The sequence below is a fragment of the Hypomesus nipponensis genome, chromosome 4 (assembly GCF_054491055.1).
Source record: "Hypomesus nipponensis isolate SF chromosome 4, ASM5449105v1, whole genome shotgun sequence".
NCBI classification, from domain to species: Eukaryota; Metazoa; Chordata; class Actinopteri; order Osmeriformes; family Osmeridae; genus Hypomesus; species Hypomesus nipponensis.
In genome coordinates, this window is record NC_140364.1 from 15,970,001 (window position 1) to 16,077,500 (window position 107,500).

The following is a 107,500-nucleotide window of genomic DNA, read 5'->3' on the forward strand; positions in this document are numbered from 1 at the left end:
GAAGGCTGCAGTCTTAACTTTAAGTGCTGCATAATGACACTGTACGCTGTGCTCACTCCCTCGCCCAGGCTGAGCTGGATGCAGAGGAGGGCGAGGCAGCGTTAATCATCCAGATTCAAACTGTTTCGTCAGCACTTTCTGGTTCCAAAGAGGCTTTTTGAAATTGGCTAATTTAGTCTTGAAACGATTAACCACTGCATCAACAAGCTCCCTCTGTCCCCCCTCCCTCTAGCTCCCTCTGTCCCCCCTCCCTCTAGCTCCCTCTGTCCCCCCTCCCTCTAGCTCTGTCTGTCCCCCCTCCCTCTAGCTCCCTCTGTCCCCCCTCCCTCTAGCTCCCTCTGTCCCCCCTCCCTCTAGCTCTGTCTGTCCCCCCTCCCTCTAGCTCCCTCTGTCCCCCCTCCCTCTAGCTCCCTCTGTCCCCCCTCCCTCTAGCTCCCTCTGTCCCCCCTCCCTCTAGCTCCCTCTGTCCCCCCTCCCTCTAGCTCTGTCTGTCCCCCCTCCCTCTAGCTCCCTCTGTCCCCCCTCCCTCTAGCTCCCTCTGTCCCCCCTCCCTCTAGCTCCCTCTGTCCCCCCTCCCTCTAGCTCTGTCTGTCCCCCCTCCCTCTAGCTCCCTCTGTCCCCCCTCCCTCTAGCTCTGTCTGTCCCCCCTCTCTCTAGCTCCCTCTGTCCCCCCTCCCTCTAGCTCCCTCTGTCCCCCCTCCCTCTAGCTCTGTCTGTCCCCCCTCTCTCTAGCTCCCTCTGTCCCCCCTCCCTCTAGCTCCCTCTGTCCCCCCTCCCTCTAGCTCTGTCTGTCCCCCCTCCCTCTAGCTCCCTCTGTCCCCCCTCCCTCTAGCTCTGTCTGTCCCCCCTCCCTCTAGCTCCCTCTGTCCCCCCTCCCTCTAGCTCCCTCTGTCCCCCCTCCCTCTAGCTCTGTCTGTCCCCCCTCCCTCTAGCTCCCTCTGTCCCCCCTCCCTCTAGCTCCCTCTGTCCCCCCTCCCTCTAGCTCCCTCTGTCCCCCCTCCCTCTAGCTCCCTCTGTCCCCCCTCCCTCTAGCTCTGTCTGTCCCCCCTCCCTCTAGCTCCCTCTGTCCCCCCTCCCTCTAGCTCCCTCTGTCCCCCCTCCCTCTAGCTCCCTCTGTCCCCCCTCCCTCTAGCTCTGTCTGTCCCCCCTCCCTCTAGCTCCCTCTGTCCCCCCTCCCTCTAGCTCTGTCTGTCCCCCCTCTCTCTAGCTCCCTCTGTCCCCCCTCCCTCTAGCTCCCTCTGTCCCCCCTCCCTCTAGCTCTGTCTGTCCCCCCTCCCTCTAGCTCCCTCTGTCCCCCCTCCCTCTAGCTCCCTCTGTCCCCCCTCCCTCTAGCTCTGTCTGTCCCCCCTCCCTCTAGCTCCCTCTGTCCCCCCTCCCTCTAGCTCCCTCTGTCCCCCCTCCCTCTAGCTCTGTCTGTCCCCCCTCCCTCTAGCTCCCTCTGTCCCCCCTCCCTCTAGCTCCCTCTGTCCCCCCTCCCTCTAGCTCTGTCTGTCCCCCCTCCCTCTAGCTCCCTCTGTCCCCCCTCCCTCTAGCTCCCTCTGTCCCCCCTCCCTCTAGCTCTGTCTGTCCCCCCTCCCTCTAGCTCCCTCTGTCCCCCCTCCCTCTAGCTCCCTCTGTCCCCCCTCCCTCTAGCTCTGTCTGTTCCCCCTCCCAAACTGCGTATATATTGTAGAAGTGATCCGTTTGAGTTGGACTGCGTGTGCGACTTCAAAGATGATCATCCAGTGATTTTGATCACAGATGTCTCCCTCCCTCCCCCCTCCCCCGCTCCCTCCCCCGCTCCCTCCCCCTCTCCTTCCCTCCCCCTGCAGGCGCACCCTCCCCCCTGGCCTCCCCCCTGGCCTCCCCCCTCCAGAGCCCCGCCCTGAGGGAGCTGCAGAGTCCAGGAGACTCGGCCATCACAGACCTCTCCCCCAACACAGACTCCTGCCTGCTGTCCAGCACAGAGCCCTCCACCAGGACCGACGCCCGGCCGGGCACCCCGGGCACTAGCACCAGCCCGCAGCCCAGGAAAGGTAGGACTGATCAGGGCATCGGGGATTGGGAGGTGGTAAAAAGGAACTTTATGGAATAGGATTTTCCCAGATTATTCCTGACTCTAAACGAGTCAGGCTTGTAGGAGCCCTGGGAATTCCTTTGATGATGTACATGGAAAGACAGAGAGAGAGAGAGAGAGAGAGATACACAGAGAGACACAGAGAGACAGAGAGAGAGACAGAGAGAGAGTCAGAGAGAGACAGAGAGACAGAGAGAGAGAGATGCAGTGAAGAAATGAGAGAGGAGGGTGAAGATGGTTGCCATGGTGACCATCCCTGCTGTTCTGGTTTTCTTGGCTGGACAGAGAAAGAGAGACTCAAAGAGAGAGAGAGACACAGAGAGAGACAGAGACACAGAGAGAGACAGAGACACAGAGAGAGACAGAGACACAGAGACACAGAGACGCAGAGAGAGAGAGACACAGAGAGACAGACACAGAGAGACAGAGAGACAGAGAGACAAAGAGAGAGAGAGAGACAGAGAGACAGACACAGAGAGACAGAGACACAGAGAGAGAGAGACACAGAGAGAGAGAGACACAGAGAGACAGAGACACAGAGAGACAGAGACACAAAGAGAGAGACACAGAGAGACAGAGACACAGAGAGACAGAGACACAGAGAGACAGAGACACAAAGAGAGAGAGAGAGACAGAGAGACAGAGACACAGAGAGACAGAGACACAGAGAGAGAGAGACACAGAGAGAGAGAGACACAGAGAGACAGAGACACAGAGAGACAGAGACACAAAGAGAGAGACACAGAGAGACAGAGACACAGAGAGACAGAGACACAGAGAGAGAGAGAGACAGAGAGAGAGAGAGACACAGAGAGACAGAGACACAAAGAGAGAGAGAGAGACAGAGAGACAGAGACACAGAGAGACAGAGACACAGAGAGAGAGAGACACAGAGAGACAGAGACACAGAGAGAGAGAAAAAGAGAAATTCAATTGAATTTGTCATGTTTGATTGATATTGTATTATCCGGTAACATCAATAGTATACTGACATCAAAAGTAACGATATGAATATTGTTTTGTGTTTTAATATTGTGTTCTGTGGTTCCACCGTTGCTTTGGCAATATGAACATTTGTTTCTTAATGCCAATAAAGCCAATTGAATTGAATTGAGAGAGAGAGAGAGGTGTTCATATTGTTCATCAAGCAGTTCTCCATGAGAGGACCATGACAGGGAAAACAAGCCTCTCTCTTCTGTCCTTACACTGAGGACTCCATACTCCTGTTTTTGCAATCAACTGGCTTTTCTCTATCTTTACACAAAGTTGAATGTACACATAATGTTCAGATAATGTCCAGATAATGTTCAGATAATGTTGTGTTGGATGCAGGATGACATGTTGTTAACTGACCCTCGAACACCTGCTCTCTGAACCCAGATGGGATGAACTCTGAGCAGAGACAGAAGCTGGCCAAGGAGCGGAGAGAGGAGCGCGCCAAGTATATAGGTGAGACCTGGGGGGGGCCCTGGGAGGAACCTGGGGGGAACCTGAGGGGAACCTGGGAGGGGACCTGAGGGGGGAACCTGGGAGGGGACCTGGGAGGAACCTGAGGGGGGCAAGCCCAACACATGTAGGTACTTGTGCTGTCTCACGAGGTATGAAAGGCGGATGATTCCACACCAAGCTGTGTTTGGAGGCCCTGAGTGTGTCGTTCACACAGGCCCCAGCTAGCCAGAGATGAGACTGGACGTAGCGCTCAGTAACTGACCTCTAACCTCTGACATGATGGATGTTGACCTTGTTGTTGTCTTTCCCTATGCTGCTTCAGACCAGCAGACCCAGCTGCAAGGTAAGACAGGCAGCATGTAGTCTGACCAGTCATCCCCTCATAGCTCCTGCTCGTCACGGTGTCATTGCTTCTGGGATCGTTTCTTTTCCTCCCTTTATTCAGTTTTGCTGTATGCATCCCTGACACATCCCTGACATTCTTGTAAAAACATTGATCAGATTGGATTGGTTTATTCCTCATGATGTTGTATGGATGTTGATTGAGCAGAGTACCATACGGGCGGGGGAGCGTGATCTTCAGAGTTGTTCCTCTGTCCTGCCACGTCCCCGTCACTCCATCATCTATCATGTCCACAGATCCTCCCTCAGAATGTCATTGGGGTTTATTTATTCCTAGATTCTTGATCTAACTCTGCTGATGTGTTTGAACAGCCTGGTGCCTCGGTCAGACTGGGCTCAGACTCCCAACCTTGCCCAGCTGAGAGGCTCCACATCTCACTAAGACTCAGAGCGTAAAGAATTGCCCGTTATTTCCATGAAGCCAGCCGTGTCTTTCAGACAGATTACATGTAATGACTTCTTTCATGAGTGCTATTAAAGTGTCCAGTCTACAGTCTCCTCCTGATAGCAGCTCATCTGTCCAGCTGTTCCCTCCAGATTAGCCTGCTGGAACTCTCTGTAGGGACTGTGTCCATACTGTGTGTTTTTGTTGTTTTTGTACATTCACAAACTTATGGACAACCTATGTCTCCCTCTATTCTCTCTCTGCTCCCTCCCTCCCCCTGCGTAGCGGCTAAGAAGGCCCAGTGGCTGGAGAAGGAGGAGCGGGCTCGCCGCCTGAGGGACAGCCAGCTGGAGGAGCGCAGGAGGAGGCTGGAGGAGCAGAGGCTGAAGACAGAGAGACGCCGGGCGCTCCTGGAGGAGAAGCAGCAGCAGAAACTAGAGAAAAACAAGGTGAGGACTCACTCTGAAGAGTCACTCTGAGGACTCACTCTGAAGAGTCACACTGAAGAGTCACTCTGAAGAGTCACTGTGAAGACTTACTGTGAGGACTCACTGAGGACTCACTCTGAGGACTCACTCTGAGGACTCACTCTGAGGACTCACTCTGAGGACTCACTCTGAGGACTCACTGTGAAGACTCACTGTGAGGACTCACTCTGAGGACTCACTCTGAGGACTCACTGTGAAGACTCACTGTGAAGACTCACTGTGAGGACTCACTCTGAGGACTCACTCCGAGGACTCACTCCGAGGACTCACTCCGAGGACTCACTCCGAGGACTCACTCCGAGGACTCACTCTGAGGACTCACTCTGAGGATCGTGTTAATGACTGAAGTTCCAGGACGATCATTTCCATTTAGAATCAAAGACGATGAACTCAAAGTGTGTTTGTGTGTTTCTCCACTGTAGAAGCGCTATGAACAGGCCATCCAGAGGTCCACCAAGAAGACATGGGCAGAGATCCGACAGCAGAGATGGTCCTGGGCCGGAGGCCTGAACCAGACCTCCCGCAGGGAAAGTGAGTCTGGAACCATAACCTCCTAGAACCACTTGGTTAGATACATCTAGAACCACATAGAGCCACTTGGATAGAACCATCTAGAACCACATATGGATAGACCGGGAACACTGACCTGCTAGTCAGACGGTTGACACTGTATTGCTAGACAAGGTGTTTACTGGACTGGAGTTTGGGGTTGTCAGGTGGGAAAGTATTTTAAAACCACATTCACCTTCCCGAATAACAGTTTTATGTTTGACTTTAAACATGAATGATCCTGGAGCACTTGAACACGACAAGACTAAATCTGAATTTGATCATTCGACGGTCAGGTTTGGACCCTGTGGTCCGAGGAGCAGGGTGATGGTGACTGAGAAGGTGGTGTGTCAGGTGGCTGAGCGGTTAGGGAATCGGGCTAGTAATCTGAAGGTCGCCAGTTCGATTCCCGGGCCACACCAAATGACGTTGTGTCCTTGGGCAAGGCACTTCACCCTACTTGCCTCGGGGGAATGTCCCTGTACTTACTTACTTGTAAGTCGCTCTGGATAAGAGCGTCTGCTAAATGACTAAATGTAAATGTAAATGAGAACACTGGTGTTTTCATTAGAGCTGGGGTGTAAACAGGGAGGTGTTGAGTGTGTCACAGAGCTGAGAGCTCCTCTCTCTCCTGAGGTCAGCACCCTAGTGAGACGTGCAGGGGTCGTGACCTTGAGCCCTCAGTCTATCACTTCATCTGACACCAAATCATTTTTACTGCATTGAACAACGTACACATCAAAACACAATTGATTAAAACCCTCCCTCCTCCCAAGCCCGTTCTGCCCTGTCAGTTGTCACTTTCCATTTTCAGTCGAACAACCAGAGGGAAGGGCTGAAGCGCTCAGTCGAGGAGAGAAAAGTTGTTTTCTTCACTCTGTTTCCGAGGCTTGACAGCTGTTCGACGTTCACAAGGTCACACCCTCATCATACCTACTGTGGGTGGACCATGCATCCTGAAACTGTTCAACTGTTAAATGAAACGATGAAAACAACAGTTCAGATCTCTCCTTCATTCTGAACCTGTGCATGTCTAAATGCACCAGAGCTTTCCTAGTGTCATCTTGATGTTCTGTAACAGGGCTAAGAGTTCACTTCGAGCACAACGTGCGTGGTGTGAGGTGAGTGAGGTGAGATATGTGCCATGTGTCTCCCAGCAGTCACACAGACACTACGGTGGCCTAGAGGGGCCAATCCTGTCACCTCGGCAGAGGGCGCCAACCCTAACCCCAGCCTCTGACCTCCCTGGTCCTCGGCCCCCGCCCCGCCTCCTAGTGAACGGTTGTTGTGTGCCTTCTCTCTGGTGCAGGCCGCTGTTCAGCCTCCACAGTCAACCTTCCGAGACAGCTGGAGCCTGTCATTAACAGCAGGCTGTCCAAGTCGTCCGCCACGCTGTGGAACTCCCCCAGTAGAAGTAAGGAGCCGGCGCCTCAGTCCTCCAGGCCTCCCCACCTCCTGTTGCCCCGCCAGCCCCTCCTCACACCCCCACACCTGGTGTTTGGTTGACTTTGTAGCTGTTGTTCCTGGTGGCCTGCCTGCCTGCCTGTGCTTGGTGACCAGTCATTCACACCCCTCCTCTCACCCTCCTGGTCCTGTTGCATTGTGGGGTTTGTTTTGGTTGTTCTTGGTGTTGGTTGACCCCCTCTCTGCATTTTGACCTGCCCTGCCATCTCTCTCTCTCATGTGTCGTTATGGTTTTACATACTGTTTGTACAGATACATGTGTTGGTTTCTGAGTTATGTCACTTCCTGTTCCCAGACCCTCTCTTCTTGGTTGTGTTCAGTTGTCTTCTTTACTATGATTTTGGTGAGATGCTAACGGTAACAACGTGTTCTCCATCTGAGCCAGCTAACAAGACTCTTCTCTGCATGGACAGATCATAATATTTAAATCTACATATTACCCTCAGCGACATTCAAAGATATCCTGCTTGTCACAGAAGCTGCAGAATATTCTTGTCATCTGTTCTTTGCGGTGTTGGATTTCTCTAACATCATCTTCACCCACACTGCAGCTTTCAGAAACTGCTAACTCAGATCCAGTTCTTCAAATGTAGCATTTCATTCCCAGATGTAGCATCTGAACTTCTGCTAGTGAACAGCAGGTGTGCAGAGTGGGTGTGCAGAGTGGGTGTGCAGAGTGGGTGTGCAGAGTGGGTGTGCAGAGTGGGTGTGCAGAGTGGGTGTGCAGAGTGGGTGTGCAGTGCAGATCGTATTATTTGAAACCCAGGCAGTCTGGAAGCCATTACTTGTCCTTGGGACATGTGCCCTCTAATAGCTATATCTACTGTATAGATAGAGGATTCCATCCAGCAGGTGAGCAGCCAATCAGAGCAGCCCAGTAGGTGAGGAGCCAATCAGGCATCAACACTGCCTGTGTCTTGCCGCATTGAAGGAGAAAAAAAAAAAATCACTGTTGCTTAGCAACAGTGGGGTTCTCGGTTTATCAGCTGTAAAACAATTGGTGAAAAATGATCTGGTCAGGATGCAGGGAAGGGAGGTGGATACTTCTGGCTGTCTGGAGATCACAACCCAGATCACGGCCCGGTCGACCCAGTCTGTGATCCACACTGATACTTCCAATCTGTGCATTCCACAGTAAGGTAGATGCCCTCCCAGGAGAGTCATCTACAGCTGTTAAACATCACGCTTCTCATACCCTTCTGTCGTGGCTGCAGCTTACGTATGTGTGTGTGTGTGATGATGTTCTGTGTTTTACAAGGTGTTTGTGTGTTTGTGTGTGTGTGTGTGTGGTCAGTGAGCGTGGTGTGTGCTCTGCAGAGCGCAGGTACCAGGAGACTGAGACATGTTAGCTGTGTTCATACAGTACGCTACAGACTGGGTTAGTGTTCATGACGTCCCTGTGATGGAGGTGAACCATGCTTGTGTGTCCAGATTGCTACGAGCTGAAGGGAGACCAGAGAGCACAGAGAGAAGAGCATCTATTCAGCTCAGTTAGAAAGGAAAGTTGTTATCAGAATGTCCTGAGTACAAATCTTCTTTGAATAGTTTGAGACAGGTTTAGGCAGGATGTCAGGGAGAGATGCACTTCCTGGGACCCCTCTGTTGATTGGCTGATGTAACACATGTTGTGTTCTCCATCTTGTACAGCTCATCTCCGCTCACTGTCTCAGCTCAGGGTGCGTCATCTGATGATGTCATCTGATGATGTCATCTGATGATGTCATCTGATGATGTCGTAACAGTCAACGTCACAGGCCCACCATGTGACCCTGACCTCAGTCTGTTAGTTACATAGAATGAGCCTCACTCAAAGCAACCCCAGTAAACAAACAAACAAACAAACATGACTCATTGTGCAGTCTGACCTCTCCTGCCTCTGCATGGCTGGAAGGGAAAAGGTGAAAACTGTTCTGCAGTGCTGCAGGGTTGGTGTCTGGGACTGGGCAGTGTGAGCGTGTGTGTGTGTGTGAGCATGTGTGTGTGCGTGTGTGTGTGTGTGTGTGTGAGCGTCCTGGCTGTGACAGTGTCTCTCTCCCAGCCCGCAGCCTGCGTCTGAGCCCGTGGGAGAGCAGGATTGTGGAGCGCCTCATGACCCCCACGCTGTCCTTCCTGGCTCGCAGCCGCAGTGCCGCCACCCTGCTGAACACCAGCGACTCCAGTAAGACCCCAGAGCTGTCTCTCTGTCTGTCTGTCTGTCTCTCTCTCTGTCTGTCTGTCTGTCTGTCTGTCTGTCTGTCTCTCTCTCTCTTTCTCTCTCTCTCTCTCTCTGTCTCTCTCTCTCTGTCTCTCTCTCTCTCTCTCTCTCTCTCTCTGTTTGTCTCTCTCTCTGTCTCTCTCTCTTTCTGTCTCTCACCCTCTCTGTATCGCTCACTCTCTTTGTCTGTCTCTCCATCACTCTCTCTCGCTCTCTATCTCTGTCACTCTGTTTTTTCTCTCTCCCCCTGTCTCTCTTTATCACGGTTGTGTATAGCTCAGTGGTACAGGACAGCCTCCTGACTGCCGATCAAGAGGTCTCCAGTTCAAATCCTCCTCTGTATGTTGGATAAAAGTGTCTTGTAGCTGAGCCTATGATGCTAGTGTGACTGTGTGTCAGAGTCCCAGCAGTGCTCTCGGTCTGCCTCGGCCAGCCCCCTGACCCCCTGCTCCCACCTGCATCCCCGCCCCCCAGACCGCCACGCCCCCCCTGAGCGCTGGAGGGTCTCTGCCAGCACGCCCGACATCACCCAGCGCCCTCGTCGTCGCAACTCTGCTCCAGTAGGCTAACAGAGCTCACGCCACCACACGCAACTCAGACACGCCCTCACACACACACACACATGCACAGGCACTCATACATTCAGACACGCACACCAACACACACAAACTCAAATGATCCTGCCTTCCTCCTCTCTCCTTCCTCAGTTTCCTATTTGTCATACTCTGGTGATTTTGTTCTCGTAGCTGGAGAAGAAGAATAAAGAGAAGAAAGACAAGGAGAGGGAGAATGAGAAAGAGAAGAACGCTCTCTCCAAGGAGAAGGTGCTGAAGCAGAAGCCGCCCTCTTCCTCCAGATCCAGGCCAGAGGCCAGGTACCTTGAACCACCCTGAACCACACCCTGAACCACACCCTGAACCACACCCTGAACCACACCCTGCACCACCCTGCACCACCCTGAACCACACCCTGCACCACACCCTGCACCACCCTGAACCACACCCTGAACCACACCCTGCACCACCCTGAACCACACCCTGAACCACACCCTGCACCACAGCCCCAGACAAACATTACATCAGACGATGTATCAGAAGTGCAGAGTTCTAACAGTGTGGTGTGTCTCACTGCACAACCCTTCTTTCTCATCCTCCACAACTCTCTTTCTCTCTCTCTCTCTCTCTCTCTCTCTCTCTCTCTCTCTCTCTCTCTCTCTCTCTCTCTCTCTCTCTCTCTTGTTTTCTCTCATGTCTGGCTCAGTGTTCCTAAACCCAAGAAAAGACCCCCATCGCCTGGGGCCCCCAAAAGCAGGCCCCTGTCTCCCTGCCCCCCTGTGGCCCCCAGGACCCCCTCCACAGGCACCAAGACCCGCCCCAAACGCGCCTCTACCCCCGCCAGGATACCGGCACAGACCGTCACCACCGTTGCTGTGGAAACAAACAGAAAGCCACGTCACCTCGACAGCCCCGGAGACACAAAAGGTATGTGTGTTTACCATGGTAACCGTATCCAAGCCCTCAAGAAGTGGAAGCGATTGGCCTATGTCCAGTCATGTTGTTTTTTTACCTAATGTAAATATCACATACAGACAAAGCTCTGTACATGACTGGATCAATCCTTCCAGATTGTTACTCTGATCCCAGAGTCTAGCGGTCCTGTAGTTGTAATCTCTTGTCACTCTAGTCTCTCAGGAGAGCTGAGAAGCTGTATTGAGGTGCTGGTTAGAAGCAGCAGAGCAGAGCAGCGCTTCATGTGTCTCCCTGAAACTGAACTCTCCTGTTCCCAGCAGGCTCCAGTGCTGTTCCTGCCGTCTTGGTCTCTGCCCCACCCACCCCCCCGTCCCTGACTGTCCCAGTCACAGTTAGCCCCTCCTCCCCAGAGCCGACTGCCTCGACTGCCCCAGCTAGCCCCGTTACCCCTGTGGTTACAGCAGTTCCAGTTGAACTACCTGCCCCTTCACCTGCCCCTGCCCAGCCCTCCAAGACTCCTTCACCTGCCCCTGCCCAGCCCTCCAAGACCCCTTCACCTGCCCCTGCCCAGCCCTCCAAGACCCCTTCATCTGCCCCTGCCCAGCCCTTTAAGCCCTCTGCCCCTGCCCCTGCCCAGCCCTCTAAGACCCCTTCCCCTACACCTGCACCTTCCTCCAGGCCCTCAGCCCCTGCCCCTGCCCAGGCCTCCAGGCCCTCAGCCCCTGCCCCTGCCCAGGCCTCCAGGCCCTCTGCTGGCACCAACGACCCAGAGGAGGCGGCCCGTGCGCTGGCAGAGAAGCGTCGTGTTGCCCGGGAGCAGAGGGAGAGAGAGGAGCAGGAACGCCAGGAGCAAGAACTGAGGAACAGGTCAGCTGCCCCGAACACGGTTAAAACAGAGGGGGATTTGAACCTGGGACCTCTCGGTCTGCAGTCCAATTGCTCTAACCACAGAGCAACACATATGTTGGGCCTGCAAATCAAGAGGTTGCAGGTTCAGAACCCCCCCGGTACATTTGTTGGAAAAGTCTCCTCGACATGAACCCAGTGTTGATTGTTTGTTGTAAACATGTGAGCAGACGCGTCCTGACCTCCTGTGGGAGTGGGAGCGGCCTAGCAGGGTGACAGTGTGCAGGGCCCAGCAGGGTGACAGTGTGCAGGGCCTAGCAGGGTGACAGTGTGCAGGGCCCAGCAGGGTGACAGTGTGCAGGGCCCAGCAGGGTGACAGTGTGTGTGTGCAGGGCCCAGCAGGGTGACAGTGTGGGTGCTTTGTGTGCAGGGCCCAGCGGGAGGAGGGCAAGGCTCGAGAGGCCGAGGAGAGGAGGCGCAGGGAGGAGGAGGCGCGGGTGATGGTGGAGGAGCAGAGAGCCAGGGACCAGGCCCAGCGGCTGCAGGAGGAGAGGGAGGCGCAGGGCAGAGCTCAGCAGGAGCAGGAGGAGAACGACAGGCTGCAGAAACAGGTGAGGGAGCGACACCTGGCAACACCTGGCCCAACCAGGAAGTGATGACAGACGATGACAGATGAGACATACCAGTCAAGACCAATAACTAAAATCCAGACCATGTGCTGCCCCTGTGTGGTGAGATTGAGAACTGACCGTGCTGCACTGAGGCGTTGACTCGTACAGTGGGACCATGATTCCCTCACTTACCTCTCGTCACTATCTTCTACGTGGCTAAAATGTTTATAACTGCTCAGTGTTTTGAAGCACTAAAGACAGTGTTTCTCTGTCTCCTCCAGAGAGACGAGGCAGAGGGGAAGGCTCGCCAGGAGGCAGAACAACAGCGTCTGGAGAGAGAGAAGCACTTCCAGAGAGAAGAACAAGAACGCCTGGAGAGGAAGAAGGTGAGGAGGGGAAGGACAGGGGGAGGAGAGGGAGAGGAGGGGGAGGGGAGAGGGAGGAGAGGGAGAGGAGGGGGAGGGGAGAGGGAGGAGAGGGAGAGGAGGGGGAGGGGAGAGGGAGGAGAGGGAGAGGAGGGGGAGGGGAGAGGGAGAGGAGGGGGAGGACAGAGGGAGGAGAGGGAGGGGAGAGAGAGGAGAGGGAGGGGAGAGGGAGGAGAGGGAGGGGAGAGGGAGGAGAGGGAGAGGAGGGGGAGGAGGGGGAGGAGAGGGAGAGGAGGGGGAGGACAGAGGGAGGAGAGGGAGAGGAGGGGGAGGGGAGAGAGAGGAGAGGGAGGGGAGAGGGAGGAGAGGGAGAGGAGGGGGAGGGGAGAGAGAGGAGAGGGAGGGGAGGGGATATTTTTCTTGTTTGTTTATAAAATAATCTTGTTAATACTTCATTCATTGAAAGCACCTCAGTCCATAACTGCCCTCCTCCCTCATCCACAGCGCCTGGAGGAGATCATGAAGAGGACTCGCAAGAGCGACGCAGGAGAAAAGGCAAGATCCCTTTTGATCCATGGAGAACCATCTCCATTTTGTACCGTTGAATAACAATATGTTGTTCTTTTTCTTTCAGAAGGACACAAAGTCGTCATCTCAGCTCAATGGCAAGGACAGCAGTTCAGACACAGAGATCAATCAAGGTACAGTAATAAACTTAATTTCCTGAACACTAGACTACTGTAGTTTACTCTTCATAAATTATAAAGAAAAGATAATGGAATCATCTTTTCACCTGTGATCTGTTCCAGCACCAGGAAGCCAGAAGAGCCCTTCAGAATTATTGGATAGCAGTCCGGCAGACATAAACCAATCACAAGGAGTGTCTGGCCCTGTGCTGAATGGTGTTCAACCTATCAAACAACAGAACGGCCTGTCATCCAATGGAGAAGCAGCTGACTTTGAGGATATCATTCAGCTGTCCAATCACAGCGGGAAGAGCATGTTGGGGTCAGCTGACCAGCAGAGTGACCCAATCCTTGCGCTGGAGGGAGAGGAGCCCTTCCTGAGGAAGACCAGCCCCATGAAGCCTCAGCATGTTGCAGGTAACCATGCCCACAGCCTCACATTACAGAATAAACACATGATAGTGTTAATATCATGGATTTGTGGTAGACTAGCCTGACTGACTTTGTAGGTTTAAGTTAACCTAGTGTTGAAAAACATGTATATGATTACACATTTGAAGTTTATCTTCTCAAATGTTTATGCTCAATAAACCAATGCTGATCATGCCCTTGTTCTTTGTCTCTCCCCTTTTCTTTATTTTGTTTTGTTTGTGTGGCCACAGAGGTCCTGTGAGTTCCCAGGCAGTAGGGCGACCCTGGTGGAGCCTAACCCTAACCCTGGTGGAGCCTAACCCTAACCCTGGTGGAGCCTAACCCTAACCCTGCAGCAGTCTGCTCAGGAGGATGTGTGCCAAACAAACACACAAAGATCCACACAACACAAGGCCATGAGGAGGAGGAAAAACACACAAACATCCACACACACACACAAGGAGGAGGGGACAAACATCCACACCACACAAGGTCATGAGGAGGAGAGAAAACAGAAATAAAAATAAACTCATTACAAAATGAAGAAAAAATTTGCTAACTAATGTAAACATTTTCATTCTTCTTTACTGCCTCTTATAGTCCAAGATTTGTTCAAATGTCACATGCAGATTTTGGTGCACCTTAAATGACTGACAATACAAGGCCTGAAAATACACAGTATTACATCATGGTTGTTATTATTATTATTGTTGACGTTATAATATTACTATTGTTATCTTAAATTGAACAAAGTGTGTGTGTTGGTTCTTTTTGTCTTGAATCATTGAGCTTATTTAATGTGTGGAACATTGTAAGGAGGAGCCACAAATACTGTATGTAAATGTGTATGATCTTGGCTCTGTGGATTAAAGCTTTATGAAAGAGATGTCTGCTTTTCTGTTAGTCAAGCAGGATTTTACCGTTTGAGGAAACAAACGGTAAAAAAACGGTCTTTTTACGTGAGCTCGAACAAAGCCAAGAACAAGTTATTTTCTTGACGTCCCTGACGCACCAGAGTCATTTAGCTGAAAGGTGATGCACCACCCATGGATACCTGTTATCTGGTTTACTTATATTATTCTTGATGTGTCAAACAGATTGCCAACTGCTCATTCAAGTATAAAAAATGCAGTAGCCACATGGTGGCCACTCTGAAGCAGAAGCCAGAACAGCAACACCTGCTAGCTGGAAGAGGAGCTCGTATTTGTTTTACTGTTGCTATGGGTACATTTCACTGTTGCTATGGGTACATTGCCAAAGAGCCTTGACTAATCCCAATCTGACCCTTCAAAGTTACACAACCTATAACTGTCCACAGTTCTGTTGAAGTTTCGCTTAGTGATGAATGACTCGTCAGCCTTCCCTCTTTTGCCTACAGCAGTTTAGATTTGATCCTCGTTCCTGGCAGGTCACTGTATTTGCATGAGGATGTATTTTGCCTAACTGTGTTTGATATGAAAACATGCCCACAGTTCACACCTTCTAATACCCTGCTTCCCAACCTACTAGATCTACTATCTACTTGATCTCTATCATGATCTAATGAACAAAACATTAACAGTAAACACACATAATTAATCATTCACTTTTGAAGCTTTCTGGTACTAATCTTATTATGTTCTTATGATCATCCTCTTTGTAACTGTTCTGTACAGCCTACTCCAGCAAGACCTTGTGTTTTTTCACCAACTACGAAACAGCTATAAAACCAGGAAACGTGACGTCGCAGTTCAGTGTGCTTCCTGCTCTCTCACACGTTCAGCTACAGGTCTTGAGGTAAAATCTTTCATTATTTTCAACTTAATGCATCATTTCTGTAACAATTTGAATCCTAGATGAATCTGCTGTAGTAGTTTGACTTTATAATGTTATAATTATTACATGTTTCTCAAAGACAGTTTTAGCAGATTGAAAGTAGGAATATATGCAACTGTCTTTGTAAATTCAACACAGGAGGAAATAGCCTCACAGATTGTTGTACATACAATAGTTCTCAGGGACATGCTGAAGGTAAGATGTAGATATCTGATTCATGCAGATACCTTTACTGAGAACAAAATCATGATTTACGTTTATTCATTTAGCAGACGCTTTTATCCAAAGCGACTTCCAAGAGAGAGCTTTACAAAAGTGCATAGGTCACTGATCATAACAACGAGATAGCCCCCAAAACATTGCAGGAAGCCAAAACATGAAGCATACATTGTGAAAAGCAAATAAGTGCCAATGGGAAGAAAAATAAGAGCATGTAGTTAAACAAGTTACAATTAAACAACATGAACCTCAAAAAGTGCAAGAGTGTACATGTTGAAAAGCAAGCAACAATAACATAATTCACAGTAAGTACAAGAAGTTAAATCAGTTACAACTAACCAACAACAGTAACAAGTCCCTCAATAAGAGTCATTGTGTTCCTGGAGGAAATTAATGTCAGGTCCAGCAAATCATTCCTAAGTACCGTTGTACTCCTGGAACAAGTGCGACTTAAGCCTTTTCTTGAAGGTAGGGAGACAGTCAGTATCTCTGATGGAGGTGGGGAGGTGATTCCACCATTGGGGGGCCAGACAGGAGAAGAGTTTGGTTTGGGAGTGGGTGCTCTTGAGCGGTGGGACCACCAGATGGTTGTCAGAAGAAGACGGTAGGTGGCGTGTGGGGTTGTAAGGCTGGAGGAGAGACTTGATGTAGTTGGGTGCAGTCCCGTTCACCGCTCAGAAGCTTGATGTTTACATCAAGACACATTATGTGACCCGGAAGAATCAACATCACCTTCGCTGTCGCTGCCAGGCTTACTTAGAGTAGCTCCCTGCTCCCTGAGCAGAGAAGACCTGTGTTTGGACTGAAGAGAGGTTATCTGAGGAGTCCTGTGTTTGGACTGAAGAGAGGTTATCTGAGGAGTCCTGTGTTTGGACTGAAGAGAGGTTATCTGAGGAGTCCTGTGTTTGGACTGAAGAGAGGTTATCTGAGGAGTCCTGTGTTTGGACTGAAGAGAGGTTATCTGAGGAGTCCTGTGTTTGGACTGAAGAGAAAGGTTGTATAAGGAGGCCTCTTGAAGGCTGGGGGGGGCTTTACAACCAGAACAGCAACATGTTCCTGTCCTGACATGACACCTTTCGGTGTGTACACAGTTGTGGAACATGGCTGCTCTGTGTTGGTTCTATCCTCTCCAGCTTTACCTTGTCTGTGCGATTGGCTTTTTGGTGTGCTTGGTTTTGCTTTTTGTCAGTGGAACACAAGTCCAGACTAAATAGATAATGGCAAGATTTGGCATTGTACAGCTCTGCATGTAATGAAATCAGGACAGTATCCTGGCAGTATAACCCATTTAGACGACCAGGGACAAATGTAAGTCTGAGTTGCTCAAAGTATCATTAAGCTAGAGGTCAAATAGGGGTGAATTTGAGACAGAGGCAACCGATGACAGACTGTCTTGGTAAAATCATATGGAAGACAAGAGGTATTGGATGTCTTCTCTCAGCCGGATGTAATGGCTGGATAACATATTATATTGTGCCTTATTTATTCGTTATGTCAGACGGGTGGTAGTCATTTGGCAGCTTCAAGTCTTCCAAGACGTGTTTCTACAGTAGAACACAACAAGGGATCGGTCTCAATTTTACAGCAATAAGAAGTATGTCGCTATGCTACACTACATTGTAATTGGCTACATGTCTTACAGGAAGCTTTTTGACGCTCAACGAGGAAGATATCTCGTGCCATAGGACGCTGGTGGGGGGATGTTTCCTGGTTGTTTTTTAATCTGTATAACTCGAGACAACAATAATCTCAGTATGCATGCACCACGTTTTTTTACAATGCCGGTGTTGTATCACCCGATGCATGACTCTCTGGATTGTTGTATCACGCGATGCATGACTCTCTGGATTGTTGTATCACCCGATGCATGACTCTCTGGATTGGCACCCCCTCGCGGGAGCGCGCGCGATTCAAAGAGTGAAGGATTTCGTCTTGATATCGCATCCAAAAGAAGGGGAGACAGAAGTCTCACATTATACCGTCTTTGTTGTTGAATTCAAGAGAAGGATGTCTGTTATCTGTGTAAATATCAGATGCTATTTTCAACACAAAATCCTTAAAATTCGTCATTCAAACGGTATACGCGAACCAACATTCTTGCTCCACGACATCGCATTCTGAGGAAATATACCCCAGTATGATCATGATTATTGCTACACAAAATGTATTTTGTGTTGCAGGTTCAAAGTATTTCACATGGCATAGCTCTTCATACTAATGTATAGGTTCAAAGGCATGCGATTTTAATGCAGTTAGCCTGTGCGTAGGCTGGGTTACTCAGACAGGTCGAAAACAACAGCCTTCTGATGCAGAATCAGCTGTCCTGAAAAGGGACCAAAGGTTCACATGCCTAGCCTACAAAAGACAAGTACTAAAAACAATGTATCAACCATGTATCAACATCAAAAGAACCATCGAATCCTTTTTTAAGATAGGAAATATTATTCTTATTGTTTAAGTCAATGAAATAAATGAAAAAATAAAACATAATAATCCCTCATCTTCCATGGACTATTCTGTTTTCAGACCTGTCCACCCTATACATACACATGCATTGGTATTCAATTGATGCTATTAAATGTACATAATGCTGGCGTAGAAGGATAGAAACGTATGCGGGGGGAGAGCATTTCATGGCAGGTTTTCCATTAGATGTAAGTGCAATGCACCCCCTGTTAACCCTGACTAGGAAAGTGTCACAGGCCTGAAACTTACTGTGGTTACTCATACTAGTGCCCTCAGTGTACAGTAAGAATCATTTGATGCTGGGATATACAGAACAGACAATAGAGGGGGGGTGCATCTCACGACAGGCTTGTTGTATTCCTTCTTGTCATGAAATGCACCCCCCGCTAACCCTGACTAGGAAAGTGTCACAGGCCTAAAACTTACTGTGCTTACTCATGCTAGTGCCCTCAGTGTACAGTAAGAATCATTTGATGCTGGGATATACAGAACAGACAATAGAGGGGGGGTGCATCTCACGACAGGCTTGTTGTATTCCTTCTTGTCATGAAATGCACCCCCCGCTAACCCTGACTAGGAAAGTGTCACAGGCCTGAAACTTACTGTGCTTACTCATACTAGTGCCCTCAGTGTACAGTAAGAATCATTTGATGCTGGGATATACAGAACAGACAATAGAGGGGGGGGTGCATCTCACGACAGGCTTGTTTCATTCCTTCTTGTCACGAAATGCACCCCCCGCTAACCCTGACTAGGAAAGTGTTACATGCCTGAAACTTACTGTGCTTACTCATACTAGTGCCCTCAGTGTACAGTAAGAATCATTTGATGCTGGGATATACAGAACTGCCTTGACATAAAGAAGTACTTTGTGAAGATGTACCTCAATAAACATTAGTAACAAAGAAAATAACACAAAAGGAGTCACGTATTTATCATACACTAGATTGTATTGGTTATGCATATAACTACAACAGGACAGTGGTTGTCCTGTCAGCTCATTTGTACTGTTTCCCAAGATCAAAATACCTACCAGCAGGTAATATGGGACTGCAACAGCATTGCAAATAATAAAAGGTTTATATTATTTAATTGTATTCAAAATCTTTAATTTTATAGTGTCTATTATTCACAGAGTGTGTGCATTGCACAAGATGGGGCTAGTATGAGTAAGCCCAGTAAGTTTCAGGCATGTAACACTTTCCTAGTCAGGGTTAGCTGAGGGTGCATTAAGCCTGTCGTGAGATGCACCCCCCCTCTATTGTCTATTCTGTATATCCCAGCATCAAATGATTCTTACTGTACACTGAGGGCACTAGCATGAGTAAGCACAGTAAGTTTCAGGCCTGTGACACTTTCCTAGTCAGGGTTAGCGGGGGGTGCATTTCATGACAAGAAGGAATACAACAAGCCTGTCGTGAGATGCACCCCCCCTCTATTGTCTGTTCTGTATATCCCAGCATCAAATGATTCTTACTGTACACTGAGGGCACTAGCATGAGTAAGCACAGTAAGTTTCAGGCCTGTGACACTTTCCTAGTCAGGGTTAGCGGGGGGTGCATTTCATGACAAGAAGGAATACAACAAGCCTGTCGTGAGATGCACCCCCCCTCTATTGTCTGTTCTGTATATCCCAGCATCAAATGATTCTTACTGTACACTGAGGGCACTAGCATGAGTAAGCACAGTAAGTTTCAGGCCTGTGACACTTTCCTAGTCAGGGTTAGCGGGGGGTGCATTTCATGACAAGAAGGAATACAACAAGCCTGTCGTGAGATGCACCCCCCCTCTATTGTCTGTTCTGTATATCCCAGCATCAAATGATTCTTACTGTACACTGAGGGCACTAGCATGAGTAAGCACAGTAAGTTTCAGGCCTGTGACACTTTCCTAGTCAGGGTTAACAGGGGGTTCATTGCACTTACATCTAATGGAAAACCTGCCATGAAATGTTCTCCCCCCGCATACGTTTCTATCCTTCTACGCCAGCATTATGTACATTTAATAGCATCAATTGAATACCAATACATGTGTATGTATAGGGTGGACAGGTCTGAAAACAGAATAGTCCATGGTAGGTTCAATAAGAATAATATTTCCTATCTTAAAAAAGGATTTGATGGTTCTTTTGATGTTGATACATAGTTGATACATTGTTTTTAGTACTTGTCTTTTGTAGGCTAGGCATGTGAACCTTTTGTCCCTTTTCAGGACAGCTGATAGCCTATTCTGGATCAGAAGGTTGTTCTTTTCGACCTGTATGAGTAACCCACCAACTGCATTAAAATCGCATGCCTTTGAACCTATACATTAGTATGAAGAGCTATACCATGTGATATACTTTGAACCTGCTACACAAAATACATTTTGTGTAGCAATAATCATGATCATACTGGGGTATATTTCCTCAGAATGCGATGTCGTGGAGCAAGAATGTTGGTTCGCGTTCGTTACTATACCGTTTGAATGACGAATTTTAAGGGTTTTGTGTTGAAAATAGCATCTGATATTTACACAGATAACAGACATCCTTCTCCTGAATTCAACAACAAAGACGGTTTAATGTGAGACTTCTGTCTCCCCTTCTTTTGGATGCGATATCAAGACGAAATCCTTCACTCTTTGAATCGCGCGCGCTCCCGCGAGGGGGTGCCAATCCAGAGAGTCATGCATCGGGTGATACAACACCGGACAAGTTATCCCTTATTTGTCAGCATGAGAAATGGTTGAAACGCGCTAGTGTTGCGTGAGAAATGTCTGAAGCGCGTGTCACACGATGAATTGAGTGAGACTTGAGAGCCCTGGATAAGTTTAGGACTACTCTGCCTTTAGGTCCCCCCCCCCCCCCCTTTGATGTTGAGCCATATCTTGGTCCAACACCAAATAATAAACGGTGCGTTCTAGGTTGTTCTGCAGACCAACAAAGTGGTGGTTATGAGCTTATTTAAAAGCTTAGTGAGGATGATGGTGATGAGGATCGTATCTCTGTCACAAACTGTGTCAATAGCCAATAGCAGGCTTTAGTAATTAATGGTCGGCTTACTTTGAGAACCCTGCAAACGTAAAAAAAAATCTAGATATAGGGTACTAATGTTATTTTTGGTATGTATCTTTGACCAAGTTGACGACGAAGGAGATACACAGGGAAATACAGGAAGGAAATGTGAACCTCCCTTTGCTGCGTAGTCAGAAGCTCCTTAGTGGCGACACTTGCACAACCAAACCGAGACTCAGCCAGGCGCTATTTAGTAGCCTAGCTAGCCAGCGTGAATATCGTGAACAGGTACAATATCAACAAACAACAAATATGTATACATCTTACATATGTACCGGTAGTTTGCCTAGATATCAGACATTATCCAACGTTATATTTCATTCGGTCAGATACTGAAGACAGTTTGCTTCGTCGAGGAGTACCTTAGGTTTTCTCGCCGTAGCAACCATCTTGCAGAGGAGCTTAGCTTCTCAGTTAGCTGCTAACAGTAGTACTTGTAGTTTACTAAAGCGGTAATCAGTCAGTCAGGAAGTTAGTTGTCTACGTGAGAGCAGTGCCTGATAAAGGTAAGTGAAAATGCCCATGAAATATGCCTGACATGTGAACTCAGGAAATGTGTTGAAAGCCAACTAGCAGCTAGCAAGGGTACCTCAAAGCAGTAGAATACTTAGCTAGTAGCTAGCTAAGATTAAGCTCATCCAACCTTGCCAGGCTAACCACCTAGCCAGATAGCAACTAACAGAGCTAAATAGCTTGCTCGGAAACGAAACTAGCTAGTAAAGCTATATAGTCTTCCAGACTTTCCAATTCCACAACATTAAGGAATGGAATTTCCTTGTAAAATATCTTACTCAGCTAGTATATAATTATCACATTGCTTATTACTATAAGCATAATCATGTGCCAGTTGTAATACCATGTGCTGTGTGAATCAGACGATGCAGTCAATAGAATAGGTGGTTCTCCTTCTGGTTATAACCAGGCCTAGACTATGGCGTTCAGGCAGGTTAGTCTGCTTGTTTTTGCCAATGTCAGTCAGTCCCTACACAGTACGAGACAAGATATCAAAGTAGGTCTTGACTCTGAATCTGGTTCAGCTTGTTCTACGAACTTATATGTAGCAGAACAGCCTGTAAAATCAGACCTTTTTGATCATCACATTGTGATCTATTGTATCACTATTTTGACGGAGAAACTAGACAGGCGACTAAACCTGCGACTAGTATTGTCATGGAGTGCCATTGTTCATTAAGGCCAGTGTGTGTGAGTGGTTTTCCTAATAAGAGGTTGCTTGCGTCTTCGTTTGACGACACGTTCGCGCTCTGCTTTACCCAGCTCGGTTAACGTCACAGTAAGGAAGCAGGTCTACATAAACGACTTTGCATGTGAACCTAAATGCACTGTGGCACTGTGCAGTAATTACCATTCAGAGCGAGCCCGCACTTCGGACTGTGCTTCTGCACAGCCTTGGGAATGACAACAAGAACATCAGGGATGATTCACTACAAACAATGAGTGGCTAATTATTAACCTACTCAGCAGAATCAACAGAGACAACGCCTGCTCGTTGTACTAGTTATGTGGGCTTCCATAGAGTTAAAATAAAATAATATTTGATTGGTGTTGTGAAGAACATGTCACATATTGCAGGCTATGTGGGGCTAAGTTCAGTGTTGTCAGGCTGGGATAGGCCGAGATGTTTTTACAGCCAAGTTCCTGTTTTAGTAATGAAGTAGAAAACCTGGTGGTTGATCTCAGAACTTAACTTTAGTGTCCACTGTCAGTGTCTTGCACAATTCTAACTTGTACGCAGGCTAATAATATTTTCTCAGTGGCCTGGAATCTTAAAAAAATGTCAGTATGAAATGGATACCGAGTTTGAACTGACAGCCTACAGTGGGTTAAAGTATCTATATGCAGCTTTCTCTCATTCCTGCAGATAACACACCTCATGCATGCTTTAGACCGCCTACCCACTGACTTAACACAACGATAATGCTAGCCTACACATGCTTCCAAACATCCATCTCATGCATGTGTTGATTCAGTGTACCCCTATGAAACAGCGGTGGTCTCCAGTTTCTGATCTGTGGGTAGATGAATGTGTTTCTGATTTCAGCTCCAAGGTTTTGACAGAGCGCTGGTGGAAAATGAAGCAGAGATCCACAGTTTAATAATACGCTCCAAGAAATGTGTGGAGGCTTGTCATTGTATTGTATGGTGCACCATGGGTTATTGTATTGTATGGTGCACCATGGGTTATCATTGTATTGTATGGTGCACCATGGGTTATCATTATATTGTATGGTGCACCATGGGTTATCATTATATTGTATGGTGCACCATGGGTTATCATTATATTGTATGGTGCACCATGGGTTATCATTATATTGTATGGTGCACCATGGGTTATCATTATATTGTATGGTGCACCATGGGTTATCATTGTATTGTATGGTGCACCATGGGTTATCATTGTATTGTATGGTGCACCATGGGTTATTGTATTGTATGGTGCACCATGGGTTATCATTATATTGTATGGTGCACCATGGGTTATCATTATATTGTATGGTGCACCATGGGTTATCATTGTATTGTATGGTGCACCATGGGTTATCATTATATTGTATGGTGCACCATGGGTTATCATTATATTGTATGGTGCACCATGGGTTATCATTATATTGTATGGTGCACCATGGGTTATCACACTTGATCGTCTTCATGTCTCTTGTGGGATGCCTGTGAGCCTGTCTAGCAGACAGATACTAACACAGCCCTCCTTGTGTCCTCCAACAGCCGTGTTCCTCGGAGAACCTTGAGATCTCAGAGATGTCTAAGGCCCCGGGTTCCCCTCCTCGCTCACGCTCTCGCTCCTACTCCCGCTCTCGCTCCAGGACTCGCTCTCGGTCCCGCTCCCGGAAACACCGCTACAGGTAGGACCCCGCAGACTCCTTTTCTTCCTCCTCTTCCTGAATCAGGAATCCTGATTCCATCTTCTTGTACATTCTTTATGAATGTGATACATTGTTGGAAGTTTAGAAATGACCTGAAGAATCTGTTTCTATCAAATCAAAATCTTGAAGTCGGATGTTGGATTGTAAAATGCTACCTCATCCATTAGGAAGAGGTCATGGCAACAGCATCACCTTCTAACCCAGATCCTCTCCCAGTTCCAGGTCTCGCTCTCGCTCCCGGTCCCACTCCCCTTCCCACGGCAGGAACTACCCCACCAGGGACTACCAGAACAACCGGGGCTTCCGGGGCTACAACCGGGGCTTCCGCCGGCCGTACTACTACCGTGGACGCACGCGTGGATACTACCCCCGGGGGCGCTACCAGCGAGGTGGCGGCAACTACGGCTACAGAGCCAACAACTGGCAGGGGGGCGGGAACTGGCACCACCACGACCAGGATCACCACCCTCACAGCCCCAGGAGGGGGCGCTCTCGCTCCCGCACGCCCAGGAAGCGCTCTGCCAGCCGCAGTCGCTCCCGCTACTCTGACCGCTCCTCCTCTGGACGCTCCCGCCGCTCTCGCCACAGCAGCTACTCCTCACGCTCCTCCTCCCCTGCGCGCCGTTCCCGTGCTGGGAAACCCGCCTCCAAGGAGGCCAAGGACAAGGCCCCGGGAGAGGGGCCGGGGGCCGGGGGGCCGGGCGGGGACACCAGCCACCAGGAGAAACCGTCCGGAGGCAAGTGGAAGGGTGTGAGAGAGTACGACGCCAGCCCCAAACACACAGGAGCCCAGAGTCGGCAGGCTGCTGGAGACAAGCAGGGGCCAGCAGAGGGCAGCGGGGGGGCTAACAGCGGGGGGGCTAACAGCGGGGGGGCTAACAGCGGGGGGGCTAACAGCGGGGGGGCTCTGTGGAGGACAGTCAGCAGCCCCCCTCCCTCTAAGAGCCCCCCTAAGACGGGCACTGCTGCCTTCGGAGGGTTTGGCTTCTTCTCTAAGGACGATGCCAAGCCTGCTGGAGATAAGACTGCCATTTCATCTGCTTTCAAAAAGTAGGTTTCCCTCCCTGATTCCTCAATGCGTTTCTTTTTTCTTTTGAAATGGCATCTTCTCAGTGTGTGATTTATAATTGTTCTTTTAAATGTGTTTAGTCTGTGTCCAGCAACAAGGAACACAGAAGAAGAAACAGTAAAAATACAAATACAATTTTGAAAAAGTCGGCCTCCACAATGCATTAAAAAGAAGTTGTATGAAATCAGACTAATTTAAGAGGTGGTGGTTATTAAGTAAGTATAGCGATGGTAATACAAGTCATGTGATCAGTCATGTGAAGTCATGTCTTTCATGGGCGTCTGTAAGTGCGTTGGATTCAGAACGTGCCGAGATTCTCTTCTGATTGAGCTGTTTTGCATTCTCCCATGTTGTATTCCATCAGTAACCATGATTGTGATAGAGACAGTTTGAGCTGAACATGAGTGGTGCTGTGGTCCACCTGTGGTTAAAGGCTGCTCCTTTGTGTGGCTGTGCAGGTTCCTGGCAGAGAGTCAGAAGAAGCAGGTGAGTGAGCGGGAGGATGGGGAGGACGGAGAGCACAGCTCGTCTGACGAGCAGGATGCACAAGCCCCCACCAGCGCCCTCTACAGCAGCCTGGCAGCACTGCCAGACCCCAAGGAGGACAACAGCCTGCCTTTCTTTGACGTGGAGGAGGAGCAGTTCCTCCGGTCCCAGGGCCTGAAGGACAGGGAGGCGGAGAGCGAGCAGACCAAGACCAAAGCCCCGCTGACAGCCCGAGACATCTTTGGGAAGTGGGAGGACGAGGCTCCGTACCACAAGCAGAAGAGCCGCAGGGAGGTGGAGGACGTGGAGGAGGACCTGGAGCACATGGAGAACGAGCTGTACCGCAGCCGCAAGCTGGCCAAGAAGGAGGAGAAGGCCAAGAAGAAGAAGGAGAAACAGGAGAAGAGGAGTCCCACGCTGTCCCCGGTGGTTCCTCGAGGTGTGGACAGCAGGGAGAGAGACAAGCCTCTGTTCCCCAGCGCCCGCCAGGAGCCCCCTGCCCCACGGCCCTCTGGGAAGAGGGACCACTTTGAACAGAAAGTAAACTCCTTTGATGAAATGCCCAGGTTTGTGTGTCCATCCCCTAACATGACACCAATACAGCTGAGACTAAACAACCTCCCACCACAGCTTCTGAACACGTGTGGCCGGTGTGTGTGTGTGTGATCTTGTCTCTCTCTGTCCAGTTTTTCAGGTGTGTTGAAGGATAGCCGCCTGCCCCGTGACCTTTTGCCCTCTAAGAGAGACCAGGAGTTCCGCTCCATCTTCGAGCACCTCCAGCAGGCTCAGCTGCGACGCAGCCCCTCAGAGCTGTTTGCCCAGCACATCGTCACTATCGTGCACTACATCAAAGGTGAGGCGCTTCATGGTGTCTGTTCTGTCATGCTGCTGACACAGAGGGGGCCTTTGAATCGTTGCCCACTTCGAGGCCTCATAAATAAGAAAAGGATCATCAGCATCCACTGAGGAGTCAGTCCTGTAAGCAGGAGAGCAGGCTGCTGAGTTGACTGCGTGTGTGTTTGCAGCTCAACACTTCCGCTCGTCAGGCATGACGCTGAGCGAGCGCTTTGCCATGTACCAAAGAAAAGCTGCAGAGACTGAAATGATGAAGCCAAGAAGGAGTCCAGAGATCCACAGGTAAACCCTGCCCCCCCTCACACCCTGCCCCCCCTCACACCCTGCCCCCCTCACACCCTGCCCCCCCTCACACCCTGCCCCCCCTCACACCCTGCCCCCCCTCACACCCTGCCCCCCTCACACCCTGCCCCCCCTCACACCCTGCCCCCCCTCACACCCTGCCCCCCCTCACACCCTGCCCCCCTCACACCCTGCCCCCCCCTCACACCCTGCCCCCCCTCACACCCTGCCCCCCCTCACACCCTGCCCCCCTCACACCCTGCCCCCCTCACACCCTGCCCCCCCTCACACCCTGCCCCCCTCACACCCTCCCCCCCTCACACCCTGCCCCCCTCACACCCTGCCCCCCTCACACCCTGCCCCCCCTCACACCCTGCCCCCCCTCACACCCTGCCCCCCTCACACCCTGCCCCCCTCACACGCAGCCCAGAGATCTACAGGTACACCCTGCCCTCACACACACCCTGCCCCCCCTCACTCCCTCACACGCAGCCCAGAGATCTACAGGTACACCCTGCCCTCACACACACCCAGCCAGAACCAGTTACTGGGGATGGCATGTTCAGACAGCCTGTTCATAGACCCAGACAGACGTCTATGTGCGTGGGTGTGTCTCCTGACTGTTGCTGTGTTCCCCAGGAGGATCGACGTCTCCCCCAGTGCCTTTAAGAGGCACTCTCAGCTGTTTGAGGAGATGGAGGAGACCTGCTACAAGGTGACCGGCCTTTTTCACATTTGAAGTGTTTGGAGAGAAGCGAGAAACGTTGAGATGATCCGAAGCAGCAGGTTTCAGCTGTCTGCCTTTCTTTTAAAGGAGAATCATAAGTCTAAATCAAAAGGTCCAGTTGTGTATTGTTGTACCAAGAGAGCACCCAAGCCTGTGAGATGAGATATGGTTATTGAGAGGGTGTATACGTACCCAAGCAAAGGCTAAGAGGAGGGGCTTAACATCCTGTATCCAAGCCTCTCAAAGGACTCTTGTCAATGCCATTGTAAGTATTTCTCCTCCAGCAAAATGTATTCCAGTATTGTAGAATGTTCTGATGGTGGAGTGTGAATGAGTGTGTGTGCATGCTGTGTCTCAAGACTAAAGCCAGTCCACCTGCACTCTCGGTTAAACTAGCTTGTGTACCACTGATCTGAGACAGTGTGTGGTGCAGATGGACTGAACACACTTAAGCTCAAGTCATGTGGTGCAGATGGACTGAACACACTTAAGCTCAAGTCATGTGGTGCAGATGGACTGAACACACTTAAGCTCAAGTCATGTGGTGCAGATGGACTGAACACACTTAAGCTCAAGTCTAAACTCAGCAAAAACAAGTTCCCAGATCTGTCATGTTTGATGAGTTTTCTGAGTGTTGAATGTGAAGAAGGGTGAGCCCCCCCAGTAGATGGGGTTCAGGTGTGTGTGTGTGTGTGTGTGTGTGTGAGCTGTTCCTCCCCTGCATGCTGTGGTCTCTGCTGTAGCTTGTGTGTGTGAGAGCTGTTCCTCCGCTGGCATGAACTTGTGGGCCCCGCAGTCCTGGTGCAGAGGAATCAGCCAACTGTAACACGTTACCTAGACAATCAGGTCAACACCACTGATACAGCCAACCGTAACACGTTACCTAGACGATCAGGTCAACACCACTGATACAGCCAACCGTAACACGTTACCTAGACGATCAGGTCAACACCACTGATACAGCCAACCGTAACACGTTACCTAGACGATCAGGTCAACACCACTGATACAGCCAACCGTAACACGTTACCTAGACGATCAGGTCAACACCACTGATACAGCCAACCGTAACACGTTACCTAGACGATCAGGTCAACACCACTGATACAGCCAACCGTAACACGTTACCTAGACGATCAGGTCAACACCACTGATACAGCCAACCGTAACACGTTACCTAGACGATTAGGTCAACACCACTGATACAGCCAACCGTAACACGTTACCTAGACGATCAGGTCAACACCACTGATACAGCCAACCGTAACACGTTACCTAGACGATCAGGTCAACACCACTGATACAGCCAACCGTAACACGTTACCTAGACGATCAGGTCAACACCACTGATACAGCCAACCGTAACACGTTACCTCGACGATCAGGTCAACACCACTGATACAGACAACCGTAACACGTTACCTCGACGATCAGGTCAACACCGATCAGGTCAACACCACTGATACAGCCAACCGTAACACGTTACCTCGACGATCAGGTCAACACCACTGATACAGCCAACCGTAACACGTTACCTCGACGATCAGGTCAACACCACTGATACAGCCAACCGTAACACGTTACCTAGACGATCAGGTCAACACCGATCAGGTCAACACCACTGATACAGCCAACCGTAACACGTTACCTCGACGATCAGGTCAACACCACTGATACAGCCAACCGTAACACGTTACCTAGACGATCAGGTCAACACCACTGATACAGCCAACCGTAACATGTTACCTAGACGATCAGGTCAACACCGATCAGGTCAACACCACTGATACAGCCAACCGTAACACGTTACCGAGACGATACTTTTGCTCTCCACCACAGTGCGGGTCCTTCTTCCTACGCTGTGTGAGCTGTGTGTTCCATGTGTGAAGTTATCAAGCATTCTGACAGTCTGGAAGCAGAAGGCCTGTACTAACCCCCAGGACTCTGCTATGTCTCTGCAGGATCAAAGTAAGAAACCCAAAGGAGATGTAATGGACCTGCGCCTGGATATTGAGCGCCGTAAAAGGTTCTCAGCCAAGGAATACAAGCAGGAGGGAGACAAGGGCTCCGGGGGGTCCCATGGGCCCAGCCCTGAGAAGTCCTCCGACAAGGCAGCCAAGCACCACAAGAAGTCCAAGTATGTGGATGTGCTGTGTTCCCTGTGTGTCTCACCTGCCTTCTCACCCAGCTGACCTGTGGTTTGCCGCCTGTGTTCCCTGTGTGTCTCACCTGCTCTCTGTCCTTCACAGGAAGAGCAAGAAGAGACGTGAGCGCTCTCCCTCCTCCTCTTCCTCCTCTTCCTCTCCAGCCTTCAGGGGGAAGGCCTTCATGGCGGAGGGGCTGGAGCACATGGAAGGGTTCAGCAAGCATCGCTTCAGCCCACGGGACTACCCAGGGCCCTCAGGGCCACTGGAGCGGGGGCCGGGGCCCAGGGGGCCGGGGGACAGGGGGCCGGGGGACAGGGGACCCATGGACAGGAGCCCGAGGGACTATGAAATGGACAGGGGTCGAGGACGTGGGTTTGTAAGTGTCCCTTCTCTGCTCTTCTCCTGTGTGGTTACAGGGCTCCCATCTGGCCTGTACATCTCACTGCTCTGCTCTCTCCCTTCACCCTAACTGCTGTAGAGAACATGATGATGATGATGATGATGATACTGTATAATACTTATATCATGCACAACAGGATCTATGAAGGTAAAATAACAAAATCCTTGAACACTCCTTGAATCGCTGAACACAACCTAATTCCCAAACTACCTCTAATTTCTCTGTTTTCTTTTACCTTTTATTTATCTATTTTCAAAGTTATCTAGATTTGTGCTCTCCTGTTGAGCCAGGTTAGGCTTCTGATTGGCTGTGGTTTCAGTTCCCCAGGGTGAGGGGCAGGGGCTGGAGCAGGGGTGGTTACCCTGGAAACAACAGCAGCAACGGTCAGGCCCCCCCCCCAGCGCCCCGCTCCGGCCCCCCGAGGAGGAATGGGACCCAGAGTACACGCCCAAGAGCAGGAAGTACTACTTTGTGAGTTCCTGCTCCGGCTTGCAACATGGTCACACTTCCCCCCAAAACATTTGCTGTCTTTCCCCCCTCTCATCTGTTCCTTTCTCTTTTTGTTGTCTCTCCTCTGTTTGTCTCTCCTCTGTTTGTCTCTCCTCTGTTTGTCTCTCCTCTGTTTGTCTCTCCTCTGTTTGTCTCTCCTCTGTTTGTCTCTCCTCTGTTTGTCTCTCCTCTGTTTGTCTCTCCTCTGTTTGTCTCTCCTCTGTTTGTCTCTCCTCTGTTTGTCTCTCCTCTGTTTGTCTCTCCTCTGTTTGTCTCTCCTCTGTTTGTCTCTCCTCTGTTTGTCTCTTCTCTGTGTGTGTCTCTTCTCTGTGTGTGTGTGTGTGTCTCTTCTCTGTGTGTGTGTGTGTGTGTCAGCATGATGACCGTGACGGGGAGAAGTCGTGGCTGGAGGGTCGGGGGCGTGGCCGGGGGGCCTTCCCCCGCAGCAGGGGGCGCTTCGTCTACAGGAAGGGAGGCAGCAGCCCCAAGTGGACCCACGACCTGTACCAGGCCCCAGAGGCCGGGGCCGGGGCTGTGGACGAGGACTGCCCTGAGGCCCACCTCAAGGACGACAAGCCCCAAGACTCCGACCCCAAACTGTAGCTCCTCCGCCTTGGTCTGGAGAGGCAGGAGAGGCTGTCTGGTAGAGTCGGCCAGAGGCCCAGCATCAGAATGTTGTGTGTCCCCCACAAGACAAGGGTAGTGAGGATTTACAGAAATAAGTCATATCATTTTTTGAGCCGATTTCACAGTATGGGTCAAACAAGAACTGACTCATTGAATTGAGTTAAAAGCAAAACGTTTATGATGTTTTTATGTTAATTACCAGTCTTAGTTCCTGGGTGTGTTTTTTTTAAATGTAAAGACAGTTTGTTAGTCATACTGGACTTGATGTTTTTGGAGTTGATCTTCAAGGGGCCTGGTTGAGGATTACTATATTCAGTTCAAGGACAGCTTCCATCTCCCGAAGAGTCTCACGCTGTTGTGCCTTAGAATCCATCGTTGTTGTTCCTGCTCCATGGCCACGTTTCACTAGACATGATGTTTTACTCTACTCACTTCACCATGACCTGTGACCCCAGACCCTCCCCAGGGACAGCCAGAGCCTTCCCAGGCTCTGACAGTTACTGCTCTGTGTGCTTCAACATGTTCTAGGGGTTCTCACACATCCAAACATTGTTTTACCACTAACACTGTATTTCTTATCAAGATCATCGATGATGTTTAACTGTGTGTAAGACGTTCTCTTGTCCAGATAGTTGATGTTTTTTCTTTCTTTTTTTTTTTACACCAGCAAATGCAAACAAAAATATATTTGTGTTTGTGCCTCCTGTCAAATTATTTTAAGAATATTTCATTTAGATTTAAAAGCAAATATAATTACAGCGGGACATAAATAAGACATGTAAAAACTAAATTATTGCCGTCTTTGCATCTTGGGAGTGGAACTGTTTCAAAATAAAAGGAAATTGTCGATTGAGTTCAACTGTAATATTCCAGACTGTGTACCTGAAGTTGAATCTACTGTTTAAATAAAGGTTAGAGTCTAAAGTCAGTCTAGTGTGGATGATGGAGACAGACTAACCAACAGGGGGCGCTGGTGTCATGCAGCTTCCTGACCAACAGGGGGCGCTGGTGTCATGCAGCTTCCTGACCAACAGGGAGCGCTGGTGTCGTGCAGCTTCCTGACCAACAGGGGGCGCTGGTGTCGTGCAGCTTCCTGACCAACAGGGGGCGCTGGTGTCATGCAGCTTCCTGACCAACAGGGGGCGCTGGTGTCATGCAGCTTCCTGACCAACAATAGCATCACTTTCTGTTCTTTGAGATGAAACATGTTCTCTTTAATTTTCAATAAATCTTATCCAATTTACTTTAAGTAATCATTGTTTATGAATGTGTCTGCCTTCCACCAGTGTGATAAGTCATACGTTTCCAATTCAATCGGTGGGTTGAGTGAATACCCTGCAAAGTCATTTCAATAATTCAGTTACATGTGCAGTTTGATACAGCAGTACTACAATCATAATAAAGGTGGAGGTTAATCCAGTGTAAAAGAGCCCTTCCCCTTAGTCAGCTGCTCTGCTGTAACTCCCCCAGTATCCTGCTCTGCACACTGCAGGAAGTGGACACTACCGTGAGAATTCATCTGAATTATTTTTGTTTAAATCTTTGTGTGTAATTAAGAAGCATCAACTAGGATAAAAGAATCTGGGTGCTTGTTGTTTTGATTGGCTCTGGCCAGGGAGTCTGGTTCCATTAACTAACAAGAACACGCAACTCAACTTTAGCAGCCTGAAGTTGCGTAACTGGAACACTGGCCTGCTTTCTTTAGCCCCACAACAAGGCCCTGAGGCAGTGAGGCCCTGAGGCAGTGAGGCAGTGAGGCCCTGAGGCAGTGAGGCCCTGAGGCAGTGACATCTACTGGCGTTACACTTATCCAGTCACAAAAACAACCAAGCATTTTATTTACTATCAGAAGGAATAGTTGAACCAGTAAAAAGACGTATCCCATGGGGCAAAGTTTACCCAGAATGCTGTGCTAGGAAAACACTGCCTTGGTAAGATCTACAGCAGGAGCAACCCTGCAGTATCTGATGTGGAACAGGAGCCTATTCCAGCCTCACCAGAGCCCTGAGCAGAGGCTAGCCTCACCGGAGCCCTGAGCAGAGGCCAGCCTCACCGGAGCCCTGAGCAGAGGCCAGCCTCCCCTCACCGGAGCCCTGAGCAGAGGCCAGCCTCCCCTCACCGGAGCCCTGAGCAGAGGCCAGCCTCACCGGAGCCCTGAGCAGAGGCCAGCCTCACCGGAGCCCTGAGCAGAGGCCAGCCTCCCCTCACTGGAGCCCTGAGCAGAGGCCAGCCTCCCCTCACCGGAGCCCTGAGCAGAGGCCAGCCTCCCCTCACCGGAGCCCTGAGCAGAGACCAGCCTCCCCTCACTGGAGCCCTGAGCAGAGGCCAGCCTCACTGGAGCTGGAACAGAGGGGCTTATGGGACTGTGGAACGGGAACACAGGAAGTGACAGGGTCAGAGAAGACGGCTGACAGGAAGTGACAGGGTGACAGGGTCAGAGAAGACGGCTGACAAGAGCCAAAGAATGTTGGGGTTGTGTGGGAAACTTGCTAATATTAGTCTTGCTGACTGATGTTGGGACTGTGGGAGAAGGATGACAAGTAAAGTATTCAGGATTCAAATACTTAATATACAAGGACACAGCATTCTTTTACATCATGTTTAAATAGAAATATGGATGATTATGCAGAATTACAAAATGCATAATTTTGTGGTATATGAAGAAACAGGACAGCCATACATAATATTATCTCTGACTGCACAGCTTTACGGCTCAGAGAAGTGAGCTTATCACATGAAGCTTGTCCTCTGCAGTCTCTGATACTATTGGTTAGGACCAGGGAAGTCTCACGTGATTGGTCAGGACCAGGGAAGTCTCACGTGATTGGTCAGGACCAGGGAAGTGTCCTAGTGGTAGTGTACTCGGCCTACGGTCCCTGTTCCTGTGACCAGGATGTCTGGCTGTCCGTTCCTCCAGATATCCCTGATGATGCGCTCCCTCTCCTCCAGGCGGCGAGCCTTCTCCAGCTCCTCCGCAGACGCGAACACGTTCACGCTCCTCACCGTGCCTGTGTGGTTGCGCTCAGTCAGAGGGCTGACCAGGACTTTGGAGACGTCTTCCTCCTCACTGCTGTCCCCCTCAGAGCTCTCATCCTCCCGTCTCTCCTTCAGCTGACTCCGGTGGGCCGGGGGCGGTGTGCGGGCGCGCTGGCAGGTCTTGCAGGCGATGCCGGCCACCAGGAGACAGAGGGCCAGGAGCAGGCCAGAACACACACCCATCATGAAGTAGAGGGCGAAGGTTTCTGGGTTGGCTGGGAGGGAATAGATGGGTGATGGGTTCATTCAGTAGTTCATAACTCACTCACAAGGTCAGGAGGTCAAAGTTACCTGCTTGAACGTCCAACATAATGAGTGAGAAAAGGAAACTGCCTCTTTAAGACACATTTTAGTTCAAAGGGCCGGAAAAGGGGACCTTCACGTGATATTTAAGGGGCTCACAAACCTACACAACAGAACTGAGGTTACACAGACCTCACACCTCTCAGAGGAGATCTGAAAACACTGGGGTTGACAAAGATTTTCTTCCTTTCTTGAGCTATTTGTCTCTGACTAAACCAGCCAGACAGCCACAGCCACAGCCAAGTTACCTTTGATGTGAGCGAAGGTGGCCATGCTGTTGCTAAGGAGCTCCATGTCTTTCCTGATTGGTTCCATTTTTACTTCTGGTCCTCACATCTCCTGATCTGCAGTCTGAGGTCCTGAAGCCAAAACACAAGAAGAAACGTAAACATGAAACTTTCTGGTCTCAGTGCTCTGAACTGGAGAATTGTTTTGACTCTTGGGTAGGAAATAGCAACATTAAATGATATAACGTGTTGTTAGCCATTTTGTATAAACAAACGTTTTGGGGTTTAATTGGAGCAAATTAAATGTAGCAGTTTCCTTCCTGAGCAGCAAGAGAAGCAGCATGGAGTCATGCTGGTTTAAACCAGCACTATCAGGAGATACAGACTCCCTCTATCAACACCCTCTTCCCATCCAACGTCTATAAAGCCGAACAATGGATTTTTGGTGTTTCAAAACCCATTGACACTGTATGACTATGTTTAGCTTGTGTTCTGCTCCTCTCTCTTGCCAACCGTCTCTGGAGGAGGGGATCCCTCTCTGAATTGCTCCTCCCAAGGTTTCTTCCATTTTTTCTCCCGTTGGGAGTTTTTCTGGGAGTTTTTCCTTGTCTTCCTTGAGGGTTTAGGTTGGTTGAGGGGCAGTTCTATGGGCGTATGTGAAGCCCTCTGTGACATGCTTGCGTGTAAAAAGGGCTATACAAATACATTTGATTTGATTTGATTCCTGTAGGGAAATACAGACACACTCTCCCGAATGATTTTAAACACAATCACAACCAAGAAGAGGGAAGTTCTCCAAAGCAAAGTGAAGCAACATGCCAGTGGCTAGGGAAGACATGTGGCGTTTTACACAACTACAGTCAACAGATCCAGGGGCAGACAGCTTTAACACCTCCTGTTTCCAGACAAGTCCCAATAACTCCTGGAATTAACTGTGGACATGCACAGGCCGGCAGCTGTAGCTGTTTATGTGCCCAATAAAAGGTCCTCTCTTTCAACCCTACACACTTCCTGCTTCCATAGTTCAATTAAGATTCAAATGATGAAATTTGCAATTTAAACAGAATCCAGGAGTAATATTCAGGTCAATTGTGCTTTAGCCATATAAGTAACCCAAAAAACTGAGTAACTTTGAGGAAAATGATTGTGGTGAAAAAGTAAACCAAACACACTCAAACACAACATAAAGTAGCATGGGGTGATTAATAACATACGTGTGACAAGCAAGCAGAGCCCTGTGATCTTGGAACCATGTGAGTGTAGCTGTGAGGCTTTACACTCTCTTCCTGCTACTGTGCCCATAAAGTCTGTGACATCTTAAAGTATATAGACACTGCCCTCACAGCTGCTACTAAAAAGCAGTGTGTTATCCTCTTGGCTCCCAGAAAACTCGACTTTCTTATTATTTTCTTATTTGGTCAAAGCTAATGTCTGGTAAATGTCTAACATTATTTCAAAAATCAACAGTCTCTTCACAGTAATTAAGTCAATCATAAGATACGCACATGTAAATAACAGTGACAGTGACAGCTCATTGGCAGACAACAACTCACCTGGTCTTGGGTAAAGTACAGCCGTGGTCAATCCATAGCTCCAATAATAGTTGCTTATATTGTTGTCAATCTGCACCTGTGAGGCTCTCCAGTTCAGGCTCAGGCAGACAGCTCAGCTGGTGGATGATCTGGCAGCTGAGGAGACGGACCTTCTGAGGAAAGTCCAACCCTCACCCTCCCTCCTCTGCTGTGGAGCATCATGGGTAACTACCCCCCCCCCCCCCCCCTCAGGGAGGGCCTGAGCCAGAGGGAGCGGTGTCATGGTTCAGCTGGAAGGGGGTTTCCTGAGAGACGGGAGGGGACAGCAGTCTACAGTAAGCTCTCATCATCTGCAGGAGCCCAGGAATGACTAACTCAAAACACGGATAAATCTCAAAATGTTCAGACTTTAGAGTCCACTAACACTGTGTTTGCTTCTGTTTGGAGCTCAGCCCTCTGTGTGTGTGTGTGTGTGTGTGTGAGTGTGTGTGTGTGTGCATCTGCTGACCTTAGCCGTGCCACAGTGAGGTCTGTTCAGTGTTAAGCCAGGAGGGTGTAACAGGAAATAGCTTGCTGGCTGCTGTGGGGACGATTGTGGGTGCAGAGGGACTGGGGATTAAACAGGTTTTTGTCCATTTCCATCTCATGTTTTTGAGGAATTCATTTAACAATATTTCCAAAGCAGGATTTAGTCCGAGTGGTTCAAACACCATTAGACTGCAGCAAGTGCTGGGTGAGAACAGTTGTGTCAATATGAAAGTCTGAGGGCATTCTGTGTGAGTGGAGCCCTTGTTTTTTATTATTTCAAGCCTCTTTTAGGACCAAATATGGCATTTTGACTGCCTCTGTAAAGTTCTATTCTGAGATCTCGGAGTGTTGATGTGGCACTCAGGCTGGTGTTTTCAGAAGCAGCTATTATGTGGTTGTTGTTGTCATTCAGAGCTGACGTGCAGAGTTGGTTGTGGAGAGAATCTCCAAACACCAGCCTAGTCCAGTCCTCAGGCCCAGACAACGAAGGAACACCACATTCCTGAGATCCTGACCCAGGCCACAGTCCTGCAGGCCCACTAGCACCAGCTGCAATCCCTCTCATAGCGGGGCAAGCTGGTCAGGGAGGGACTGGGGTTACCGCTAACCCTAACCCTAACCCGCCCTCCAGTTGTTTTCACTGCCTGTGTTATGTCAGGGTTATCTTTTCTCTGACAACACAATAACACACATCCCATGACACTGACAAACACACACACACACACACATCCCATGACACTGACACACACACATCCCATGACACATGCATGTTTCACCCTTTCGCAACTGAGAACAAACTCTCTCTTTTGTTTATTCATACTCGTTATGCTTAACCTTCATCGGCTTCTAGAAGTTCCTTTATCCATTTGGAGGCGTCAAGAGGCAGGTGTGAAAGCTGTTAGGGCTCAGCTGGGGAAACGCCCCTGCAGCACACTGGAGTTGATAAATGAGTCCTGTTTTCCCTGGATGGTGGGCAGTGACCAGCCTGGTTGTGTGGCAACTGGATGGTGGGCAGTGACCAGCCTGGTTGTGTAGACACTGGATGGTGGGCAGTGACCAGCCTGGTTGTGCAGACACTGGATGGTGGGCAGTGACCAGCCTGGTTGTGTAGACACTGGATGGTGGGCAGTGACCAGCCTGGTTGTGTAGACACTGGGAAGTCTCCAGACCCACAGAGCAGTACGCTCCCTTAGGCCATCTGCCTTTTCCATGTTCACGACCACTGATGGAAACATCACTCTATGGTTAGAGCCCCACCCCCTCTTTTATGCATGTGGAATGTTCACACACACACACACACACACACACACACACACACATCTTAAATATGGGAAGAGAGAGGGAGAGGACAGAGTTAGTGTCTCTAGAGAGGGAGACGGGGGAGAGACAGAGGGAACAGTTTGTCTCTACATGGGAGAGAGACAGAGGGAACAGTTTGTCTCTCTCTACATGGGGGAGAGACAGAGGGAACAGTTTGTCTCTCTCTCTACATGGGGGAGAGGCAGAGGGAACAGTTTGTCTCTGGTCAACACTTTATTGGCTGCTGCTCATCTATTCACAACACAAAAAAAAGTTACAAAATAAAAAGCTTTATTGTAAATATGAATGCAGTTCTCTATATCTTGAAGACAACTCAAAGAGGACAACTTGTCCCCGTTTCTGTTTTGCAACATTTAACAGTCTAAATTAACTTCTCCCTTAGCTTAGTTTTAAAGCTACAAAAAACAAGTATTGCCTTACAGCATATAGCTGGACAGTTCACTGAGCAGTCAAGTTACTTCTTAGTTTTGGCATACTCCTTTCTCCCTCCTTTCTCCCCAGCAAAGTTGCGAACACGGTGTATGCGTGCCAGCTGCGATTGTATAGTCTCCACAATGTTCACGTCGTCCGGTATATGTACGTAGCGGATATTGCGGCCCGTGACGAAAAGGTCCGCCAACTGACTCTGCCTCCCACGGCGATCCCGGTAAAGTACCTCTTCCAAGCGGACGTTCATAAAGGCGTCCACGTTTATGACCCGTCCCCGGGCAGTGCTCTCGTCCCTCAGGTCCACCGTGGTGACGTGTCCGTGGAGACCCTGGAGGAGAATCACCAGGCTGTTCTCTGTGATGGTGCGCTCGCGGATGGAGTGGGTAACCTCCATTGGTTTCAAAGATTATAGGATCCAGCCACTGAAAATGGCTATGCCATCGACGTAAATAATTAGGATTAAAAAGGGTAGCATTTGACCACGAACATCATTTATAACTAAATCTCTTTGACCTCTCCCACAAGCCTAGCCTAAATGTTTTACAAGTACATCCAGACAAATATTGCTGGTACAGCGAACATCTAGTAACGCTAGTGCTTTATCTGACAAGTACAACCAGTCTGCTAGCTAGTTTTTCTTGTCACTTGTCAGCCTGAATGTTTAAAAGGAAATCATTAACATAGTCAGTTATTACATGAAACGGACGTGTCTTACGAAACTCACATTAGTTCAGATGCATTTATTTGCTTGAGTTTGAAACATTCTTCACAAGTTCAGTTTTGTCAACACGGGATTGAAACCTTCCGGCGTGGTGCACTCTGATGACGTCTTATGTGTGCACCGCTATTGCCCCCTAGTGTCTCCTGAGGTCTGCTGGACCCAAGTCTCCGCCTTTTAACAGTTAAAAATAGTAAAAAAATAAAACAGAAAAAATATTTGCTACCTTCGACAGCTTTTGTTTATTTGACAAAATGATCAGACGTTATGCCACAATCTTGACATTTACAAATATTTATTGATTGTTATAAATATGTGTACGGTTATGATGGAAAGTGCAATAACTATTAAAATATAATGCTCATAATCTTCTATGGAAAACAATAAAATGCCTGTAAATTCGAATAAAATCGAACTCCTATTTACACACTAGAGACAGTACCAGGATGGGCGACATGCAGGTTGATCTTCAGGTGATTTAAGTGCCAAGAAGTTGCATCTTGACATGGCAGTGCCAGAATGACCCAATCAGGAGCCTGATATGACCATCCTTGATCCACTCTCTGGGCACATGTGAGTGGCCATGACCCTGTCCCAGTCATAACCCTGATGAAACAGCTCCACAGGAGTCACAGTTCATCCATCATGGCGAGCAGGGCATCTCCTTTACTGCTGGGGCCCTCTGATTGGCTGCCCTCTTCCGCAAACTCCTCTGCTATCCGAGCCAGCTCTGTGTTGGTCTGCACGTCCTGAAACACATCCAGGAGGACAAGGACTACCAACACAGCTGTACCACACTGGGCCCACGCACATACACCACATACACAGTCCCAAAGAAGCACAGGGAATCCTACCTGGCTTGCTTGAATACTAATCACTTCAAATAACGAGTCGACGCACTCTCCTGAAGCTGAGCTGTCAAAAGGAAACATGTTGAATGATCCCAAGCATGTACCAACGTGCAGCATGACTCAGACAGGAGGACTAAACGCCCCCAGGTGAGGTCTCACTCACGCCTGCTCCTCTTCTTGGTCGGAGAACAGGTTGACCCGGAAGCAGATCTCAGAGGGACCCAGACTCTCCACCTCCATCCCTCCCATCAGATGGGCCAGCAAGTTCAGCTCCTCCTTGGCCAGGGGGTTCGGGGCCGAGCTGTCCTGGAGCACAACAACGTAACCACACCGAGTTAGGGGACACCGCATATTATTGTGTGACACAGCACATTACAGTGTGCTAATTGTACATTGTTCCACCTGAGGGTAGATGACTGGAGAGTCACTGGGGTATTGTACAGTAAGTGGTGAAGGGAGTAAGAATGTGCAGCATGCTGACTTGATCAGAGTTGTACCTTCAGAGAGGAGCTCTTGGATGTGGGAGTGTCATCTGGCTGGGTCACACTGTACCTGAGGACACAACAGGGCTCGACACACTCTAACAGCATGATGGGATCTGCTTCGCTTTCTCTGCTCGGTTCCTCTAGTATCTGAATGTTTCCAGTTTTCACATGTGATTTCCATTTCAATGTCTGGATTCTGTGGTTCACTACGTTTTACACACTGGAAACCATGATGTAACTATAGAAACTGGATTATCATTAATTAACATAAATTCTGATCACGGTTTTACATTTGTGATATATTCCCATAAAAAATGTTTGACTGTTTGTTATTGCGATGCTGTGATGAAGTACTTACATATTGGTGCCTAGTCTGATGACTCTATTTCCAAAAAGCTCAAAAGAGCCCTCTTGTGGGGGATTTGTGTAACTGCCACCCGTAGGGAATTCCCATCGTCTCATCTCTTTCCCTTTGCTGTTGAACACCCTGACAGAGGGCGAGATAAAACACATCAACCATGCTTGAACAGCTAGTTCTGCATGTCACTTCCTCTACGCCCAGGAAGGGCTCTACTCTCTTTAGGAAGCAGCTAATCATGTCAAAGCTGATTTTCTAACTGACAGTTGAAACATCTTTCACACTTCCTGCAACAGATCTTGTGTAGCTGTCAGGAAGAGGATTACCTGATGAACCCTGGGACCTCTGACCCCTGGGGCACCGGGCCGGTGGTCGGGAGGGCAAAATGTCCGTTGGGATTCTGCACTTTATTATTGAGGAAAAGTGACACCTGCAGAAAGAATATTGTTACATAATTCATATTCATACAGACACTAAACATTAGATTTTCCCCATTCAACAAACACTTACACGGACATGCATGTCTTGAAAGAATATGAGCAGTGTTTGCCTGAGGAGTTGAAATTCACTCTCGGACAGAGGGGTGTACACCTGTAATAACAAGTTAGAAGGAAGAGTTTCAAGCTGAATGCTGAAGGACACCATCATAGTAAGTAACTTCATTTAAACTTTTTCCTGCCATAACTGTGTCCCTATGTTAACTACCTCGATGATCTTTCGATGTGTCTCGTCCACTTGGTTTGCAATGATGGGGGTGTCTTTCACAAACTCTCTCAAAGCGTCTATGTGGTTGTATGAGATGAGCAGCAGGTCTCTGGGTCGAGGGCAGAGCAGTATCTGGTACTTGAAAGCCATCACCATCAACTCGTAAAGCTGGATGGGGAACCACGCAAGGCACAGGTATCCATGGTGACAGTTAACAATGACACGCTGAACGTCAAAGCTTCTAGACAACAACCTGCACTCATGTCCAACAACACTGGCACTCCTGCACTATTTAAGTTTGAGTACATTTGTTTTACTCAAACTGCAACCAGTTCCTTCTTTTAGTCATGGAGTTACTTGATGCAAGTCTAGGTTGTACAACAGCAGCAGTCTTGTGTCTAACCTCATCAGACACTCTGATGTCACTTCACTGTACACACTAACAAAACACTGGTCTCTGTTCAAACTGGCCGAGTACTCAGTGCTGGTACACATTGCAAGGGTGCCCTTCTAGTGGAACTAGAGGACCAGTCTATACGGTGGTTAGAGGAGCAGTCTATACGGTGGTTAGAGGAGCAGTCTATACGGTGGTTAGAGGAGCAGTCTATACGGTGGTTAGAAGAGCAGTCTATACGGTGGTTAGAGAAGCAGTCTATACGGTGGTTAGAGGGTTAGTCTATACGGTAGTTAGAGGAGCAGTCTATACGGTGGTTAGAAGACCAGTCTATACAGTGGTTAGAGGACCAGTCTATACGGTGGTTAGAAGACCAGTCTATACGGTGGTTACAGGAGCAGTCTATACGGTGGTTAGAGGAGCAGTCTATACGGTGGTTAGAGGAGCAGTCTATACGGTGGTTAGAGGAGCAGTCTATACGGTGGTTACAGGAGCAGTCTATACGGTGGTTAGAGGAGCAGTCTATACGGTGGTTAGAGGCTCTGCTATAGACTACTGCGTACCCTGTCCATGCTGGCTGGGTTGAGCCTCATGATGGAAGCGTGGGCCAGCCGTGTTAGCACGGTTCTCAAAGCCCTGTGAGAGTAGACCTCCTGAGGCATGAGAAGTTCCTCCATAAATCCTTTATTAAACATGGTGCCAATGATGTCATTAATAACTGAGGGTGTAAAAGGGTAGAGAAAGAAGAAAAATATGATCTTGATGGAAAATGGCCCCAAAAGCATACAATAGTGAAGAGTTTATGCTGAACTTGGGCATGTGTAGCAGAATTTTTTTTTAACTCAAAGCAATTTCTATTATCCAGTTGCTAGTATCCTTCTAAAGAACATTTAAGAAATATGAAATAACTCAATAGGTTCTCATAATACGAAGGTTTGATTATATATATATAAATATATATATATATGGCCTAGATAAGTATATATAGACACTGTATCTACACACGTGATACCTCTTTTTCGGTCGTCCTCTGACCACACACCTTCAACCCAGTGGTTTGTCAAAGATAGAGAAAACAAATAGATAGAAGATTATTTAGTTGTCAAGTGGCTAATAACCCACTAGCTGTCCTTAGCCGTGTCAGCTGTAGCACTACTTGTCTCTATTATTAGCTTGCTACGTTTAGCTGCTGTCTGTTATGTGAGCTAGTTAGATTACCTTTGTGTGTGTTATCATCACTTGTGTTTTGTGCTCGGAGGCGTTGGTCAAGAATATAAAGCATTTCTCCACCGAGATTGATGAAAAGCAGAGGAAGTGTCTTCATAGACATTTTTAAGGTCTAAGGCTGGATTAGCTAACCAGCTAGGTAGCTTTGCTAACCAACAGGTGTTGAAATGAGATGGCAACTACTAATTGGCTTAACTACAAGGTTCGCCGGCTACTGACAAAGCCAGTTGCTGTCATTCTTGTTTCACTCATAAGTACCAAATACATAAATGGTCATCTGTGACAGTTACAGGTTCTAAATTGTTTTAATTGTGATTTCTTTTTTGTTTCTTGCTGTTCTGAACTCGTCTTCAGCGTTTAACAGGTAGGCCTACGGTTTGCAAATATCTGATACGTCTGGATGTCACGTGCTACAGCATAGTACAGCCAATCACAAGCGGCAGAACTTTCTACTCCATTCTGTAACATGAACAGAATAGAGCTGGCTAATTAACTTTTGATATGATAAATTAACTTTAACACGGCTAAATTTAAGGGTGGTCAATCCACTGAGACTACTTACTATGTTACTTATGCTTCAAATATGTTTTCATTACATATAATGTAATGTAGATACTTGTAAGTAAATCATTAAATTAACCTATTGTACTAATTGGTTTGTGGACCAATGTATTCTTAATTCATCTAAATGTTTCACATCTACATCAATTACTTTGCACTTGGTAATGTTTTTGAGCTGGTTGTTGAATGAAAATGTGGCGTATTTCCATAGTCCAGTTTCCACTCAGCAGTTGTATCTTCTGCTTCAGTCGGACAAGTGAAATTATACAAATGAAGGACAATCTATCGTGTGTGTACTTTTGCAAACTGACAACCCAGTTACGGTTTACTCTCCAAGATACTACTGCAACATAGAAAGTATTGCAGTTCAGTGTGAGCTCTTGGACCAAAAGGACAATTGGATGCATAAACAAGTAAGGAAAATGGTTGAAAACAATCTAATATCTGACTACTTCATGTGCTGTTTACTTTTGTGTGTTGGCTTCTGAAAACCATTGCTGATCACATAACTTAACTAAGGTTTGTGTGTTCATGTTTTTTTTAATGGAGAGTATGTGCTCTTTACAGTAAAGGAACTGTCAAAAAACAAAACAATGGGATTTACTGGAAATAAACTGACCTGGAAGGTCTCTGTGTACCTCTTTTCAGTATGCCTGTAAGTATGACATTTACTTCAATAACTAATCTTGATCATCATTTCTCCACAGTTTTCAAATTCCATGATTACATGTAATTCTTGGACTTTTTAAAATCATGTGGTCATCTTTCTTTTCAGAATTTTAACATCACATTCCGTTTTTGGGTCAGGCTTTAGTGACAGTCCAACAGTTGATGAGAAGTCCTATCAGCTGAGCTGGATGACATCTGTACCTGATGCAACACCCCTCTCTGCCATTTCAATACCAGGAACTCACGAAAGTCTAACTCGTTATGGTGGATCACTCATACAATGTCAAACTTTATCCTTGGAAAACCAACTGAAAGCAGGTCTGCGATACTTCGATATTCATGTGGGGATCTGGATTCAAATCCAGCAAACTGTGGATGTCAGGGATGGTCACATAAAACACCAAAAGTTCCGTGATGCCTTGGAAACCACAAGAGCCTTCTTGGATGAAAATAGCAGCGAGACAGTGCTTTTTAGGGTCACACTAGAAGGCTTCTTTAAGAAGACAACTGGTAAATTGGTTATGAAATTGCTTGAAGAATTTCAAGATAGATTATGGACAAAAACAATAGTCCCCCAGATTGGGGAGGTAAGAGGGAAGATTGTGTTCATACAGAGCAAGAATTTCAATGTCGGAACCCTTAACCACAATACATATTTTAAAGGTGATAATAAGTTCAAAAACATACCTAACAAGATGAAAAAGATTAAAAAACATTTGGAGGAAGCAGCGGAAATCTGTTCACACACTTTAGTACTGACCGAATCAACGGCCACTGCTTTTTTCAAAGGCCCTAAATCGGTAGCCAAAGAGGTAAACAACCAGCTGAATACTCTCATCATGGAGCGCAAGAAAGGATCTGAAAAACCTGCCTGCCTAGGAGTGGTCAGTATGGACTTCCCAAGTTCTGAACTGATCAGGAATATTATTAATACAAAGCCTTGCTTGTGCCACAGGACAAAAAATAAAGACCCTTTAGAGCCCGCAGAGCCTGAACTGGAACCTGAACCGGGACCTGAACCTCAACCAGAACCTGAACCTCAACCGGAACCTGAACCTCAACCGGAACCAGAACCTGAACCTCAACCCGAACCTGAACCTCAACCAGAACCTGAACCTCAACCGGAACCTGAACCTCAACCTGAACCAGAACCTCAACCCGAACCCGAACCAGAACCTCAACCCAAACCAGAACCAGAACCTCAACCCGAACCTGAACCTCAACCGGAACCTGAACCTGAACCAGAACCTCAACCAGAACCTGAACCTCAACCTCAACCCGAACCAGAACCTGAACCTCAACCCGAACTTCAACCAGAACCTCAACCTCAACCTCAACCAGAACCTCAACCCGAACCGGAACCTCAACCTCAACCCGAACCTAAACCTCAACCCGAACCAGAACCTCAACCTGAACCAGAACCTCAACCCAAACCTGAACCTGAACCCGAACCTGAACCTCAACCCGAACCTGAACCAGAACCTCAACCTGAACCAGAACCTCAACCCGAACCTGAACCTCAACCAGAACCTGAACCTCAACCCGAACTTCAACCAGAACCTGAACCTGAACCTGAACCAGAACCTCAACCCGAACCGGAACCTCAACCTCAACCCGAACCTGAACCTCAACCCGAACCAGAACCTCAACCAGAACCAGAACCTCAACCCGAACCTGAACCTGAACCCGAACCTGAACCTCAACCCGAACCTGAACCAGAACCTCAACCTGAACCAGAACCTCAACCCGAACCTGAACCTCAACCTGAACCAGAACCTCAACCCGAACCTCAACCTCAACCTGAACCAGAACCTCAACCTGAACCAGAACCTCAACCCGAACCTGAACCTCAACCTGAACCAGAACCTCAACCCGAACCTGAACCTCAACCTCAACCCGAACCTGAACCTCAACCAGAACCTGAACCTCAACCTAAACCCAAACCCAAACCCAAACCTCAACCTGAACCAGAACCTGAACCAGAACCTGAACCTCAACCAGAACCAGAACCTGAACCTCAACCCGAACCTCAACCCGAACCAGAACCTGAACCTCAACCCGAACCTCAACCAGAACCTGAACCTCAACCTGAACCTCAACCAGAACCTGAACCTCAACCCGAACCAGAACCTGAACCGGAACCTCAACCCGAACCAGAACCTGAACCTCAACCCGAACCTCAACCAGAACCTGAACCTCAACCAGAACCTGAACCTCAACCCGAACCAGAACCTGAACCGGAACCTCAACCCACTCTAGTAGAACCTGCACCTCCAGCCAAACCAAAAAAGAAGCCTTGTCATAAAAAGCATAACAAAATAAAATGAAAGTTCTTAATCAAGAAGCACATTTTAAATAAGACATATTTTAGTTGTACATGTACAAATAAAACTACAAAAATAACACCCTGTCCCTCCCCGTATGTGTTGGATGTCGGTTTTGCACATTTTAAATCATCAAAATGCATAACTGTCCCACTTTACCTGATGTCCCATATTACCTGAACTCACCCTACTCAATTATATCTGATTGTCAGAGTGCTTGCTAGTTGTGTAACATGTATTTCTCAGTATCTAACACAAATCTGGAAACCTGCTTGACAAAAAAACAAGTAGCCCGTCCAATCTGATGGTAGGGTAAATAAGACAGCAATATAGCTAAGGAATAACCTGTTCTGGTTATTAAAAGTCACGTTTCTAACTTCGCCTGAAGTTCCAGACCAGGCCTATTTTTTCCCCGGAAATCCCTATCACTGTCGTGTGCATATAGCCGATATAACTGATAATAACTATTTAACATTATGTTATATGACACAATAGGAATGGTTGCAGGTTCAGGTGACCTCTTTTTAGAATGTGCTTACTGTGGCGCAGATGGGCACTTTGTCTTCTTTGATCACTCAAGTAAATTTAGCAGTGAAAGCAAACCGTTTGTCTGCCGTGGTATTGTTAAACATGTTTGATAAGCGCGAAAAATATATTTGAGCAATGCAAGTGTGTCGCGAAGGGGAAAGGTTTGGGAAAGGCAGACCTCGAGGTAAATCTGTGACGTCAGAAAGGGTTGTGTGTACTGTTGTCGTAGTCTTTGGCGTGGCAGCTTGGCAGGCAGTAGCCTATGCATAAGGTCGGCCAAGTGAGAGAGGGAGTTGCCCCGTGCAGTTTTATTTTAACATTCTTCTATCAGTCGTATGAGAAGACAAGAACAACCAGCCGCCAGAGTTTGATTAAACGACCGCTGGATAGTTTCGCGTAAATAGGCTAGTCAGTAAGTTAATACAGATAGATTGAGAGCTAAAAACCTGGTGGTGTCTGGAATTTTAACAGTTGGTTAAAGTAGAAGGCAAGGTTTCTACAATGTCCGAGGGTGAAATGGCTACATCACGCACATGTAAGTATTGTGTCTTTTTTTCGTTGCCGTCGTTTTCTGATAATGCCTTAATAAATATCGTATAAGTAAATATATGTATCTTTACTCAGATATTTATCGTATCTCTTCCAGAGTTGTAGCCTGGACTTCTGCATGTTCACATTAATTCTACGGAGTGACGTTTTAAGCCACTATTACAAGAACCTAAATTCGAAAATGAAATTGAAATAATTAAGGCTACTACTTAGTAACATAGTATAGGCTACATTTACTGACGACATATTTGATAGTTGACTTTGATTAGTACTGATTTATTTTTAGTTCATAAACCAGCCGAACAGCGATCCTGGACTGAGTCAAAGGAAGTTCAATGTTTTTATCCTTAACAGGAGACAGGATGCTGCTTCCCAGAGGAGGGTTATATGAATGTTGATGTCAGCATCCACAGAGACAACACAGCTCCATGGGCCTCTCTACCTGTCCGGAACCCCACCCATTGTATCCGAGAGAGAATGAAACCCAATGAGAACGGCCTCGCCAACGCCCCCACGGACATACAGCCCCCGACAGACTCTATAGAAGCCCAGCTAGACTTCTTCCGCAAGCTAGGCTACTCCCCGGCACAGGTGTGCTCCGTTCTTCTGAAGCTTGGCGCTAACCCGGACACCAACATGATCCTCGGTGAGCTTGTACAGAGCGGAGCCAGCCCAGACAGGAGTGAGCGACTCCTGACACTGACTGGCCCTCCATCTCAGGCGAACAGCCCAGCCAAGACCCCCAGCAGCCGGCCAGCCAGCCCGGCCAGCCTGGCTTCCATCCACAAGGAGCCCTGCGAGAAGGGAGATGCCCTACGACCTATTGTAATAGACGGCAGCAACGTAGCCATGAGGTGAGGTCAGACGGAGCGCTCAGGCGAATGTAGTTTGAGTTTTACTTGAGTATGGATGTTTGAAAGGCTGACCTAAGGAAGGTCATCGTTATGTGTTTTATTATGGATGGGGAGTTGGCAAGTCAGAGGTCGTGCGTTCGAGCCCAGCAATCGGGCGAACGACGCATTGTAGTGACGGAGCGTGGCCACGTCCGTTAAATACCGTCACATGTGTTTGTATAACATGGCGAATAAAACTTATTAGGATTCTATTGAGTTGTGAAATCATCTTAAAGCAACAAACCATTGTTTTGAACCTATATCTAAATTTTTGTAAAAGTTATAAACCATTTTTTAAAACTCACTTGAAATTCTAGGCCTATATGTAACTCATGTCAGCCTGTGTTCTCCTGCTGCAGAACATATTACACAATCAGTTATTCTGTTTGAAAGATAGTCATTGTGTTTGATTTGAAAATACGAAGCTCAATAGATTTATAATGCATCAGAGATGGGCTCCTTGTCTAACCTATTTATTGTTGCATGCATATGTACTTAATACAATACATATTGAGCTATCAAAACATAGCTAAAATATGTGTATCCAGATCTTTGATGTAAGTCATCTCATACATGAAGGAAAAGGAGGTGTTGTACTGGTCACCTGTGTTGGGGAATGCTTATTCTAAGGCTCCATCCTGGTACAGCTCTATTGATGCTGTTGTAAATCATTTTCAGACATGAAGCTGTTCTGCCTGAAGCTTGTCTCAACACACACCCAAACAGTTTGCCTTGTTTCCATCTGAGCTGAATAAGCATGCCAGAGCAGGCATGTGTTGACATCACTGCTCAGATATGCAAATCTTAACACATGCAAATCACTGTCTCTCCTTAATTCCTTAAGGGGAGCTGAAGTGCTGATAGACAAAGGACTTACACAGTAACAGGCCAGGCTGCATTTCACGGCTCCTTATGTTTAAAATAATGCCTTGTTGATTCTGGCAACCAGGAATGTTTTCATTAAATGCTTTTGTGAAATGGAACATGTTGCTCCCCAGCACAGTTTGTGTGGCTGACGGTTCACAGTAGAGCTACTGATGTTCATGACAGGGCCAGAAATACTTCTGCTAAACTTTGCATTTGAGCTATTTTGGATAGGACCCTGTTACTGGTATCTGGATAAGCGACGAAAATCGATTGTCAATAATAATGTAAAGAATAAGCATCGCAAATGTGGCAATATGTAGAGCTAAGTGCCACCTCAGAAACTGTGATTTACCTGAAGCTTATTTCTCCCTTACCTAATCTGCCCCAGTGAAGTCTACAGCCTACAGTGAAGTCATCAACGTTGGAAAGGTAAATGCCGTGACGCCTGATTAACTATCTCTTTGGTTTTCCCTGTTCCTCTTAGCCATGGGAACAAGGAAGTGTTCTCTTGTCTGGGGATCCAGCTGGCGGTGAACTTCTTCCTGTTCAGAGGCCACTCTGACATCAAGGTGTTTGTTCCTTCATGGAGGAAGGAACAGCCCAGGCCAGATGTTCCCATCACAGGTAGGCTGAATACACCTGCTTCCTCCTGCTAACTGCATACTTTACCACACATACACCTGCATTGGACCGCACCTTCATAGACTTGTTATACTTCCTGGTCTGAATGATGGCAATATCATTTTTATAGAAGCGTTTGTTAGTGTGCGCTGTTTCACTGCTCACATGCTGTTGGTCGCTATTATACTATAGAAATATATTTAGTGTAAAAAGTTCATTTGGGGTGAGGCTTTGTCTTATCGCGTTTGTCAGGAAGCCATCAGTTTTGTGAAAGTGTGCAGTCAAATCAGCTTTTGCAGTGGTGCAGTCTTAATGTGCTGTGAAACCCCTGTTCAGAAGTTAGCAGTTGGGCCAACGAGGGAAATACCCCACACAGTTTTGCCTTCCGAGTAGCAATCTGTGAAAACCTAATCACCTTTTATTACGCTGATAACATTTTGGGACTTTTATTATAATATTTGTAACTTCCTGTAATATCAAGAGAACATTTATTATGTGTAGTCAGAACATCCCACATCTGGGATCCCAACTGGTGAATGTTGTTAGTTAGTTAGTTAGTTAGTTAGGGTTGTTATAGTTTTTAGATCAATAGTTGTAACACTGGTTAGCTGAGACAGCACTGCTGTATTTGAAGGTCACATGGATCCTTTTGTACCTCTTTGTGGCCAGTCAAGTCAAACATCCTGTAGGAGATGTAGATTGGTAGACAGATGTAACCCTGCGTGTGTTTTTGGCGTGTAGATCAATCAATCCTGCGAGAGCTGGAGAGGAAAAAGATCGTGGTGTTCACGCCGTCGCGGCGCGTCGCCGGGAAACGGGTGGTCTGCTACGATGATCGCTTCATCATCAGACTGGCCTACGAGTCCGACGGCATCATAGTGTCCAACGACACGTACCGCGACCTGCAGGGGGAGAAACAGGAGTGGAAGCACTTTATAGAGGAACGCCTGCTGATGTTCTCCTTCGTCAACGACAAGTAAATAATACCACGCCCTCCATATTCTGCTTCATCTTACAGAAACACACAGTCGACAGATGTATAACCTCTGAATACAATGATACAGAGAAACAACTAACCATCATAAAGCAGTCCAGTCCTTTTAAACAAACTGGATTAGCCACAGATGCCTGTGCAGTATGAACAAGAGAACATTTCCTTGTTCCCATGGCTAAGAGGAACAGGGAAAACCAAAGAGATAGTTAATCAGGCGTCACAGCATTTACCTTTCTAACGTCAATGACTTCACTGTACCTGGGTCAGATTGGGTGTGCAGTATGGTGATGGAAGTCTCTGCTCTCCTCATGCAGGTTCATGCCCCCTGACGACCCTCTGGGACGCCATGGCCCCACTCTGGACAACTTCCTCAGGAAAGTTCCTGTGTTGGCACGGAAACAGCAGTGTCCCTATGGTGAGCTCACACTCATTCACAAAATAATGCTTTCATGGATCAATCTAGTGAACTGATATTTTGTTTTATAAATTGTTAAATCCGAACATTCTTAGATATAATTGATGTTTAAGGAAAATTCATTGGTATGATGCAAAACATTCCAGATATTTATATGTATTTCAATATAGAGTCAGGTGGCTGAGCGGTTAGGGAATCGGGCTAGCAATCAGAAAGTTGCAGGTTCGATTCCCAGCTGTGCAAAATTACGTTGTGTCCTTGGGCAAGGCACTTCACCTTACTTGCCTCAGGGAATGTCCCCGTACTTACTGTACTCTGGATAAGAGCCTCTGCTAATTGGCTAAATGTAAATGTAAATATGTTATCTCTAATACGTATTGGCCTACACCTAAGCCTCAATAGATGTATCTGATAGCGATGCAAAACAAGCTAATCTGACACATTTTTATTCCTCTAGGGAAAAAATGCACTTACGGTATAAAGTGTAAATTCTACCACCCAGAGCGAGCTAACCAGTCCAGACAGTCTCTGGCTGACGAGCTGAGAGAGAAGGCCAGGGTGTCCTCCCCCTCCCCTGGGCAGACGACTTTAGGGCCTGGGCCGGGCGCTGCGCCGTCTCTGGAGGAGGGCTTTACCCTGGAACAGAGTCCAGACTCCTTCAAGAAAGGCCACACCAATGAAAATGTGGTTCTTGTGAAAGGAAACCATCGCTCCAACAGGAAACCTGGTTCTAGGAGAGAGAGATCCGGCCCGCAGGCCCAGGCTGAGCTGGACGCCGGCGGCCCCCAGGACTGTCTGGACTCTGGGCTGGGCTCCTTCGAGAGCCAGGTGTCCTGGGAGCACGGCGAGCGCAGTGGGGCTGGCTACCGGAGCCTGCGGTCCTGTTCCAGTGGAAGGCAGCCCTACCGCTTCCCAACCAGCCCAGCCTGCAGCTGCTGCTGCCCTGTCATCCTGGGGAGCAGTGCAGCGTTCCAGCCCCACATCCAGCCGTACCAAAGCAGGGGACCTGCTGCTCCGTACAGCCCAGATGTGACCTACTGTCCCCCTCAGCACACCCCTTACAAGGCCCCCGTGTATCCAGGTGGCATGCACACATACAGCCACCCAAACAACTTTCAGCTCAACACCCCCCCACTGCAGGCCTATTGGTCTGACCCGTATGGTGCCTACCCCCGAGCTATTGGCGGCTCTGTTGGGGAGCAAGCAGCCTGGGGGCCTCCCCACAACAGCCAGCCCAGTCTTGCAAGGGAGGACCGAGGCTGGGGGGCACACACTAACCCCCCCAGCAAGGATAGGATGGCTGTCAAGAAGAAGCTTCTGGCCATTTTTAACGGACATCTTGTGAACAAAGTCATGGACATGTTCCCTCAGTTGATGGACCCTCAGAAGCTAGCTGCTGAGATCCTCTCCCTGCAGTCTCAGGGCCTGTGACAGCTGAGATCCTCTCCCTTCCTGCAGTCTCAGGGCCTAACCCTCTCCCTTCCTGCAGTCTTTCTGCTGTAACAGAGTCCGCGAGAACTACAGAAATCCAGCTTTCTTTCACTTGAAAGAATTATGGCTTTAAAGACAACAGGATATTAAAATAATCTTCTTGCCAAACTTTTTTTGGACCAGGAACTAGTTTAAAAACTGCCTTAATGAAATGTAAAATCTGTGGCAGTGGATTGTTGATGCAAATTGTGTCCTTTTCTACATGTTTATTGAAAACATTGTGTAATTATGGTTATTAGTATTATTGAAATTCTTAGCAAAGGTCACCAAGGTTGCCTTTGTTGAAACATTTAATAATGTGGTGTTTAATTGGCACTGTGTGCCTTTCCAAAACTCATTACCTGTTCAGGTATGATCCAGTAAAAGCCCAGAGGGTTGGAAGGGCTCACTTAGAACTTTATTAAAGCATGAAATGTGTTTTAAGCACTTAAAATGTTTCGTCAAGGTTGGAATTCTAAACAACTTGTTTAGTGGCGAGTACATGTTGTTTGAAGTACAGCTACACGTTCTACAATAGGTGAAAGCTTGCCTTGCTTCCTAGTCAGTGCAGAAATACAGTTTGGGTTGTGTGGTAGAGTTGTGGTGTCTAACCTAAGTTTTTACTTATTTTTTTTCACTGTTGTTGTTAAATAATATACTGCAAAACCACAGTATTGTGTTGGTTTATGATGGTAACTCTTGGAAGTCGCTTTGGATAAAAGCGTCTGCTAAATGAATAAATGTAAATGTAATGAAAATATGTAATAGTTCTTATTGATGTTGTCAAAAACATTTGCTCAGTAGGACCCAACTAACTGTGCCAGCGGTTCATGGCTTAAGTTATACCTACAAAATGTTACCAGCATAAATGAACAGTACCCACACAGCACCAGTACAGATCTGTGTCGACCTGTACACCTGGGCAGACCGCCACACACTTATGCAAACACAAAACATCTCTACCATTGACTGATTTAACAAGATATGGTGGTTTATTGGAGAAGTATGTTAATTGCACGCCTGAAGGAAAACTCTTTCCTAGAATGAGTCCTTTTACTTCTTTCTAGGACATGATTCCCCTCGGGTGTGTGACAGGCATGAGTCTGTCAGGTAAGTCTACGAGCTCTGCTAAGCTCTATGGTGCAGAGGCTACATTTATTTCTATTTAACACATGTGACGTTGTTTTCTCATGTTGTTTTTAATTTGTAACTTGTATAACTGCATGCTCTTATGGGTCTTCCCTTTGACACTTGTTTAGTTTTTCACAATGTATGCTTCATGTTTTGGCTGCTTGCAGTGTTTGGGACTACCTTGTTGTTATGACCAATGACTTATGCTCTTTTGTAAAGCTCTCTCTTGGAAGTCGCTTTGGATAAAAGCGTCTGCTAAATGCATAAATGTAATGTAATTTTAAAGCTCCTTAACACTAAAAAATCTGCCGAAAAAGGTTTTAAGTGTCCTGAGACCAGGCGTTACACTCACTGGTTTATATGAATGTTCCGTTTACAAAATGTTAGATATAAAAATAAGACCAAAACAAATAAAGTGATTAAAAAAAGTTTTTCTTTTAGAATAAAATATTTTGGAATAACCGACTACGGTACCCAGAAGCCATTGCTGCTCTCTTCCTCTGCACGCAGCCTCAGATTGAAGCTATTACCTATGACACCGACAGATGTTGTTATCACTGTAGCACTAGCTAGGTAGCTAGCTGTTCAAGTGTAATGTTGCCAGCTAGCTGAACTGTTCATGCTGCAGTTATGTAGATACGAGTGATACTTTATCTTGTGACACATAAGGTAATCCGTCCATGATTTGGTCGTTGCAAACCACTTTTGCGGTATTTGCAAACACGAAAATAGGACTTCAGCTAAGCTAGTAGCTAACTAGCTACCTAACTAGCTTCTTTGGAACCAACAGCAAGCAACAAAATCAAGAAAACAATGTGGCAGAGTGTCGGTCTCACAGTGCTGGTCATTGTGGCAACTCTTGTATGCGCAGTCCTCTTCATGTTGTTTGGTAAGTTCGAGGAATAATGTTGACAACGTGCTACTTTTAGTGGCTGATATGATTAAAGACGTGATAATAGCTATTTTGATGGCTTGCTAATTCTGAAATTAATACGATTCTAAGAGTAGCTAGTAGCAAGTAGGTAGCCATCTAAGTAAACGACAAGGAGGAGCCCGTTGGACTAGTACCTAACTCACAAGCAACATTCATTTGCGGTCAGTCATATGTTAGTTTCCATGTCAGTTAGTTACTTCCCTGGTGTATGAACGTAAAAATAGCAAGATACTGCCAGGTTACACAACTGGGACCGCTTGTTACCCACATGCCACTACGCGGAGGTCTCCTGTAGCTCAGGTCCGCAAAGCAACGTTAGAGGCCTAGATGAGTTGTGAGTACTTTTTTTAAGTTTATAACATCGCAATGCAGGTTTGGACACATCAACAGTCGCGCCTGACGTAGCCCTATCAACTGATTACTGTAGTACTGTAGTACCAATGACCAACATCATAGTCAGAGCTTGGTAATAAGCACAGGTTTGTATTTCAACACCAGCCTCTATTTTTGTCCAGTTCAAAGGGAGGAGCCAGAGACAAAATTTTCAATTTTCATTCTGTGGGAGAGTTGAAGGATTTCTTATGTGCTTATGTTAGTTACAATCGGTACATCAGCTATTATTTGCTGATAATATTCACTATTATTCATGTGCTGATGTGTTCCTGCTGTAATCTTTATGTGTAACCAGTATATAAACACCAGATGTTACCAGTAGTTAGGCCTTAACATAAGCATGTAGGAATAAATGGATTTCTCTCACATCTTAGCACATCTGACTTCAAACCCACATTTCACAAAAATGTTACATTTTATTAATTTGGCAAATGCTTTTATCCAAAGGGCCATACAGTGCGTACAGTGCGTACAGCAGGTCATAATGGACCAGAAGGGCGCAGTTCTAACAGAGGTTGATTTTCTAGCTGGCAGATTCTCACACCACACACCAACCTGGCTGTAGTGATTGCTGCCCAGTCTGTGATTATGATACAGTTGTCTAAGATACACTTTTCACATCGTTAACTAATCATGTTTCTCTCCCCCTCCCTCTCTTCTTGTCTCTCAATGTCGACCCTTTAGGTTGGTATGTAGTCTGGCAGCTGTTTCTGTCTAAGTTTAAGTTCCTGCGTGAGCTGGTGGGAGATGCAGGTTCTCCCCAGGCAGAGGCCCAGCCCTCCGAGGCCAGGACTGAGCGCGTCTCTGCCCCCGGCACGCGCCAGCGGCCCAAGACGGCTCGCCTCAGGACTGGCCCTCCTGAAAGCACTACGTAGGCCACACCTGCTCCTCACCCTGCTGTTTACCCAACGCCGACCCACTAGGAACCATCCATGGATGCCCCCCGCCCCTACTGTCATGTCTGTGGCATCCACCGTTGAACACTGCACTACCTAAGGACCTTACTGACTGCCCTTACTCTGCACCACTTTAACTGACTAGGCTTAGAAAAGCTGCTGATGTTTAAAGGACAAGCCATTCAATCATGGGGTGTTCTTCATGCCACTTGTACAAGTATAACTGTGTGTTCTTGTTGTGCACCATCTGTGTTGTGAGCAGCATAGTCAGGGCCTGTGCTGGTCCCCAGGGCCTGTGCTGGTCCCCAGGGCCTGTGCTGGTCCCCAGGGCCTGTGCTGGTCCCCAGGGCCTGTGCTGGTCCCCAGGGCCTGTGCTGGTCCCCAGGGCCTGTGCTGGTCCCCAGGGCCTGTGGCTGGATGTCTGGAGGCCTGTGTCTGGATGTCTGGAGGCCTGTGTCTGGATGTCTGGAGGCCTGTGTCTGGATGTCTAGAGGCCTGTGGCTCTCACACACCAACACACTTAAGTGACAACTGTTAAGACTGCTAAGACTGTTTCTGTGTGTGCGCACTAATAAGACTATGAATATGTTTGTTTTTTAGCCGGGCCTACTCAGATAAAGACAGATATTTGTTGTAGAGGGACAGCCTCATATATAAGCTGCATATATAAGACTCATATATATGTAAGGCTCATATATATATATATATAAGGCTCATATATGAGGCTAAATCCAGAATTTCAACGGTGGATGAAAATCGTCAAAAGAGAAACTGAATAAAAAAATATGTAGCTAACTGACAGTTGACTCTTGTCCACACAACTTTATTTGTGAGAACAAAAGTGCCAGAGCATTTGTATTATATATGTGTCAATTGTAGTCACAATACTGTACATAATGTGACAGAGCGGTCAGCCATGGTAATTACAGAAATGAAAACCCCATATATATAAAAGACACCGAGACCTTCAGGAGTTCTGCATTAGAAAGACCTAAAAATACTGTCAGTTTGAGTAGCTGACTGTGTTATCTAGAGTGAATGATCTGTGATGTCTCCTCTCTGTGCCTTGGTACTAGTACCTGTCTACATGACAGTCCTGAATGTTTAAGACCTGCGATCCTTTTCATTTTACATGTTACAGCTCAAATTTGATTTGGTTTTGGCAATGGACCTGATATATTATTATATACTGTATATATTTTACATATTATAATATATTCTTTAAAAAGGCATTGCTGTGTGCTGTTCTGATTTAGGTTCACACCATTGAGAAGAAGTGATTCAGACATTCAGCCTCTCAGGTGAAACACGAAGAGGTGGTGTTACATTCCACAAGATCAAAAAGGGTGGGTGTGGTTGAATTATGGTTTTAAAAGAGATTGTGAAAAGGACATTCTATAGACCCACTACCCATGGTTAGGGTTAGGGTTACCACTACCCATGGTTAGGGTTAGGGTTAGGGTTACCACTACCCATGGTTAGGGTTAGGGTTAGGGTTAGGGTTAGGGTTAGGGTTAGGGTTACCACTACCCATGGTTAGGGTTAGGGTTAGGGTTAGGGTTAGGGTTAGGGTTAGGGTTAGGGTTACCACTACCCATGGTTAGGGTTAGGGTTAGGGTTAGGGTTAGGGTTACCACTACCCCATGCACAGTATGTTTCTGATGACGTCTGGCAGACTGTCTCTGATCTGGGTAATTGTTGAGAATCAGGCATTGAGGTGTGCGGGGTGAACGAGGTGTGCGGGGTGAACGAGGTGTGCGGGGTGAACGAGGTGTGCGGGGTGAACGAGGTGTGCGGGGTGAACGAGGTGTGCGGGGTGAACGAGGTGTGCGGGGTGAACGAGGTGTGCGGGGTGAACGAGGTGTGCGGGGTGAACGAGGTGTGCGGGGTGAACGAGGTGTGCGGGGTGAACGAGGTGTGCGGGGTGAACGAGGTGTGCGGGGTGAACGAGGTGTGCGGGGTGAACAGGCGGCAGAGTGACTTTGTATCCAGTCCACACAGATCTGCAGAAGACTGGCTCGGCCGTGAGGCCTCAGGGTCTCGTGTGAGCGGCAGGGAACGTCTGCTGCTGCTGTCCCGGTCAGTGCGCAAGAGCCTCCTTTACTTACAGACTTTACAGGTAAATAGAATATGGTCCTTGGAAGAGGATGTTGTCTCGGTGTCCTGGCAGGTGTGTTTGTGCTCCCTTTCCAGGAACAATGGAACACTCTTCTTCTGTTGAGGGGATGTTCTGGTGCGTGGCAGATGGCTGCGACCTCTGGTCCTCGCCCTGGACCAGAAAGGGATTTAAATGTAGTGCTCGTGGCTCTGTTCCTCCTTTAAGCAGTTTAAACAGATTCCTCTCAAAATGTTATCTCCGGAGAATACGCGGCTGCTCTCTGACCTGATAAACGCACAAGGGATTATTCATGTATTTATAGACGCTGCCCCCTCCACCCTCCAGTGAGTCTGCCAGTGTTAAATTATAGTCGGCTACGTGGACGAATATAATTTAGCATTTAAATCCCTCTAAGGCCAGTTAGCTATTCTTACTAGTGTGTCTTCAGAAGGTTTTGGATCCTGTGTTATTTGAAGTTAAGTATGGCTGTTGTTAGCAGTGGCGGTCCTAGCACATTGTGTCACTCGCCCTGGGCGCGTTTATCACCCCCCCCCCCCCCCCTGGTTGTAAGGATTTATTTTTCCTCTCACGTTCTACAGTAGTTCCAGAATAAATAAAATAAAATTACAGGTATTGGCACCTATTGCCTCTGAACACTAGGGAGCAACACTGTCCTGATATTGGCCTGGAGCTGTTTGAAGCCTGGCAGACTGAAACTGATTGCATGATGTCCTGTAGTTTACAACAGACTAAACACAACCTTGACTGGAAAGTCACATTTCCCCCTTCTTCCTCTTACCTACTAAAAAGGACGTTTGGTAAACAGGTGGTCGACCCTGTTTACTGAAACTTTGCGACAGCAAGATGTGCAAAACAGATGCATCCAGATGCAATTTCGGTTCAACATATGTAGATAGTTAGCATACCGCTGTGAAGAGACTACAATTTAAGGGTGAATCATAGTTTCTGACATGAAGGCTCTTCCCCCTCTGAACTGGCAGAGTACATGTCAGACATCTGGGCCACTTTATAGAAGAGGAATATAGAAGCTGTCATTTCAGAGGCTGAACATACTTCACAGGAAATGATTGTGGTAAACCCAGGAAATGACATAGACTCTACATCTCTATTCAAACTTTATGTATTGAGCTGAATCCATCCACATCTTTGGGTTGTTCCTGAGGTGCAGCTGAACAACTGCAAACTGTACTTGATCAACGATGTGTGTTGATTGTAACCTACCATTTGGTGTTTCATACCAGCAGACAGACTGCTACTGGAGGCTGCCCAGAGAGCCTGTATCGGTTAGGACACAACTACTGCCAGAGTACTGCTGTTTCACAATCCCCCTTCCACACACACAGACACACACACACACACACAGACACACACACACAGACACACACACAGACAGACACACACACAGACACAGACACACACACAGACACAGACACACACACAGACACACACAGACACAGACACACACACACACAGACACACACACACACACACACACAGACACACATAGACCTTGCTTTACGGCTTAATGTTACTCTGGTGGGTTTTTGGGGTGAAACAGCAGCGTATTTATTAGCACATTGGCAGGCTTCCCCCTCTACAGACACACACATACACAGACACACAGACACACACATACACACACACACAGACTAACAGACACACAGACACACACACACAGACACACACACACAGACACACAGACACACACATACACACACACACAGACTAACACACACACACACACACACACACAGACAGACACACACACACACACAGACACACATACACACACACACACACACAGACACACACACACACAGACTAACACACACACACACACACACAGACACACAGACACACACACACACACACACACAGACACACACAGACACACATAGACACACACACACACAGACACACACACAGACACACATAGACCTTGCTTTACGGCTTAATGTTACTCTGGTGGGTTTTTGGGGTGAAACAGCAGCGTATTTATTAGCACATTGGCAGGCTTCCCCCTCTACAGACACACACATACACAGACACACACACACATACACACACATACACACACACACACACAGACTAACACACACACACACAGACACACACACCCACACAAACACACACACATACACACAGACAGACACACACACACACACACAGACACACACACATACACAGACACACAGACTAACACACACACAGACACACACAGACACACACACACAGCTCATTGATTCCCCAGCTCTCTCCTCTGAGCCCAGACTCTCCCGCCACTCTCTGTTTCTGAGCGTGAGCTCACGGCCTTCTGACATCGAATCAGGATAAACCAGTCTGATTTGTCAGTTGGGACTGAAGGCTTGGGGAAAGATGTTGCCTTATTAAAAGACAGAGTTCTAAAAGTGAGTCTGATACCTTTACCATCCATTCCCAAACCAGTGATAGTTGGTCTGTGTACTCTCTAAAGCTTTTAATGTTCCTGAACTGGGAGCCTATATGAGGTGAGGGCATTGGTCATCACTTCCTGTCTCATCACTTCCTGTCTCTTCTATCAATAGACCCCCGTCTCCCCTGGGAAATGCTTCATTTCTTTCAGACTAATGAAAGAGAGAAAGCAGGCATACAGGACAGCCAGAGGCAGGTTTGAGTGTTGTGACTCGTCTTGTCAGGCCAGTGCCTTCCCTCTTCACTAAGCTCTTTCACCACTTCTCCCCTCACATTCTCATGGTTCACTGTTCAACTACACTCATTCTGCAAGATGGTTTTTGTCATTTGACATTTTCAGTCCAGCTGAAAGGGTAGATGCTAATGATAGCTCCCAGATAAGAGAGAACATGCGTGATGTCGTCTGTAGCTCTCCTGGAACGCTAAGAGTGGTGATGTGGCACGGGCACCTTTCCTCACCTGTCTGGCATCCTGTCCCTTCACCTGCCCCCCCCCCCCCTTTACAGGCTCATTAAATAGGAGGAACAGATCATATAATGATCGAGGAGGACGATTCGGTCGGTGATTAAACTGAATACAGTAGTCTTGTCCACATCCTGATTTAGACCGGTTACATACGTAGCTATCATTCATGCATTCATTCATTCATTCATTCATTCATATAATCAAACAAGACTTGTACTTTGTTGGCAAGAATGCAAGAACAAACATTGTTCCATTTATCCACTGGACATGCCTTTTATTCCAACCACGCCTTGTTCTGAATGCAAGTTTTGAACATCAGGCTTGTCGCTACATTTCAGTGTTTGTGCCAGCGATGTGGCCTCCAGTTAGCGCTACTTCTCTTTCCACCCAAACAAGACAGGGATGTGTTTTGTGGGTGCACCTGCCGCTGCATGGTGTATACGTCCAAGCATTCGTTTGCTGAGTTTAACAAGGTTCAGCTTGGTCAACTGCAGAGCAAACAAGCTGTCGCCAGTCTTCCAGCGCTGTTTTTACCACACTGGATAAACACACAGAGTCATCGGTGAGAGAACAGTCCTTGTCTGTTAAGAGCTCCACTCCCTTAAGAAGAAGAAGACATAACTACCGGCATGTCCAGCAGAAGGCAAAGGAGAAAATTGAAAAAACTCAACTCATAAGGTGCTTAATATTAAACAGGAATGTTAAGAAAATAAGTCCATGTTATCCTAAGAAGCCACAGCTGCTGTATAACTATATATTCATTTCATCATTATATAAAAGAAACACAAAAATAGAGCAAATATTTACATAACGGAAAGAACAATAGTATTTACAACGGCAAAAAAGGGAACTATTTAAGATTAACAACACTGAGCAAAATATATATTTCGAATTATACACATGGATGTAGTAAGCAGGACCCAGCAGAGCCAGGGAGCAGATCCGGACGTCCTCCTCACCACCCAGAGCTTGTGAGAAGGGTCAGGGTCAGAAGGCAGCCATGTGCAGCAGTTGCTGCTTGAAGAGCCCTGCGTGGTGCGACAGGCTGGTGACCCTGTCCACCATGTCCTGGACGGCCGCCGTGTTGGGGTAGAGCAGAGCTGCCGTCTTGGTGGCGCCCACCACCGTCTTCAGCAGCTCACACAGCACGTTGCTGGAGTTCATCACCCGGTTGGCCACCTGGGGCGTGGCTGCCTGCCTGGACAGCGTGTCCCCGATGAAGACCAGTTTGTGGGCGCTGAGGATGACGAACTTGCTGTGGGCCACGAAGATGCGGGGCGGCTGGCCGGCGGAGACACAGGCAAAGAAAGCGTCGACGGCGTTGAGGAGGGTGATGAAGTGCTGCTGGCACTGCTCTGAGTAGAAGGCCAGGAGCTGGCCGTCATGCCCACACAGGTGGGCCCCGCCCCCAAGAGAGGAGGGGGAGGAATCAGAGGCTGGGGGGGAGGAGTCAGAGGGCAGGGGGGAGGGGCCTGTGGACTGTTGCTGGGTGATCCACTGGGTGATGTCGTTCTCCACAGGCTTGATCACCTCCTGCTCCAGCTGTCTGAACTGGTTGATCTGGGAGAGGTGACAGAGGACGATCGGTCATGTTCCTTTCAGATTAGTGACTTACTGTTTATATTGACATTTAGTCATTTAGCAAACGCTCTTGTCCAGAGCGACTTACAGTAAGTATTCCATTCCCCCAAGACAAGTAGGTTTAAGTGCCTTGCCCAAGGACACAACATCATTTGGCACAGCCGGGAATCGAACCAGCAACCTTCTGATTACTAGGCCGATTTCCTAACTGCTCAGCCACCTGACTCCATCATCCTATCCTCATCGACTGGTTAGGATACATTAAACTGGTGAGAGAGAGGGATTTATCTCTCAAACACGTGAAAGGAAACTCATGAAATGTTCCTATCTGGCCTCATGTCAAGAGGAGTCTATTTAGGAATCCCCTTCCAGGGACATGATTGAAGTGGGATTATAGGAGTGAAGAGGATAATCTAGTTGTGTTGTTCCTGGGTTAGAGGTTTGTAGGCAGGCTGGCTCTGCTGGTCTGACAGTCTTCCAGTCTCCTTCCCTGCTCTCCTGTCACAGCACGTGTGTCACAGCACGTGTGTCACAGCACGTGTGTCACAGCATGTGTGTCACAGCACGTGTGTCACAGCATGTGTGTCACAGCACGTGACACACTAGGTAGCTCACTGGGTAAGTGTGCGTTCCATGTAGGCTCTCTCTCTCCCTGTCTTTCCTGTCACACTTCACTTCAAACTGTCCAATAAAGCATGAAAAATAACAAAAGACATCTTTATAAGGGCTCTTGTTGCTGGTCGTTTGGCAGAGACCTCACCTGGTCTGGGCCCAGCTGGACTTTGCTGCTCTGCTGGGTGATGTTCTCCTTCTCCAGGAGCGCCTTCTGCTGGCGCTCAAAGTCCTCCTTTCCCTGCAGACCACAAACCAGCATGAGCTTGTGCCACATGTATCCCTGCAGACCACAAACCAGCATGAGCTTGTGCCACATGTATCCCTGCAGACCACAAACCAGCATGAGCTTGTGCCACATGTATCCCTGCAGACCACAAACCAGCATGAGCTTGTGCCACATGTATCCCTGCAGACCACAAACCAGCATGAGCTTGTGCCACATGTATCCCTGCAGACCACAAACCAGCATGAGCTTGTGCCACATGTATCCCTGCAGACCACAAACCAGCATGAGCTTGTGCCACATGTATCCCTGCAGACCACAAACCAGCATGAGCTTGTGCCACATGTATCCCTGCAGACCACAAACCAGCATGAGCTTGTGCCACATGTATCCCTGCAGACCACAAACCAGCATGAGCTTGTGCCACATGTATCCCTGCAGACCACAAACCAGCATGAGCTTGTGCCACATGTATCCCTGCAGACCACAAACCAGCATGAGCTTGTGCCACATGTATCCCTGCAGACCACAAACCAGCATGAGCTTGTGCCACATGTATCCCTGCAGACCACAAACCAGCATGAGCTTGTGCCACATGTATCCCTGCAGACCACAAACCAGCATGAGCTTGTGCCACATGTATCCCTGCAGACCACAAACCAGCATGAGCTTGTGCCACATGTATCCCTGCAGACCACAAACCAGCATGAGCTTGTGCCACATGTATCCCTGCAGACCACAAACCAGCATGAGCTTGTGCCACATGTATCCCTGCAGACCACAAACCAGCATGAGCTTGTGCCACATGTATCCCTGCAGACCACAAACCAGCATGAGCTTGTGCCACATGTATCCCTGCAGACCACAAACCAGCATGAGCTTGTGCCACATGTATCCCTGCAGACCACAAACCAGCATGAGCTTGTGCCACATGTATCCCTGCAGACCACAAACCAGCATGAGCTTGTGCCACATGTATCCCTGCAGACCACAAACCAGCATGAGCTTGTGCCACATGTATCCCTGCAGACCACAAACCAGCATGAGCTTGTGCCACATGTATCCCTGCAGACCACAAACCAGCATGAGCTTGTGCCACATGTATCCCTGCAGACCACAAACCAGCATGAGCTTGTGCCACATGTATCCCTGCAGACCACAAACCAGCATGAGCTTGTGCCACATGTATCCCTGCAGACCACAAACCAGCATGAGCTTGTGCCACATGTATCCCTGCAGACCACAAACCAGCATGAGCTTGTGCCACATGTATCCCTGCAGACCACAAACCAGCATGAGCTTGTGCCACATGTATCCCTGCAGACCACAAACCAGCATGAGCTTGTGCCACATGTATCCCTGCAGACCACAAACCAGCATGAGCTTGTGCCACATGTATCCCTGCAGACCACAAACCAGCATGAGCTTGTGCCACATGTATCCCTGCAGACCACAAACCAGCATGAGCTTGTGCCACATGTATCCCTGCAGACCACAAACCAGCATGAGCTTGTGCCACATGTATCCCTGCAGACCACAAACCAGCATGAGCTTGTGCCACATGTATCCCTGCAGACCACAAACCAGCATGAGCTTGTGCCACATGTATCCCTGCAGACCACAAACCAGCATGAGCTTGTGCCACATGTATCCCTGCAGACCACAAACCAGCATGAGCTTGTGCCACATGTATCCCTGCAGACCACAAACCAGCATGAGCTTGTGCCACATGTATCCCTGCAGACCACAAACCAGCATGAGCTTGTGCCACATGTATCCCTGCAGACCACAAACCAGCATGAGCTTGTGCCACATGTATCCCTGCAGACCACAAACCAGCATGAGCTTGTGCCACATGTATCCCTGCAGACCACAAACCAGCATGAGCTTGTGCCACATGTATCCCTGCAGACCACAAACCAGCATGAGCTTGTGCCACATGTATCCCTGCAGACCACAAACCAGCATGAGCTTGTGCCACATGTATCCCTGCAGACCACAAACCAGCATGAGCTTGTGCCACATGTATCCCTGCAGACCACAAACCAGCATGAGCTTGTGCCACATGTATCCCTGCAGACCACAAACCAGCATGAGCTTGTGCCACATGTATCCCTGCAGACCACAAACCAGCATGAGCTTGTGCCACATGTATCCCTGCAGACCACAAACCAGCATGAGCTTGTGCCACATGTATCCCTGCAGACCACAAACCAGCATGAGCTTGTGCCACATGTATCCCTGCAGACCACAAACCAGCATGAGCTTGTGCCACATGTATCCCTGCAGACCACAAACCAGCATGAGCTTGTGCCACATGTATCCCTGCAGACCACAAACCAGCATGAGCTTGTGCCACATGTATCCCTGCAGACCACAAACCAGCATGAGCTTGTGCCACATGTATCCCTGCAGACCACAAACCAGCATGAGCTTGTGCCACATGTACGCTCCAACACCCTTTACTGCTGTCCAGATGGAGAGAGAAACATCTGTTCTACATAGCATTGTTCTTTTCTGATCGGAAATGAGCATAGGGGTCAATCCCAGTGACACAACCTTCACTACTGGAGCATTCTTAAGCCCCCCCAATCCCTTGCTGTCTCCTGGTCTGAACATGGCACATACACCCCAGCAGCTGGGCACTCACTAGTCAGACAGTGTACAACAGACCAGGGAGACGGTCACATGACTGGGTCAGGGACACGGTCACATGACTGGGTCAGGGACACGGTCACATGACTGGGTCAGGGAGACGGTCACATGACTGGGTCAGGGAGACGGTCACATGACTGGGTCAGGGAGAGACCGTACCTGCAGATGGACGTAATCGTAGTCCTCCATCCAGCTCTTGACACACTTTTCACTGTTGTCCATGTTGCCCTTGTCCAGGCTGGAGGAGCCCTGCAAGGGTTTGGTGTGGCAGCTGTGGTTGTCTGTTGGGGGGGAGGTGAGGGGGTGGACCAGAGCCTCCCTGAGCGAGCCCCTGCAGCAGGAGCCGTCCCCCGGCCGTCTGAACAGCAGCTCCCCGCTGCCTCCCACCGTGGAGGCCAGCTGCTTCACGTCGTCCGGCACCGTCCGTGACACCATGACGAAGCGCTCCAGGTCGTCGCTCCGTTTGTGGTGGCGGGGGAGGGTGCAGGGGCCCTGGCTGGGCAGGGCCCAACCACAGCTCTCCAGGGTCTGGTAGGTCTTCAGCAGGATCTGCTGGGAGTCCTCCAGGCGGCCCAGCTGTCTCCTCAGCTTGGCGTGCAGGCTGGGGTCGGACAGGGCCATGGCGTTGGCGGCAGCGCCCCGCCCGAACACCAGGAAGTCCCCCAGCGCCCCCCGTACCCGGTCCAGCGCCCCTCGTACCTCGGAAGGCCGGTCCGCCCCAGGACACGCCCTCCAGCGTGGGGAGCCAGCCAGGAGCCCCTCCACCGAGACCTCCACCTCCTGCTGCAGCCGGCCCAGCCGCTGCACCGCCGTGTCAAGGTCCAGGGCCAGCCGGCCCTCGGAGGAGCCGGTGGAGGTGGAGGAGGTAGACATGCTGGAGCGCGTGCTGCCCGTGCTGGAGAAGGACAGGCGGTTCACCCCGTCTGTCACATCCCCCAGCGCCCCAGCGTCCTGAGCAGGGAGGTCATACGGCCCCCTGGTCCTGTCGGATGCCTGGGGTCTGTGCTGGGGGGGCTGGGGCCCCCGGGGGATGTCGTACAGGTCTCTATGGGGGCACGCCGCCAGGGGATGCGACGATGGGGGCACGTCATAGATGCCTTCGTGGTCATTGGTAAGGGGCAGGTGGAGTGGGGGGGGGTCAGAGCTGGGGGGGAGGTCGTAGTGGGACTGGGGACTCGGGGTCTGGCAGGGTTTGGAGAGGGCGGGGGGGGGCACGTCGTAGATGCCCTCCTGTCTGTGTTTCAGGGGCTGGGGGAAGTCATAGCTGCCCTCCTGACACTCTGCTGGGGCGTTTCTGCTGGGCGGGGAAGAGAACACCTGTGGACACAAAGATCCAGTCAGACAGTTGCTCTGACACACGGAGGTTAGGGTTAACCTCTGCACTAACCCTAACATTGTGACTGCTGTACCAGATTGAGGAAGTCTAACTGACATTTGTCTTTCTTACTATTTTTTAAAACATCCTGTATTTCTTTCCTTCCTTTTAACACAGTAGGAGAGTGAATATGTAAAGTAACAGCATAACATCATCGTTTCCCCGAGAAACAGCTTGACCATGCACGCATCTTTCAACCAAACAGATGAATTAAATGGTGGTCTTGAATCAGAAACGTTTCAAAAGGTTTACAAAATATTTTCTAAAACAGTTCTGAAAAAAAGCTTCAAAATGTTAAAAAAAAATAATCTAACAAAAAAGTTACAAAAAGTTTAAAACATTAATATTTTTTAAAGTTTTGGGGAAAAAAATGTGTGTAGGCTCCTCTGCCGAATGGGGATTCAACCGTCAGTGAAATGTTGTGTCATGTGTTCTCCCCTGTCGCAGCTTGAAACCACGAGTGCTCGTGCTACGACTTCCGTAACTAGTCAGTTGTGTAATATCAGAGTAAGCTCTAATAAGGGTACGGTACCACGATCTGACCTTTCGAGAAGTTGTGCAGTGTGTGTGAGTATGACGTGACCCAGGTGAATGAAGTGACCCGATGCTGTACGCTATGCTGCTAACAGACGTGACCGCACCATCATGGGAGGGACACTTGGCCGACGTTCGCCCGCACTTGGGATACAGGCCACCTCCGACTCCTCAGCGCAACCACAAGCCTACCAACTACGCCAACAAAAAGATAAGAGATTCGCTACGATTGCTACTAACTATGCTATGCTACTAACTAAGGTGGTGGTCTGGACCGCTCAGGAGTGCTGTCGTACCCCTTGAGAGGAGGGGGGAACATCGTAGACCCCCTGAGCCCGCGGGTCCATCTGACTAGAGGGAGGAACATCGTAGACCCCCTGGGAGAGTCCTGCCCCTGGCTGGGCCTTCCCAACATCATACACCTGGACAACAGCACAATACAGGTTAGAACACCTGTCCACATGCTAGGTTCTGCTCCACGCCAGTTATATTTTATGATCTATATTGCAGGAATATCAACCATTTATATGGATTTTAGTATTACAAGTGTTTCCTTGTCTTCCTGGAGGGTTCAGGTGCAGTTTGGTGATTGTATGTGAAGCCCTCGATGACATGTCTTATTAAAAGGTCAACACACATTCATTTGATCTGATATACATGGGAGGTTGGCAGCCGTCTGGTGTGAGGGGTGTGAGGGTGGGGGGGGACATACCCCCTGTGCCCTGGCGGGGGGGACGTCGTAGAGGTCCTGGTGGCTGTGCTGTCCGTGGCTGTAGGCATACGACTGGCCCACTTGAGATGGGGTCACCACCTGTCCACACCACAGGAGGGAAATGTTCAGCAGGAAACTTGCAGCTGAACACACAGGACAGATACACCTCGGTGGTTAGAGTATTTGGCTGCAGATGAACAAGTTGCAGGTTCAAATCCCCACGTGTCACTTACGATTAAAAACATCTGCTAAATAAACGTGTTACTATTATTATGCCGTGGTGCTGGGGGAGGATGTGTGTGTGTGTGTGGCTACAGGGAATGCTGTGAAGGTTTGGGTGCTGCTTCAACAAGAGAAAAAGGAAAATAAACAGAGGAAGTTGGTTAACGCTCCCCTCGCCCCCTCCTCCCCCCTCCCCTCCCTCACTTCACCAATTCCCATCAGTGTTTATCAGTCAGTCCACATCTGTGCTCTCAACACCCCTCTTAATACACGTCTAAATGCCAGTCTCTAACACTCCCAGACCTCCTCACTGTGTCAGACAGGCGGAGGAATGTCTGGAATGCTCCTTCCTGAAACTGTGACTAAACCCCCTGCCTCCATCTCTATCATTACCACATAGTATGGCTTCCTGTTTGGAGAGTGAGAAAGAGGGGGAGAGCAGGAGAGATCCCTGCCATGTTGTCATTCTACAACCCCTCCTCCTCTCTCTCGTTCAATTCAGACTTCAATATCATCTGAGCCATGACCACAACGACAATAACCCCCATAACCATGACCACAACCCTCTCAGAGAAAGACCTACCTCCACACGCTGGATAAGAGCTTCTGCTAAATGACTAAATGTCTCTAGAGGAGAGACTGGAGGAGGAAGAAGGGCAGAGGGAGGAGAGTTAGTGAAGATGTGGAGAGGAAGCTCATCTGAGAGTTGTGTACGTTCCTACTGGGGTTTAGGGTGTTCATGGCAAGTAGACCAGCTCATCCACACCTCAACCCAGCCACCCGGAGGTTCAAACCTCAGTCCCTCAGTCCCCAGGCCTCCACACCTCAACCCAGCTGGGACAGACACCAGTGTAGAGACTCTAGTCCTCTGTCTCTCTCACACACTGCCTTGGCACATGACAAACCAGTTAGCTGTTGTTTTCTGAGGACAGCTGAAAGGACATGACTGAGCCCGACACACACGGCCCGTTCACCCCACCTCCGTCCACCCCCTGGGCACTCCTAATAGCTGCTGGGGCAATATTGACCTGGCTGGGGGCGGGGGTTAGGCTCCTACTTAGGTGATGGTCTTTGTGGATTCCATCATGGATGAGTCACTGGGAGGAGGGAGAGTGGAGGGGGCCTGGGGTGGTGTCTAGCTGACAGTAAGCCTTCTGTTTGAGTTAGGGTGGCTGACTTTTTAAACTTATGATCTACATAAGATGTATGACTACACGTATTATGTCTTGAAAGATTCTAGTTTGGAGTAGAAGGAGTTGTCCATTCAGAGGTTATTACTGTGGGGTAGTGGTATGACCATGATGACCTCAGTGCACAGGTAACACACACCCATGGTTCAGGTAAAGACATATTTGAAGTAGATTTGAAACGTCAATTACGTTTTTTCTTCTTCATTCTTTTGGTGTTTATATTGGAGTTTGTACTGGTAGGTGTTTAGATGGTGTAGAATGTTCCTGAGAGGTCTGTTCTCATCTTTCAGGACCAGCGCTGTGCTCCGTCACTAATGGACTAGGGACACCCTCCCTCTCTCACCTGGCCCCCACCCCCCCTCCCTCTCTCACCTGGCCCCCACCCCCCCTCCCTCTCTCACCTGGACCCCAGCCCCCCCTCCCTCTCTCACCTGGCCCCCACCCCCCCTCCCTCTCTCACCTGGCCCCCACCTCCCCTCCCTCTCTCACCTGGCCCCCACCCCCCCTCCCTCTCTCACCTGCTCCCCTCATCCTCACCTCCATGACCAGGTCAGTCACTGTGGTTACTGAAGAGCAGCGTACTGCAGGAGAGCAGCGTCAGCTGACAGTCCTTTCTAGACAGGATCAGCTGCTGAGTCATGGTGGGAGGGTTTCAGGTGTTACGTGCTAACTGCTCCCCTCTCAATGGTTCCTCCTCAGCGAGGAGAGGCAGGGCCCAGGAAGGAGGAAGCTCATTATTGTAGGTAATGAAGGAGTCCATCCTCAGACTGACGCAATAGGACTGCACGGCCACACCCACACAGACAGAGAGGGAGAGGGGGCAGGGGGAGAGGGAGACGGTGAGAGAGGGCGGGGTGGAGAGAGGGTGAGAGAGGGCGAGGTGGAGAGAGAGGGTGAGAGAGGGCGGGGTGGAGAGAGGGTGAGAGAGGGCGAGGTGGAGAGAGAGGGTGAGAGAGGGCGGGGTGGAGAGAGGGTGAGAGAGGGCGAGGTGGAGAGAGAGGGTAAGAGAGGGCGGGGTGGAGAGAGGGTGAGAGAGGGTGAGGTGGAGAGAGCTCTAATAGGGATCATCTCTCATTCCCTATGATCAAAGATCCACCCTAATCCCAAAACAAGCCATATTGTAATGTGATGATCCTAATAGAGGTCATTTTGAAGATGCCTCTGTCATTTAGTTTCCAGGATGATGAACAGTGGACTCATCCCTCCTCTTACCTGCTCCAGGTAAGCAGCTGAACTGTCCCAGGAGAGGACTGTGTGTGTGTTTATTAGAAGACCATGCAGAACCCTTTAACATAGGCTCCCTGGCCAGCTATTTGTCCATGGCGAACAATGATGAACTGTGTGTGAAGGAGTGGAGTCACTCTGGGCAGGAATAACTCACTTATCTGCTGCTGGGGGCAAAGTACACCAGATTACAGATGTCTCACAAGTTGCAGAAGCAAGACATTCATTCCAGAGCTAACCTGATTACTTCAAAGGAAGAATTCTATCAAGGTGGACGCACCCACAACTGTACACTGTTACCACAACACTGGAGTTGTGGGGGTTTGTTTTAGTTTCCTGTTGGTTGTCTTCTCTGGCTTGGCCATCAAAGAGCCTGTCTGGTAGTGGGTGCTGGTCTGCGGTGGTGTCAGGGCCGGATGTGCCCATATAAGGCCCCTTTGTTCAGGGGCCGGATGCTGGGAGGAGATACGAGGCCTCTTCGACCCTGCCCAGTCTTTGAACCGTGTGACCTCAGCGCCTGAGTCAGAGGGGGTTTACCCCGGACCAGGAGGTGGGGGGACGGACTGGAGTGCAGAACAGACACACCCTTCAGAGCAGAGGCAGCATAGAGGCTGTGTGGTGACCCTCCTGATGTCTGAGGGGGCCCCGGGTCTAGAGTGGGGACCCTTCAGAGCTCTACTGATCCTCCCACAGGGTCACACTGGGACCAGACCTCACCCTCAAACCCACCAGGCCGGGAGGCAGAGGAGAGACCTCACCCTCAAACCCACCAGGCCGGGAAGCAGAGGAGAGACCTCACCCTCAAACCCACCAGGCCGGGAGGCAGAGGAGAGACCTCACCCTCAAACCCACCAGGCCGGGAGGCAGAGGAGAGACCTCACCCTCAAACCCACCAGGCCGGGAGGCAGAGGAGAGAAGTAGAGGAGAGATGCCAAGGTCATGTGTGTTCCCCTACCCTGGTGTTCCCCTACCCTGATGTTCCCCTACCCTGGTGTTCCCCTACCCTGATGTTCCCCTACCCTGGTGTTCCCCTACCCTGGTGTTCCCTACCCTGGTGTTCCCCTACCCTGGTGTTCCCCTACCCTGGTGTTCCCCTACCCTGGTGTTCCCCTACCCTGGTGTTCCCCTACCCTGATGTTCCCCTACCCTGGTGTTCCCCTACCCTGGTGTTCCCCTACCCTGATGTTCCCCTACCCTGGTGTTCCCCTACCCTGGTGTTCCCCTACCCTGGTGTTCCCCTACCCTGGCTCTGCCCTGGCATGTCTCTTGGTTGTGAATCATCACAAACAGAAGCTTTTGCATCTTTTGGGAAACACCCCCCAATTCCGAAAAAAAAAGAAAATCAAAAAAAATTCATGCGCCCACGTGAACACACCTTTCCCAAACCGTCCCAAACGGAGGCAGCCTGGTGTGCCCACAGTGGGGCTCGTCCACAGGTCAGCAAACGCTTTGTCGCCTCCATGATAAAAGGATTTGTTTGTTAACCGAGACTGTTGGTCGAGGTTACAAAGGTGTTTGCAGACCTGTCGAGGAGTAAACATTGACAGTGTTTCAACCTGACGTGTCCACTATCATGCTGTCCAGCTTCTAACGCTGCAAGTCATACAGGACCAGAATACTGCTCATCATATCCTGTCAGCGGTCATACAAAGACAGCTGAAGACATGTGTAAGGGGGCCAGTCTTTTAACTGGGCCCAGCGTTTGAGAGCAGAGAAGTGTGTGTGTCTGTGCATGCGTGTATGTGTGTGCAAGCACAGCACCAATGTGAGAGCAGGCAGCCTGTGCTTTTTAAGACCCAAGCCTGAATGATGAGTTATCTAATGCACTTTGATCCTCCAGCCCTGTATGTCCTGAGGTCAGTGCATGGACTGAGGACTCTGTCTCTCCCCTCCATCCCCAGCCCCTCACCTTGCTCGGTGCACCATCCACAGCCAAGCCACTCCTCTGGGGCACCTGGTAGACATCCTGTCCCTGGGGCACCTGGTATATGCCCTGCTGCCCCAGGCTGGGGTGGGAGGGGGGCACCTGGTACAGCCCCTGGCCCTGGGACACACCCCCCTGGCCATGATAGGCCGACAGCTGGGGCGGGGAGGCGGCTGGCGTCTGTCCGTCAAACATGGGACCAATCAGAAGCTTGAGGCGGTTGCCGGGGGCGATGCCCTGGCGCCCGTGCAGTGAGCAGAGCCACCAGCCCTCCAGACCGCCGGTGTTCTGCTCGATGACCGTCAGGATGTCTCCCTTCCGGAAGGCCAGCTCCTCAGGGGACTCTGGCATGTTGTCGTACAAGGCCTTCGCCATCAGGTTCTAGAGAGAGAGAACACAGTCAGACCACGCACAGCATCAGCTTCTAGAGAGAGAGAACACAGTCAGACCACACACAGCATCAGCTTCTAGAGAGAGAGAACACAGTCAGACCACGCACAGCATCAGCTTCTAGAAATGTACCTATATAAATCAGATTGCATGGTCTTTAAAATGATACCGTTCCGGTGCCTCAATAACTGTGCTTGAGCAAAACTTGAAGCGTTTTGGACCAGGTTCAGTTTATTGTAAAGAACTTCTTTAGAAAAATAGCTGGACTTCCAGAGAAAGAACAGTGTTGTAATCACAGACACAGTGAGGCAGTAGTGCTAGACAGGGACAAACTGCCTCCAGGACAGATGACAGCATCTGCCCCGGCAGCCCCTCATGTTCCCTGGGTTCTCCTCTCCAGCAGTCACCAGAGCCAAATCACGTTACCCCCACAGCCCCAGGCCAGATGTCTGTCAGATGGTTTGAACTTGATAGGATTTCTTAGCTCCCAGCTCTGGGATTATCCTCAGCAGTGGGGAGGTGGTGTGGTTAGGACCCAAACCCCAGCAGAGCTGATAGGAGCACCCTAGGGACAGCTCTATTGTGTCTGGCAGAGAGGCACTCACGTAATTAGCTCAGTAAACACAGCCATCTGAGGGACATATGCTGTGTAATATATGTCGCTACTCTGCTTACAAATCTGCTCCAAAACAGCAGTACTAAAAACACAACATTGTTTTATATTTTTGGATGAAAGATCTTGGAAGGGCTGCCGGCTGGTCAGGTGAGCAGCGTGTGATGGCTCCGGGTGGATTCCCAGCGCTGCAGAAACATGACAGTGCCTTTTACTCTCAACCTCTGATCGCCTGGTCTGGGAACAGCACAGATCACCTGGTCTGATCGCCTGGTCTGGGAACAGCACAGATCACCTGGTCTGATTGCCTGGTCTGGGAACAGCACAGATCACCTGGTCTGATCGCCTGGTCTGGGAACAGCACGGATCACCTGGTCTGATCGCCTGGTCTGGGAACAGCACAGAACACAACACCTTATCTGACTAACAGGAACAAGCAGGGGTGTGTTCACACTGGCCTAGTCTCCTGAAAAGCAATACCTTCTGTGTTCCTGTGTCTCTCATCTCCTACTCAACAGTCTCTCTACTTCCCAGTTGTACCCTGATGTTGGTGGACATGGGAAACAGGAAGTCTGTGTGTGAAGTCTGCTGCTCAGCTGGACTCCAGAGTGCTGCTGTTTCCACCTGGGCTTCGTCCGGTTCCCACGTGAACCAGCCTGCGTCACTAACCAGGTTATCTCTCCTCTGCTCTGCCTGGCTATTGTCTCAGAGTGCCGTCACTGCCATTAACCACCAACACACACATAACACATCAACCATAGCAGCTGGTTGCTTGAGTAGGGACACAATGAGACAAGGTTGCATCGTGACTCGAGTCAGTTTATGTTCAGGCACCAGCATGGCACCAGCATTGGATGCTTTACCATGTTGCAGGGAGGAGGAGGGAGAGGAGGAGGACGGGGAGGGAGAAGGAGGGGGAGGAGGAGGAGGAGGGAGAAGGAGGGGGAGGAGGAGGGAGAGGAGGAGGAGGAGGAGGAGGGAGAAGGAGGGGGAGGAGGAGGAGGAGGAGGAGGGAGAAGGAGGGGGAGGAGGAGGGAGAGGAGGAGGAAGGAAAGGGAGAGGAGGAGGAGGAGGGAGAGGAGGAGGGAGAGGTAGAGGAGTGGGAGGAGGAGGGAGGAGAGGAGGAGGTAGGAGGGGGAGGAGGAGGGGAGGAGGAGGATGGAGAGGAGGATGAGAGAGAGGAGGGAGAGGAGAGGGAGGAGGGAGGGGGAGGAGGAGGGAGAGGAGGAGGAGGGAGAGGAGGGGGAGGAGGAGGGAGAGGAGGAGGAGGAGGGAGAGGAGGGGGAGGAGGAGGGAGAGGAGGAGGAGGAGGAGGGAGAGGAGGATGAGAGAGAGGAGGGAGAGGAGGGGGCGGAGGGAGGGGGAGGAGGAGGGAGAGGAGGGGGAGGAGGAGGGAGAGGAGGAGGAGGAGGAGGGAGAGGAGGAGGAGGAGGAGGGAGAGGAGGAGGAGGAGGAGGGAGAGGAGGAGGAGGAGGAGGGAGAGGAGGAGGAGGAGGAGGGAGAGGACACACCCTTCCTTCAGCTGCCTGATCTGTTCACACATCAGACCACAACATGTTGTTGACTGAAACTTCCTTCCTTCTATGCAGATTGTTTTTCGTGGGGGCCCAGATAAATGACTTGCAGAACAGCAACAAAACTAAACGTGTCTACCTACGTAAATGCCATCAGTAAAATAGACTGAACACACAGATGGGAGTACTGACCTAAATCAGAAAGCCAATGAGAAGCTATTTTTGGTGCTGTTCCTTTTCTACAGTACACTGACTACCGTGACTAGAGCTTCTGTGTTTCAGTAACAGTGCTGAACTCCTCTAGAGAGAGAGTTGGGAGCAGGTGTGGCCGGTGCCCAGGCTCCACAGAGTTACGTACGTCTGGTGTAAACATCGTTAGTCATTATGAGGCAATCTGCTGCTGTAGATCCCATAAACACGTGTTTTACATTTGTTAGTGGCCTGGCTGGCAGGCTGGATGATGGCTGACTATAAGGCCATTTCATAGAGGAGCTGGTAGAGGGGCGGGTAGAGGCCTTCCTGCCCCTCTACCAGCTGCTGAGGAGGCAGGGCCTGAGGAGGCAGGGCCTGAGGAGGCAGGGCCTGAGGAGGCAGAGCCTGAGGAGGCAGAGCCTGAGGAGGCAGGGCCTGAGGAGGCTCCTCCCCTCAATAACTCTGGGAGGCCCTGGCCTATCAGACGAGAGAGGCTTTCTCACGTCCCCCAGGTTCCCAGGAAAAACCTTCCTGATAGTTGCTTGGAAGGCGGCATCATTACAAAGCAATATTACGCACCCATTACATCACTAACTCTGATAAGAGATGAAAAGTTACTCAGACACACAAGTTGTAAAAAGTTGGTAGCTGCGCCTGGACGCAGGGCCCCGGGCGCACGGCCCCGTGAGATGAGGCCTGGCAGGAGAGCAGATGCCTCTCTGGGCTCTGCCCTGTCAGGAACACGTCTGCAGAAGCACTGCCAGCCTCATGTGTTCTGGTCATTAGACCATGTGGAGCAGAGCAGAGCTCCCAGACCCTAGACACCTGGAGAAACTCTGCTGCAGCTGTCTACACCCCCCCCCCCTGCTGCAGCTGTCTACACCCCCCCCCTGCTGCAGCTGTCTACACCCCCCCCCCCTGCTGCAGCTGTCTACACCCCCCCCCCTGCTGCAGCTGTCTACACCCCCCCCTGCTGCAGCTGTCTACACCCCCCCCCCCTGCTGCAGCTGTCTACACCCCCCCCCCCTGCTGCAGCTGTCTACACCCCCCCCCTGCTGCAGCTGTCTACACCCCCCCCCCCTGCTGCAGCTGTCTACACACCCCCCCCCTGCTGCAGCTGTCTACACCCCCCCCCCCTGCTGCAGCTGTCTACACCCCCCCCCCCTGCTGCAGCTGTCTACACCCCCCCCCCCCTGCTGCAGCTGTCTACACCCCCCCCCTGCTGCAGCTGTCTACACCCCCCCCCTGCTGCAGCTGTCTACACACCCCCCCCCTGCTGCAGCTGTCTACACCCCCCCCCCCTGCTGCAGCTGTCTACACCCCCCCCCCTGCTGCAGCTGTCTACACACCCCCCCCCTGCTGCAGCTGTCTACACCCCCCCCCCCTGCTGCAGCTGTCTACACCCCCCCCCCCTGCTGCAGCTGTCTACACCCCCCCCCCTGCTGCAGCTGTCTACACACCCCCCCCCTGCTGCAGCTGTCTACACCCCCCCCCTGCTGCAGCTGTCTACACACCCCCCCCCTGCTGCAGCTGTCTACACCCCCCCCCCTGCTGCAGCTGTCTACACCCCCCCCCCCTGCTGCAGCTGTCTACACCCCCCCCCCTGCTGCAGCTGTCTACACCCCCCCCCCCTGCTGCAGCTGTCTACACACCCCCCCCCTGCTGCAGCTGTCTACACCCCCCCCCCCTGCTGCAGCTGTCTACACCCCCCCCCCCTGCTGCAGCTGTCTACACCCCCCCCCCCCTGCTGCAGCTGTCTACACCCCCCCCCTGCTGCAGCTGTCTACACCCCCCCCCCCTGCTGCAGCTGTCTACACCCCCCCCCCCTGCTGCAGCTGTCTACACCCCCCCCCCCTGCTGCAGCTGTCTACACCCCCCCCCCTGCTGCAGCTGTCTACACCCCCCCCCCTGCTGCAGCTGTCTACACCCCCCCCCCCTGCTGCAGCTGTCTACACCCCCCCCCCCTGCTGCAGCTGTCTACACCCCCCCCCCCCCCCTGCTGCAGCTGTCTACACCCCCCCCCCCCCCCCTCCAGCCAGGAGACAGTCATGACTCATGCTTAGTCTTGTCTGAACACAAATAACAGCTTTCATCTGCTGGGGAAAAAACGCAGGGCCGTGCTGACCAAACCAAAAGAAAAACACTCTTACGTAACGCTATCACTGAACAGCTCTGTCTCCTCCCTGATCTCCTCTCCTCCTCCTGCCCCCCTCCCTCCCCTACTCCTGCCCCGCCTGGCTCTCTGGGTGGGTTTGGCTCTCTCCAGAGTACACATCACCCTGACGAACGAGGCTTGGGGTAATGAGCTCACCAGCTCAGCAGTCTGAATTCCCCTGCTGCTGCAGCCAGCGTCACCACCACAGTCCCGCCGCCCCGTTCCCCGGGCAACGACAAACCAACGTGTTTCTAGAGACGGATTTAATCAGAGCTCTCCGCCCCCCCCAAAACAGAGCGGAGGACACAGAGCTGCCCCCACCGTGCCCCCCTCAGGGCTGGAGGACTGGGCCTAGCCACACCAGAACCTGCCCCCAGACCTCCAGGGAACGGGTCAACCAGCACTCTCTCGTTTGGCCTCATTTCCACAAAGGTAAATATAGAAAATAATTATAGTAATGACGATAATGAGGACCTGATGACTTTGCGGCCATCATCCCCCCTGAGTGCAGGCTGCGGGGGAGAGGAGGTGCATAGAACTGGGCCGTGGGAACCGGGGAGGTCTGTGGGGTGAGGAGGGCTTCAGAGCTGGGAGGTGAGGAGGGCTTCAGAGCTGGGAGGTGAGGAGGGCTTCAGAGCTGGAGATGAGGAGGGCTTCAGAGCTGGAGATGAGGAGGGCTTCAGAGTTGGAGATGAGGAGGGCTTCAGAGCTGGGAGGTAAGGAGGGCTTCAGAGCTGGGAGGTGAGGAGGGCTTCAGAGCTGGGAGGTGAGGAGAGCTTCAGAGCTGGGAGGTGAGGAGGGCTTCAGAGCTGGGAGGTGAGGAGGGCTTCAGAGCTGGGAGGTGAGGAGGGCTTCAGAGCTGGGAGGTGAGGAGGGCTTCAGAGCTGGGAGGTGAGGAGGGCTTCAGAGCTGGGAGGTAATCTCATCTGCTGGGTTCCCAGATCGCTGACCCCCTGATTACTGCTGTTCTCAACCAGCAGGCGTGAAACAACATAATGACACAGCAGCTGAGTTAGAGAACCGCCCCTCTCCTCCCCACCCCTCCTCTCCTCCCCTCTTCTCCTCCCAACCCCTCCTCTCCTCCCAACCCCTCCTCCCCACCTCTCCTCCCCCCTCTCCTCTCCCTCCCCCCCCCCTCAAATTCCCCCTGTACTTTACATCACTTTGGATAAGGTTGTATGCGAACTGAGTACATTGGTGTATCACTATTATGACTCACCTCATCCATGAGCACTAGCTGACCCAATGACGACCCCGCATGGAGTGATGTCACAGCAGCAGATCATTACCGTCTTGTCATCGTGTGACCTGTCATCATGTGACCCTGGCAGGGGGTCGATGCTGAGTACAATGCAGCCTGATGACGACTACAGCTCTCAAAATCACTCAACAGCTACTGACAGCTTGTGCTGTTCACAGTCACGACAGGAAGATCTTTAGTCCAGATGAGGTTGATTTAACACTTCCTGCTGAGTGAATGTGGAAGTCTTATTAACGTTGTTCAGATATTCGTCGTTACTAACTTCCAGGTCTCCTGTGTGATTCACTTGACGACACAGGTCAGCCCCTTCTTCTGCTAGCCTGACGCCTCAGATAGTCAGTGTGACACTGCAACAGTTACTTCCACAGGATGTGACATGCCCTGGTGTGTAACCACAATGCAGGCTGGGATAGCTATGAGGCCTGAATCAAAACCTTGAAACAACAGAGAGCACACACACTTGATGCACTTTGCTGATTGAGTTGTGGAACTACTTTGGTATGAGACAGTAAGCAAACAAACAACTTAATGGAAACAAGACGAAGGTAAAGACTGCGCTGCTAAACTGTTACTGCACGCTTCGCTGCACGTTACGCTGCACGCTACGCTGCACGTTACGCTGCACGTTACGCTGCACGTTAGGCTGCACGTTCGTTATCCACAGGGGAGAGCAACACAGGCAGGGCCCCTTCAGCCAAGACTGGATCACCTCCAAACATCACCTCCTTCAGCCAAGACTGCATCACCTCCAAACATCACCTCCTTCAGCCAAGACTGCATCACCTCCAAACATCACCTCCTTCAGCCAAGACTGCATCACCTCCAAACATCACCTCCTTCAGCCAAGACTGCATCACCTCCAAACATCACCTCCTTCAGCCAAGACTGCATCACCTCCAAACATCACCTCCTTCAGCCAAGACTGCATCACCTCCAAACGTCACCTCCTTCAGCCAAGACTGCATCACCTCCAAACGTCACCTCCTTCAGCCAAGACTGCATCACCTCCAAACGTCACCTCCTTCAGCCAAGACTGCATCACCTCCAAACGTCACCTCCTTCAGCCAAGACTGCATCACCTCCAAACATCACCTCCTTCAGCCAAGACTGCATCACCTCCAAACGTCACCTCCTTCAGCCAAAACTGCATCACCTCCAAACATCACCTCCTTCAGCCAAGACTGCAGGAGGTAAAACTTATTTTCTGCCAAAAATCCAACATTGACATAATAGCTTGTATAGTTACTGGTGCTCGGCAGAGCAGCAAGTGTACAATGTGGCCTGTTCCTTCCCAGTGAGCGTTTTGAGATGGTAATGGCCAGCGCACATTGTGTATGTGTGTGTGGGGGGGTCTCTGTCCATTCATGACTGTGGACGGTTTCCTCTCTTCCAGTCCAGCATGCTGAGCGAGGAGGATGAGGAGAGGGGAAAGGAGAAGAGAGAGTACTGATGGGTAGTCTGCTCCATGAAGAACACACCAACAGCAACACACAGGGTCGCCTCACTGGCAACACAGCTATGGTTAGCTATTTAGCAAATAAATGATATGTATCAGAGATTGATGAGATACAGTTGACAGCCAGACAACACTAGCAGCATTGAAACTGAGATCCAAGAATGCATGGAAAAACAAGCGTCTTTACGGGTGAAGTGACTGTAAGAGCACTGTCCACAGACAGACAGTTTGTCAGGTTGTAGAGAAAAGACCAGAGCAGATGGCTGGATGTTGCTAATATAGACTCCATAAATCTAGTTACTCTCAAGCAGAAAATAAATACCCTTTCTACACATTGGCAACTTAGTCTCACATATGCATGCAGATCCACACACAAACTCAGGAAAAAAAAGGTATTGGAATCCCTATGTGCACTTGGCAGATTAAACCCCTCAAAAACAACAAGGGGAGAGGGGGGAGGGGTGGATTGGAGGAGAGGGTGGAGGGGTGCACCTTGAAACAATCACGTGCATCTTCTAAATAACCTCCTCAGCATCTTCTGGAATGTTTTTCTCCTGGTGATCTCCTTGACCCCGACCCCCTTCCTCAACACCCCCCGCCCTGTTACCCTGCCTTAACCTCCTGAACTTCCTCCTTCTTTCTCTTTCAGTATCAGAGACCCCCCCCCCCTTCCTCCTCAATCACTCCCTTTCAGAACAATGTCTGCTTCTTCGCTCTCCTCCACTTTACTGTTTGGACCGCTGCCTGGAACCTGAGCTCATAAAAGAGAGAGAGAAACCCACACCCAACATCTCTGGTTCAGCTAATCACTCTTCACTGTGGCTGTGGAGCTATTTCTGCCACAGTTATGTAAGCCCCAAAAGTACGAGTGAAAGGGAGAAGGAGTTTAGTTTATGGGGATGCAGGCTCTGTGTGTCACTGCTGTTTGTGGGGAGAGAGAGAGAGACATAGACAGAGACAGACAGAGAGAGACAGACAGAGAGAGACAGACAGAGAGAGACAAAGAGAGAGCGCTTTCCTCCAGGTCCTCTCTCTCTCTGTCTCTCTCTCTCCCTTTCCTCCTTATCTCTCTCTCTTAGCGTGATAGATCTTCGGCTGTAGACATGGTAAGCGATCCGTCCATACACAATCTCGTCTGAGGGATTACATGCATTAGGTGACCTATGAAAGACAAGCCTTCCATTCACACCTGCACACCTGCTGGAAAAACGTCTGTGATGTCAGCACTCTGTTTCTGGACAGACGGGGGAATCTCTGCTCTGGGATTGGTGGCACAGCCAACACTTGGACCGTGTGACCCGTCATGTGACCCGTCAGCACGTAAACTGCATTCCTGCAGCGATGTCCTGCTCAACACAACGCTATAAATAATTCACCCCCTGCTAGGAGGAAGAGTGAAACGATGTTGATGGAAGACGTCCAACCTTTATAAATATTCAACCGAGTTAAACGGCGCTGGAATAGGAGGGTGTGAGCGAGTGGCTGAAGGCGCCAGAGAACAGAGAAACAGAAGAACGCTTAACCAAGAGGACAGCTCAGGTCTCTTCTGAGGACGGCTGCCGTAGCCAGTCTCTCCACCTCTCTCTCTGGGGTGTGACAGAGGGGGAGCCCTGGGAGGGTCTGTGAGGGTCCTGATCCCAGCCCTGAAGCTGTTTACCAGACAGCAACTCTTGACTGCTCTGGAACCAGCCTGCTTCGTTAAATCGCTTTCACTGTTTTCTAAATGTAGCAGTGAGCCAGGTTAGTGAGGACCAGCTGTGTCTGAGACAGGCAGGTAGACTACACAGACCAGCTGTGTCTGAGAGACAGGCAGGTAGACTACACAGACCAGCTGTGTCTGAGAGACAGGCAGGTAGACTACACAGACCAGCTGTGTCTGAGAGACAGGCAGGTAGACTACACAGACCAGCTGTGTCTGAGAGACAGGCAGGTAGACTACACAGACCAGCTGTGTCTGAGAGACAGGCAGGTAGACTACACAGACCAGCTGTGTCTGAGAGACAGGCAGGTAGACTACACAGACCAGCTGTGTCTGAGACAGGCAGGTAGACTACACAGACCAGCTGTGTCTGAGACAGGCAGGTAGACTACACAGACCAGCTGTGTCTGAGACAGCCAGGTAGACTACACAGACCAGCTGTGTCTGAGAGACAGGCAGGTAGACTACACAGACCAGCTGTGTGTCTGAGACAGGCAGGTAGACTACACAGACCAGCTGTGTCTGAGACAGCCAGGTAGACTACACAGACCAGCTGTGTCTGAGACAGGCAGGTAGACTACACAGACCAGCTGTGTCTGAGACAGGCAGGTAGACTACACAGACCAGCTGTGTCTGAGAGACAGGCAGGTAGACTACACAGACCAGCTGTGTCTGAGAGACAGGCAGGTAGACTACACAGTCCAGCTGTGTCTGAGAGACAGGCAGGTAGACTACACAGACCAGCTGTGTCTGAGACAGGCAGGTAGACTACACAGACCAGCTGTGTCTCTGAGACAGGCAGGTAGACTACACAGACCAGCTGTGTCTGAGACAGGCAGGTAGACTACACAGACCAGCTGTCTCTGAGACAGGCAGGTAGACTACACAGACCAGCTGTGTCTCTGAGACAGGCAGGTAGACTACACAGACCAGCTGTGTCTGAGACAGGCAGGTAGACTACACAGACCAGCTGTGTCTGAGACAGGCAGGTAGACTACACAGACCAGCTGTGTCTGAGAGACAGGCAGGTAGACTACACAGACCAGCTGTGTCTGAGAGACAGGCAGGTAGACTACACAGACCAGCTGTGTCTGAGACAGGCAGGTAGACTACACAGACCAGCTGTGTCTGAGAGACAGGCAGGTAGACTACACAGACCAGCTGTGTCTGAGAGACAGGCAGGTAGACTACACAGACCAGCTGTGTCCCAGCCTTAAAGGGATCTGATCTGGATGAAAGAGGGATATTCACCCAACTCAGTCCGCTGCTCACAGCATGGGCATCAGACTCCCACCCCTCAACACTCCTGAATCACCACAACACTTCATCCAGCTCTGAGTGAACATCCCTGCCGTCCTAGTAAGGTATGATGACACACACCTTATTCCCAGGAATAACATGTATCCAATAAAGAAAGAAATAAGGGAGGGAGAGAGCTCACGGGTAGGAGGAGAGGAGTCTAAACACCATGACTTCAACGTAACTGCCGACTCTTGCCAACTGGCCCACGTCCCTCAGATATAGTGAAGCAGACAAAAGCATTCCATTCAGAAGAACAAGTGTGTACACACTAACCAAAGAAGGTTGGGATTTTTTCATCTTTTCAGAGAAGATTTAACGGGTGAAATATAGAACAACAGGTTCCTTACAGGCTCCTGACGATCTTGTCATTAAAACAGGACATGAATCCTACAATTCAGGGCTCAAATCCAGGACACAGTACACCCCCCCCCCCTTTTTCCCATCTAACAATATGACGTATAGGCCTATTAGATTTAGAAGTATCCATTACAATAATTAAATGAAGGTTGATATTAATGGTGAACTGAGAAAGTTTCCACTGAATGTCACAGTGACTCGCCTCTGGTTTCACTGACTTCACAGCACCACCAATACGTTTACTCCACTCGCTGAATGTGTCGTTTGTTCGTCAGAAGACGTAAAAAACATGATATTACCCAAACTAAACAGGCGTCTCTGGGTGAGCAGCAAGAGGTTGCAAACAGAGAACGTGCCAGTGTCTAAAACCCGGCGATGGGCCATATATATTACCCACGAAGTTACAATAGCTCACAGTCAATAGGTCATTATCTATATTAACAAATACATAATTGTATAAACGACAAAACCAAACCCGACACCTATAATAGTGTTGACTGGAGGTAAATATCACTTGAGCACTATTTAGCGCTCCTGTAGACTCACATAACAGTGTCAGATCTCAGAATTGTATTTGAACTTAAAACGAATTTGTTGTAGTGTTAGGCTGGTCTAAAAGGTGCCATCCGCCAATCCACGTTCAATAAGGCAGCTATGGTCTCGTCTAGTCCACATCTTTATGCGTATAAAGTTTCAAAATAAAGGCAAAATGTGCTTAATAGTGTAAACCCATTGAAGACCTTTACAGTATAGTTTACTTTATAGTTTGACATTTTGAAGCAGAAATTAAGAAAGCCTTATGAGAGGAAATCATTTCTGTTCAAGTTTTACGCAGCTATGACCAAACTGTGTAAGAATAGGGTTGCTGCGATGTCATTGAAGGCAAAATGATCCTTACTTTGTACTTCATTTTGAGCGCCTGTACTTCTCTTCACCGAGTCCAGGAAATTCTGAAAAATCCGCTTATCGCATCAAGAAGAATAGGCCTACATGTGAAAACGGTAACGATTCGTTTTCTATACACTCACACAGCCATTTGTAATCATAAATAAAAAATATATAAAACAAGTAGAAAGAGAATGTTAGGGTAACACCGTCCACTTTCTGTCACCGTGATTTTGAATCCCGTCTGTGTCCGCAGTAAGAGACGGAGATACTACGTGACAGCAAGTTAGCTCATTTACATAGCGGCATTCTTATTGGTCCAAGTAGCGACGTTCTAGCGGGAGGCTGGAGGGACGTCATGAATATACAGATTCTGTAGCCTGGGGATATTCATTTTCATAATGCTTTTTTTCTTCCAGATTAAAGGGAGAAGCAGATTTAACTGTCTTCAAAGAGGTCATTTGACTAAACGTTATTAAAGTAGTATTTCATTATAGTAGTAGGCTATTACATTGCATTACATGTACATTACATTTACATGTATGCATTTAGAAGATGCTTTTATCCAAAGCGACTTCCAAAAGAGAGCTTTACAAAAGGTCACTGATCATAACAACGAGATAGCCCCAAACATTGCGGGTAGCCAAAACATGAAGCATACACTGTGAAAACTAAATAAGTCCCAAAGAGAAAAACCATAAGAGCATGTAGTTGAACAGGTTAAAATTTCACCCGTTACTACATTACAATAATATTTTAAATTGTAGTTTGTTTGATTAATTTGGTGCCAAAACGTTAAACGGCTGATCGATCTTCAAGGACTTAATTCAGCCAGGGTTATTTTCATCAGCATACCAATCATTTTTAAAATTGTAGATCAATTCTGTTTTTGGAATACAAAACACATAATACGTGCCCGTAATAATAATAACAAGGGAACTGTGTCAACACAATTACACAAGTAACCTCTCCTATCATGTTATGTTACAAGCTGAGTTTAAGAGTCTTAAAACTTTTGCAAGCAGGATGTGCAGTCATAGCCCTCGTGACTGACCGTCCAGTTTCTTCAGAATCGGTGTCGCACTCACACACTGCTGGGAAAAAGGCCTGTACATTACGTAACAGTCATTCATCTAAGTTGTAGTCTTTCCATGTTGTTTTCTTAGAAAATAATATGAAGGTGAACATAGGAAGAAAAAAAAACTTTTCATTGAGAGAAGAATTCAAGGAAGATTAGTGTTCAAGCTAAAAGAGGTGAAGGTCGTTTTCTCTGGTAGCTTACGATCTTTTTTTGTCACGGTGTGTTGGTGAAACAATATGTTAGGCTACAACAACAAAAAGCCCCACCCTTCTTCGGTGGATTATTAAGAGATGGTGACTGTATAAAATAACGCACGTAGCTTCTGAACAGACTGTACCAGTCTGCGAGAAATTAACAACAACAAAGTGGTCGGAGTTACTTACTATATTCGTAAGCGCAGTGCAGTCAATTTGTAGGTTAGCGAACAGGAGACAGTAAGAAGCGCTGTGAGACTGAGGCGACACCCTAACATACCAGCGCGAGGAGGCCTGTTGGCGGGAAGGTCTTCCTCTTTGACACAGTGGCTCGTGAACATGCGGCTATGTTGTCAACTTGCTATATCTTATAGTGTCAACAACCTAGAAAATCAGTATCTGCTTCTAGATATGTGGGTATGGCTGTGAGTTAAAAACGCGATTTTGTATGTCATACATCAGTCACACAAGCCTTTTTTGCCTATCAGATTGTTTTTGATTGTCTATTATAGTCCTCTCAAGGAGTGACTTGATAGAGAATAAAAATAGCTCTAATTAGCTTCTCTCTTGTGTTTCCCTGCACTCTAATTTGTGTCACTTCATTCTTCAAAATCATGGGGACACTAACTCATAATTGTTCTGCTGCACAGTCATGTCCTTAGATGAATGCCTCTTATGGAAACAGTCAAAACTTATTTATGTTGCATGCAGCACACTCTACTGGAGTCCATTCCCCAGTCCATAGCGGTCCAGAGGGGCTGTAGGGTTAGTGGCACATTGTGTCTGCAGGCACCTGTTTCCCGTGACAAAACATCCTAGTTTCCCTTCCTTCTTCAACAAATTTGGAGAAAAACTGCCTGTTGTTTTGATTTTTTTGCCACGGCTGGACCTGTTGGTTGGTTGCGTAGTGTCTATGCAGCAGCAAACATGTTCGTTCATCATATTGATAAAAAACAGAAGGACTGCTTGTGTTCCATTGCAGCTTGCGCTGAATTGTGTCACAAACCACAACACCAGAGGAATGTGAACCGAGGATGCACCAGTTACTGTTTCTGTCAGACACCCTGTTCTGGCCTACACATCTCCACGACAACTGTCACCATGGTTGTAGTATGCATCCAACGACAGTATAACTTCAGTATTGAAAAAGGGGCGCTACTGTCAGTGAAAAATGTTACTTTCCTCTCTGCCTGGTGTGAGGTCAGTGGGATGATCGCAGGCAGGTCTGCCCCCAGTCTAAAAGGAGGCAGGTCTGCCCCCAGTCTAAAAGGAGGCAGGTCTGCCCCCAGTCTAAAAGGAGGCAGGTCTGCCCCCAGTCTAAAAGGAGGCAGGTCTGCCCCCAGTCTAAAAGGAGGCAGGACTCCCTACATGAGGACACCTCACAGGTCTTCATCAGGCCTGCTCCTCTCCTGCTGTAGGTATGTGAGTTAGTCTGACAGAGACAGGCGCTACAGGAGAGGGGATCCTCAGAGAGGCCTCTCTGAGCTGGGCCTGAGATGGCCCCTGTGAATAAGTGTCCTTCACACTCAACCGGACCGAGCAGATTTATAGGTCTCCTTCCTGGCCGCCCCCCACCTCGTCCAGGGTAACGACTTTGGCCCCCCTCCTCGTCCAGGGTAACGACTATGGCCCCCCTCCTCCTCCCCCCTCTCTCTTTGTGGCCCATGGCCTTTGTTGACCTTGTGGCCTGGCAGCGACTTAGAGGAATGCCCGGCAGGCGAACACTGAGGCATATAAGTGAGGAGTTATGGCACAGAAACCCAATGTTCCTCCTAGTGGTATCTTAGATGTGACAAATTCACAGGCCTCTAATCTGATGTGGACAAACAGGAGCCCTACTCTGAAGAAGACTATGTTTAGGATCTCTGTTTGGTGTTGTGGAGTCCTGGTCCAGTGTAGGGTGGTGGCCACACCCACATACCTGAGCCAGGTATGGGGGTGTTTGGGGGGGGGGGGGTAAAAACAGTCAGTATGGATGTCAGAATGCTGCATCTGAATGTTTTTTACTTGACATGCAGTTCATTACTTTCCAAATAAGTATGTAATTGAACTTATTGAAATATTGATCGTGAACGACTTTGAAATGCTTAGAGTATTGTAGTGTTTTTCCATAGTGCAGTGTGTTTAAAATGTATTAAACAGATCTATTCCTGCAGCATTTAGCTGAGTTAGTTGTGAATGGTAACTACCTCCCTTCATCCCAGGCTGACCAATCAGGGGGAGCGTTTCATACAGGCCAATTGTCACAGTTCTTCATGCGGCTGAATAGCATTCCTTGGCTGAAGGCCGGCCTTTGTTCCTGAGGTTGTATTAATGATTTAGCATCCCCCAAAACCACACAACACACATGTGTCCCAGGATCCTGGCTGTGCTGGGAATGTGTAAGATGCGTTTTTCTAAGTGTGTTTCCTGATTGCAGTGTTTAGGTTTGCTGTTTAGTTGACACTTTCTCATTCAGAGTACAAGACAGTGTGAATTCTCAGGGGAATAATAGGCTTCTGGATCATTCTTGTGTTTCTGTTCCCATCCTAGTGTTCATCCCTCCACCATCACTCACCAACGGAGGTAAACCACACTCTACATGTTCAGATCTCTCACATTCAGACAGGAAAAATGATTCCGATTAGACAGTGATGAAATGCACACCATGTTCAGATGGTTGACAGTGAAGCACTCTCTCACGTTCTCAGGGCCAAATCCCAGTCAGTCCCAGTGAGGGCATCAGGGGGTGGTGTGTGTGTGTGTTAGGAGGGTAGAGTGTGTGTTAGGGGGGTGGTGTGTGTGTGTGGGTTAGGAGGGTAGAGTGTGTGTTAGGGGGGTGGTGTGTGTGTTTGACGGTGCTGCTAGCAGGCAGTGTGATGCTGGTTGTGTGATGGTGTCTGATCAGGTGACACCTCCCTTCCCAGCCCAGACCCCTCCTGGTGGAGGCTTGATAAGGCCTCTGGTTGGCATGGAGACAGACACTGCTGGAGACCCCCTTCATGCGTGCTGTCGACGGTGCTTGAGAGTGAGAGTGTGTGAGTGTGTGATACCAGGAATCTGGGAGTGTGTGTGACCGGGCCACTAATCCCTCTGTGCTTAAACCCGCTCCATTGACAGGAGGGGGGGGGGGGTTGCTGTCGACGGAGGTCTAAGCTGCCGACAATAGAGGTAGTGGAGGGTGTATCCTGGCCTGCTCTGACTGAATGCATCTCCACATACTCTGAAGCTGCATGCCCAGTACACAGACACCTCCATATGTGGGTGTGTTCTCCTTCCTCCTGGATGACAGCTCCAGGGTCTGCAGCCGGGTGCTGTGGGGGAGGTGTGTCTCAGGAGGGAACCCTGCTGTGTTGGAGAGCAGAGCCTGGTTATATAAGGAGGCTGTCCGTGCCTGGGGAGGGCTGGGGGGCAGAGCTGGAGGGAGTTCCAGGAAGAGAAGACTATAAATGAAGCAAACCTCCAGGGCCTCTGGGTGGTGTGGACACAGAGGGAAGAGATGGTGCCTCTGGCCTTTAAAACGTGCTCACATACAAACACATGCATGCATGCACGCACACACACACACACACCCCCCCCCCCACACACACACACCCCACACACACACAGACAATGGTTGAGTAAATCTCTGCCTCCCTTGGGTCCACTGCTGTGGTTGCCATTATCATTGCAGACAAACATGTCTTTGCCAAGTGACCTACTTTAGCTCTTTAGACGCTAACCTCCTCTCCTCTCCCCGCAGTTCAACAGGCCTCTCCCCGGCCCCTCCCCGGCCCCCTCTCCCCGGCCCCCTCCCCGGCCTCTCCCCGGCCTCTCCCCGGCCCCCTCTCCGGCCCTGCCAGCGTGTGGTCATAGCCGGCTATGTGTACAACAAAGCCTGGTCTGGCCTGTTTGCCTAATCTTACCAAACATATAGAACAAAACAGCCTTTTACAAAGACAATTTAACAAATATCCTAAATGTGCTGTGAGGAAAAGTGTTGATACAGTGTAAGGCTACGGTGCTGGGCTGTGGGCATAACTGTGTGTGTGTGTGTGTGTGTGTGTCAGAGAAGTAGAATCAGGAGTGTAGCTTCCTGCTTGAGCAGCTGTGGGGATGAATGGCTGTAGTCTGGAAGGTCCTGGTGATCTCACCAGGTACAGGCCTAAGAGGGCAGACAGGTGGGCACACAGGCTCAGGACTGATAATAGAACAGGTGGTCAGGTGGTGGCATGTTTTGGAGAGGTGTTGTGGTTGTTGGGCTCCCAAAGATCAATCCCCTTAGCTGCTGTTTGTGCTCCAGGAGAACCGGAGTGTGTTGAGTTGCAGATATAGAGACGTTAGGAGGTTAAGATGATCTTGTGTTATTGATGCAATAATGACATCATCGTTTATAGTTGAAGGAGTTATGTCTTATTTTCTCATTTGCTGTCTCTCTCTCTCTCTCTCTCTCTCTCTCTCTCTCTCTCTCACTGTCTCTCTCTCGCTGTGTCTCTCTCTCGCTGTCTCTCTCTCTCTCTCTCTCTCTCTCTCTCTCTCGCTGTCTCTCTCTCTATCTCTCGCTGTCTCTCTATCTCTCGCTGTGTCGCTCTCTCTCTCTCTCTCTCTCTCTTTCTCTCTCTCGCTGTCTCTCTCTCTCTCTCTCGCTGTCTCTCTCTCTCTGTGTCTCTCTCTCTCACATAGACACACACGTATGCAATGGTTACTTCCTGCTACCATCTAATTTAGTCGATCAGGAGAAACAGAACTGGACCAGAACACACTGAATGAGTCTACGGTCACATGACTCCACTGATCCACTACGGTCACATGACTCCACTGATCCACTACGGTCACATGACTCCACTGATCCACTACGGTCACATGACTCCACTGATCCACTACGGTCACATCTCTGGTCTGAAACAGTTCAGGGCATGTTTTCAGCATCTGTTTTTCACGGTGTTGAGTTAAAACACAATATTATGCACGGAAGCATGTTCAGCCCTGTGTAAAAACATGGAAAAGATAATAAATATCTAAAGCAAGGAAGAGGACAAGGTGAAGAAACAGCTTTAGAAATAATATTTTCTTTAAGGTTGATCAATAGTCAGACTCTAAATGACTCACTTCCACAGGGTTAGGGATATGCAAAATGGGTTGAAGAAAATAACTAAGAAGCCATGAAATGCATATTTAAAGATAGAGTAGTTGTTAGAAATGTTGCCAGTAGGATAATTATCCTCTGTTCATGGGACGGTGATGTAAGGGTTAGTGATATAAGGCAGATGTTGTAACAGTCTGGTTGGTGAGTTTGTCTTGGCCTCACGTTAGTTTGTTAGTTAGTTTGTTAGGTTGTTTGTTAATTTGTTAGTTTCAGCGCCTCTGTCTGTCTGTGTGAGACAACAACATGCAGTCTGACCTGTTGCCATAGTGACTCATCACTATAATTCTTTTGCTATAGTTTAGTATGTCTGTCAGCTGCGACATGTGAGAATAGTCCTTGCATCACTATTACAACTATCTTCCTGTGACGTTGTCTATGCCTATAGAGGCATGACATACAAGTGTATATGTGAATAAAATATCCTTTATCAAATCCAAATTCCCCCAAAATACATACATTTGTTGTTATTCCTTCTGTTTGGATCTGTAGTTTCTGCATTCTGACATTACGATTGCATTTCCAGGGTTTTCTCCTGGCTCTGCTCTGGACTGACAGACTTCCCGGGAGCTGCTGCTGTGAAGGAGACCAACCCTCCAGCAGATGGAAAAGGCATCAACAGAGGAATGCAGAGCTGTGTCTGAGCCGGCTTCAACCAAGTCTTCTGGCTCCAAACACCTGAATACTATGGTAAGGTTTGCTCTTCCCATGCCTTGGAAAGGATGCACACACATTTTTCCGTGCAAAACATGTCTGTCAAAAAGATTTTTAAAATAATTCCAATTCATGGATCAAATAAGGAGAACAGGGGTTATTTCCTGGAACAGGTTGGTCAGTGTTTTATATTTTCTATTAAAATGGTGAAGTTCCCATTCCTGGAATGAGTGTATGAACACCCAAAACATAATAGTAGATGTTTTACCTTTTATTTTAACAAGGAGGACGAGGAGGAGAGATGTCAGCAGACTCCCAGAGCGGCCCTCCCTGACCCCTGACCCCTGACCTCCGCAGTGCCCCTCTGACTCCACACCCTTCCCTGCCTCCTGTGAGGTGACCCGCCCTCCTGCCTCCTGTGAGGTGATCCTCCCTCCTGCCTCCTGTGAGGTGATCCGCCCTCCTGCCTCCTGTGAGGTGACCCGCCCTCCTGCCTCCTGTGAGGTGACCCGCCCTCCTGCCTCCTGTGAGGCGATGATTTAGGGTTTCAAAGAGTATCCCAAATATTTATTTATGTTGTTTATTAGTATATTACATGTTCTCATCTGTGTGGAAACTGGCTGTCTGATTAACTGACAGTTTTTAAGTCTGACTAGGAATCTGACTCTATCTATTGGCAGTCAGGGAGAGAAACCCTCACACATGAGCTGTCCAACTGTACATCTGACCTAAAGAGAGAAAGGCTTTGCCTAAACAATCCTGTTTGATCCACAACTGATACCATTATCTCTACTGCGTCCACATCACATTATCTCTGCTGCGTCCACATCACATTATCTCAGCTGCGTCCACATCACATTATCTCTGCTGCGTCCACATCACATTATCTCTGCTGCGTCCACATCACATTATCTCTACTGCGTCCACATCACATTATCTCTGCTGCGTCCACATCACATTATCTCTGCTGCGTCCACATCACATTATCTCTGCTGCGTCCACATCACATTATCTCTACTGCGTCCACATCACATTATCTCTACTGCGTCCCCATCACATTATCTCTGCTGCGTCCACATCACATTATCTCTACTGCGTCCACATCACGTTATCTCTGCTGCGTCCACATCACATTATCTCTGCTGCGTCCACATCACATTATCTCTACTGCGTCCACATCACATTATCTCTGCTGCGTCCACATCACATTGTTTATCGACCAGCCCAGTGGCCTGTCCCTTGTTTGTTTAACTGCTGTCCTCCGGCTGCAGGAGAACAAGGAAAATAATTCTTCAGGGACATTTCCCATTGATGTTATGTAATTATGGAGTGATGCCAAGTTGAGCCACAAATGGCTGTGGGATTTGGTGGGCTGCAGCAGCCTGGCATGGCTTCTGTCCTCCCAGACCCTGGCAGGGCTGTCCTCACTCAGGGTCACACACACATGTTTGTTAGCAGCCTGCTGGGACTCATTCATCACCATCATCATCATCATGCTGGTTGTAGATCTGCCTGTCATGGGAGCTGGCAGAACAGGAGACATTGCAGGAATGGAACAACCAAGATTTGAGTCTCTCATGTCATTGTGCCAACCAACACCCACTCCAACTTTTGGTGCTGCCTGGAGTCAAGTGTCTCCACAGCAAGGCCATGCTACCCTGCAGTGTGTCACACTGTGTTAGCATCTCTCACTGTGTTAGCATCTCTCACCGTGTTAGCATCTCTCACCGTGTTAGCATCTCTCACCGTGTTAGCATCTCTCACCGTGTTAGCATCTCTCACCGTGTTAGCATCTCTCACCGTGTTAGCATCTTTCACCGTGTTAGCATCTCTCACTGTGTTAGCATCTCTCACCGTGTTAGCATCTCTCACCGTGTTAGCAGCTGTCACTGTGTTAGCATCTCTCACTGTGTTAAGGAACACAGCTTTTTGGATATTTTATCTCTTTCACAACAACAGGGCTAGCCTTGGACACCTCTGTTTCCTGCAGTTCTCTCATGAGTGTGAGTCTGAGTCGCTAGGAAGGCTGCCCTTTCCCAGAGAGCTGGTTAGCATGGCTAAGGAGAAGGAGGACTTGTTGAACCCAGACTTCAACACCACAGGGAGAAAACATGTGTTGGAATCAGCTTGGCTTCTGTTTTGCTGGTTGTGTCTGTTCTGGGTCTGCTAGTCTAGTCTGCTCTGGATCGGCTGGTCATGTCTGAGGCGATCATAGATGATTGACGGTCTACGAGGAGAAGGAAAGAGGGTCAAGGCATCCACGCTCTGTTTTTATCCCGAAAAAACCTTTTCCTGCCAACATCCATTTCCCCTCGGCTCAGCCTTTCTGACAGATATTCTTTTGGGGTTAGAAACTCAGAGGACACTCTGTCTTGAAATGTATCTTCCTCCTTGTTTTCGGAATGAGGGCATTTTTGGTCAATATTGTTCATATCTTGAACTCTGTTACAGTAGCTGTTCTAGGACCCCTGCTGGAACAACCACCTGACTGCACAGCTCAGACAGCCTGGACACATGACAAAGTTGTTCATCACCTAACCCACCCACCCACCCTCCCCCTCCTCCCTCCCCCTCCTCCCTCCCCCTCCTCCTCCTCCCTCCCCCTCATCCTCCCTCCCCCTCCTCCCTCCCTCCTCCTCCCTCCCTCCCCCTCCTCCTCCTCCCTCCCCCTCCTCCTCCTCCCTCCCCCTCATCCTCCCTCCCCCTCCTCCCTCCCTCCTCCTCCCTCCCTCCCCCTCCTCCTCCTCCCTCCCCCTCCCCCTCATCCTCCCTCCCCCTCCTCCCTCCCCCTCCTCCCTCCCTCCTCCTCCCTCCCCCTCATCCTCCCTCCTCCTCCTCCCTCCCCCTCCTCCCTCCCCCTCCTCCCTCCCTCCTCCTCCTCCCTCCCTCCTCCTCCCTCCCCCCGGTCTCAGGCTGTGTGCCTGGTCCCAGGGGAGACCAGGGGGTCAACAGCTATGTGTGACTGTTGCCTCTCACAGTCAACCAGCAGCGGTCCACAGGGAGGTCATATCTGCAGGTCAGGATGTTCTGGGGTCTGAACCTAGAGGATCATGTTTTTTCTGACTACCTTATATGACAAAATTAATGTTAAAGAAGTTAATCTGTTTGTCTGCTAATCATGCTGGGGTTTCCGTCTGTGACAAAGCCTCTAGGAAAGCATTAAGTCACGTTGAGGATTCAGATCTGACCTGAGGATCAGAGTATTGTCTGTTTGGGACTCAGTGCTGAGATGTTTAGACAACACCCTTAGGCTCTTATATCTGGCAGTGTGAAGGTGAGAGGCAGGAAACAAGCTTATCCTCCTGAGTTTAATGTGACAAAACAGGCCCACTGGCACTGGGATCACGACAGTGTTTTGAACGAGGGAGTGTTTCCGACTAGGCTGCAAGGCCTGAAAGTACATTTAGTCATTTAGCAGACGCTCTTATCCAGAGCCAAGTAGTGCTGGAGGTCATGGTTACTGGTGTCATCTGCTGACAAGGGGTATAACCATCATTATTTGCAACTTTGACCTTTTGAATATATTATTAATGTAATCATTTAGCAGACACTTGCATACCTACCCAGATATCCAGAGTAATGCACAGAGGGGATGGTCAGTCAGGATCCCTGAGGAGCCATGGCCCCTCTCAGGAGGGGTGCTGCTGGGCCCTGTGGCCCCTCATCAGGAGGGGTGCTGCTGGGCCCTGTGGCCCCTCTCAGGAGGGGTGCTGCTGGGCCCTGTGGCCCCTCTCAGGAGGGGTGCTGCTGGGCCCTGTGGCCCCTCTCAGGAGGGGCGCTGCTGGGCCCTGTGGCCCCTCTCAGGAGGGGCGCTGCTGGGCCCTGTGGCCCCTCTCAGGAGGGGTGCTTCTGGGCCCTGTGGCCCCTCTCAGGAGGGGTGCTGCTGGGCCCTGTGGCCCCTCTCAGGAGGGGTGCTGCTGGGACCTGTGGCCCTCATCAGGAGGGGTGCTGCTGGGCCCTGTGGCCCCTCTCAGGAGGGGTGCTGCTGGGCCCTGTGGCCCCTCTCAGGAGGGGTGCTGCTGGGCCCTGTGGCCCTCTCAGGAGGGGTGCTGCTGGGCCCTGTGGCCCCTCTCAAGATAGGTGCTGCTGGGCCCTGTGGCCCCTCTCAGGATAGGTGCTGCTGGGACCTGTGGCCCCTCTCAGGAGGGGTGCTGCTGGGCCCTGTGGCCCCTCTCAGGAGGGGTGCTGCTGGGCCCTGTGGCCCCTCTCAGGATAGGTGCTGCTGGGACCTGTGGCCCCTCTCAGGAGGGGCGCTGCTGGGCCCTGTGATCCTGGCTGCAGGGGTCTCTGTGTCTCATCAGAAAGAGAGGCAGGTCACGCCAGTTGACGTCTTTTAATGTTTTCTTTTCTTTTCAAACAGCTCGCCATTGTTAACAGCTGTCAGTCACACATTTCTGCTACTGGTGAAAACTTTGAGTATGTCAGTACTCTGTTCATGTCCACACACACACACACATCACGCTCACTTAAGCCTTCTCTCTGTTTTGTTTCTCGCTGAAGAAAACACGGCCTTTGTGTTGGTCCACTTCCTGCCTCTGAGCCAGACGCACAATGCACTGTTGAGCCAGGTGTTCATCAGCTCTCACAGAGGAGGGGGGAGGAACACACAATGTTCTATAACACAAGCAGGGCTCTGCAGGATGCAAAAAGGTTCAATAATTTGATCTAGTAATGATATTAGTGTCTTAATTAGGAGAAGTGGAGGAGGAAGGGGTGGGGGTGGGGTGGGGGTGGGCTGGGCCCTGGGGGGGGGGGGGGGGTGTCCAGTTCCCAATGTTCCTGTCAGGACAGCAAGGAATATCCCTCTCTCCTCTCTGTGACTCCGTGGGAAGTTCGGCGCCCCCTCCCCCCACCTCCAGCAGAGCCTGTAACCGGAGACAGAGCTACTTAAACACACAACAGAGCCGAGGTATCCGTCGCCTCGTTAGTGAGCCTCCAGGCCCCCGGGCACAGAGGGAGGGGTGGGGACAGGGAGCGAGATCAGGGAGGACAGATGCTCCTGTTCAGATCAGGGAGCTCGAGTGACAGCAGTGTCCCCCAGGTGATGGGCTGGCCTGGTGTGGCTTGGGAGGGACGATGATTGTCACGCAATAGCATCATCAGCTAGCATGCGCTGTCAACACGTGTGGCATGATGTAACATGGCAGGGAGGACCAATCGGATGCTTACATTTACCAGGTACAGTGTGTACCTGAACTCCTTCTGCGTTTACAGTAAAGTACTGCTGCTCAAACAGTACTGCTGCTCAAACAGTACTGCTGCTCAAACAGTACTGCTGCTCAAACAGTACTTACCTCGTTACCCTTAGTTCTACCTCGTTTGAACGCATCAGTGGGAGAGTGTTGTTTGACCGGTCCTCTACCACAGCATCTCTGCTTGTGTGAGGTCAGAGGTCATGTATGAGGTCAGAGGTCATGTGTGGGAGCGTCATTTAACACTTAACTTCTCATACTGTCTCCTGACGGAGAGCCATCTTGTCCCCTGCCTGGAGAGAGCTGTACCTGCCCCCTCTCCTCACCTGTGTTCCCCCACACCTCCAGACAGGCCTGGTGTCCTGACCTGTAGCATGTTGGAGAGCTGTTTTTAGAATCCTGTCGAGGACTTGATGGAGCAGAGAGACTCAGCCTGTGGGAAGGTCAGCACGTTGGTGTTGCTGCAGATGTTGTCACGGAGTTGTGAGAAAGAAAAAGCTTGACATGGTTGTCTGTCAATCCAGTGACTCACCCTCTTTTGATCCAAGCTCCAACCCACTAACTGTCTCTCTGCTTTAAATCCCATTCTTAGTTCACATTCTGACTAATCCCAGCAAACAACCAACCATTAAAAATAAACAGTTGACTCCCCTTCTGAGAGGACACTGCAGCAGTGTGTGTGTGTTTAAATATGTGCAGGTGTAATTTGAGTGAAGTGATGTTCCCTCTCGCCTGCAGAGGAAGTGATGTTCCCTCTCGCCTGCAGAGGAAGTGATGTTCCCTCTCGCCTGCAGAGGAAGTGATGTTCCCTCTCGCCTGCAGAGGAAGTGATGTTCCCTCTCGCCTGCAGAGGAAGTGATGTTCCCTCTCGCCTGCAGAGGAAGTGATGTTCCCTCTCGCCTGCAGAGGAAGTGATGTTCCCTCTCGCCTGCAGAGGAAGTGATGTTCCCTCTCGCCTGCAGAGGAAGTGATGTTCCCTCTCGCCTGCAGAGGAAGTGATGTTCCCTCTCGCCTGCAGAGGAAGTGGGTCCTGCATGGTGAGCATCATTCCAAAATTTATTACGGTTCTGATTTGCATTTTCCGTGTCATTTCCTCTGAGTAAAGACAGATTACTTCCACATCTCTGTTCCCCGTCCTGAAGTATCCCACATGGTTTCCTCAGAGAGATGCATAATGACATGTAAATTAGTCCATTTAATGAGGAGGCAATCAGGAACTTTCTAAAAACGTCTCTGGAGCACAGTGTGTAAACACTGCTGGCAGATAGAATCTGATTGTGGGGTGGCATTGATGGTCATCGGATGGTTGTTGGAGACAAATATAGTTTGTGTTTCCAGGCCCATCAAACAGCCTCGCCTCAAACCGAGCAGATCCACGTCAAATCCCTGGCCTGTCTCTCTCCAGGGCTACTCTGGTGACCTGAGAGAGAGAGGGGAACACATGCAGCATAGGGCCCAGGACGGATTCAAACCCAGGGCCTCGGACCACAAAGAGGGGTTTCCAGGGGGTGTCTGTGAGTGTCGAGAGATGAGATGTGCTGCTTGGCTGTGGGGAGGATCCTTTGCTGCATGTGGGGAATTAGCGATGGAAAACTCGTAGGAGCTGTGTCTGTGCAGTATTAAACATGTGTAAGCCATAGAGTATGGTCTGACACATACCTAATCCAGATCCTGGCTGTCTCTCTCTGGCCCTCTGCAAGCCACACGCCCTGACACGAGACAGAAACCAGGACCATGTAGACCCACACAGGCAGGGCAGTCTGGGGTTTAGAGGCAGGGCTGCAGGGGGTTTAGAGGCAGGGCAGTCTGGAGTTTAGAAGCAGGGCTGCAGGGGGTTTAGAGGCAGGGCAGTCTGGAGGTTTAGATGCATGGCACTTTGCTAAACATATCAGATTTTGAGGGAGAGAAGGTTTCTGTTCCAGAACACACACAAACTCACACACACAACCTCACACACTCACACACACACACACACACACACACCGTTGTCTATAATTCCAACCAGCCCAAACCAACCTATTTCTTTGATTTGTTGATTCTAAGACTCTCAAAGGAAAAGGAAATGTATTTCTTTAAACCCAGATTTTCATGCTTAATGAATTTCAAGTTCCGCTACTTTCTTGAGCCCCTACTTAGCTCTTAGCTGTGTGGGGGAGTGTGTGTGTGTGTGTGTTGGAGGAGGGTGTAGAAAGTGATAATGCAGGCCTTGTTTCCAAGCCCCGGGGGTACAGGTAAGGTCAGATGTGTGTGTCTGTGTGTCTGTGTGTGTCTGTATGTGTGTGTGTCTGTGTGTGTGGAGTTGGTCAGGTGGTAGGAGCAGTCCTTTCTCCATTTCCCCCTCTCCTTCACCAGAGATCCATCAACCCAGCCAACCACACACACAAACACTCACCCACACACACTTAAACACTCATGAACTCACAGAGACCCATCAAGCCAGCCATACATAAAGATCCAAAGACATAGTTACACTGCAGTTCATGCTTTTCCATGTATTTATAGATTACTTTGTTTGGGTCTTCTAGAAGGATTACGATCAGTCCCAACATGCTTTTGTAAACAGAGATTTAAACTGCTTTCCAAAAAATAATATCTTTTAGAGAACCGCATGACCTAAAATGACGTTTGGAGCATTCCATTTACAGTAAAGTTGTTCGGTTCTTGGTTACAAGTCTTCTTATTACAATCTTAGAACTCAGATGTTTTTTCTGACAACTTTTTACTTTCACTCAATTGTTTACACATATATCTATCTATACTTTCTAATAAGTTTCAAAAGGTAGAAAAAATATTTTTGAAAAAGTAAAAAAGAGAATCTATATGTTGAGAAATTTGCTAAACAAACGTTAGAAAAAAACTTTTACACAAATATCTATACTTTCTAATAAGAAATGCACAAAAAGGTTTTTACAAAAAAGTTTCAAAAGGTTTTTTTTTTTGGGGGGGGGGGATTATTTTGGTAAATTGTATTATTTATTTTTTAAACCCCATCTCTTGTAGTTTGGAGATGAACGAGACAGTCTGTGATGAGACCATCTGTACTGGCTGTTTAGTTTGTACTGGCTGTTTAGTCTGTACTGGCTGTTTAGTCTGGCCCTGGTTCTGGCCACAGTTTGACTCGACTAATTTCAATGGGATTAGGCATTCAGGTCAACAATGGGCTTCCTGGACATCATTATTAGCATCCTAGGGAGGGTTCTACATTATGTTAGTGGTAACACTCAGAAACGGTGTACATACCTATCACACATTCACACCTATACGCACACAATCACACCTATACGCACACAATCACACCTATACGCACACATTCACACCTATACGCACACATTCACACCTCAGGTGCTGTAATTTACACAAACATCCATAAACAACACTGAGGAACTGGCTGCTTTTGAAATCTGCAGGTTTTCCCCAACACAGGAAATGCTCTCTGATAGAAACCGTTGGAAAGGACTGATTCCCTCAGATATAATCGGGAAAGAGTGCTTTGTCCAGACGCAGAGACGACAAGATACCTCACTGTCCTTAGAGACACCTTATCTTGAATCTTGGACCCCAAGGAGAAACATGGTCACCCTGTATTGTTACAGTACAACTCAGCTGAACCATGAACATCCTGTGTTGACTGGTAGCAAACTGGTGCCATTTGAGCAGACGTAACTGGTCCACTGTTTTCTGTGTTCAGAGATGTTTTCCATAACTGCTCAGGGTTACAACATTTACAGGAGCCTGTTTCCCCCCTGACTCCGCCCACTTCCTGAGATCCTAGTCTCTGATAAGGCAGTTATGATTTGTTGCTGGGAAATCCTGCCACTAACGACATGACAATAGCCTCCTATGGTTTAGTGCTCATAGTGAAACTGGCTCTGAAACAGGCTTACATGGCAGCTGCACAGCTTACCCTTCCATTTAGCGAAAGCAAAAACAAAATCAACTTAACCTCACACACAAGTTTTCCAATGAAAACATGACCGGCTGCTTAAGGCAACTGCAACATTTAGTTGATGACCCCTAATCTTCTTGTAAACGATCAAGATTGACTCAGGTAATTTCCTCAGAAAACCCATGCCCAGAGGGAAAACATTCCCTCAATGAAAGAGCAGACTCACAGGACTGGACATGACCAGCCCGGCCCTCGACTGTGGTGAGTCAGGTAAATGAACTCCCCAGCCCCGGGGTACAGCAGCACGTACTGTTGCCTGCCTTTGTTGTCTTTCATTGAAGGGCCTCCACACACCCAGAGCTGGGCCTCCACACGCCCAGAGCTGGGCCTCCACACACTCAGAGCTGGGCCTCCACACACCCAGAGCTGGGCCTCCACACTACACACTCAGAGCTGGGCCTCCACACAGTCAGAGCTGGGCCTCCACACAGTCAGAGCTGGGCCTCCACACACTCAGAGCTGGGCCTCCACACACCCAGAGCTGGGCCTCCACACACCCAGAGCTGGGCCTCCACACACTCAGAGCTGGGCCTCCACACACTCAGAGCTGGGCCTCCACACTACACGCCCAGAGCTGGGCCTCCTCACACCCAGAGCTGGGCCTCCACACACCCAGAGCTGGGCCTCCACACACTCAGAGCTGGGCCTCCACACTACACGCCCAGAGCTGGGCCTCTTCACACCCAGAGCTGGGCCTCCACACACTCAGAGCTGGGCCTCCTCACACCCAGAGCTGGGCCTCCACACGCCCAGAGCTGGGCCTCCTCACACTCAGAGCTGGGCCTCCACACACTCAGAGCTGGGCCTCCACACACTCAGAGCTGGGCCTCCACACACTCAGAGCTGGGCCTCCTCACACTCAGAGCTGGGCCTCCACACACTCAGAGCTGGGCCTCCACACACTCAGAGCTGGGCCTCCTCACACCCAGAGCTGGGCCTCCTCACACCCAGAGCTGGGCCTCCTCACACTCCGAGCTGGGCCTCCACACACTCAGAGCTGGGCCTCCACACACTCAGAGCTGGGCCTCCTCACACTCAGAGCTGGGCCTCCACACACTCAGAGCTGGGCCTCCACACACCCAGAGCTGGGCCTCCTCACACTCAGAGCTGGGCCTCCTCACACTCAGAGCTGGGCCTCCTCACACTCAGAGCTGGGCCTCCTCACACCCAGAGCTGGGCCTCCACACACTCAGAGCTGGGCCTCCACACACCCAGAGCTGGGCCTCCACACACTCAGAGCTGGGCCTCCACACACTCAGAGCTGGGCCTCCACACTACACGCCCAGAGCTGGGCCTCCTCACACCCAGAGCTGGGCCTCCACACACCCAGAGCTGGGCCTCCACACACTCAGAGCTGGGCCTCCACACTACACGCCCAGAGCTGGGCCTCCTCACACCCAGAGCTGGGCCTCCACACACCCAGAGCTGGGCCTCCACACACTCAGAGCTGGGCCTCCACACACTCAGAGCTGGGCCTCCACACTACACGCCCAGAGCTGGGCCTCCTCACACCCAGAGCTGGGCCTCCACACACCCAGAGCTGGGCCTCCACACACTCAGAGCTGGGCCTCCACACTACACGCCCAGAGCTGGGCCTCTTCACACCCAGAGCTGGGCCTCCACACACTCAGAGCTGGGCCTCCACACACTCAGAGCTGGGCCTCCTCACACTCAGAGCTGGGCCTCCTCACACTCAGAGCTGGGCCTCCACACAGTCAGAGCTGGGCCTCCACACACTCAGAGCTGGGCCTCCTCACACTCAGAGCTGGGCCTCCACACTATACACTGTAGCTGTATAATTGCTGGGTGGGCAGGGCAGGGTGCTGGGTGGGCAGGGCAGGGTGCTGGGTGGGCGGGGCAGAGTACTGGGTGGGCGGGGCAGAGTACTGGATGGGCGGGGCAGGGTGCTGGGTGGGCGGGGCAGAGTACTGGGTGGGCGGGGCAGAGTGCTGGGTGGGCGGGGCAGGGTGCTGGGTGGGGGTAGGCGGGGCAGGGTGCTGGGTGGGCGGGGCAGGGTGCTGGGTGGGCTGGGTAGAGTACTGGGTGGGCGGGGCAGGGTGCTCGGTGGGCGGGGCAGAGTACTGGGTGGGCGGGGCAGGGTGCTGGGTGGGCGGGGCAGAGTACTGGGTGGGCGGGGCAGGGTGCTGGGTGGGCGGGGCAGGGTGCTGGGTGGGGGTAGGCGGGGCAGGGTGCTGGGTGGGCGGGGCAGGGTGCTGGGTGGGCTGGGTAGAGTACTGGGTGGGCGGGGCAGGGTGCTCGGTGGGCGGGGCAGAGTACTGGGTGGGCGGGGCAGGGTGCTGGGTGGGCGGGGCAGAGTACTGGGTGGGCGGGGCAGGGTGCTGGGTGGGCGGGGCAGGGTGCTGGGTGGGGGTAGGCGGGGCAGGGTGCTGGGTGGGCGGGGCAGGGTGCTGGGTGGGCTGGGTAGAGTACTGGGTGGGCGGGGCAGGGTGCTCGGTGGGCGGGGCAGAGTACTGGGTGGGCGGGGCAGGGTGCTGGGTGGGCGGGGCAGAGTACTGGGTGGGCGGGGCAGGGTGCTGGGTGGGCGGGGCAGGGTGCTGGGTGGGGGTAGGCGGGGCAGGGTGCTGGGTGGGCGGGGCAGGGTGCTGGGTGGGCGGGGTAGGGTGCTGGGTGGGGGTGGGCGGGGCAGGGTGCTGGGTGGGCGGGGCAGGGTGCTGGGTGGGCGGGGCAGGGTGCTGGGTGGGCGAGGCAGGGTGCTGGGTGGGTGGGGCAGAGTACTGGGTGGGCGGGGCAGGGTGCTGGGTGGGTGGGGCAGGGTGCTGGGTGGGTGGGGCAGAGTACTGGGTGGGCGGGGCAGGGTGCTGGGTGGGCGGGGCAGGGTGCTGGGTGGGCGGGGCAGGGTGCTACATGAGACCCATATCAGGAACTGGATCCCTCTCCTCCCACCACACCCTGCACCCTCATCCACACCCCCCACATGAACTCCCTGTCCACCTGGATTCTGTTCATCCACAACCATCTTTACATAACACACAGTCATTAGTAGACACAGTCACTACCAGGCTACATATAATGACCAAATATTGACAAAGTAAAACTTTATGTAATTTTCATGTTTATGTAGTCAAATACAGAAAGAACTCACTTGGATCATTATTCACACACCAGATCCCATCTCCAGTAAAAGCGACAGATGAGCTAGCGCTGTCTCCTAGGTGACCAGGGGGTCAGGTGAGCTTGGAGCAGATCAGTTCCGGCTGTGTTCTCCTCTAACGCAGGTGCACACAACAAAGGGACCCGAGATCTGATTGGTTCCCTTAGTGCCACTAGAACCACATCAAAGGCTGTTACCTCAGCCAATGACTCAGTGTAGGAGAACTGAGGGACACCTGCCTTTAGAAGGTTCCCAAAGGTCCTCCTGTTTACACTGCAGTTGGACTACCTGAGACGGGAGAGAATCCACTCTGAACTTTGCGCCACTTCACAGAAACGGTTTCAAAGTGTTAATTTACCTCCAGGATTTCAGTGAAACTATTCCAGTGAACCCTACCATAGCTCCGATTCACACAGTACATTGACAGTCACATGTTAAACCATACATTAAAGTAGTGAATGTTTCCTTCCATGAACAGACCCTTGGTTCAACTTTTCCTTCAGCAAACTGGTTCCAGTTCATCTCTTCCCTTCGTCAGGGACGCCACCCAGACCCCAGGCTTGCTGATGACTCACCTGTGTAAAGGTCAACTGCCAGCAGGCAAGGAGACTTAATGAAAGGGACAGAGAGATGGAGAGAGAATGAGGGAGAGAGAGGTTGAGAGAAAGAGAGAGTAAAAGAAAGAGAGAGGAGGAGAATGAGGGAGACCACAGTGTCCAGACTTGAATGAAAATTACTGAGAGAAAGTATTTTGTGGGTGAAATCTCACCTCAGAGATTCAGTTACAACCGGGAGAAACAAAGTGGTTTCAAATGAAAGAGATCAAACAGGCTGGTGTGTCTGCAGGCTGACTGTGGGTGAGCACAATGACGACCGAATCTAGCACACAGCTACTTCTCAGGTTCTCCCCAAAATCCCCTTTTTCTGACAAAAACAGAAGTTCTTCTCATGGAATCCAACAGACCTCGCATAACTGAAACTGATTGATTGAAATAACATGAAAAGTAAGATCATTTTAATTTTTTATTCCACAGTAATCTGTTAGTGGTTCAGGAATATTTGATTGAGAAGCAATTACTAGTTATCATCTATGTATCTATATTACATTATGTTACTGGATGAAATTTGGGGCTGGCAATGCATAAACGTGTTAGTGAAAACAACCTCCAGTGCTTGAGACAGACTGGTGGACATCTAGAGACCATCTAGAGACCGGGGACCAGGGAACCCCAAAGGGTTCATTTGAAAGTCGAGGAAAGGACGCCATCTACTGGCGGAAGGACCACAAGTTCAATCAAACAAACTTCATTGAAATATGTTTTGTTTAAAGCTTTTTTGAGGGGCACTGCAGCCTTTTAATGTTTGGCTCACTAGTTATATTCTTCATTTGTTGTGGATTCTACTGTTTTTCAACTTTGTTCACACAAATCACACAACACTTGTAGTTTTCAAACTCAAATTTCTTATGGATTCCTGATGTAACTGTAACAGCGCTATGGATCAGGTGTAGAGCGTGCCATGATGTCACAGGTGTAGAGCGTGCCATGATGTCACAGGTGTAGAGCGTGCCATGATGTCACAGGTGTAGAGCGTGCCATGATGTCACAGGTGTAGAGCGTGCCATGATGTCACAGGTGTAGAGCGTGCCATGATGTCACAGGTGTAGTGCAGTGTTACCTGAGGAAAACATCTACAGAGAAACACCAGAGAATTAAAAGGATCTTATTTGATCTTTTAGTATGTTTTTTTACTTGGACTGTGTCATCTTGCTGTCACAGGTGTAGATTCACAGGAGCAGATGCCTTGTAACCCTGGCTTCACAAGGAGGTGAGTGATTCTCCAGTGGTGCTACCTGACGAAACACTGGAGGGTTACACTCACTCAAGATCTCAGATATCACTCTGCCTTTCTGTCTTCAGTCATACCTTGGATCTGGGACACATCTTAAAATACTATGATCCTTTAGAGAATTGTTCCAATTCAAAACACCTCTCTCTCTCTCTCTCTCTCTCTCTCTCTCTCTCCATCTCTCTTTCTCTCTCTCTCTCTCTCTCTCTCTCTCTCTCTCTCTCTCTCTCTCTCTCTCTCTCAGACACCAACATTTTGTTTTCACCAGGCATGAGATCGATACTCTGTGTAAATGGTGCCTGCATGCTCTAGAAACAGTCAATGAGCATTTTGTTCATCCTAATGTCGAAGCCACGGTCTGCCAGTTATACTAGCCTAGAAGGAGACACATCAAGCAGAAATATGACTGTTTTTAGAAATGAATTCCCTCAGTTATATATATATCCGAAGCTCTTTGCTGAATTTGCACAAGATTGGACTTCCTGACAGATTTATGTGTGACGTTCTGGAGTAACTGGAATATATTGAATAACCATTGGTTTATCAGGCGTTTGGGGACTGACGCCTCGGTGACGAATCAGAACCACGGACAACGACCAGCATCGATCAGACGTCACGGACAACGCCCTGAATTTGCACACAGTAGGCAAATTGTTCATGTACACAGTATAAATGTTTAGCGGTAACTGACAAAGGAAATACAATCGAAGATTTTGGATTCCACGTACAGAAGACACATGAACGAATAGGCATAACCTACACCCGATTCCTTAGGCTACCAGTATTTAAAGTTTTTCCTGTTTATTTTATTTATTCACCCGACAATGATTACGTACGTGCATATGTAATTGCTGATTAGACAAGTTACAGAATTTGCTTTAATTTCATTTTAAATATCTTCGATATAGGCTTCGATATCCTGTTGCAAACTCCTTCAACTAGCTACGGTCTCTTTAAGAGTTATGTACGAAGGTTGGCTGATGTAGGA

The 107,500-nt window shown here is 49.5% G+C and overlaps 9 protein-coding genes and 2 long non-coding RNA genes across 24 annotated transcripts in view; 6 read left to right on the forward strand and 5 right to left on the reverse strand.

Annotated features, from left to right (window-relative positions):
* Positions 1–14,261, forward strand: part of LOC146295868 (uncharacterized) — a 23,455-nt gene extending 9,194 nt beyond the window's left edge. The window contains exons 2-17 of one of the 6 annotated variants that reach the window (XM_084697073.1): positions 1,812–2,015; positions 3,437–3,505; positions 4,578–4,741; positions 5,203–5,311; positions 6,639–6,743; positions 8,832–8,951; positions 9,387–9,547; positions 9,734–9,861; positions 10,248–10,468; positions 10,774–11,323; positions 11,733–11,913; positions 12,195–12,299; positions 12,783–12,833; positions 12,913–12,979; positions 13,088–13,381; positions 13,627–14,261. In XM_084697073.1, coding sequence (XP_084553199.1) covers positions 1,812–2,015; positions 3,437–3,505; positions 4,578–4,741; positions 5,203–5,311; positions 6,639–6,743; positions 8,832–8,951; positions 9,387–9,547; positions 9,734–9,861; positions 10,248–10,468; positions 10,774–11,323; positions 11,733–11,913; positions 12,195–12,299; positions 12,783–12,833; positions 12,913–12,979; positions 13,088–13,381; positions 13,627–13,637 — 2,540 coding nt within the window. In that variant the 3' untranslated portion in view covers positions 13,638–14,261. The remainder of the gene's footprint in view (positions 1–1,811; positions 2,016–3,436; positions 3,506–4,577; positions 4,742–5,202; positions 5,312–6,638; positions 6,744–8,831; positions 8,952–9,386; positions 9,548–9,733; positions 9,862–10,247; positions 10,469–10,773; positions 11,324–11,732; positions 11,914–12,194; positions 12,300–12,782; positions 12,834–12,912; positions 12,980–13,087; positions 13,382–13,626) is intronic. The other 5 variants (XM_084697074.1, XM_084697075.1, XM_084697076.1 and 2 more) reach the window with 5 other exon arrangements.
* Positions 14,262–20,766: 6,505 nt separating this feature from the next.
* Positions 20,767–32,161, forward strand: thrap3b (thyroid hormone receptor associated protein 3b). Its single transcript, XM_084697079.1, is given in 12 exon segments — positions 20,767–21,436; positions 23,673–23,809; positions 24,047–24,880; positions 25,358–25,951; positions 26,072–26,238; positions 26,411–26,522; positions 27,162–27,237; positions 29,211–29,386; positions 29,499–29,772; positions 30,116–30,187; positions 30,190–30,267; positions 30,661–32,161. Coding segments are annotated over 11 exon segments (2,715 nt in total). The 5' UTR covers positions 20,767–21,436; positions 23,673–23,705; the 3' UTR covers positions 30,889–32,161.
* A 572-nt stretch (positions 32,162–32,733) lies between these two features.
* On the reverse strand, positions 32,734–36,189 carry eva1bb (eva-1 homolog Bb (C. elegans)). Its single transcript, XM_084697080.1, has 3 exons — positions 36,032–36,189; positions 34,500–34,610; positions 32,734–34,163 (listed from the first exon to the last, which is right to left on the reverse strand). Exons 2-3 carry the CDS (start codon positions 34,564–34,566, stop codon positions 33,760–33,762), a joined length of 471 nt encoding a protein of 156 aa, XP_084553206.1. The 5' UTR covers positions 34,567–34,610; positions 36,032–36,189; the 3' UTR covers positions 32,734–33,759.
* A 1,922-nt stretch (positions 36,190–38,111) lies between these two features.
* On the reverse strand, positions 38,112–39,136 carry lsm10 (LSM10, U7 small nuclear RNA associated). Of its 2 annotated transcripts, none has more exons than XM_084697174.1 (2): positions 39,012–39,136; positions 38,112–38,719 (listed from the first exon to the last, which is right to left on the reverse strand). In XM_084697174.1, exon 2 carries the CDS (start codon positions 38,679–38,681, stop codon positions 38,313–38,315), a length of 369 nt encoding a protein of 122 aa, XP_084553300.1. In that variant the 5' UTR covers positions 38,682–38,719; positions 39,012–39,136; the 3' UTR covers positions 38,112–38,312. The 2 variants fall into 2 exon arrangements, with proteins under 2 accessions (XP_084553300.1, XP_084553301.1); XM_084697175.1 differs by having other exon boundaries at positions 38,112–38,709; positions 39,012–39,105.
* An 86-nt stretch (positions 39,137–39,222) lies between these two features.
* On the reverse strand, positions 39,223–43,390 carry oscp1a (organic solute carrier partner 1a). Of its 2 annotated transcripts, none has more exons than XM_084697173.1 (11): positions 43,017–43,390; positions 42,811–42,840; positions 42,362–42,516; positions 41,405–41,572; positions 41,210–41,290; positions 41,026–41,129; positions 40,700–40,816; positions 40,354–40,408; positions 40,020–40,162; positions 39,860–39,920; positions 39,223–39,754 (listed from the first exon to the last, which is right to left on the reverse strand). In XM_084697173.1, the coding sequence occupies exons 1-11, from the start codon at positions 43,126–43,128 to the stop codon at positions 39,635–39,637; spliced, it is 1,146 nt and encodes a 381-aa protein (XP_084553299.1). In that variant the 5' UTR covers positions 43,129–43,390; the 3' UTR covers positions 39,223–39,634. The 2 variants fall into 2 exon arrangements, with proteins under 2 accessions (XP_084553299.1, XP_084553298.1); XM_084697172.1 differs by having other exon boundaries at positions 40,700–40,828.
* Positions 43,391–47,249: 3,859 nt separating this feature from the next.
* On the forward strand, positions 47,250–52,878 carry zc3h12ab (zinc finger CCCH-type containing 12Ab). Its single transcript, XM_084697082.1, has 6 exons — positions 47,250–47,642; positions 48,011–48,510; positions 49,901–50,040; positions 50,779–51,013; positions 51,346–51,446; positions 51,904–52,878. The coding sequence occupies exons 2-6, from the start codon at positions 48,044–48,046 to the stop codon at positions 52,875–52,877; spliced, it is 1,917 nt and encodes a 638-aa protein (XP_084553208.1). The 5' UTR covers positions 47,250–47,642; positions 48,011–48,043; the 3' UTR covers position 52,878.
* LOC146295874 (uncharacterized) lies at positions 50,468–52,880 on the reverse strand. The gene is made up of 3 exons (XR_014753342.1): positions 51,921–52,880; positions 51,290–51,413; positions 50,468–50,939 (listed from the first exon to the last, which is right to left on the reverse strand). It is a non-coding gene; the product is annotated as an uncharacterized LOC146295874 (long non-coding RNA).
* A 1,689-nt stretch (positions 52,881–54,569) lies between these two features.
* On the forward strand, positions 54,570–57,071 carry smim13 (small integral membrane protein 13). Its single transcript, XM_084697083.1, has 2 exons — positions 54,570–54,936; positions 56,059–57,071. Exons 1-2 carry the CDS (start codon positions 54,861–54,863, stop codon positions 56,247–56,249), a joined length of 267 nt encoding a protein of 88 aa, XP_084553209.1. The 5' UTR covers positions 54,570–54,860; the 3' UTR covers positions 56,250–57,071.
* Positions 57,072–61,550: 4,479 nt separating this feature from the next.
* On the reverse strand, positions 61,551–86,925 carry nedd9 (neural precursor cell expressed, developmentally down-regulated 9). 7 transcript variants are annotated; one of them, XM_084697091.1, is made up of 9 exons: positions 86,849–86,925; positions 75,044–75,282; positions 74,821–74,914; positions 73,546–73,941; positions 69,001–69,099; positions 68,585–68,710; positions 66,539–67,696; positions 63,647–63,739; positions 61,551–62,865 (listed from the first exon to the last, which is right to left on the reverse strand). In XM_084697091.1, the coding sequence occupies exons 4-9, from the start codon at positions 73,933–73,935 to the stop codon at positions 62,293–62,295; spliced, it is 2,439 nt and encodes an 812-aa protein (XP_084553217.1). In that variant the 5' UTR covers positions 73,936–73,941; positions 74,821–74,914; positions 75,044–75,282; positions 86,849–86,925; the 3' UTR covers positions 61,551–62,292. The 7 variants fall into 7 exon arrangements, with proteins under 7 accessions (XP_084553217.1, XP_084553218.1, XP_084553214.1 ...); XM_084697092.1 differs by having other exon boundaries at positions 74,859–74,952; XM_084697088.1 differs by having other exon boundaries at positions 74,821–74,952.
* Positions 83,873–93,059, forward strand: LOC146295877 (uncharacterized). Its single transcript, XR_014753343.1, has 3 exons — positions 83,873–84,204; positions 92,287–92,450; positions 92,699–93,059. It is a non-coding gene; the product is annotated as an uncharacterized LOC146295877 (long non-coding RNA).
* Positions 93,060–107,254: 14,195 nt separating this feature from the next.
* The window catches only part of tmem170b (transmembrane protein 170B), a 6,697-nt gene continuing 6,451 nt past the window's right edge, over positions 107,255–107,500 (forward strand). The window contains exon 1 of the mRNA XM_084695407.1: positions 107,255–107,500. This exon is cut by the window's right edge and continues 358 nt beyond it. The gene's annotated coding sequence lies outside the window, so the exon portion shown is untranslated.

Bases quoted from the DNA above. Each gene is read 5' to 3' on its own strand.
- lsm10 (XM_084697174.1), bottom strand. From the start codon at position 38,681: ATGGAGGTTACCCACTCCATCCGCGAGCGCACCATCACAGAGAACAGC.
- smim13 (XM_084697083.1), top strand. From the start codon at position 54,861: ATGTGGCAGAGTGTCGGTCTCACAGTGCTGGTCATTGTGGCAACTCTT. The intron at 54,937-56,058 runs GTAAGTTCGAGG...TCGACCCTTTAG, and splicing joins AGTCCTCTTCATGTTGTTTG to GTTGGTATGTAGTCTGGCAG.
- zc3h12ab (XM_084697082.1), top strand. From the start codon at position 48,044: ATGAATGTTGATGTCAGCATCCACAGAGACAACACAGCTCCATGGGCC. The intron at 48,511-49,900 runs GTGAGGTCAGAC...TGTTCCTCTTAG, and splicing joins GGCAGCAACGTAGCCATGAG to CCATGGGAACAAGGAAGTGT. The intron at 51,447-51,903 runs GTGAGCTCACAC...TTATTCCTCTAG, and splicing joins GAAACAGCAGTGTCCCTATG to GGAAAAAATGCACTTACGGT.
- oscp1a (XM_084697172.1), bottom strand. From the start codon at position 43,128: ATGTCTATGAAGACACTTCCTCTGCTTTTCATCAATCTCGGTGGAGAA. The intron at 41,130-41,209 runs GTAAGTGTTTGT...TTCTTTCTGCAG, and splicing joins TTCAAGACATGCATGTCCGT to GTGTCACTTTTCCTCAATAA. The intron at 39,921-40,019 runs GTGAGTGAGACC...TCCTTTTGACAG, and splicing joins GACCAAGAAGAGGAGCAGGC to CTCAGCTTCAGGAGAGTGCG.
- nedd9 (XM_084697087.1), bottom strand. The intron at 67,697-68,584 runs GTACGACAGCAC...TTGTGTCCACAG, and splicing joins TTCCCCCCTCCTCTCAAGGG to GTGTTCTCTTCCCCGCCCAG. The intron at 62,866-63,646 runs GTGAGGTCTCTG...CACCTCTCCCAG, and splicing joins TCCAGCTGGGCCCAGACCAG to ATCAACCAGTTCAGACAGCT.
- eva1bb (XM_084697080.1), bottom strand. From the start codon at position 34,566: ATGGAACCAATCAGGAAAGACATGGAGCTCCTTAGCAACAGCATGGCC. The intron at 34,164-34,499 runs GTAACTTGGCTG...ATTCCCTCCCAG, and splicing joins CACCTTCGCTCACATCAAAG to CCAACCCAGAAACCTTCGCC.